Raw genomic sequence first — 144179 nt, 5'->3', positions numbered from 1 at the left:
AATATATTTTTTGCCTTTTATTATGATAGGAAAGTATAGTATCAAGAAAGTTCGATGACCCGGGACTTGAACTCGGGTCGTCCCAAAGCTAAAAAAAAATATTGTCAGGGGACTGACCACTAGGCTCTTGAGACTAGTAACTTCTTTCAATTTGATAAATATTAGAACCTTATTGTGTAAGAAACATAGGGGGAACGGAATCCGACGGCAAATAGTTCAGCTGTCGAAATCCGTTCCCCCACTCCCATTATGAGAGGTGTTGATGTAATGGCTTAAAAAATGCTGATTCTATTTTTGTGAGTGTATGGAGCTTAAACAGCATCAGTTTGATAAATATAAGATCCTCAGTGTGTCAGAAATATGGAGGGAACAGAATCCGACGGCAAAAAGAAAAACAGTTGTCAGAATCCGTTCCCCCACTCCCATTATGAGAGGTGTTGATGTAATGGCTTAAAAAATGCTGATTCTATTTTGTGTGTGGATGGAGCTTAACTTGCAACAGTTTAAAGAATATATTTTTTGCCTTTTATTATGATAGGAAAGTATAGTATCAAGAAAGTTCGACGACCCTGGACTTGAACTCGGGTTGCCCAAAGCTAAAAAAAATATTGTCAGGGTACTGACAACTAGGCTATTGAGACTAGTAACTTCCTTCAATTTGATAAATATTAGAACCTTATTGTGTAAGAAACATAGGGGGAACGGAATCCGACGGCAAATAGTTCAGCTGTCGAAATCCGTTCCCCCACTCCCATTATGAGAGGTGTTGATGTAATGGCTTAAAAAATGCTGATTCTATTTTGTGTGTGGATGGAGCTTAACTTGCAACAGTTTAAAGAATATATTTTTTGCCTTTTATTATGATAGGAAAGTATAGTATCAAGAAAGTTCGATGACCCGGGACTTGAACTCGGGTCGCCCCAAAGCTAAAAAAAGATATTGTCAGGGGACTGACCACTAGTTTATTGAGGCTAGCAAAATGCTAAAATTTAATAAATATTAGAACCTTATTGTGTAAGAAACATAGGGGGAACGGAATCCGACGGCAAAAAAACAGCTGTCGGAATCCGTTCCCCCACTCCCATTATGAGAGGTGTTGATGTAATGACTTAAAAAATGCTGATTCTATTTTGTGTGTGGATGGAGCTTAACTTGCATCAGTTTAAAGAATATATTTTTTGCCTTTTATTATGATAGGAAAGTATAGTATCAAGAAAGTTTGACGACCCTGGACTTGAACTCGGGTTGCCCAAAGCTAAAAAAAATATTGTCAGGGTACTGACAACTAGGCTATTGAGACTGGTACCTTGCTTCAATTTGATAAATATTAGAACCTTATTGTGTAAGAAACATAGGGGGAACGGAATCCGACGGCAAATAGTTCAGCTGTCGAAATCCGTTCCCCCACTCCCATTATGAGAGGTGTTGATGTAATGGCTTAAAAAATGCTGATTCTATTTTTGTGAGTGTATGGAGCTTAAACAGCATCAATTTGATAAATATAAGAACCTCAGTGTGTCAGAAATATGGGGGGAACAGAATCCGACGGCAAAAAGAAAAACAGTTGTCAGAATCCGTTCCACCACTGTCATTATGAGAGGTGTTGATGTAATGGCTTAAAAAATGCTGATTCTATTTTGTGTGTGGATGGAGCTTAACTTGCAACAGTTTAAAGAAAATATTTTTTGCCTTTTATTATGATAGGAAAGTATAGTATCAAGAAAGTTCGATGACCCGGGACTTGAACTCGGGTCGCCCCAAAGCTAAAAAAAGATACTGTCAGGGGACTGACCACTAGGCTATTGAGGCTAGCTAAATGCTACAATTTAATAAATATTAGAACCTTATTGTGTAAGAAACATAGGGGGAACGGAATCCGACGGCAAAAAAACAGCTGTCGGAATCCGTTCCCCCACTCCCATTATGAGAGGTGTTGATGTAATGACTTAAAAAATGCTGATTCTATTTTGTGTGTGGATGGAGCTTAACTTGCAACAGTTTAAAGAATATATTTTTTGCCTTTTATTATGATAGGAAAGTATAGTATCAAGAAAGTTCGATGACCCGGGACTTGAACTCGGGTCGCCCCAAAGCTAAAAAAAAATATTGTCAGGGGACTGACCACTAGGCTATTGAGGCTAGCAAAATACTACAATTTAATAAATATTAGAACCTTATTGTGTTAGAAACATAGGGGGAACGGAATCCGACGGCAAAAAAACAGCTGTCGGAATCCGTTCCCCCACTCCCATTATGAGAGGTGTTGATGTAATGACTTAAAAAATGCTGATTCTATTTTGTGTGTGGATGGAGCTTAACTTGCATCAGTTTAAAGAATATATTTTTTGCCTTTTATTATGATAGGAAAGTATAGTATCAATAAAGTTCGACGACCCTGGACTTGAACTCGGGTTGCCCAAAGCTAAAAAAAATATTGTCAGGGTACTGACAACTAGGCTATTGAGACTAGTAACTTCCTTCAATTTGATAAATATTAGAACCTTATTGTGTAAGAAACATAGGGGGAACGGAATCCGACGGCAAATAGTTCAGCTGTCGAAATCCATTCCCCCACTCCCATTATGAGAGGTGTTGATGTAATGGCTTAAAAAATGCTGATTCTATTTTGTGTGTGGATGGAGCTTAACTTGCAACAGTTTAAAGAATATATTTTTTGCCTTTTATTATGATAGGAAAGTATAGTATCAAGAAAGTTCGATGACCCGGGACTTGAACTCGGGTCGCCCCAAAGCTAAAAAAAAATATCGTCAGGGGACTGACCACTAGGCTATTGAGACTAGTAACTTCCTTCAATTTGATAAATATTAGAACCTTATTGTGTAAGAAACATAGGGGGAACGGAATCCGACGGCAAATAGTTCAGCTGTCGAAATCCGTTCCCCCACTCCCATTATGAGAGGTGTTGATGTAATGGCTTAAAAAATGCTGATTCTATTTTGTGAGTGTATGGAGCTTAAACAGCATCAGTTTGATAAATATAAGATCCTCAGTGTGTCAGAAATATGGGGGGAACAGAATCCGAAGGCAAAAAGAAAAACAGTTGTCAGAATCCGTTCCCCCACTTCCATTATGAGAGGTGTTGATGTAATGGCTTAAAAAATGCTGATTCTATTTTTGTGAGTGTATGGAGCTTAAACAGCATCAATTTGATAAATATAAGAACCTCAGTGTGTCAGAAATATGGGGGGAACAGAATCCGACGGCAAAAAAAAAAACAGTTGTCAGAATCCGTTCCCCCACTCCCATTATGAGAGGTGTTGATGTAATGGCTTAAAAAATGCTGATTCTATTTTGTGTGTGGATGGAGCTTAACTTGCATCAGTTTAAAGAATATATTTTTTGCCTTTTATTATGATAGGAAAGTATAGTATCAAGAAAGTTCGACGACCCTGGACTTGAACTCGGGTTGCCCAAAGCTAAAAAAAATATTGTCAGGGGACTGACCACTAGGCTATTGAGGCTAGCAAAATGCTACAATTTAATAAATATTAGAACCTTATTGTGTAAGAAACATAGGGGGAACGGAATCCGACGGCAAAAAACAGCTGTCGGAATCCGTTCCCCCACTCCCATTATGAGAGGTGTTGATGTAATGACTTAAAAAATGCTGATTCTATTTTGTGTGTGGATGGAGCTTAACTTGCATCAGTTTAAAGAATATATTTTTTGCCTTTTATTATGATAGGAAAGTATAGTATCAAGAAAGTTCGACGACCCTGGACTTGAACTCGGGTTGCCCAAAGCTAAAAAAAATATTGTCAGGGTACTGACAACTAGGCTATTGAAACTAGTAACTTCCTTCAATTTGATAAATATTAGAACCTTATTGTGTAAGAAACATAGGGGGAACGGAATCCGACGGCAAATAGTTCAGCTGTCGAAATCCGTTCCCCCACTCCCATTATGAGAGGTGTTGATGTAATGGCTTAAAAAATGCTGATTCTATTGTTGTGAGTGTATGGAGCTTAAACAACATCAATTTGATAAATATAAGAACCTCAGTGTGTCAGAAATATGGGGGGAACAGAATCCGACGGCAAAAAGAAAAACAGTTGTCAGAATCCGTTCCCCCACTCCCATTATGAGAGGTGTTGATGTAATGGCTTAAAAAATGCTGATTCTATTTTGTGTGTGGATGGAGCTTAACTTGCAACAGTTTAAAGAATATATTTTTTGCCTTTTATTATGATAGGAAAGTATAGTATCAAGAAAGTTCGATGACCCGGGACTTGAACTCGGGTCGTCCCAAAGCTAAAAAAAAATATTGTCAGGGGACTGACCACTAGGCTCTTGAGACTAGTAACTTCTTTCAATTTGATAAATATTAGAACCTTATTGTGTAAGAAACATAGGGGGAACGGAATCCGACGGCAAATAGTTCAGCTGTCGAAATCCGTTCCCCCACTCCCATTATGAGAGGTGTTGATGTAATGGCTTAAAAAATGCTGATTCTATTTTTGTGAGTGTATGGAGCTTAAACAGCATCAGTTTGATAAATATAAGATCCTCAGTGTGTCAGAAATATGGAGGGAACAGAATCCGACGGCAAAAAGAAAAACAGTTGTCAGAATCCGTTCCCCCACTCCCATTATGAGAGGTGTTGATGTAATGGCTTAAAAAATGCTGATTCTATTTTGTGTGTGGATGGAGCTTAACTTGCAACAGTTTAAAGAATATATTTTTTGCCTTTTATTATGATAGGAAAGTATAGTATCAAGAAAGTTCGACGACCCTGGACTTGAACTCGGGTTGCCCAAAGCTAAAAAAAATATTGTCAGGGTACTGACAACTAGGCTATTGAGACTAGTAACTTCCTTCAATTTGATAAATATTAGAACCTTATTGTGTAAGAAACATAGGGGGAACGGAATCCGACGGCAAATAGTTCAGCTGTCGAAATCCGTTCCCCCACTCCCATTATGAGAGGTGTTGATGTAATGGCTTAAAAAATGCTGATTCTATTTTGTGTGTGGATGGAGCTTAACTTGCAACAGTTTAAAGAATATATTTTTTGCCTTTTATTATGATAGGAAAGTATAGTATCAAGAAAGTTCGATGACCCGGGACTTGAACTCGGGTCGCCCCAAAGCTAAAAAAAGATATTGTCAGGGGACTGACCACTAGTTTATTGAGGCTAGCAAAATGCTAAAATTTAATAAATATTAGAACCTTATTGTGTAAGAAACATAGGGGGAACGGAATCCGACGGCAAAAAAACAGCTGTCGGAATCCGTTCCCCCACTCCCATTATGAGAGGTGTTGATGTAATGACTTAAAAAATGCTGATTCTATTTTGTGTGTGGATGGAGCTTAACTTGCATCAGTTTAAAGAATATATTTTTTGCCTTTTATTATGATAGGAAAGTATAGTATCAAGAAAGTTTGACGACCCTGGACTTGAACTCGGGTTGCCCAAAGCTAAAAAAAATATTGTCAGGGTACTGACAACTAGGCTATTGAGACTGGTACCTTGCTTCAATTTGATAAATATTAGAACCTTATTGTGTAAGAAACATAGGGGGAACGGAATCCGACGGCAAATAGTTCAGCTGTCGAAATCCGTTCCCCCACTCCCATTATGAGAGGTGTTGATGTAATGGCTTAAAAAATGCTGATTCTATTTTTGTGAGTGTATGGAGCTTAAACAGCATCAATTTGATAAATATAAGAACCTCAGTGTGTCAGAAATATGGGGGGAACAGAATCCGACGGCAAAAAGAAAAACAGTTGTCAGAATCCGTTCCACCACTGTCATTATGAGAGGTGTTGATGTAATGGCTTAAAAAATGCTGATTCTATTTTGTGTGTGGATGGAGCTTAACTTGCAACAGTTTAAAGAATATATTTTTTGCCTTTTATTATGATAGGAAAGTATAGTATCAAGAAAGTTCGATGACCCGGGTCTTGAACTCGGGTCGCCCCAAAGCTAAAAAAAGATATTGTCAGGGGACTGACCACTAGGCTATTGAGGCTAACGAAATGCTACAATTGAATAAATATTAGAACCTTATTGTGTAAGAAACATAGGGGGAACAGAATCCGACGGCAAAAAAACAGCTGTCGGAATCCGTTCCCCCACTCCCATTATGAGAGGTGTTGATGTAATGACTTAAAAAATGCTGATTCTATTTTGTGTGTGGATGGAGCTTAACTTGCATCAGTTTAAAGAACATATTTTTTGCCTTTTATTATGATAGGAAAGTATAGTATTAAGAAAGTTCGACGACCCTGGACTTGAACTCGGGTTGCCCAAAGCTAAAAAAAAATATTGTCAGGGTACTGACAACTAGGCTATTGAGACTGGTACCTTCCTTCAATTTGATAAATATTAGAACCTTATTGTGTAAGAAACATAGGGGGAACGGAATCCGACGGCAAATAGTTCAGCTGTCGAAATCCGTTCCCCAACTCCCATTATGAGAGGTGTTGATGTAATGGCTTAAAAAATGCTGATTCTATTTTTGTGAGTGTATGGAGCTTAAACAGCATCAATTTGATAAATATAAGAACCTCAGTGTGTCAGAAATATGGGGGGAACAGAATCCGACGGCAAAAAAAAAAACAGTTGTCAGAATCCGTTCCCCCACTCCCATTATGAGAGGTGTTGATGTAATGGCTTAAAAAATGCTGATTCTATTTTGTGTGTGGATGGAGCTTAACTTGCATCAGTTTAAAGAATATATTTTTTGCCTTTTATTATGATAGGAAAGTATAGTATCAAGAAAGTTCGACGACCCTGGACTTGAACTCGGGTTGCCCAAAGCTAAAAAAAATATTGTCAGGGGACTGACCACTAGGCTATTGAGGCTAGCAAAATGCTACAATTTAATAAATATTAGAACCTTATTGTGTAAGAAACATAGGGGGAACGGAATCCGACGGCAAAAAACAGCTGTCGGAATCCGTTCCCCCACTCCCATTATGAGAGGTGTTGATGTAATGACTTAAAAAAATGCTGATTCTATTTTGTGTGTGGATGGAGCTTAACTTGCATCAGTTTAAAGAATATATTTTTTGCCTTTTATTATGATAGGAAAGTATAGTATCAAGAAAGTTCGACGACCCTGGACTTGAACTCGGGTTGCCCAAAGCTAAAAAAAGATATTGTCAGGGGACTGACCACTAGGCTATTGAGGCTAACGAAATGCTACAATTGAATAAATATTAGAACCTTATTGTGTAAGAAACATAGGGGGAACAGAATCCGACGGCAAAAAAACAGCTGTCGGAATCCGTTCCCCCACTCCCATTATGAGAGGTGTTGATGTAATGACTTAAAAAATGCTGATTCTATTTTGTGTGTGGATGGAGCTTAACTTGCATCAGTTTAAAGAACATATTTTTTGCCTTTTATTATGATAGGAAAGTATAGTATTAAGAAAGTTCGACGACCCTGGACTTGAACTCGGGTTGCCCAAAGCTAAAAAAAAATATTGTCAGGGTACTGACAACTAGGCTATTGAGACTGGTACCTTCCTTCAATTTGATAAATATTAGAACCTTATTGTGTAAGAAACATAGGGGGAACGGAATCCGACGGCAAATAGTTCAGCTGTCGAAATCCGTTCCCCAACTCCCATTATGAGAGGTGTTGATGTAATGGCTTAAAAAATGCTGATTCTATTTTTGTGAGTGTATGGAGCTTAAACAGCATCAATTTGATAAATATAAGAACCTCAGTGTGTCAGAAATATGGGGGGAACAGAATCCGACGGCAAAAAAAAAAACAGTTGTCAGAATCCGTTCCCCCACTCCCATTATGAGAGGTGTTGATGTAATGGCTTAAAAAATGCTGATTCTATTTTGTGTGTGGATGGAGCTTAACTTGCATCAGTTTAAAGAATATATTTTTTGCCTTTTATTATGATAGGAAAGTATAGTATCAAGAAAGTTCGACGACCCTGGACTTGAACTCGGGTTGCCCAAAGCTAAAAAAAATATTGTCAGGGGACTGACCACTAGGCTATTGAGGCTAGCAAAATGCTACAATTTAATAAATATTAGAACCTTATTGTGTAAGAAACATAGGGGGAACGGAATCCGACGGCAAAAAACAGCTGTCGGAATCCGTTCCCCCACTCCCATTATGAGAGGTGTTGATGTAATGACTTAAAAAAATGCTGATTCTATTTTGTGTGTGGATGGAGCTTAACTTGCATCAGTTTAAAGAATATATTTTTTGCCTTTTATTATGATAGGAAAGTATAGTATCAAGAAAGTTCGACGACCCTGGACTTGAACTCGGGTTGCCCAAAGCTAAAAAAAATATTGTCAGGGTACTGACAACTAGGCTATTGAGACTAGTAACTTCCTTCAATTTGATAAATATTAGAACCTTATTGTGTAAGAAACATAGGGGGAACGGAATCCGACGGCAAATAGTTCAGCTGTCGAAATCCGTTCCCCCACTCCCATTATGAGAGGTGTTGATGTAATGGCTTAAAAAATGCTGATTCTATTGTTGTGAGTGTATGGAGCTTAAACAACATCAATTTGATAAATATAAGAACCTCAGTGTGTCAGAAATATGGGGGGAACAGAATCCGACGGCAAAAAGAAAAACAGTTGTCAGAATCCGTTCCCCCACTCCCATTATGAGAGGTGTTGATGTAATGGCTTAAAAAATGCTGATTCTATTTTGTGTGTGGATGGAGCTTAACTTGCAACAGTTTAAAGAATATATTTTTTGCCTTTTATTATGATAGGAAAGTATAGTATCAAGAAAGTTCGATGACCCGGGACTTGAACTCGGGTCGTCCCAAAGCTAAAAAAAAATATTGTCAGGGGACTGACCACTAGGCTCTTGAGACTAGTAACTTCTTTCAATTTGATAAATATTAGAACCTTATTGTGTAAGAAACATAGGGGGAACGGAATCCGACGGCAAATAGTTCAGCTGTCGAAATCCGTTCCCCCACTCCCATTATGAGAGGTGTTGATGTAATGGCTTAAAAAATGCTGATTCTATTTTTGTGAGTGTATGGAGCTTAAACAGCATCAGTTTGATAAATATAAGATCCTCAGTGTGTCAGAAATATGGAGGGAACAGAATCCGACGGCAAAAAGAAAAACAGTTGTCAGAATCCGTTCCCCCACTCCCATTATGAGAGGTGTTGATGTAATGGCTTAAAAAATGCTGATTCTATTTTGTGTGTGGATGGAGCTTAACTTGCAACAGTTTAAAGAATATATTTTTTGCCTTTTATTATGATAGGAAAGTATAGTATCAAGAAAGTTCGACGACCCTGGACTTGAACTCGGGTTGCCCAAAGCTAAAAAAAATATTGTCAGGGTACTGACAACTAGGCTATTGAGACTAGTAACTTCCTTCAATTTGATAAATATTAGAACCTTATTGTGTAAGAAACATAGGGGGAACGGAATCCGACGGCAAATAGTTCAGCTGTCGAAATCCGTTCCCCCACTCCCATTATGAGAGGTGTTGATGTAATGGCTTAAAAAATGCTGATTCTATTTTGTGTGTGGATGGAGCTTAACTTGCAACAGTTTAAAGAATATATTTTTTGCCTTTTATTATGATAGGAAAGTATAGTATCAAGAAAGTTCGACGACCCTGGACTTGAACTCGGGTTGCCCAAAGCTAAAAAAAAATTTGTCAGGGTACTGACAACTAGGCTATTGAGACTAGTAACTTTCTTCAATTTGATAAATATTAGAACCTTATTGTGTAAGAAACATAGGGGGAACGGAATCCGACTGCAAATAGTTCAGCTGTCGAAATCCGTTCCCCCACTCCCATTATGAGAGGTGTTGATGTAATGGCTCAAAAAATGCTGATTCTATTTTGTGTGTGGATGGAGCTTAACTTGCAACAGTTTAAAGAATATATTTTTTTGCCTTTTATTATGATAGGAAAGTATAGTATCAAGAAAGTTCGATGACCCGGGACTTGAACTCGGGTCGCCCCAAAGCTAAAAAAAGATATTGTCAGGGGACTGACCACTAGTTTATTGAGGCTAGCAAAATGCTAAAATTTAATAAATATTAGAACCTTATTGTGTAAGAAACATAGGGGGAACGGAATCCGACGGCAAAAAAACAGCTGTCGGAATCCGTTCCCCCACTCCCATTATGAGAGGTGTTGATGTAATGACTTAAAAAATGCTGATTCTATTTTGTGTGTGGATGGAGCTTAACTTGCATCAGTTTAAAGAATATATTTTTTGCCTTTTATTATGATAGGAAAGTATAGTATCAAGAAAGTTTGACGACCCTGGACTTGAACTCGGGTTGCCCAAAGCTAAAAAAAATATTGTCAGGGTACTGACAACTAGGCTATTGAGACTGGTACCTTGCTTCAATTTGATAAATATTAGAACCTTATTGTGTAAGAAACATAGGGGGAACGGAATCCGACGGCAAATAGTTCAGCTGTCGAAATCCGTTCCCCCACTCCCATTATGAGAGGTGTTGATGTAATGGCTTAAAAAATGCTGATTCTATTTTTGTGAGTGTATGGAGCTTAAACAGCATCAATTTGATAAATATAAGAACCTCAGTGTGTCAGAAATATGGGGGGAACAGAATCCGACGGCAAAAAGAAAAACAGTTGTCAGAATCCGTTCCACCACTGTCATTATGAGAGGTGTTGATGTAATGGCTTAAAAAATGCTGATTCTATTTTGTGTGTGGATGGAGCTTAACTTGCAACAGTTTAAAGAATATATTTTTTGCCTTTTATTATGATAGGAAAGTATAGTATCAAGAAAGTTCGATGACCCGGGTCTTGAACTCGGGTCGCCCCAAAGCTAAAAAAAGATATTGTCAGGGGACTGACCACTAGGCTATTGAGGCTAATGAAATGCTACAATTGAATAAATATTAGAACCTTATTGTGTAAGAAACATAGGGGGAACAGAATCCGACGGCAAAAAAACAGCTGTCGGAATCCGTTCCCCCACTCCCATTATGAGAGGTGTTGATGTAATGACTTAAAAAATGCTGATTCTATTTTGTGTGTGGATGGAGCTTAACTTGCATCAGTTTAAAGAACATATTTTTTGCCTTTTATTATGATAGGAAAGTATAGTATTAAGAAAGTTCGACGACCCTGGACTTGAACTCGGGTTGCCCAAAGCTAAAAAAAAATATTGTCAGGGTACTGACAACTAGGCTATTGAGACTGGTACCTTCCTTCAATTTGATAAATATTAGAACCTTATTGTGTAAGAAACATAGGGGGAACGGAATCCGACGGCAAATAGTTCAGCTGTCGAAATCCGTTCCCCAACTCCCATTATGAGAGGTGTTGATGTAATGGCTTAAAAAATGCTGATTCTATTTTTGTGAGTGTATGGAGCTTAAACAGCATCAATTTGATAAATATAAGAACCTCAGTGTGTCAGAAATATGGGGGGAACAGAATCCGACGGCAAAAAAAAAAACAGTTGTCAGAATCCGTTCCCCCACTCCCATTATGAGAGGTGTTGATGTAATGGCTTAAAAAATGCTGATTCTATTTTGTGTGTGGATGGAGCTTAACTTGCATCAGTTTAAAGAATATATTTTTTGCCTTTTATTATGATAGGAAAGTATAGTATCAAGAAAGTTCGACGACCCTGGACTTGAACTCGGGTTGCCCAAAGCTAAAAAAAATATTGTCAGGGGACTGACCACTAGGCTATTGAGGCTAGCAAAATGCTACAATTTAATAAATATTAGAACCTTATTGTGTAAGAAACATAGGGGGAACGGAATCCGACGGCAAAAAACAGCTGTCGGAATCTGTTCCCCCACTCCCATTATGAGAGGTGTTGATGTAATGACTTAAAAAATGCTGATTCTATTTTGTGTGTGGATGGAGCTTAACTTGCATCAGTTTAAAGAATATATTTTTTGCCTTTTATTATGATAGGAAAGTATAGTATCAAGAAAGTTCGACGACCCTGGACTTGAACTCGGGTTGCCCAAAGCTAAAAAAAATATTGTCAGGGTACTGACAACTAGGCTATTGAGACTAGTAACTTCCTTCAATTTGATAAATATTAGAACCTTATTGTGTAAGAAACATAGGGGGAACGGAATCCGACGGCAAATAGTTCAGCTGTCGAAATCCGTTCCCCCACTCCCATTATGAGAGGTGTTGATGTAATGGCTTAAAAAATGCTGATTCTATTGTTGTGAGTGTATGGAGCTTAAACAACATCAATTTGATAAATATAAGAACCTCAGTGTGTCAGAAATATGGGGGGAACAGAATCCGACGGCAAAAAGAAAAACAGTTGTCAGAATCCGTTCCCCCACTCCCATTATGAGAGGTGTTGATGTAATGGCTTAAAAAATGCTGATTCTATTTTGTGTGTGGATGGAGCTTAACTTGCAACAGTTTAAAGAATATATTTTTTGCCTTTTATTATGATAGGAAAGTATAGTATCAAGAAAGTTCGATGACCCGGGACTTGAACTCGGGTCGTCCCAAAGCTAAAAAAAAATATTGTCAGGGGACTGACCACTAGGCTCTTGAGACTAGTAACTTCTTTCAATTTGATAAATATTAGAACCTTATTGTGTAAGAAACATAGGGGGAACGGAATCCGACGGCAAATAGTTCAGCTGTCGAAATCCGTTCCCCCACTCCCATTATGAGAGGTGTTGATGTAATGGCTTAAAAAATGCTGATTCTATTTTTGTGAGTGTATGGAGCTTAAACAGCATCAGTTTGATAAATATAAGATCCTCAGTGTGTCAGAAATATGGAGGGAACAGAATCCGACGGCAAAAAGAAAAACAGTTGTCAGAATCCGTTCCCCCACTCCCATTATGAGAGGTGTTGATGTAATGGCTTAAAAAATGCTGATTCTATTTTGTGTGTGGATGGAGCTTAACTTGCAACAGTTTAAAGAATATATTTTTTGCCTTTTATTATGATAGGAAAGTATAGTATCAAGAAAGTTCGACGACCCTGGACTTGAACTCGGGTTGCCCAAAGCTAAAAAAAATATTGTCAGGGTACTGACAACTAGGCTATTGAGACTAGTAACTTCCTTCAATTTGATAAATATTAGAACCTTATTGTGTAAGAAACATAGGGGGAACGGAATCCGACGGCAAATAGTTCAGCTGTCGAAATCCGTTCCCCCACTCCCATTATGAGAGGTGTTGATGTAATGGCTTAAAAAATGCTGATTCTATTTTGTGTGTGGATGGAGCTTAACTTGCAACAGTTTAAAGAATATATTTTTTGCCTTTTATTATGATAGGAAAGTATAGTATCAAGAAAGTTCGACGACCCTGGACTTGAACTCGGGTTGCCCAAAGCTAAAAAAAAATTTGTCAGGGTACTGACAACTAGGCTATTGAGACTAGTAACTTTCTTCAATTTGATAAATATTAGAACCTTATTGTGTAAGAAACATAGGGGGAACGGAATCCGACTGCAAATAGTTCAGCTGTCGAAATCCGTTCCCCCACTCCCATTATGAGAGGTGTTGATGTAATGGCTCAAAAAATGCTGATTCTATTTTGTGTGTGGATGGAGCTTAACTTGCAACAGTTTAAAGAATATATTTTTTTGCCTTTTATTATGATAGGAAAGTATAGTATCAAGAAAGTTCGATGACCCGGGACTTGAACTCGGGTCGCCCCAAAGCTAAAAAAAGATATTGTCAGGGGACTGACCACTAGTTTATTGAGGCTAGCAAAATGCTAAAATTTAATAAATATTAGAACCTTATTGTGTAAGAAACATAGGGGGAACGGAATCCGACGGCAAAAAAACAGCTGTCGGAATCCGTTCCCCAACTCCCATTATGAGAGGTGTTGATGTAATGACTTAAAAAATGCTGATTCTATTTTGTGTGTGGATGGAGCTTAACTTGCATCAGTTTAAAGAATATATTTTTTGCCTTTTATTATGATAGGAAAGTATAGTATCAAGAAAGTTTGACGACCCTGGACTTGAACTCGGGTTGCCCAAAGCTAAAAAAAATATTGTCAGGGTACTGACAACTAGGCTATTGAGACTGGTACCTTGCTTCAATTTGATAAATATTAGAACCTTATTGTGTAAGAAACATAGGGGGAACGGAATCCGACGGCAAATAGTTCAGCTGTCGAAATCCGTTCCCCCACTCCCATTATGAGAGGTGTTGATGTAATGGCTTAAAAAATGCTGATTCTATTTTTGTGAGTGTATGGAGCTTAAACAGCATCAATTTGATAAATATAAGAACCTCAGTGTGTCAGAAATATGGGGGGAACAGAATCCGACGGCAAAAAGAAAAACAGTTGTCAGAATCCGTTCCACCACTCTCATTATGAGAGGTGTTGATGTAATGGCTTAAAAAATGCTGATTCTATTTTGTGTGTGGATGGAGCTTAACTTGCAACAGTTTAAAGAATATATTTTTTGCCTTTTATTATGATAGGAAAGTATAGTATCAAGAAAGTTCGATGACCCGGGTCTTGAACTCGGGTCGCCCCAAAGCTAAAAAAAGATATTGTCAGGGGACTGACCACTAGGCTATTGAGGCTAACGAAATGCTACAATTGAATAAATATTAGAACCTTATTGTGTAAGAAACATAGGGGGAACAGAATCCGACGGCAAAAAAACAGCTGTCGGAATCCGTTCCCCCACTCCCATTATGAGAGGTGTTGATGTAATGACTTAAAAAATGCTGATTCTATTTTGTGTGTGGATGGAGCTTAACTTGCATCAGTTTAAAGAACATATTTTTTGCCTTTTATTATGATAGGAAAGTATAGTATTAAGAAAGTTCGACGACCCTGGACTTGAACTCGGGTTGCCCAAAGCTAAAAAAAAATATTGTCAGGGTACTGACAACTAGGCTATTGAGACTGGTACCTTCCTTCAATTTGATAAATATTAGAACCTTATTGTGTAAGAAACATAGGGGGAACGGAATCCGACGGCAAATAGTTCAGCTGTCGAAATCCGTTCCCCCACTCCCATTATGAGAGGTGTTGATGTAATGGCTTAAAAAATGCTGATTCTATTTTTGTGAGTGTATGGAGCTTAAACAGCATCAATTTGATAAATATAAGAACCTCAGTGTGTCAGAAATAAGGGGGGAACAGAATCCGACGGCAAAAAGAAAAACAGTTGTCAGAATCCGTTCCCCCACTTCCATTATGAGAGGTGTTGATGTTATGGCTTAAAAAATGCTGATTCTATTTTTGTGAGTGTATGGAGCTTAAACAGCATCAATTTGATAAATATAAGAACCTCAGTGTGTCAGAAATATGGGGGGAACAGAATCCGACGGCAAAAAGGAAAACAGTTGTCAGAATCTTTTCCACCACTCTCATTATGAGAGGTGTTGATGTAATGGCTTAAAAAATGCTGATTCTATTTTGTGTGTGGATGGAGCTTAACTTGCAACAGTTTAAAGAATATATTTTTTGCCTTTTATTATGATAGGAAAGTATAGTATCAAGAAAGTTCGATGACCCGGGACTTGAACTCGGGTCGCCCCAAAGCTAAAAAAAAATATTGTCAGGGGACTGACCACTAGGCTATTGAGGCTAGCAAAATACTACAATTTAATAAATATTAGAACCTTATTGTGTAAGAAACATAGGGGGAACGGAATCCGACGGCAAAAAAACAGCTGTCGGAATCCGTTCCCCCACTCCCATTATGAGAGGTGTTGATGTAATGACTTAAAAAATGCTGATTCTATTTTGTGTGTGTGGATGGAGCTTAACTTGCAACAGTTTAAAGAATATATTTTTTGCCTTTTATTATGATAGGAAAGTATAGTATCAAGAAAGTTCGATGACCCGGGACTTGAACTCGGGTCGCCCCAAAGCTAAAAAAAAAAATTGTCAGGGGACTGACCACTAGGCTCTTGAGACTAGTAACTTCTTTCAATTTGATAAATATTAGAACCTTATTGTGTAAGAAACATAGGGGGAACGGAATCCGACGGCAAATAGTTCAGCTGTCGAAATCTGTTCCCCCACTCCCATTATGAGAGGTGTTGATGTAATGGCTTAAAAAATGCTGATTCTATTTTGTGTGTGGATGGAGCTTATCTTGCAACAGTTTAAAGAATATATTTCTTGCCTTTTATTATGATAGGAAAGTATAGTATCAAGAAAGTTTGATGACCCGGGTCTTGAACTCGGGTCGCCCCAAAGCTAAAAAAAGATATTGTCAGGGGACTGACCACTAGGTTATTGAGGCTAGCAAAATGCTGCAATTGAATAAATATTAGAACCTTATTGTGTAAGAAACATAGGGGGAACGGAATCCGACGGCAAAAAAACAGCTGTCGGAATCCGTTCCCCCACTCTCATTATGAGAGGTGTTGATGTAATGGCTTAAAAAATGCTGATTCTATTTTGTGTGTGGATGGAGCTTAACTTGCAACAGTTTAAAGAATATATTTTTTGCCTTTTATTATGATAGGAAAGTATAGTATCAAGAAAGTTCGATGACCCGGGACTTGAACTCGGGTCGCCCCAAAGCTAAAAAAAAATATTGTTAATGGACTGACCACTAGGCTATTGAGGCTAGCTAAATCCAGAACCTTATTGTGTAAGAAACATAGGGGGAACGGAATCCGACGGCAAAAAAACAGCTGTCGGAATCCGTTCCACCACTCTCATTATGAGAGGTGTTGATGTAATGGCTTAAAAAATGCTGATTCTATTTTGTGTGTGGATGGAGCTTAACTTGCAACAGTTTAAAGAATATATTTGTTGCCTTTTATTATGATAGGAAAGTATAGTATCAAGAAAGTTCGATGACCCGGGACTTGAACTCGGGTCGCCCCAAAGCTAAAAAAAAATATTGTCAGGGGACTGACCACTAGGCTATTGAGGCTAGCAAAATGCTACAATTTAATAAATATTAGAACCTTATTGTGTAAGAAATATAGGGGGAACGGAATCCGACGGCAAAAAAACAGCTGTCGGAAACCGTTCCCCCTCTCCCATTATGAGAGGTGTTGATGTAATGACTTAAAAAATGCTGATTCTATTTTGTGTGTGGATGGAGCTTAACTTGCATCAGTTTAAAGAACATATTTTTTGCCTTTTATTATGATAGGAAAGTATAGTATCAAGAAAGTTCGACGACCCTGGACTTGAACTCGGGTTGCCCAAAGCTAAAACAAATATTGTCAGGGTACTGACAACTAGGCTATTGAGACTAGTAATTTCCTTCAATTTGATAAATATTAGAACCTTATTGTTTAAGAAACATAGGGGGAACGGAATCCGACGGCAAATAGTTCAGCTGTCGAAATCCGTTCCCCCATTCCCATTATGAGAGGTGTTGATGTAATGGCTTAAAAAATGCTGATTCTATTTTTGTGAGTGTATGGAGCTTAAACAGCATCAATTTGATAAATATAAGAACCTCAGTGTGTCAGAAATATGGGGGGAACAGAATCCGACAGCAAAAAGAAAACCAGTTGTCAGAATCCGTTCCCCCACTTCCATTATGAGAGGTGTTGATGTAATGGCTTAAAAAATGCTGATTCTATTTTTGTGAGTGTATGGAGCTTAAACAGCATCAATTTGATAAATATAAGAACCTCAGTGTGTCAGAAATATGGGGGGAACAGAATCCGACGGCAAAAAGAAAAACAGTTGTCAGAATCCGTTCCCCCACTTCCATTATGAGAGGTGTTGATGTAATGGCTTAAAAAATGCTGATTCTATTTTTGTGAGTGTATGGAGCTTAAACAGCATCAATTTGATAAATATAAGAACCTCAGTGTGTCAGAAATATGGGGGGAACAGAATCCGACGGCAAAAAGAAAACCAGTTGTCAGAATCCGTTCCACCACTTCCATTATGAGAGGTGTTGATATAATGGCTTAAAAAATGCTGATTCTATTTTGTGTGTGGATGGAGCTTAACTTGCAACAGTTTAAAGAATATATTTTTTTGCCTTTTATTATGATAGGAAAGTATAGTATTAAGAAAGTTCGACGACCCTGGACTTGAACTCGGGTTGCCCAAAGCTAAAAAAAATATTGTCAGGGTACTGACAACTAGGCTATTGAGACTGGTACCTTCCTTCAATTTGATAAATATTAGAACCTTATTGTGTAAGAAACATAGGGGGAACGGAATCCGCCGGCAAATAGTTCAGCTGTCGAAATCCGTTCCCCCACTCCCATTATGAGAGGTGTTGATGTAATGGCTTAAAAAATGCTGATTCTATTTTTGTGAAGTATGGAGCTTAAACAGCATCAATTTGATAAATATAAGAACCTCAGTGTGTCAGAAATATGGGGGGAACAGAATCCGACGGCAAAAAGAAAAACAGTTGTCAGAATCCGTTCCCCCACTCCCATTATGAGAGGTGTTGATGTAATGGCTTAAAAAATGCTGATTCTATTTTGTGTGTGGATGGAGCTTAAATTGCAACAGTTTAAAGAAAATATTTTTTGCCTTTTATTATGATAGGAAAGTATAGTATCAAGAAAGTTCGATGACCCGGGACTTGAACTCGGGTCGCCCCAAAGCTAAAAAAAGATATTGTCAGGGTACTGACAACTAGGCTATTGAGACTAGTAACTTCCTTCAATTTGATAAATATTAGAACCTTATTGTGTAAGAAACATAGGTGGAACGGAATCCGACGGCAAATAGTTCAGCTGTCGAAATCCGTTCCCCCACTCCCATTATGAGAGGTGTTGATGTAATGGCTTAAAAAATGCTGATTCTATTTTTGTGAGTGTATGGAGCTTAAACAGCATCAGATTGATAAATATAAGATCCTCAGTGTGTCAGAAATATGGGGGGAACAGAATCCGACGGCAAAAAGAAAAACAGTTGTCAGAATCCGTTCCCCCACTCCCATTATGAGAGGTGTTGATGTAATGGCTTAAAAAATGCTGATTCTATTTTGTGTGTGGATGGAGCTTAACTTGCAACAGTTTAAAGAATATATTTTTTGCCTTTTATTATGATAGGAAAGTATAGTATCAAGAAAGTTTGATGACCTGGGACTTGAACTCGGGTCGCCCCAAAGCTAAAAAAAAATATTGTCAGGGGACTGACCACTAGGCTATTGAGGCTAGCAAAATGCTACAGTTTAATAAATATTAGAACCTTATTGTGTAAGAAACATAGGGGGAACGGAATCCGACGGCAAAAAAACAGCTGTCGGAATCCGTTCCCCCACTCCCATTATGAGAGGTGTTGATGTAATGACTTAAAAAATGCTGATTCTATTTTGTGTGTGGATGGAGCTTAACTTGCATCAGTTTAAAGAATATATTTTTTGCCTTTTATTATGATAGGAAAGTATAGTATCAAGAAAGTTCGACGACCCTGGACTTGAACTCGGGTTGCCCAAAGCTAAAAAAAAAATTGTCAGGGTACTGACAACTAGGCTATTGAGACTAGTAACTTCCTTCAATTTTATAAATATTAGAACCTTATTGTGTAAGAAACATAGGGGGAACGGAATCCGACGGCAAATAGTTCAGCTGTCGAAATCCGTTCCCCCACTCCCATTATGAGAGGTGTTGATGTAATGGCTTAAAAAATGCTGATTCTATTTTTGTGAAGTATGGAGCTTAAACAGCATCAATTTGATAAATATAAGAACCTCAGTGTGTCAGAAATATGGGGGGAACAGAATCCGACGGCAAAAAGAAAAACAGTTGTCAGAATCCGTTCCCCCACTCCCATTATGAGAGGTGTTGATGTAATGGCTTAAAAAATGCTGATTCTATTTTGTGTGTGGATGGAGCTTAACTTGCAACAGTTTACAGAAAATATTTTTTGCCTTTTATTATGATAGGAAAGTATAGTATCAAGAAAGTTCGATGACCCGGGACTTGAACTCGGGTCGCCCCAAAGCTAAAAAAAGATATTGTCAGGGGACTGACCACTAGGCTATTGAGGCTAGCTAAATGCTACAATTTAATAAATATTAGAACCTTATTGTGTAAGAAACATAGGGGGAACGGAATCCGACGGCAAAAAACAGCTGTCGGAATCCGTTCCCCCACTCCCATTATGAGAGGTGTTGATGTAATGACTTAAAAAATGCTGATTCTATTTTGTGTGTGGATGGAGCTTAACTTGCATCAGTTTAAAGAACATATTTTTTGCCTTTTATTATGATAGGAAAGTATAGTATCAAGAAAGTTCGATGACCCGGGACTTGAACTCGGGTCGCCCCAAAGCTAAAAAAAATTATTGTCAGGGGACTGACCACTAGGCTATTGAGGCTAGCAAAATGCTACAATTTAATAAATATTAGAACCTTATTGTGTAAGAAACATAGGGGGAACGGAATCCGACGGCAAATAGTTCAGCTGTCGAAATCCGTTCCCCCACTCCCATTATGAGAGGTGTTGATGTAATGGCTTAAAAAATGCTGATTCTATTTTTGTGAGTGTATGGAGCTTAAACAGCATCAATTTGATAAATATAAGAACCTCAGTGTGTCAGAAATATGGGGGGAACAGAATCCGACGGCAAAAAGAAAAACAGTTGTCAGAATCCGTTCCCCCACTTCCATTATGAGAGGTGTTGATGTAATGGCTTAAAAAATGCTGATTCTATTTTTGTGAGTGTATGGAGCTTAAACAGCATCAATTTGATAAATATAAGAACCTCAGTGTGTCAGAAATATCAGGGGAACAGAATCCGACGGCAAAAAGAAAACCAGTTGTCAGAATCCGTTCCCCCACTTCCATTATGAGAGGTGTTGATGTAATGGCTTAAAAAATGCTGATTCTATTTTGTGTGTGGATGGAGCTTAACTTGCAACAGTTTAAAGAATATATTTTTTGCCTTTTATTATGATAGGAAAGTATAGTATTAAGAAAGTTTGACGACCCTGGACTTGAACTCGGGTTGCCCAAAGCTAAAAAAAATATTGTCAGGGTACTGACAACTAGGCTATTGAGACTGGTACCTTCCTTCAATTTGATAAATATTAGAACCTTATTGTGTAAGAAGCATAGGGGGAACGGAATCCGCCGGCAAATAGTTCAGCTGTCGAAATCCGTTCCCCCACTCCCATTATGAGAGGTGTTGATGTAATGGCTTAAAAAATGCTGATTCTATTTTTGTGAAGTATGGAGCTTAAACAGCATCAATTTGATAAATATAAGAACCTCAGTGTGTCAGAAATATGGGGGGAACAGAATCCGACGGCAAAAAGAAAAACAGTTGTCAGAATCCGTTCCCCCACTCCCATTATGAGAGGTGTTGATGTAATGGCTTAAAAAATGCTGATTCTATTTTGTGTGTGGATGGAGCTTAAATTGCAACAGTTTAAAGAAAATATTTATTGCCTTTTATTATGATAGGAAAGTATAGTATCAAGAAAGTTCGATGACCCGGGACTTGAACTCGGGTCGCCCCAAAGCTAAAAAAAAAATATTGTCAGGGGACTGACCACTAGGCTATTGAGGCTAGCAAAATACTACAATTTAATAAATATTAGAACCTTATTGTGTAAGAAACATAGGGGGAACGGAATCCGACGGCAAAAAAACAGCTGTCGGAATCCGTTCCCCCACTCCCATTATGAGAGGTGTTGATGTAATGACTTAAAAAATGCTGATTCTATTTTGTGTGTGTGGATGGAGCTTAACTTGCAACAGTTTAAAGAATATATTTTTTGCCTTTTATTATGATAGGAAAGTATAGTATCAAGAAAGTTCGATGACCCGGGACTTGAACTCGGGTCGCCCCAAAGCTAAAAAAAAAAATTGTCAGGGGACTGACCACTAGGCTCTTGAGACTAGTAACTTCTTTCAATTTGATAAATATTAGAACCTTATTGTGTAAGAAACATAGGGGGAACGGAATCCGACGGCAAATAGTTCAGCTGTCGAAATCTGTTCCCCCACTCCCATTATGAGAGGTGTTGATGTAATGGCTTAAAAAATGCTGATTCTATTTTGTGTGTGGATGGAGCTTATCTTGCAACAGTTTAAAGAATATATTTCTTGCCTTTTATTATGATAGGAAAGTATAGTATCAAGAAAGTTTGATGACCCGGGTCTTGAACTCGGGTCGCCCCAAAGCTAAAAAAAGATATTGTCAGGGGACTGACCACTAGGTTATTGAGGCTAGCAAAATGCTGCAATTGAATAAATATTAGAACCTTATTGTGTAAGAAACATAGGGGGAACGGAATCCGACGGCAAAAAAACAGCTGTCGGAATCCGTTCCCCCACTCCCATTATGAGAGGTGTTGATGTAATGACTTAAAAAATGCTGATTCTATTTTGTGTGTGTATGGAGCTTAAACAGCATCAATTTGATAAATATAAGAACCTCAGTGTGTCAGAAATATGGGGGGAACAGAATCCGACGGCAAAAAGAAAAACAGTTGTCAGAATCCGTTCCACCACTCTCATTATGAGAGGTGTTGATGTAATGGCTTAAAAAATGCTGATTCTATTTTGTGTGTGGATGGAGCTTAACTTGCAACAGTTTAAAGAATATATTTTTTGCCTTTTATTATGATAGGAAAGTATAGTATCAAGAAAGTTTGATGACCCGGGTCTTGAACTCGGGTCGCCCCAAAGCTAAAAAAAGATATTGTCAGGGGACTGACCACTAGGCTATTGAGGCTAACAAAATGCTGCAATTGAATAAATATTAGAACCTTATTGTGTAAGAAACATAGGGGGAACGGAATCCGACGGCAAAAAAACAGCTGTCGGAATCCGTTCCACCACTCTCATTATGAGAGGTGTTGATGTAATGGCTTAAAAAATGCTGATTCTATTTTGTGTGTGGATGGAGCTTAACTTGCAACAGTTTAAAGAATATATTTGTTGCCTTTTATTATGATAGGAAAGTATAGTATCAAGAAAGTTCGATGACCCGGGACTTGAACTCGGGTCGCCCCAAAGCTAAAAAAAAATATTGTCAGGGGACTGACCACTAGGCTATTGAGGCTAGCAAAATGCTACAATTTAATAAATATTAGAACCTTATTGTGTAAGAAATATAGGGGGAACGGAATCCGACGGCAAAAAAACAGCTGTCGGAAACCGTTCCCCCTCTCCCATTATGAGAGGTGTTGATGTAATGACTTAAAAAATGCTGATTCTATTTTGTGTGTGGATGGAGCTTAACTTGCATCAGTTTAAAGAACATATTTTTTGCCTTTTATTATGATAGGAAAGTATAGTATCAAGAAAGTTCGACGACCCTGGACTTGAACTCGGGTTGCCCAAAGCTAAAAAAAATATTGTCAGGGTACTGACAACTAGGCTATTGAGACTAGTAATTTCCTTCAATTTGATAAATATTAGAACCTTATTGTTTAAGAAACATAGGGGGAACGGAATCCGACGGCAAATAGTTCAGCTGTCGAAATCCGTTCCCCCATTCCCATTATGAGAGGTGTTGATGTAATGGCTTAAAAAATGCTGATTCTATTTTTGTGAGTGTATGGAGCTTAAACAGCATCAATTTGATAAATATAAGAACCTCAGTGTGTCAGAAATATGGGGGGAACAGAATCCGACGGCAAAAAGAAAACCAGTTGTCAGAATCCGTTCCACCACTTCCATTATGAGAGGTGTTGATATAATGGCTTAAAAAATGCTGATTCTATTTTGTGTGTGGATGGAGCTTAACTTGCAACAGTTTAAAGAATATATTTTTTTGCCTTTTATTATGATAGGAAAGTATAGTATTAAGAAAGTTCGACGACCCTGGACTTGAACTCGGGTTGCCCAAAGCTAAAAAAAATATTGTCAGGGTACTGACAACTAGGCTATTGAGACTGGTACCTTCCTTCAATTTGATAAATATTAGAACCTTATTGTGTAAGAAACATAGGGGGAACGGAATCCGCCGGCAAATAGTTCAGCTGTCGAAATCCGTTCCCCCACTCCCATTATGAGAGGTGTTGATGTAATGGCTTAAAAAATGCTGATTCTATTTTTGTGAAGTATGGAGCTTAAACAGCATCAATTTGATAAATATAAGAACCTCAGTGTGTCAGAAATATGGGGGGAACAGAATCCGACGGCAAAAAGAAAAACAGTTGTCAGAATCCGTTCCCCCACTCCCATTATGAGAGGTGTTGATGTAATGGCTTAAAAAATGCTGATTCTATTTTGTGTGTGGATGGAGCTTAAATTGCAACAGTTTAAAGAAAATATTTTTTGCCTTTTATTATGATAGGAAAGTATAGTATCAAGAAAGTTCGATGACCCGGGACTTGAACTCGGGTCGCCCCAAAGCTAAAAAAAGATATTGTCAGGGTACTGACAACTAGGCTATTGAGACTAGTAACTTCCTTCAATTTGATAAATATTAGAACCTTATTGTGTAAGAAACATAGGTGGAACGGAATCCGACGGGAAATAGTTCAGCTGTCGAAATCCATTCCCCCACTCCCATTATGAGAGGTGTTGATGTAATGGCTTAAAAAATGCTGATTCTATTTTGTGTGTGGATGGAGCTTAACTTGCAACAGTTTAAAGAATATATTTTTTGCCTTTTATTATGATAGGAAAGTATAGTATCAAGAAAGTTTGATGACCCGGGACTTGAACTCGGGTCGCCCCAAAGCTAAAAAAAAAAATTGTCAGGGGACTGACCACTAGGCTATTGAGACTAGTAACTTCTTTCAATTTGATAAATATTAGAACTTTATTGTGTAAGAAACATAGGGGGAACGGAATCCGGCGGCAAATAGTTCAGCTGTCGAAATCAGTTCCCCCACTCCCATTATGAGAGGTGTTGATGTAATGGCTTAAAAAATGCTGATTCTATTTTGTGTGTGGATGGAGCTTAACTTGCATCAGTTTAAAGAATATATTTTTTGCCTTTTATTATGATAGGAAAGTATAGTATCAAGAAAGTTCGACGACCCTGGACTTGAACTCGGGTCGCCCCAAAGCTAAAAAAAAAATTGTCAGGGGACTGACCACTAGGCTATTGTGACTAGTAACTTCTTTCAATTTGATAAATATTAGAACCTTATTGTGTAAGAAACATAGGGGGAACGGAATCCGACGGCAAATAGTTCAGCTGTCGAAATCCGTTCCCCCACTCCCATTATGAGAGGTGTTGATGTAATGGCTTAAAAAATGCTGATTCTATTTTTGTGAGTGTATGGAGCTTAAACAGCATCAGTTTGATAAATATAAGATCCTCAGTGTGTCAGAAATATGGGGGGAACAGAATCCGACGGCAAAAAGAAAAACAGTTGTCAGAATCCGTTCCCCCACTCCCATTATGAGAGGTGTTGATGTAATGGCTTAAAAAATGCTGATTCTATTTTGTGTGTGGATGGAGCTTAACTTGAAACAGTTTAAAGAATATATTTTTTGCCTTTTATTATGATAGGAAAGTATAGTATCAAGAAAGTTCGATGACCCGGGACTTGAACTCGGGTCGCCCCAAAGCTAAAAAAAAATATTTTCAGGGGACTGACCACTAGGCTATTGAGACTAGTAACTTTTTCAATTTGATACATATTAGAACCTTATTGTGTAAGAAACATAGGGGGAACGGAATCCGACGGCAAATAGTTCAGCTGTCGAAATCTGTTCCCCCACTCCCATTATGAGAGGTGTTGATGTAATGACTTAAAAAATGCTGATTCTATTTTGTGTGTGGATGGAGCTTAACTTGCAACAGTTTAAAGAATATATTTTTTGCCTTTTATTATGATAGGAAAGTATAGTATCAAGAAAGTTTGATGACCCGGGACTTGAACTCGGGTCGCCCCAAAGCTAAAAAAAAAAATTGTCAGGGGACTGACCACTAGGCTATTGAGACCAGTAACTTCCTTCAATTTGATAAATATTAGAACCTTATTGTGTAAGAAACATAGGGGGAACGGAATCCGACGGCAAATAGTTCAGCTGTCGAAATCCGTTCCCCCACTCCCATTATGAGAGGTGTTGATGTAATGGCTTAAAAAATGCTGATTCTATTTTTGTGAGTGTATGGAGCTTAAACAGCATCAGTTTGATAAATATAAGATCCTCAGTGTGTCAGAAATATGGGGGGAACAGAATCCGACGGCAAAAAGAAAAACAGTTGTCAGAATCCGTTCCCCCACTCCCATTATGAGAGGTGTTGATGTAATGACTTAAAAAATGCTGATTCTATTTTGTGTGTGGATGGAGCTTAACTTGCATCAGTTTAAAGAATATATTTTTTGCCTTTTATTATGATAGGAAAGTATAGTATCAAGAAAGTTCGATGACCTGGGACTTGAACTCGGGTCGCCCCAAAGCTAAAAAAAAAATATTGTCAGGGGACTGACCACTAGGCTATTGAGGCTAGCAAAATGCTACAATTTAATAAATATTAGAACCTTATTGTGTAAGAAACATAGGGGGAACGGAATCCGACGGCAAAAAAACAGCTGTCGGAATCCGTTCCCCCACTCCCATTATGAGAGGTGTTGATGTAATGACTTAAAAAATGCTGATTCTATTTTGTGTGTGGATGGAGCTTAACTTGCAACAGTTTAAAGAATATATTTTTTGCCTTTTATTATGATAGGAAAGTATAGTATCAAGAAAGTTTGATGACCCGGGACTTGAACTCGGGTCGCCCCAAAGCTAAAAAAAAAAATTGTCAGGGGACTGACCACTAGGCTATTGAGACTAGTAACTTCCTTCAATTTGATAAATATTAGAACCTTATTGTGTAAGAAACATAGGGGGAACGGAATCCGACGGGAAATAGTTCAGCTGTCGAAATCCGTTCCCCCACTCCCATTATGAGAGGTGTTGATGTAATGGCTTAAAAAATGCTGATTCTATTTTGTGTGTGGATGGAGCTTAACTTGCAACAGTTTAAAGAATATATTTTTTTTCTTTTATTATGATAGGAAAGTATAGTATCAAGAAAGTTTGATGACCCGGGACTTGAACTCGGGTCGCCCCAAAGCTAAAAAAAAAAATTGTCAGGGGACTGACCACTAGGCTCTTGAGACTAGTAACTTCATTCAATTTGATAAATATTAGAACCTTATTGTGTAAGAAACATAGGGGGAACGGAATCCGACGGCAAATAGTTCAGCTGTCGGAATCCGTTCCCCCACTCCCATTATGAGAGGTGTTGATGTAATGGCTTAAAAAATGCTGATTCTATTTTGTGTGTGGATGGAGCTTAACTTGAAAAAGTTTAAAGAATATATTTTTTGCCTTTTATTATGATAGGAAAGTATAGTATCAAGAAAGTTCGATGACCCGGGACTTGAACTCGGGTCGTCCCAAAGCTAAAAAAAAATATTGTCAGGGGACTGACCACTAGGCTCTTGAGACTAGTACCTTCCTTCAATTTGATAAATATTAGAACCTTATTGTGTAAGAAACATAGGGGGAACGGAATCCGACGGCAAATAGTTCAGCTGTCGAAATCCGTTCCCCCACTCCCATTATGAGAGGTGTTGATGTAATGGCTTAAAAAATGCTGATTCTATTTTTGTGAGTGTATGGAGCTTAAACAGCATCAGTTTGATAAATATAAGATCCTCAGTGTGTCAGAAATATGGGGGGAACAGAATCCGACGGCAAAAAGAAAAACAGTTGTCAGAATCCATTCCCCCACTCCCATTATGAGAGGTGTTGATGTAATGGCTTAAAAAATGCTGATTCTATTTTGTGTGTGGATGGAGCTTAACTTGCAACAGTTTAAAGAATATATTTTTTGCCTTTTATTATGATAGGAAAGTATAGTATCAAGAAAGTTTGATGACCCGGGACTTGAACTCGGGTCGCCCCAAAGCTAAAAAAAAAAATTGTCAGGGGACTGACCACTAGGCTATTGAGGCTAGCTAAATCCTACACTTTAATAAATATTAGAACCTTATTGTGTAAGAAACATAGGGGGAACGGAATCCGACGGCAAAAAAACAGCTGTCGGAATCCGTTCCACCACTCTCATTATGAGAGGTGTTGATGTAATGGCTTAAAAAATGCTGATTCTATTTTGTGTGTGGATGGAGCTTAACTTGCAACAGTTTAAAGAATATATTTGTTGCCTTTTATTATGATAGGAAAGTATAGTATCAAGAAAGTTCGATGACCCGGGACTTGAACTCGGGTCGCCCCAAAGCTAAAAAAAAGATATTGTCAGGGGACTGACCACTAGGCTATTGAGGCTAACAAAATGCTACAATTGAATAAATATTAGAACCTTATTGTGTAAGAAACATAGGGGGAACGGAATCCGACGGCAAAAAAACAGCTGTCGGAATCCGTTCCCCCACTCCCATTATGAGAGGTGTTGATGTAATGACTTAAAAAATGCTGATTCTATTTTGTGTGTGGATGTAGCTTAACTTGCATCAGTTTAAAGAACATATTTTTTGCCTTTTATTATGATAGGAAAGTATAGTATCAAGAAGGTTCGACGACCCTGGACTTGAACTCGGGTTGCCCAAAGCTAAAAAAAATATTGTCAGGGTACTGACAACTAGGCTATTGAGACTAGTAACTTCCTTCAATTTGATAAATATTAGAACCTTATTGTGTAAGAAACATAGGGGGACCGGAATCCGACAGCAAATAGTTCAGCTGTCGAAATCCGTTCCCCCACTCCCTTTATGAGAGGTGTTGATGTAATGGCTTAAAAAATGCTGATTCTATTTTTGTGAGTGTATGGAGCTTAAACAGCATCAATTTGATAAATATAAGAACCTCAGTGTGTCAGAAATATGGGGGGAACAGAATCCGACGGCAAAAAGAAACAACAGTTGTCAGAATCCGTTCCCCCACTCCCATTATGAGAGGTGTTGATGTAATGGCTTAAAAAATGCTGATTCTATTTTGTGTGTGGATGGAGCTTAACTTGCAACAGTTTAAAGAATATATTTTTTGCCTTTTATTATGATAGGAAAGTATAGTATCAAGAAAGTTCGATGACCCGGGACTTGAACTCGGGTCGCCCCAAAGCTAAAAAAAAATATTGTCAGGGGACTGACCACTAGGCTATTGAGGCTAGCTAAACGCTACACTTTAATAAATATTAGAACCTTATTGTGTAAGAAACATAGGGGGAACGGAATCCGACGGCAAAAATACAGCTGTCGGAATCCGTTCCCCCACTCCCATTATGAGAGGTGTTGATGTAATGACTTAAAAAATGCTGATTCTATTTTGTGTGTGGATGGAGCTTAACTTGCATCAGTTTAAAGAACATATTTTTTGCCTTTTATTATGATAGGAAAGTATAGTATCAAGAAAGTTTGACGATCCTGGACTTGAACTCGGGTTGCCCAAAGCTAAAAAAAATATTGTCAGGGTACTGACAACTAGGCTATTGAGACTAGTAACTTCCTTCAATTTGATAAATATTAGAACCTTATTGTGTAAGAAACATAGGGGGACCGGAATCCGACAGCAAATAGTTCAGCTGTCGAAATCCGTTCCCCCACTCCCTTTATGAGAGGTGTTGATGTAATGGCTTAAAAAATGCTGATTCTATTTTTGTGAGTGTATGGAGCTTAAACAGCATCAATTTGATAAATATAAGAACCTCAGTGTGTCAGAAATATGGGGGGAACAGAATCCGACGGCAAAAAGAAACAACAGTTGTCAGAATCCGTTCCCCCACTCCCATTATGAGAGGTGTTGATGTAATGGCTTAAAAAATGCTGATTCTATTTTGTGTGTGGATGGAGCTTAACTTGCAACAGTTTAAAGAATATATTTTTTGCCTTTTATTATGATAGGAAAGTATAGTATCAAGAAAGTTCGATGACCCGGGACTTGAACTCGGGTCGCCCCAAAGCTAAAAAAAAATATTGTCAGGGGACTGACCACTAGGCTATTGAGGCTAGCTAAACGCTACACTTTAATAAATATTAGAACCTTATTGTGTAAGAAACATAGGGGGAACGGAATCCGACGGCAAAAATACAGCTGTCGGAATCCGTTCCCCCACTCCCATTATGAGAGGTGTTGATGTAATGACTTAAAAAATGCTGATTCTATTTTGTGTGTGGATGGAGCTTAACTTGCATCAGTTTAAAGAACATATTTTTTGCCTTTTATTATGATAGGAAAGTATAGTATCAAGAAAGTTTGACGATCCTGGACTTGAACTCGGGTTGCCCAAAGCTAAAAAAAATATTGTCAGGGTACTGACAACTAGGCTATTGAGACTAGTAACTTCCTTCAATTTGATAAATTTTAGAACCTTATTGTGTAAGAAACATAGGGGGAACGGAATCCGACGGCAAATAGTTCAGCTGTCGAAATCCGTTCCCCCACTCCCATTATGAGAGGTGTTGATGTAATGGCTTAAAAAATGCTGATTCTACTTTTGTGAGTGTATGGAGCTTAAACAGCATCAATTTGATAAATATAAGAACCTCAGTGTGTCAGAAATATGGGGGGAACAGAATCCGACGGCAAAAAGAAACAACAGTTGTCAGATTCCGTTCCCCCACTCCCATTATGAGAGGTGTTGATGTAATGGCTTAAAAAATGCTGATTCTATTTTGTGTGTGGATGGAGCTTAACTTGCAACAGTTTAAAGAATATATTTTTTGCCTTTTATTATGATAGGAAAGTATAGTATCAAGAAAGTTCGATGACCCGGGACTTGAACTCGGGTCGCCCCAAAGCTAAAAAAAAATATTGTCAGGGGACTGATCACTAGGCTATTGAGGCTAGCTAAATGCTACACTTTAATAAATATTAGAACCTTATTGTGTAAGAAACATAGGGGGAACGGAATCCGACGGCAATAATACAGCTGTCGGAATCCGTTCCCCCACTCCCATTATGAGAGGTGTTGATGTAATGACTTAAAAAATGCTGATTCTATTTTGTGTGTGGATGGAGCTTAACTTGCATCAGTTTAAAGAACATATTTTTTGCCTTTTATTATGATAGGAAAGTATAGTATCAAGAAAGTTCGACGACCCTGGACTTGAACTCGGGTTGCCCAAAGCTAAAAAAAATATTGTCAGGGTACTGACAACTAGGCTATTGAGACTAGTAACTTCCTTCAATTTGATAAATATTAGAACCTTATTGTGTAAGAAACATAGGGGGAACGGAATCCGACTGCAAATATTCAGCTGTCGAAATCCGTTCCCCCACTCCCATTATGAGAGGTGTTGATGTAATGGCTTAAAAAATGCTGATTCTATTTTTTTGAGTGTATGGAGCTTAAACAGCATCAATTTGATAAATATAAGAACCTCAGTGTGTCAGAAATATGGGGGGAACAGAATCCGACGGCAAAAAGAAACAACAGTTGTCAGATTCCGTTCCCCCACTCCCATTATGAGAGGTGTTGATGTAATGGCTTAAAAAATGCTGATTCTATTTTGTGTGTGGATGGAGCTTAACTTGCAACAGTTTAAAGAATATATTTTTTGCCTTTTATTATGATAGGAAAGTATAGTATCAAGAAAGTTCGATGACCCGGGACTTGAACTCGGGTCGCCCCAAAGCTAAAAAAAAATATTGTCAGGGGACTGACCACTAGGCTATTGAGGCTAGCAAAATGCTACAATTTGATAAATATTAGAACCTTATTGTGTAAGAAACATAGGGGGAACGGAATCCGACGGCAAAAAAAACAGCTGTCGGAATCCGTTCCCCCACTCTATACAGGGAACAAGGTCTGTAGAGAGATACATTTTAGTGTTATTTGCACAAAAAAAATATTCTTAAGAAGACCAACTCAGCTCACCTGCGGCTTGCGAAGTGAAGACTCACCAGACAGTTCTTTATGAACATGAGGTCTACCACCTTTACATGCCTGAAAGAGGCACTCTCACTAACCAAGCCGAGGCGGGCCATCAGAACATTGTTCTCACCATGGGCCCAGCCTCAGGCCTGATGTAAGAAGCGCCTGGGGAGTCGGGGAAGAGAGGAGAGGGCTAAGATATAATCGCCCTCAGGGGAGGTGATCCATCACCGACGCTGTGTGCGTTTGATACTTGATCACCTCCCTCAGATCCCTCTTCTTGCGGGAGTCGTGCCTCTTCTGCGACCTACTCCTCTACGGAGTCGGCGTACGAGAGGCGACACTGGCTCCCTGGCCCGGTCTACAGTCCGAGGACCGTGATGGGCCAGGCCCTCCCGTCTGTCTGGGCGTGGATACTGATCTCAGTGTTATACATGGTCCTAAATGCAGCTGAACACGCCTTCGCCTCTCTGAAATTTCCAACCACTGCCTCCACAGAGGTGCCGAAACACTCAGAGGGTGAAACCGGTGAATCGAGGAGAAAGCCTTTCTCTTTCTCCCCAATGTCAGCCAGGTTGAACCACAGATGTCACTCCGTGGCCACTATCGCTGCCATCGACCGGCCAATCGTGACAGCAGTCTGTTTGGTGGCCCGAAGAGCTTGATCCATGGTGTGGTGCAGCTCAGTAACCGCCTCAGGGGCCACACCCCCTGGTCGAGATCCCCCAGCAGATCGGCCTGGTATACCGGCAACACCGCCATGGTGTGTGGGGCAGCACCAGCCTGACCCGCTGGCGTGTATGCTCTGCCATTCAAACTGGCAGGGTTGGAGCTCTCAGTTCGATGTCTGCTCTCCTATCGCCTAGACTAGCCCGCTGATGTCGGTGGATACGGGCAGAATATGGGTTATTCTATGTCCTCTCGATCTCAGTATGGAGATCGGGAAGAAATGGAAGGCTCACCTGAGCTGGTGGTTTATGACCGGGGAGAATCCGCTCTTATCAAGAGCGATTTCTCTCCCAATGTGCAGCCATGGCAGCTGCAGCTTGCCTGTGGCGCGTTTCATATCACCAACCATGCTCAGGATACACGGGGCAGGGTGGCTGAGAAGATTCAGGATCTATCCGATTATCACCAGCCTCATCAGCCATCTCCTGTTCGTCCGGAAGAGCACTCGCTGCCGGACTAAGTTCTCTTTTTTCTAAAAAAAAAAACTTTCATCATCCACCTGCAGCTCACCCTTGTCAGCCGGCAAATCATCTGAGAGGATTACACCCCTCTCAAGGCTCCATCTGGGAACCCCATTACACACGTCGCCGCTCTGCTTTTTTTTTTTTTTTCAGCACGAGCAGGACCTGAGCCGCGAGGTCCAGACTCCGAACCAAACGAAATCAGAGCGTTCTCAAAGAAAAACGCTCACAATTTGCTCTTCCTTCCCAGACAGAAAACGCACAGTTCGTGTGTGTCACCCGGCGTCAACTATCTTGAGCACGGGTCTGTACACTTCTGAAAGCACTCAGCCTTCTCAGTGCATTTCATAATTACCTGATTTTCAAGCGCTTACAGACAGAACAGTCCCTGAAGACGAAAGGATGATTATCATGTTTGCAAGGCACCCTTGTATACTTCCAGGTCGGTCGCACGTTAATGATTCATGGGCTGTCGCTGGTCAATAGGATTTCCATGATTTGATTGTTATTTCAGACACCTGTCACGCCTGAGGCGTTCCGCTTGGCGTCAATTGACGCAGTGCGAGTTCCCTTTCAAAAGGGAACCAGATTTCAGTGCTCGAGGCAAACTTGAACAGTTCTGGAGATAATAGAATTATGTTTTCAAGCCATAACAAATCAAATGTATTGTCATTACTGTCATATACAAGGATGTAGTAAAACAAAATGTTTCTTATTTCTGCTGATAATGTGCACTGTAAAAAAGATTTTTCAAGTTTTTCAATTGCTTCAAAGTAAATCCTACAACCCCCTTTTTCAGTGCTTCTGTGGTGCCTGTTTGGATGTAAGAAAGATAAGAACATTTGCATAAAGCTGGACTCTCAACACTCAACATTTTTTGCATTACCAACAGTTGCCTCAAGGGACGTTCAGTGGTTTGCAGCAACAAAGCAGGCAGAATTCATTAATTTTTCAATGAGAGGGTGTGTCCAGAAAGTGTAACTTCTTGCTCTATTTCTTTCAGATTTTCCTTGTCCAGCAATACATCCAATTTGTGATCATACATTCAAAATCTAGTTACTTATTCTACCAAAAACATTATAGCATCCAGCAGTTATGCCCACTTTGACCTATAAAGCCACTCAGCAACAAGAACTGGAAATTAATTACTTTGAGAGGTACAGAAAAAAATCTGATCCATGTCTACCTATAGGAATACAACGCCTATCACACATACATATAAGCTTCAGTATTAAATAGCTAATTAAATGGCGAAATTCGACAGGCAAACCACATTATCTCACAAGGAATCGTGCAGTTGGGAATTTAGCGAGAGGAATTCGTTCCCCACAAGGATTTCACCTCAGATTTATTTAAGTTTGTGAACTTGAACACAAGATTCGCCACATTGATCATAAGCTGCCTGATTTGGAAGTGATCTCAGTCTGCATTGCTGTTTGCATCGCTGATTATTGACACAGGACTCGGCGTGATTCACTCACCATTCATCTCTGAAAGTCTTCACGAAGCTAAGCTAAGTTCCTTTTTAATGCTCATTGCTAAAAGCTATCAGGGTATTGGCAACATGCTTGTTGCTAATGCTATCCGTGTGCTTGGGCTTATCTATTTGTTTTCATTCAAATGCTCTTGCAAGGCTTATGCGATCATATTGGTAATGTGCAATACTTATTTGTTGTCATTGGCAACTGCTCGCGTTGCTCATGCCATGCTTTTAGCACTATGCAGCACAGATTCAAGCAGCTTGCGGTGATAGTTAGGAAATAACAATTCATGGTGCAAACGGAATAATTTCTGCTGTGGCACAGCTCTAAAAATACATAGTAAACAGTCACTATTCAGTTGAGTCAGTTCAGCGTTGATCCCGTCAGGTATTGGACACGCTTGGTCTATCTAGTTCTTGGAAACACAGCGTTCTTAAAGCTATAGTGTATTGTATACGTGATCGTTTTATAGGCTATCTAACCAAACACTGCTTGTTCTAAAGGCTATCTAGTGGCTATTGAAAACTGCTTGCTCTAAAAGCTGTTAGTTGCTATTGGGAACATGTTTTTTTTTTTTACTTTTAAGGTTATTTAGCACAGTCGTTAAGCTGTGTTTATGTTGCAATATGCTGTCATTCAGAAACATTGCTATCAGTACTATACGGTAGTTGCTAGCGCAAATGTTATCGAATATATGCTTGTTACTTAGGCTTCTAGTATTATAGCGCATACTGTCCAAAGCAACATGCTGTGGTAATCAAGCGTTGTTTTAGGCTTCTGGTTGCCAGCGTACTTCTGATCTGGTTGCATTAGAAAAATGCTCTTTCTTTATTCTATCTGATTATTGCAACATGCTGTGTTAAAGTTAGCACATGCTTGTGGCTAAAGCTATCTAGATTATCGGTAACATACTTATGCAAAATACACAGTAGGTACATTCACCGCAGAGGTCTGTTATTCAACACTAACAACATCGTAGCTTGATGGTCCTGTGAAGGAGTGTGGAATCATGGGAGTCGCCATCTTCACCTCCACAGCCGATGGAATCAGTACGAAGGGAGCATAAATCATGTTCATGAATGAGGAAGCACACTGTATTCATAGCTTAGCTGCGCACTGCATATGACTCAGAGCTACAGGGTTTATGCTAGGGCTGCAACAAACGATTATTTTGATAATCGATTAATCTAACGATTATTAGAACGATTAATCATAGGTTATTTTGCCGACTAATCAGTAAGTTTGGAACAATTATTCAGCATTTTCAATTACATTTACATTTACATTTATTCATTTAGCTGACGCTTTTATCCAAAGCGACTTACAATTGCTATATATGTCAGAGGTCGCACGCCTCTGGAGCAACTAGGGGTTAAGTGTCTTGCTCAGGGACACATTGGTGTCTCACAGTGGATTCGAACCCGGGTCTCTCACACCAAAGGCATGTGTCTTATCCATTGCGCCACACCTCCCCATGCAATTAGTTAAAACACTTAGTTATACATATTCTAACTAAAATATAAAAAGAAGAAAATCAATTCAGCTTTTGAAATGGTTGTTTTAATGAACTTTGAGCCAACTAAACAGGTCATTCTCGTTAAGTTTTCAGATTTCAACTCAAATCACACACAAATGCTCTCTAAGCTTTGTTTAAATATTCTGTTCTCTTTCAATAGAGAAAAATAAACAAAAATTAATCAGCTGCATTACAGACAAACTTAATCTGCAAACAATTATTATAAGTATAAAATAAAATAAAAATTGACATGACAATTGAGCTGACAGAGACATTCTCATTCACCTTTTAATTTACAGTATGAAAAAGTAACTTTTACAAGTAACTGACATGATGTTAACATCTCCTTTTGTAAGTTTTGTATATGGAACAAAATACAGGCAAGTGATAAGACTGTAATACCTAATAGTGTTACAATAATAAAAACAGCCCTGACTCCTAAGCTCGATCAAGCTTTATTCTATGCAAAAATAAATCATCACATTACTGTAATTATATTATTATTGTTAATATTATTGCTATTATTAGTAGTATTGCATTCTCTAATAAAGAGATTTACTGCTAGTTATTTAGCTCCAGCTGGAAAACATTCACCTCTCACCGGCTCTTCCTCTCTTCCTCTTTAAGTGCTTTAAAGGAGAACTTTAATCGACAGTAGTCGATTGTCGAGTTCACGCGTGTGATCATAGGTACTAAACCTATGCGCGTGAACTCGACAATCGATTACTGTGGACTTCGACCGAAAACAGGATGTAAATACAGGTATGTGCGCTGGCTGAATAAAATTTTTTTATATATTTCTTTCACATCTACTGCAGTCAGATTCACCCGCGTTCACTCAATCACTCACATGACCTGTGCACTTGTAATGACACATCAAGGATGTTAAGAGGCTAAAAGCAGGTTTAAAACTTGCCCCATTGAAGTCAACAGGGTGCAAATTTAAAAAAGAGGATAACACGTTGTAGGCAACACCGATTTTTGTCGTTGTTCTCTGTACTGACAGCACTCCAAATGTACAAAAAAATGAGCTCAATGTTAAAATTGACCGGAGTTCTCCTTTAACATGCATGTTGTGCTCCCGTGAAAAGCAAGTTCCGCCTTACATGTATTGCATACGACAGCATTCTTAGTTTGAAGTTTTGTGAAACTTTCACACACCTTGCTAGTTCGGATTCGTTTGCACTTCGTTTTCGGATTCGTCATATTTCGCGCTGTGCTTTCTTCTACCGCAATAACATTTGTAACGGCTGCATTACACTCTAGCGCTACAGCGCCGTAGCGGTCAAATCGCGATATTGCAGGCCCTTATATTAGGTCACGTGAGATCAAATGATATCAATGTCGACTAATCGTTTCAGCCCAAGTTTATGCTTCCCCTGCCAAACTACACTAGTTTTAATAATAGTCCTATGGTTATACAAACATGCTGGTTAAATCAGATTTTGTGGCCGCTTGTCTGAGCTAGTGCTGTAGGGTGTATGCTTCCCCTGCCAAACTACACTAGTTTTAGCAATGGTTCTGTGATTATACAACATGCTTGTTGTATCAGTTTTTGCTGCTAGTCAGAGCTATTGCTGTAGGGTGTATGCTTCCCCTGCCAAACTACACTAGTTTTAGCAATAGTTCTGTGATTATATCAGATTTTGCTGCTGCTAGGGGTGTAAGCTTCCCCCAATAGATCCCATACAATTGTTAAATTGGCTACAGCAACATGCTTGCTCCAGCTGGGGTGATACTTCCCCAATAAGATTGGATCTATAGTTGTGCTGCTCTCCCTGCTGTTATCCATGCTAGGCTGCATGGATGCACAGGGAGTTCTCACCCAGAACAGAACCATACCGCCAATCCAAACTGTATACTAATTGTCAATCGTATTTGACGATAGTGGTCCTGACAGAAAGGAATGTTTATTGCACTATTTGGTTACAGTTTATTTCAATGGCCCACTTTAGACATTCTACTAACAATAAGTATCTTTGCAACTACATATCAATCAACTCTCATTAGAGTATTAGTAGACTGTCTGCTAACACTTTATTTTGATGGTCCCCCAACAGAAATTCTACTGATTATAAGTAACTTTGCAACTTCATGTCAACTTATTAACCCCGACTCTAACACCTAACCCTAACCTAAGTCTACAAATACTAATGAGTGTTAGTTGGCTTAGTTGCAAAGTTACTTATAGTTAATAGAGTGTCTAAAGTGAACCATCAAAATAAAGTGTAACCCATTATTTTTGTGTTGTGTGTTACCATGATGGTGTTTTGTAGTTGTGTGCTGTTTCATCTACATTGGTATTAATAACCTGGTATTGTGTACTACAACGATTGTTGGCTCTTCGTTGAATGCTTTGTTCCTCTTTTGTAAGTCACTTTGGATAAAAGCGTCTGCTAAATAGATGTAAATGTAAATATACAATATTTACCTCAGATTGTGGAAAAGCTACTTGTGATTAACTTTCATTGGCTTTCTCTTTATGCTTCTTGTTAAGAAGGAGGTTGTCAGATTATTGTAAAGGTAAAAAACAGATTTGAGTCATTTGGAATATTAATATTATTTCAGGTAATGAATTATTCCCCCCATAAATTACATTTAAAACGTTGTAAAACTAAATAAGGTGGCACAGGGTCCTATGTAAGTCAATCATGGGCGTCATTGCATGACTTGCATGATATGCTGGAAATGACAATGCTCACCATTAACCATTATATAAATAATAATGCTTAATGCTTTGTAACTTTATTTATGTCAACAACTTGGTATTCGTGCAATATATAAAAACATTAGACAGACATTTGGCTTCATGCTCTATTTACCCTTTAACCACAAACAGACAAACAGATATCAGAATTATTGCACAGCAAGACTGTTATCTGTCCTTTGTCCAATTGCCACATGTAAATGTCCATTTTTGTCGCCTCCCAAAACCTTTGGTTAAAAAAAGAAATGTAGCAAACTGCACTGCAGGTTTTAAAGGTCATCACTCTCTTAATCTGGGTGTCCTGCTTCCTTCAGTCGCATTACTGGTCCTCCAACAAAGCTAATTTTTATATCTCCAAGGCACAAACTATTGACATATCGCTCAATAAAAATAACCACTTGCATGGAGAGATGCTTTAATCATTCATTATCCAATTAAAATGCCATTTTCTATCGCCATTTTCAAAGAGCATGGATTCTAATTGAAGCTAAATGCTGTAGCTTTATTGCATTTGTTTTCCTCTAAAGCCCTGATTAGAGTTTAGTGAAATCAGGGGCTGACATTTTAAACAAGATGTACGCGAGGAAAGCAATCAGACTTCTGCATGCATGATATTTAACTATTATTCCGCTTGAAGAGGGCCACTCCACTGGAGTCCACAGAGGAAGAAATGGCATGATTTACATCCTAATCGACAAACGTCTGACACTATGGTAATAGAAACTGAATTGATGACATGGATTTTGCTAAATAACATTGTCCTTAGTACATTGTAACATTAGACATTGATTTGCTCTAAATGGACAGACTTTAGAACTACATTCTCATGTTGAAATAATTGGTAGAGATTATAGGAATGCTAAATGCTTTAGCTTAAAGCATAAAGCTTGTTCTTTTAAGAAATGGACAATAGTACAAATATTTTAATATAATATAATATAATATAAATAAATAAATAAATAAATAAACTCAAATCGCAATCAGAGTGACAACATTTAAAATAATATTTACACAAAATAGCACCAAAAACAAACAAACTTGAAAACACCATAAATAGAAACAAAAAATCAGTGGACAGCAGCATATAAATACATATGATAATAACTAACTAACTAACTAACTAACTATCTAACTAATTAACTAAATATAATAAAATATTTTGTTATGTTTTCTCGCTGAGGACCCGAGACAGAACTCCGGCATTCCAGCAGTACAGCGGAAGTGGCAGGGAGACGTAACAAGGGTTACATTCGTAACCGAGACGTTCCCTATTGTGGTCACTACAAGTTACGTTGTGACGACGAATGGGGTGCCCAGTCTAATCACACCACCTCGGCAGTCTTCCAGTGCCCTGCGTAAGTCTGAGCTCCCTGTCGTGATACTGGCATGGACGAAGGACTCCTCCTTAAAGGAACACTTCGACTTTTTGGGACTTTAGCTTATTCACCATATCCCCCAGAGTTAGATAAGTCCATACATACCTTTTTCATCTCCGTGCGTGCTGTAAGTCTGTTTGACGCACCCACCGCTACCCTAGCTTAGCACAAAGACTGGATGTAAATGGCTACAGCTAGCATACTAATCCCAATAAGTGACAAAATAACGCCAACATTTTCCTATTTACATGTTGTGATTTGTATGCCGAACAGACTGAGGTCGAGGGGAGAATCAGAACGGGAGTAGCCTACTATTTCACAAACAAGGTCACTGTTTCTCAATAATGAAAACCGCCCATCCCCCCCTCCAATTCATTAGCAAGTTGAAGGCTACAGTCCTGAAAGTTACCTTTAGCGCCGCTTATTTGTTAGGGGCGATAGAGCGCGTTTGTGACAACACAATACTAACATTACAGGGGATACATGGAGCCCGGGAACAACTGTAATAGTAGTGAGCACCCTATTCATGTAATAGTGTCACTAAGGTTACATTACATCTAGCTAATGGCACTGTAACAGTAGGCTAGTCATCTAAAAACATAACGGAACACTTACCGCAGCCGCAGGTGATCCACTTTGTCCTGTCTACTATCGATGGGATGGCCGTATCCTTCAACACACGTTTCATGGTCCGTGTGGCAAATTACATTTTTTCAAAATAGTCGTCCTCAGTGAAATGTTCTGAGCAAACGCGATAGTCCTTGATGATGTCTACAGGTGTGTTTGGATCTATATCCAGAGCAAGTAGCTATTGATTCATCAGGTCAGCGTTTTTGGTTGGAATTATATGAAACATCATGGTATTACCTGGTCTCCCCTGTTTATTGTCGCAGCTCTTTACAATACAGCGAACATCCATGATTGTAAACTTTGCATTTACTATCTAGTAATTGCTGACTCTATTACTCCAACTCTGAGCGAACTCTCTGCTCCTCACCACGGCGCTTCTCGGGTGCTGCGCTAATCACTCAGCCCAAGTAGCAGTGCTTCGCCTTCTGAGAAAATAGTTCCCAGTATTTAAACGTTTAAAAAATGGCTGTGTCTCATATGACCTTGTTATTTGTACACACTGTGACTACAAATCACAACATGTAAATAGGAAAATGTTGGCATTATTTTGTCACTTATTGGGATTAGTATGCTAGCTGTAGCCATTTACATCCAGTCTTTGTGCTAAGCTAGGCTAGCGGTGGGTGCGTCAAACAGACTTACAGCACGCACGAAGATGAAAAAGGTATGTATGGACTTATCTAATTCTGGGGGATACGGTGAATAAGCTAAAGTCCCAAAAAGTCAAAGTGTTCCTTTAACACAGGAATACCAAGGTACACTGGGTCATGTTGTTACCCATGTTGTTACCCATTGTTACTGGAAGTCATGAGACTGAAGAAGTCATGCAACTGAAAAAAGTTAGTAACATTGCTACTTTTACTCTTTTACTTTCCAACACTGATGTGTAACTGTCAGGAATGCATGTGCCTGTGGGATGCATCTTAAAACCTTTCTGGACATCACTGAAGGATCAAAAATGGTATACATATTCAGATAATTAACATTGTCCTCTTGACATGATGTTGATGTTAATATGCTCCGGTGGGATTACAGTACACAACCAAACCCCTTTATGTCATTGGCAATGAATACTTAATAATAAAGAATCAAAAACAGCGGATAATTCAAGTAATTGTTTACAGTGGTCTGTAAATAATTAAACACAAGTAATAAATGATTAATGTTCTTCATTAAACAGTGCATGGCATGTCTTGCTAGTCTCTGTAACAAGCACAGTATGCTCCACATTACTTTAAGGCAGATAATTATGACAGGACTGAAAGAATGGCTTCTCAGCCAAGCAGGAGAATGCACACTGGTATTTTTAGCCAGGAGAGCAGTTTAATCATTTCTGAAGAAAGTGCTGTAAGGATGCTTTGTTTTACTGAGTGTCCTGGCATCCCCACAATGAAGCATGTAAGGAACAAATGAGATCCTGCTGATGTATGAGGCATGCAGAAAGGAGTATCAGCTCGTTCTACAAAATGCCATGAAGACAACAGGAAAAAGACTGTTCATTTAGCTTATTAATTTAACATGTTGTTACATGCAAGCCTCATTCCATGCACCTCAGAATCAACAATAAAAGAGGTAGCCTAATTGTGAGATCGAGTTTACAATAATAAATAAAGTCACATGGTAAGATTTAAAGTTAAAATTGTGGAAGATAAAAAATAAAAAGTTATTGTGAGATTTAGAAATGAAGTCACAATACTGAGATACAATATAAAGTAGCAGTTGCTAAAAGTAAAGTCTCAGTTGCAAGATACAAAAAAAATGAAAATTCCAAGATATAAATTGCAACTTTTAATTTAAATTGCAAATGTGAGATAAAGATTTTACAAAATAAACCTGCAATTACAACTATTTCTTGTACTGTCTAGCCATTTTGATTTTATATCGCAATTCATGTAGCTCAAACTGTAGAGCATTTACCAGTGGCAAGTTTATGGTTTTGAATACCAGGGAATGCATGAACTGTAAAAAATGTATACCTTGAATGCAATGCAAGTCAATATGGAGAAAAGCAGATGTAAAATGCAACAGAATATCATAGCAATTATTAACAAATAATATTAAATTCTAAAGCCACTGTTTATAATGCATATCCATGTACTTTACGCTTCTGCTATAACAATGTAATGTCTTTTAAATGATATTTTCTTCATGTTCCCAGAAAATAAATGTGATTAATTCGATTACGTAATTAACGTATCATGTATAGATCAAGTGTAGCCGAAAAAGATGCGTCTTCAGCCGTTTCTTGAAAAAACAACAACAAAAAAAACAGGTTCTGCGTTAGATTAAACTGGGAAGGGTCATAGCACTTGCATATTGTTGTCCTATTGTTAGTTTAACTGCTTCTATTGTTCTCATTTAGATAAAAGCATCTGCTTAATGAATAAATAAGTGTGAACTCGTGAAACAACTTCCACAGGTAATAGGGGATTATTTATTTATTTATTAAGATTTATTTTTGTCATTTTTGCCTTTTTATTATGATAGGACAGTGAGTAGACAGGAAGCAAAGTGGGAGAGAGAAAGGGGGGACAGGAGGTCCACAAGCCGGAACTCAAACCTCAAACTCGGGTCACCCGAGCTGCCCACAAGGCTATCAGCGCTGATGATAGGACATTGTTTTCAACCTGACTGCAAATTATGTTTTATTCTCCATCATTCAATGCGTATTGCCTGTTCATAAATGTACCTTTATGTTATGTCATCGCAGATTAAAATCTATAAATCAAAAAATGTATTGCATTTATAAGGGGAAAAGCTCAGGACCCAAGGCTCTATCGCCTATTGCCTCAATGGTGTACAGTGTCTTTGGGTGGATTGCCAGCAGCAGGCATTTTAGGATTGTTTGTGATTTTGTTTTAGTGACTTAAGAGTCCTCTTGACTACCCCTACCTTTTCACTGGTTTTAGCGCCAAATGCTTTGTGAAATAAAATTAGGACTGACATGCCCATTATTTTTTAAGTGCTTCTCCTAAATCGGCAAGTTAGGAGCTACTTTTAGCCTTAAGATATTTTGTGAATACAGCCCCTGATTTCTTAAGAGACTTTTTTTTCTCCTGAATATTGGTTGCATCTCATTACTTTGATTTGGTAGACAAATGTTTATCAAATATCATTAAGGAGTGAGGCAGTTTTTTTCTCTCAAGGAAATAATAATAATACAATTATGCCAAACTACTTAAATTGTTTTCATCCTCAAAAATTTCACTCATTTAATGAAGTTGTATCTTCATGATATCAGGTCAGTTGAAATTGTTCCCATTTTGACTTTGTGTCCCCTAATTTTGTTTTAAAAAATGTTGTTTCCCCCTTAGAAATCATGCTTATAGAAGGTCTATTCAAGTCATTTTATATAAAAGCACATGTTAATTCTATGAAATAAATGTAAAAAATGGGTGCCATGCCATTTGCCCATTTGATCTCAATGCTGACTTGGAGACACAACCAAGAAAAAAAAAAAAAAAAGATTGTATTTGTGATTTTTCTTTCCTAAGTAAAGCAGTCACTACTAGTGGTAAAGTAGAACTAATCTCACAAAGATGTGTAAAACTGTCTTACTATGCTGTGCAGGTTGTTACCTGGACCTAGATATTCTCAGGTCTCTCTTTGCCACGAAGCTTATAAGGATTAAGGTCTGCTGTTGACACATAATTTGAAAAACTGGGGGTTGTTTGAGAAGGTTTGGTTGAATTACTAAAGGATTAGATCAGAGCATGTGGCCTCCAAGGGTCAGTTCCTAGAGATATTGACTGGGGAAAATTGGTTGAACTTGACATCTCCCTTTAATGTACAGAAATGTACTATCTTCCAGTCAAGCCTCCATTCTCCACCTCTCAATCTGTCAATCTCTGAGGTTTAATCGCGATGATAAGACAACTTCAGAGATGGACAGCTTGACAATCCAAGTGGTAGCACAGGAAGCATATGTCTCAGACTTTCATCAGACCATCATGTGGAAAGTGTCCATAGACACGCATGTGGGGGAGTTTAATTGTCAAGAGGTGCATTGAAATCTTCTGTGCAGTGACTGTGAACTTGATATGTGGACTTGCACACTATAATCACTTTTGTCTCGCTGTATTTACAGCTTCATTCTGTGTGGGTAGGTTCCATTTCGGGCAGTCAACGATAATTTGGTTTTGCCATAATATTGGACTTCGGACATACTTAACAGTGTTATTTTATTATCATTGATATACTGTTATAGTTTTTGTTAATATTTTGTTATATTTTCTGTTATATTTTCTATATATGTAAATATAGTTATTATTTAGTTTTAGTTTATTAGTTATTTTAGTACTTAAACTTCAACTTAACTAAATGAAAAATGTTACCTTTGCAAATGTTAATTGTGATGGATTTAAAATAAAAAAAAAACTGTTAAAAAAAAATCATGAATTTCGTTTAAACCAATATTAAATGGACTTTAAGTCGTTTCACTTTTTCAGTGTGTAAATGTAGGTCTGTTCATATGGCTTCAGGAGAATTGGACCCCATTTGACCCCAAAAAAAACACTTTTTGGACCCCATTGACTTTGTCTAATGTATGGACAAAAAACACTGAAATACTCTTCAATTTTTTTTTTTTTTTAACAATTCATTTAATATGTAGGATTAGTGGGTTTAGTTCCCAATAATAATGATAATAATATTATTAATAATGTGATACTTACCTTAGCAACACTACTAATAAACAACAAAATATAATAAAAAGAGACCCTTCCTCCTTATATAAAGAACTTCAAAAAATACTTGATTAGAAAATTGATACCCTTCTGTCATAGCTTTGATTTTCAATTACTGCATTTATCAAAGATTTTCAAATACACATTGTTGATCCCAATGTCCTAAAGCTGTCAATAATCAGTGAGAATAATCAGTGACTGAAAGCAATTTTAGTTTCAAGGCCTCCACTATAATTAGCTTCAATCCATCACTGAAGTGGGTGTGTACTTTTAGATGGTGGGCCGTAATTACAAGCTGTCTCTGTGACTTGCTGCATCTCACAATCTAATCATAGCTAAGCCTCCAAAACCCCCACCTGCCCTCATACAAGACTCTCTGACCACTCATATTTATACAGCGCATCAATTTATACTTATAACCCCTTATCCTTAAAAACTTTTTTAATCAATAAGGTTCTGATTGTAATTATTGTTGAAAATTGTGAAACTGTCATTAAAAACAACCTGGTTACTGAGAATAAGATGCTTCAAGTAGCCTACATGATCAAATCTGTATTTCCCAAATATGCCCCGAATGTGCTGGGTTAATAAAATACTTTCTGCCACTGTGTGTTCAGATTACCCATAATGCCAGTTGCTTTTCATCTCCACTCTCTGTCAAACATTGACCTTTTCTTGCATTAGCCTTATTTTAAAGCAATGTCACACCATTTACATGCCAGCAGATATGATCAATGTATGGCAGATTGCCCCTTTAAGCATTATTAGAAACCTATTAATAGCTACCCAACACTTATTTTCTTTGACTTAAATATCAAAGTAGCAAATGTGTAAGAGGCCTTTTTATACAAAAAGATCACTAATGTCAATACCTGACATGTATTTTTATTCATTCAATATTTACATAGCTATTACAAAATATCTGACATACCATAAACTTACCCCCCCCCCCACCCCACACACACAACACCAACCCCCGCTAAGACTTGTACAAGTCTGAGTACAAGGAAAAACACATACAACAGAAGATATTGGGATAAAAAAAACTGTACAGCATTTACATTACATTATATTTGCATGAGCACACACTGATAAAAGTATTGATTAATTCCTGATCGAAAACAGGGGGTCATTCTTTTTTCTAGCCTTAAAATAGCATTCTTGGGTAGGAATTGCACATCATGAAAGAAATGGGGATTGTTGGTCACTTTATCAACAGCGAATTATTTAAATAAAAGCACCATTAAAGAAAAACAAACAAGCAAACAAACAAATAAATAAATAAATAAATAAAAACTAAGGAGTTAATCAGGAGTCAGCAACCTATGGCGTAAATCAGGGGTCAGCAACCAGGTTGGGGGGGGGGGGGGGGGGGGGGGGGGGGGGTTAAAAATAAAAAATAAAAATGGCACTTCATGACAAGAGTTGTCAACCCATGCATGAAGTAAATAAATTGAATAGCTTTAGCACTCAAAGAACAGTGCCAAATTGCATCTATTTCAGAGTCAGACATTAGTTACATAAAACAATATAAAACAACATAAAACTGTAGGCACTAATTGAAATGTCTTAGTCATCTACAGGATCTGCATGTTTACAGATATTCACATTGCAATAATAAGCAAATGAGGGCATAGAGCTGAAGTGTATAATTTTTGTGCCATCAGAGTCACAAAATGGAATTGCAAGAAAAATGACTGTTTCCTCAGATACTCCCCCCATCTTCCTGTGGTCAAACAAGCATATTACGCTAAACTCATGCTATTGGTGTAGCCAGTGTTGCTGTGCCCAGCTGGTTGGTGATTTTTTTGATAGCACCACAGAATTTATAAATATATCTGGCTTATTGTTGTCTCTGCATAATAAGCTGTGATAGGATATTGTAAAAATATTGTAATTTTGCCATCAAATTTTTTTTACACACTTCATCATTAAAATTATTTACATCTATGGGTATTTTTTTTAAACTATAGAATCCTTTTCTTTCTGCTGACCACTTCTCAAACGGGGTTACACTGGATAAAATATTATAAATGACACCAGTAATGGCTTATCTTTCTCAGCAGAAAGAGAAAAAAAGGAAACTTAACTATAGTGCAATAATAACCCTTTTACCTGCAAGATAGGCTATGTTCATTATCCTGAATATTACAACACTATGTACTAACACTTGTGAAATATGAATGCAAAAAACAAACAAAAACCTTTTCAATGGGAACTCGCACTGTGCCCTCTAGAGGACTCTATGGGAAATACTTCCAGCACGTATCTAAACGTGACAATTGCATTGGCCAGTGACAGCCTATGACGTCATTACCAGTGCAACAGTGAATATAAAAGGGCACCTGAGGAACACGTCATCCTCTTCTTTGTTTTCAGGGACCGTTTGTTGTGACACAGTAAGCGACGAAAGAACTAGATAATAACATAAAAGAAAATGTCTAGTGAGAAGCGATTTACAACTATGTTAACATCGAAGGCATGTGTGAGCATGAATACGTGTCGATGCCCCCTCTTGAAGAGACGTTTGCGAGCTATCTCTCGGCAGGGGAGCCATCGACACTGAAGGCTCCAGCCCTGCAATCCAAGCACATTAATACAGTATCACGCATGATTGGTAGGGCATATGCGGCAGCAGATCAGGCTGGAGCCACTTTGTACACAATGGCGGTGCTTCAAAAGCACCATGCTGACTTGTTGAATGAATTGGACCTGGGTCAAGGTCTGTCTCCTGAGGCGGTAGCTGAGTTGTGCCGCACCACAGATCTCACTCTCCGGGTCACAAAACAAACTGCTGCCACAGTCGGTAGATCGATGGTGGCCACGGAGAGAGACATCTGTGGGTGAACCTGGCTGACATCAGGGAGAAAGAGAAGGGCTTTCTCCTCGATGCCTAGGTTTCGCCTCTGGAGTTGTTCGGCAAATTCAAGGAGGTGAAGATGTGTTCAGCGGCTTACAAGACTTTCATTCCGAGCCGGTCCGAGTCCACACCCAAACCAGTGAGGGGGCCTGGCCTGTCTCAGTTTTCTGACAGGGCCAAGGCCAGAAAGCAAATGTGACTACCCATGCCCCTCCTCCTCCGAGTGAGTTGAGCAAGAAAAAGTAAGACCTCAGGGAAGTGATCCAGTGGAGACACGGTCAGTGCTCCGGAGCTTGTATAGGTAAATAACATCGACCCTCCTTCCCTGTTTGATGGTTATAACATTTTGCCCTCCCTCTTGCTGAGGCATCCACTTGCCAGAGCCCCACACAAACAGTATTATCAATACATATGGCTCTGGGTGCCTTCTTTGTGAAATTGTCTTGATGGAGAGAGTTAGACTGCTGGTCTTAGAGCTCTGTGAGAGTAGTGTTTTAATATAGGCTCTTAGAGCCTCTTAGGTTAGAATACTGTTTTTTTTTAGGTTGAGAGTTGTTAGGAGAGTTGTTCTTTGAGATCTCCGCTCGCCAGAGCTCAGCAGACAGTGTTATTTATGTAATGGCCTTTTTGGATCTATTCATGTACTGTTCTGGTTAAGGGTGTGGTTAGGTTTTCTCTCGTTTAGAGAGTAGTTTTGTTGAAGCCTCCGCTCTTAAAGCTCTGTATAAACAGTAGTACTGAAGCTGTAACTGTCTATTAGGGCCAAGTATCGTTTTGCATTCTCTCATTTAGAGAATCGTTCTGCTGAGACAATAGTATCTGCACAGACAATATTATCATTTAGCTCTTTGGAGCCTTTTTGATGAGATTATTGTTGGCATAGGGTGGAGTTAGGTTTTTGTTTGGAGAGTCGTCTTTTTAGGCCTCCACTCTCAGAGCTCCGTAAAGACAGTAACCTGAGAGTTATTAGGCCCTCTCTCGTTCAGAGAGCCATTCTGCTGAGGCCTCTGCTCGATAGAGCTTCGCATAGGCAGTATTTATCAATTGAGTGGTTCTTTGGGCCCCTTTGATGGGACTGTTTCTGGCTCAGAGTGTAGTCAGACCCCCTCTCATTTAGACATCTTTGTGCTGAGGCCTCCGCTCTAAGAGCTTTGTATAAGCAGTGGTATTGGAGTGTTAGGCTCTTTGGGACCCTCTCCAGTTACTGTCTTTAGGGTTGAGTGTAGTAAGGCCTCCTTTCACTCAGAGAGTCGTTCTGTTGAGGTCTCTGCTCTCCAGAGCTCCGTACAGACAGTCTTTTCAATAAATATGGCTCTTTGGGAGCCTCTTTGATGAGACTGTCCCCAGCATAGAGGTAGTTAGGCCTCCTCTCATTTTAGAGAGTTGTCTTGTTGAGGCCTCCGCTCCTCTGAACTCCACGTGGGCAGCAGTAGCAAGTTGTTAAACACTATGTGTGCCTCCTTGATAGTTATTCTTAGCACAGGGCATAGTTAGGCCTCTTCTCGCTTTAGAGATTAGTTATGTTGAGGCTTCTGTCCTTATAGCTCTACTAAGCAGTAGTGCTAAGTTGTTAGGTTCTCTGTGAACATTCGATGATGCTACCGTTTTGATTTAAAGCATTGCTAGGCCTCCTCTCGCTATAGAGAACGATACTTTTGAGGCCTCCGCTCCCCAGTGTTCCGCCTAAAAACAATTCCAAGTTGTTAGGCTTGTACCTCCTTGGAAGCTGTATCGTTGAACGTAGTTAGTCCTCCACTCGCTGTAGAGAGTCATTATACTGAGGCCTGCATTCTCAGAACCATATTCAGTAAACCATACATGCTGTTGTACTAGAAATTGTAGACCCTTTTGTAGCCTCCTAGGATACTGTCTTTAAGGTTGAGTATCGTTAGGCCTCCTCTTATTACAGAAAGTCGTTCTGCTGAGGCCTTTGCTCCGCAGAGCAAACAGTGTCATTAGTATGTTGGCTTTTTTTGAGACTGTCTCAAGTGCAGAGTGTTGTGAGGCCTCCTTTTATTTATAGAGTCATTTTGCTGAGGCCCCCACTCCTAGAGCTTTGCGCAGACAGTAACAATAGAGATGTAGGCTTTGTGAAGCCTCCTCAGTTACTGCCTTAGGGTGTGGGCTATTAGGCCTCCTTTAATTTTTGAGTCATCCTGCTGTGGCCTCCACTCCAGGGCTTTGCACAAGTAGTAATGTAAAGGTGTTTGACTTTTTTGGTAAAGAAAGATGAACCTGACTTAGATAAATTTGATAAACTTCTGACTTAGAGTGTAGTTAGGGCTCCTCTCGGTTAGGGAGTCATTTTGCTAAGGCTTCCACTCTTTGGGCTCTGTTTAGTGCATATGGTTGAGTGCAGTAGTACTCCCCTCGCTCTTGAGGGTTGTTATGCAGAGTACTTAGCTCTCTAGAGCTCTGATTGACGGTCATATCAAGTTGATCAGCTTTGTGAGCCTCCTTGATGAGCTGTTCTCAAGGTAGAGTCTGGCTAGTACTCCCCAAGCTTTAAAGGGCTAGTAGACAGGGTACTCAACTCCCTACAGCTCCATTCACTTATAGTGACAAGTTGTTAGGGTCTCTGCGAGCCACCTTGATGTATAGATCCTGAGGAGGCCTCTGGGCGGCCTGGTAGATTCAATCTACTTTCCAGGACTGTCGTCTCTGGATTCTGGTGTGAAGTGATATTGTCTTTAGGAATGCAATCCCTTCTCATTGGTGGCCTCTGTGAGAGTGCTAATCTAGAGTTTCTGCTTAAGCAGACAGGTCATAGGCTTTTTCTACTAAGACAGTGGAACTAGCCTCCCTGGTGGTTTTAGGGTGACATTGTTGTCCCCTTGAGGTGACAGGCTGGGGTTAATGTACTTTCGCCCTGGCCAGATTCCCTTTAAGGAATCTCATTTTAAGTATGATTCTAAACCTTTTCAACTTTACCCTTGGGCCAAACTTATTTGACCCTTCGAGGAATAGAGCAAGGTACTGTATCTTCCTAATTTAGAGTACGTAGTTTAAGTAGTGGCCGAAGGGAATAGTGTAACTGACAACCAACTGGTGCGTCCTTTGGGGAATTTTCGACTCCCACAGGTTGGCCAATGTTGAGGCTTATGTTACAAGGCCCTCAGCATAGTGGCATAGTGGCACTATGCCCCTCAGCATAGTGGAGTGGTTATTTGTTCCCAATAGTGTCCTTTAGTGGACGCAGTACGAGGTCCCAAAGGGAATGTCTCAGGTTACGCATGTAGTCATGGTGTCTCGACACTGTGTCTCGTTGCTATGCTTCTTTGATGCCCGCAACGTCTCCTTCAGACAAAGAAATGGGTGACGTGTTCCTCAGGTGCCCTTTTTTACTTATGGTCACACCAGTAATGACTTTATAGGCTGTCTCTGGCCAGACACCAGTCATGCTGGAAGCATTTCCCATAGTGTCCTCTGGAGGACACAGTGTCTCGTTCCCCTTCTCAGGAAATCATGGTTACATGCGTAACCTGAGACGTGTTTTCATGAAGGCTCCCTCAAAACATTAACATTTTAGATAATGTGTAGATCCAGCAGTGGATATTTTCAGGCCATGTTTAAAATGGAACAAAGCTTTTATCATTGGAGATGTCCTTTTTTCGTAAATGATTTGTGCTTAATTTTTTTCCAACCACAAAAAAAAAAAAAAAAAGGTCACATGTCAAATCAAACACCTATTTCAGTGAACATACTAGTATCAGACAGAAAAACAGACACGACTTCATATAGCTCAGATACATTTTTGTGTACTTGTGATGTACACAAAAAATACAAGGGACATACATTGGCTGCAATTTAATGTGAAGTACCAATGTAACATGCATGATTTTTGTCATGGGCTTCAATAAAACAATTTAATTCTTATTTACATTGTCCTTCATAGTCGGTAAGTCAAAGGCATTCATTTCTGTTTGCTTAAAGGTACACTCAGTAATAATAATAATAAAAAAGGTTATAATTTCTTAAAGTTTTACACATGAAGTAATTATTGAAAAAGTATTGATGCTCTGCTAAAAGCTGTTTTATTTTACATAGTGTGGGTTGCCTCATGGACATGTTGGGCAGACATGTTGATATCATATGACGAGACAGATACTACTTTATCTTGGCTGTTATCAGACACTTTAGTTCAAGAAATAAATTAATTACATCTGACTGCGAACAGCACATTTCTACAACTGAAGCCTTTAGCTTAAATTGTATGATTCTATGCTCCAGGCCCCTAGGTGTCAGTATTCGTCCAAGATGACCAGTGCAACATAAACAAAACATTACAGAGAGCACCTTTAATATCTTTGTGTTCTGGCTTTATAAAACCGCTGGTGGTATTTCCACCTCATTTATACTTTACAATAGCTATCCCTTTATTAACAATTTCTCAAAACAAATAAATATTATTGACTAAATAAATACTTGAATATACAGAGCTGTAAGCATTTTGTAACCAGTTGCTCACCTCTAAATTGATATAATATGGTGATTTTGACATTCAGGTCCCTGCTTGCATAAAAGTCTCTGTGGCAAGATCCAATTTACGATCTCAAATTCGCTTAAATTTTGTACTCGATATTTAATCACATTCACATTCCAACTCCAAAGAGAATAAACATGTGCTTGCACATTCAGTCTACTGCCATAAATAATGGAGACACAAATAAAACTCTACTTTTACATTCATTTGAACCTCCATTTTCTGTAATGAGTTTTTCCATTCTGCCTTAAAAGCGTGGCTTTGTAAATCCGTCATTTCACATGGCAGTGAAAGATGGCACTAACCTCTTGTGAAATCTTACATCTCTCCTCTTCGTGTGCAATGAATAATGTCCTCAGCAGTGCAATATCTTTATGAAAGCCTTTCTGAACTCCACATTGAAAGTGGTATATATGATGGGGTTGACGGCGCTGTTCACATATCCCAGCCAAGTGAAAGCATTGTACATTTCCAGTGGCACCACGCAGCTCGTGCAGTGAGTTTTCAAAATGTGAGTAATAAAAAAGGGCAGCCAGCAAATAATGAAAACACCTGCAACAGAGAAAATAAGCTGTGGTTTTCTGAGGACAAGACCTCAATCTAGGATTTACGGCTAAGCAATACTTCTATAAAATGACAGCATTGTGATCTCACCTAGAACAATGGCCAGCATCTGAGTAGCCTTCTTCTCTTTATGCTGAGAAATCTTCCTCTTGCTCATGGTTTTGGTCACTGTAGTTCGCGTTTTGCCATTGGGCAGTGCCTGAGTTTCAACAGGTTTGGCTTCTTTAGGGGTCTGGACCTCCTTGGCATGGCCATTTTTCTCATCTCCATTTGACTGACATTCATCGTGGGAGGGAGAGGCATGGATGGGGCTTGGGTTGGCCAATAGGTCAACGACCAGAGTGGATGCCTGTTTCTTTTTCTCTAGAGGGCTGGTGCCGGCCACAATATCCACCCCCACATCACAACCCTGGTGCAGGACTTCCTTTATCAGTTTCTGTTGAAGATGTGTTTATCATTAATTGTATAATGGCACTTTGAATCTGTACAGTATGTCATGTACTAGTAGACCAACGTAGGAAAAAAGTAAGCAAGATAAATAACTGAAAATGATGTTACGTGTGAAAATAAAATGGGCATTCAAGCTGATTTGCCCTAACCTGACAGTTTCTGACAGTGGTAATTGGTGACCTTATGGCCTCTCATTAACTATTCACACTTAAATCAATGCTTATTTAACACAGGCAGGTTGTCAACATGGATGTATGACTCACAGTAATCCAAGTATAATCCATCTGATGTGATATATGACTCACAGTAACCCAAATGTAACAAACATGCAGTTCATGAAAGAGAACAATTTACAGATGGAGTTTACCTCCCTAGTGAAGAAATAATATACTTAAGCACAATTTATTCATGTACTTTAGTATATCTAAATGTATTTGTGGCACACAATAAATTGGTATACTTAAAGTCTGTTAAATTGGAACAACTAATTTTGTACTAAATACATTTTAGTTGTCCAAAAGCAGTGCTGAAGTTCAACTAAAGTTGTATTAAATATACTTGTTTGTGCTAAAGTGGAACTATTCCAAGTATACTTAAGTACACTTTAAATATACTCTTGCATTTAAGTTTTGAAATGCATAATTCACTCAGCATAAACTTCAAATGTATTTTGGTAACATTACAATTCAGTTACACTGTAAGAGCCAGATACTAACAGCTTGCGCCAGCGCAAACCCTCTTTTGCCGTTAAACAAACTACTGTCGGGATTAACTAAAGGCGCTAAATTAGGCTGAAAAGGCGCGGACTGAGTTGTTTTTGCGGCTGACCTTATTGCATACCGTAAAACTTCAAATAATAGCCCGGGCTTCTATTTACCCAAATCGCCGAACTGCACCGGCTTGTATTTGAGACAGGCGTCTATAAGAGACAGGCCTTTAATTTAGTGTTGAGAATGTTCAAGCATGAGAGTAGGAGGTTACCACATTATATTACGTTTTATTTATAATTAATTTGAATGTGTTTAACAAATCATTTAATGTAAGAAATGTCTTTGGCTATTGGCAGCATAAAAAAAAAAAAAAAAACATAAAAAACGAAACGATGTGACAGCAATGGGCAGAACAATACAAGTTACCCTAAACGAATGTGTTTAACAAATCATTTAGTGTAAGAAATGTCTTAGATTATTGGCAGCATAAAAAACGAAACGATATGACAGCAATGGGCAGAACAATATAAGTTACCGCTAAATTCCATCGAGCATATGACCTTGTTGCCTGAAACATATCAACAAGAAAGAATGAAGGCTACCCTGTAAAACAACTGCAATCATGTGATAGAAAATTACTCTATTCATCACTATCATCATCCCCGCGATCCTCAATTACAAGTTCATTGGCGAATTCCTCCTCCACGTCGCTCTCCTCCACTTCTCCCTCTCCAGCCTCCGCTAACTCTGCCTGCCTTGCTTGCACTAACAGCTCCCGCCCAGATGCGCACGGCTCTCCCTCTTTGAAACTATGGATAAGGTGATCCTCACTTCCATCAGAAGCTACTGTCAGGCCACATACCTAAGGATAACATCCCGAAGTTAATAAAATATATTATCTCCTCTTTCTCCCTCGCACACACACACGCGCGCGCAAGCATACCTTAAAGGAATTTTTCAGCCGCTCCGTATCCAGCTTTTCCCATGCTTGAAGTACCCAGGAAACCAACAAGCGACGAGCTGGGGCCCTCATATTTCCTCCAGCTGTGTACTCTTTGTCCACATCCCCTGCCATCCAGTTGTCATAGGACTCGTGCAGGCTGGCTTTGAATGGTTGGTTCCATACGACGTCAGGGGCCTGTATGTACTTTGTACAGCCACCGGGTATCACAGCCGTGGTTATGTTGTAGCCCCTTTTGAGCTCAGCTTTGGTCGCTGCGCTGATATGACAGCGATATGAATCCCAGGCTAGGAGACGAGGGGCGAAGTTGAGCTTTCCCACCACTCTCTGAAGCCAGTCTGCAGTCAGCTCCTCGTTCATCCATCCATTTTTGGACGTGGCCACCACCACCCTACTGATACCTATTTTGCATTAATTTCACCTCCTTGATCCCCCCTTTGAAGACAATGTAAGGTTTCAATTTGGTCCCGTCCGCTTTCGCAGCCAACACCACAGTTAAGTGGCTCTTCTCATGGCCTGTGGTTTTCAGTGGAACACTGCGTGCACCTCTTGCATCCACCGTTGTAGAGCCCACCATATCAAACCACACCGCTGTTTCGTCCATGGCTATAATGTTTTTCGGCTGTATTTTCTTTGCCTTAATAATCCGCGTTGTATATGTGACAAAATTTACCAGTTTCTCAGTGAAGTGCTTGGCGTCTTTCTGGGCCACAGTTGTGCGTCTTCTGACTGAAAAGTCGTTGCACTTCAGGAATTTGTCCAGCCAGCCAGCGCTCGCAGTAAAACTCTCCTCATCCCTGCCGTCACTCACTGTTGCATACACTTCTTTTGCCTTGGCCCTGATCATTTTACGTGAGACTCTGAGATGCTTTGCCCGCATGCTGTGGATCCACTCACACACGCTCACCTCCAGCTCTTCACTGGCCTTCTTCCTCCCTCCACCTCGCAGTCTGGCCCTTTTGTCGTCTTCCTCGGACAGACGTTGCAGTTCAGCTTTATTTTTACGCCATTCTCGCACTCTCTTTGGATCAACCGAGAAATGTCTTGCCACTGCTTCTCCCGAATTTTGTTCGGCAAATTTGACAACTGTCAGCTTAAATGTCAAATCATACTTTTTTCTTTTTGTCTCCATGGTGGTATTGAGAGAATTAAGAAAAACTGAAGACTAAAAGAAAGTTCGTTAACCTCTTTGTTATGTTGCCATAGTGATGAGTCGTTCATGAACTGTTGTTGTGTCTGTCACGTGAAATCTAATCAAAACATAGAACAGACGATCTGACGGGTTTGAGAAGATCAAATACAACCCGATACTAAAAAACAGACCAGGCCTCTATTTGAGACCGGCCTTTATTTACCCAAACCTGTCGTCACACCAGGCGTTTAAAGGAGACAGGCGTCTATTTGGGACTCGGCTATTATTTGAAGTTTTACGGTATGCATTTATACGAGTTTCCCTTTCAGACAACATTTATTGGAGGAGAGTATTTAAATGAATAACACAACGCGATTTACTAATGTTTGCACTAGTCAATTTACTGGTATTTGCGCCATTATTTAACACCCCGAAAAAGCATGTCTTAACAAATTTTCTGACTTAGCTGCAATTGTTGCTGCTAGGAGGAGACACCGCAGAGAACAGACAGCGAGTGGTAGAAGGGAGAAAATATTTTCCACTTGTATTAATTTCTTTGGAATGCCAGAGGAGACGTTAGATTACATGTAACATGTTGCGCCCCAATTTGCGACCCAATGCAGATTTGCGCTGATTTTGGTAGATTGCGTTGGTCATTATGTAAATTATTTGACTGCGTCTGTGTTCTTTAATTTGCGCGTCAGCAGTCGATCACACGCAAAACTTACCAAACTAACTAAACTAAACTAAACTTTTAGTGATTTTAAAACACAATGCAATGACATTTCAAGTAAACTTGAAGTGTGCTAATAGCATCATTATCATGTGCTTCAAATAGGCTACAATAAAATAATATTAATAAATAATGGCACAGCTTAAAAATTTACCTTTTACTGACATTATACTGGGGGTGCCCAGTATACCAGTAACTCGGTTATCTGGAGAACATCAGTGAGACATTGAGAACAGTATGTACATTGAATGTAGGAACCACTACAGACTGGATTTGAACCCGGGTCGCTGCCACACAAGTGCACTCGGTTTACCAGTTACGTCACCACACAGATATGCACCACGCAAAACTGGGGTTACTTTGAGTTCTTTCTATACTGTTACAAGTACTACTATAAGCAAACAGATTTTTCTATCAATGACAGCACAAATTATATGGATTTAAAGACTGCGAATCGCAGAGAAAAGCCATAAAATAGGCGCAGTAAGCTAGGGCTGCCCTCGACCAAAGATCTTTCTTGTCAACTATTAGTCGTTCATTTAAGTGATTAGTCGACTAATCAAACGTGTATATTATTGAGCCAAATCATAATAATGAGCTTTAATTGCCAATACATAGGCTAATCAGAAGCACACGCATAAAGCTTGCCACAGCGCACCGGCAAATGTAATGATTATGAATGTGTCGTGAAAAAAAAGCAAGGAGACTGTCTGAACATTTTAATAATTTATAGATAAACTAGTGTTTTCGGTGTTTTCGGCTGCAGTGATGAAGTTGATGAAGCTGACTCGTCATCTCTGCTGTAGTGTGTGCACCTACAGTATTTGCACGTTTCATAACATAATCTGAGAATATTTGTTCTCCATTTGAATCAGTTCATTTAAAAAATTCAAGCTTTCAATAGATGAATTTCTCATGTCTGTGAGGAAAGTTCACGCTGAGTTTGTTTATTTTTTGACGTGCTCAAGTTCACAGAGACCGAAGCGGTAGAAAGCGCTTCCTGATTGTTTTCTTTATTTTACAAAAACACAACTTTTAGTTATTGTGAGTGCACACAACTCAAATTTGTCAGTTTCGAATGACGTATTAGGCTACTTTTGATTTAAGACCAAAAATTACGGAGTATTTTAAGTTAAATGCAAGTGATTGCACATGTGCCTACATGCCATGCTATGCAAGTCAAGTCAAGTCAAGTCAAGTCATCTTCATTTATATAACGCTTTTAACAATGTAGATTGTTCCAAAGCAGCTTTACAATGATAATAGGAAATTAAGTAAAGTGTTTTGGCTTTATAGCAGCTCTAGAATAAAGTTATAGTCCAGCTAAAGTAAGTTTGATTCACTTCCGTCGCAACGATCATTAGTTATTTACTTAGGGGCCGCTAACACAACACCATTTTAACAGAAAACTCTTAAGTTCTTTCTGCGCAAACTTCAAAAACGCGAACCAGTAAGAACGCCGATGGCGTGGACATGCGTATTACGAGTTCAGTCTATAGGTATGTGCGTTTGAATAGATGTGCGCAGGCGTGTAGTCCTTCCCTACAAATCAACCCTCAACATACTACTTGTCTGGCCTTTAAAATTAATAATACAGAATTTGTATTGCTTCCACGTAGCCATGCGAACCGGAATTATCCCAACAATGCTTTATCTGTAGAGAGGTAAAGGGAGGGGAGGGGAGGAAGGCCTTCACAGGGAAGAGCCTAGTTGACATTTCAGGATTGCGCTGTCGTCGCGTCCAGGCGCAGGTCCTTCATCAGATCTGGATACAGCCTGGATCCGGTGCAGTAAGCGCGCTATCCACAGTCTGCACAAACACTTGAATATATGCCTAATAATAGCGCACATTTATATAGGTTAACATTAAAGCCAGAAGCCATGTAAGTTGCTACTACTTACATGTTTCAAATGATAAGCCTTATTTGAGGTAGATGTTTTCCTGCACATATCATAATTACCACAAGGATCCGCCATTAGCGATCTGTCCCTCACGGACTGCGTGACTTCGCCACAAGTTTATTTTCTTCTTCAACTAACCGCTAATAAAAATTTTTGGTTGACTAAGCCTCTTCTAGTGGACTAACGATTAGCCGACTATTAAGGGGCAGCCCTACAGTTAGTGGTGCATGAAAATAAACGCAAAACTGGATAGAACATGAAAGTGCATTAAACTTGAAGCTGTTGAAGAAATAAAGCCAGCAGACATCTGCAGAATGTTTTGCTTCCCTTTTACCTGACATGATCCGTTATTAACGCTGCAGGAACCAATTGCATAAACCGGCATAACATTAGTTTTATTCTTTTGCATGCACTAAAACACGGACAGTTCTGTTCGTTAGTGGAATACGTGAACGTGCAGAACTGCTTGTGTTTCAGTGCGTGCAGATGGAATAAAACCATCCGTAACATTTCTCTGCCGATTGTCTCTGCGTGCTTCAAATCTCAATGTACTGCACAACTGCTCCTGATGTAAAACGCAATGAAATGATTTGACGGTTTGATGGTCTCGCATTACGCAATATACATTTATTAATGTACAATTTAAGAAATACTTCCGATTCTGAAAAAATGAGGAAGAAATAAAGTGCATTTTAATGTAATGAAATAAAGAGGAGACTAACAAAAGCAAAATAATTTGCACTTTTTGTAAGACTGAAACTAATAAATCATTAGCAAGTGTAAAATAAGTACATTGTTTATATTGTGGTGTGTGTTTCACTCATTTACTAATTTGCATGTGTTTGCTGTCTGTCACAATATTTCCAATTTTTAAAAATCGCATGTAACAGTTTGGCAACAGTTCTTCTAACCCTAATTGATGGGGTGAGCTTTTCATTTCTTAAACAATCATGTAGGAAGACATATCATGTCCATATTCCAGGATGACAATGTCAAGATTCATCAGGCTCAAATTATGAAAGAATGGTTGGGAGGGAGCATGAATAATCATTTGCACACATGAATTGGCACCTCTAGTCCAGACCTTAAATTCATTGAAAGTCTTTGGGATGTGCTGGGAAAGACTTTACAGAGTGCTTGACTCTTGCATTGTCAATGCAATATCATGACCAAAAATGTATGCACCTCTTGATGGAAATAACATCACAACATTTATTTCCATCAAGAGGTGCATCAATTTTCCAATAATACCACTTACAGTTGACCGTGGAATACCTACCATGGATGAAATTTCATGAACTGACTTATTGCAAAGGTGGCATCCTATCACAGTACCCCTCTTGAATTCACAGAGCTTTTCAGAACGACCCATTTTTTCACACATTTGTAAATGCAAGCTGCTGGCTAGATGCTTGATCCCAGCAAGCAATTTTGCATTTAAAATACGTCTAATAGCCATCTAATAGCTATTCAAAAACAGCCCTGATGTCTAGGCTAAAACAAAGCAAAATTTGGGCTGTCAGTGAAAATGTAATAGACGTCTAAACATAGCTCAAGAATAAATGCACAGGCTATGCATAGAACCTGTCAAAGAAATGAAACCAAACACCTTGTAATCATTGTTGACTTTGCTTACATGATGGAATAGCATACATCTCATAAGTTACTTGGGCAAAAATTACTTGTAACCAAATTCAAGATTATATAGCTGGACTATATCGGGTCTATAGTTAACCTAGATGGTGAAAGTAATTGAGAGGTGTGTCCAGACACAAAGATTATGAGAGTATGTTTTATAATAAAATACCTTTTCAGTCTTTAAAAATATTATGTAATATAGCTGAATCAACCTAAATATTTTAATTAATACCACCAAAACTACAAAACTATGTGGTACTTAGACTTCCAAAACCAGCTAATTTTTCAGTACAGATTTTTTTTTTTTTTATATAACTGCACTCTTTCCCATAATGAGGCAAATAGCACTTGGATGTAATTGTGTTAATGTATAGGCAGCTGCATACATTAATCTACAAATATTTTACATAACATTTTAAGTTGATTTATAAGTAAAATACACTTACTGCTTTCTTGTTTTTGGCAGGTAAACCCCCGTTGGTCTTAATGATAACTGTGCACAGTTTCACATCTTCAGGATGAGTGCACTTTTCCTGTGGCAGAGGTAATAATAATTTAATTCAGCATGTGGTCGACATTAAATTTCAAAGACAGCATGGAGCCTTGAAATCATTCACAGGTATATTTGGTGCCTCTTGATGACACACAATGCTAATATATCCACTGAACACAAAAGAGCCTTTCTTGCGTTAAAAGTGGAATGAAAAAGTGATTGCTTCAGTAATTTGTAAGTACCAAAAAAAGTAATTGGGACTCTTTAAAACTAGATGGCTTGAACCCATTGATCCAAAGTGGCCAATAAAAAAACAGCAAGTGCAGGAAATCGATGATGAAAGAGCGCAAAGGTCAGAAGAAAGAAATAATTGAAATAATTCAGTATTGTGATAAAAATTAAATATGAATGAAGCCAGTATAGCCTATAATATACGCAATCTGCTCTGACACAGATTGCATGGGGAATTGTTTAAAAACTTTACAGCTCAGAAAAAAAAAAATCTTCTAATTGTTGGCATGGTGATGGTTTCATTTGCTTTAATGACTTTACTCTCACAGCGTCCAGTGGGTAATGCATATTCAACATCAGGCTAAGGCAATGCCCCCATAACTAAATACACATACTCATTTCAGTATCTCCACTATGTGGACTGGATCTTATCTGGATTTATATGGACACATTTGATAAAGCAATATTTTCTCTACGTTTTGGCCTTCCGTTTTTGTCCTGTGAAAACTGAGCTTTTTGAAGACAGATACATTTGTAAATGCATTTTCGCTTTGTAGTCTGGAAATGGAGGAATTCACAAATGATGACACGTTTAGTCATGTGGCCCATATTGTACCAATTGATATCTGTTTATACTGTTATGTCCCTGCTATGTGCTATTCATGTTCACAGTGTTGCTAAAGATAAATGTTTCTTTGTACAATTTTCATATTACATTCCTGGAAAGATTACAGACAATTGCTGTCCTACAACAAATATGATGGTAATTGTGTTTTAGACCAGTGGTTCTCAATCCTGGTCCTGGGGACCCACAGCTCTGCACAGTTTGTATGTCTCCCTCATTTAACACACCTGAATCAGATCATCAGCTCGTTAGGAAAGAGCTCTATGAACTGAACTGGGTGTGTCAGATAAAGGAGACATATAAAATGTGCAGAGCTGTGGGTCCCCAGGACCAGGATTGAGAACCACTGTTTTAGACCACACATTGAATGGCAATTGAGTGTGCCCTGGACGTACCAGTAAGTGGTGGAATATTTAGCTAATAAAATGATTGTTCCAGAAAGAATAGCGTGAGAAATTTCATCTCAGTCAGTTTTATGCATACACAATGATTTAAAGTTTCTGACATTTCAGTGTGGATGAGAAACGTATGGCAAATGCTTGAAAATGCAAGTGTGGACCGAGATTTTGAATTGAAATTTGCATTTTGAAATAAAAAAACACCATTTCCGAATGTATCCGGATTTATGTAGATGTAGCCTAAAAATAAAACTGTTCATTTTCATTTGCATCCCTATTAAGATATATATCTGCCATTAGCCAAAATCAAGCATTAAATTAAACCTAAAACTGAACAGAATACTGTAACATAATGCTGATTCCAGGAGCGAGTAAAGGTTTTGGGGTTACTGTATCTCCAGTAGTGTCCTGCAGGTCCTGTTATTACCCCAGAGATTCTAATTAACACTGACAGATGCTCCCCATATCTTCTAGAAAAAGGCCAAGTCCTTTTGTAAAATGACACTGACACCATGTCTTGTCCTGTGGGGAGTGCTGGGTATTTTCCCTGAGGCTACTGTCGCACATAGTGCACATCACCTTGAAAGAGGGCTGAGCATCAGCATCTGTCTTCTGGCAGCTCCGTTTAGTGTTGACCCGTTTCCGGCGCTTGCGAAGAACCACATAGATCTGCACGTAGACGAGGAGGGTGATGATGAAGGGCACGTAGAATGACATGATGGAGGAGTAGACAACAAAAGCGGGGTTGGCGATTTCACAAACGGCACCATCCCGTGTAGCTAAGAGAGAGAGTGAGTAAAATATGGTTACACAATTAATTATGGTTGCAAAACTAATTAGTTCAGTGAGGCATTGGTAAATGCCTGTATGGGAAAATGTCCCATAACAAGTGCAGATTAGCTCCAGATTATAATTAGATTAGAAACATACTGGGAAATGTATAACAATATGACAACAGTGTTGAGTGAGCTCAAAACTGAATACAAAATGTTGTTCTAGTATATGTAAGTATATAGGATGCATTAAAAAGTGACAGTAAACAACTTTCTAATTTTACAAAAGATTCTTATTTCAAATGAATGCTTTCTTTTAATCAAAGAATCCTGAAAAAAATGTTTCACAGTTTCTTAATTTTTAAGCAGCATGTTAACAGTTTTTAATGTTTGCCATGTTTCCACCGCAGGAACTTTCCCTAGGAACTAGCAACTTTGTTTATGAACTTTTGAGGGTGGGACTTGGGCGCTGAGCATGCTGGGGTGCGTTTCCCAAAAGCATTGTTAGCCAACTATGTCCGCAAGTTCCATCATTATCAGCATAGTTCAACGAGTCAGTGTTTCCCAAAACCATCGTTCTAACGAACATTCGCAAACAGCATCGCAAAGTTGTGTAGTTGGAACGATAGCTCCCGACCTTTGGTTAGAAGCATAGTTTCTAGTTTGCATGACATGTGGACTTAATAAATCCTTATCTTGAGCAAAATAAGCAAGCTGACATTCAGTACAACCTGTGTCTTTTATTTAGAATACATACAAATGTAATTTACGTCTTTTAGTTTGTCAAGAGATTTAAAGCACTGTTTTTGAAGAGTGCGCATGTGCGAACGTGCTCTACTATGTAAGAACGAGCCTATGATTGAATCTGGAAATAAAGCAAAAAAATGTAAATAGTCCTCAGATGCCATGTCTGTAATTTATAGCAAAACATCTAGCATTAATTCGATCTCAAACAGATTCATTAAAAGAAGTTATTACTCCACCACGTGCGTGACGTCATAAACCAACATGGTTGAACCACTTTGCGACAATACGGTTTCGGGAAAAAGTCGTGACTAGTTAGTTGATTTCTTCAACGATGCATCGTACTATGGTAGTTAAGCAGCGAGTTACATCGTTGTTTGGGAAACGCACCCCAGATTGGTTGAGTTAATGCCGCGTGTGCATGTGAGAGACAAAGCGAGCACATGTTTATGCAGATGTATTTGGAGGTTCTGTTTTGCTATTGGCCCTCAGCATATATATATTTTTGAGCACAGTAAAGCAGAAATGCAGAAACCTATGAAGTGTCACCGTTTAGTGACGTCATTGTATGTTCCACATTGTAAGTTCACAGCGCCATTTCATTGCTGTTTTTGATCCGGCAATTATTAATTTACAAATTAGGCACTGGTCATTATATACAAACCTGTCGTTTACCTGTGTTATTTAATCCAAACAGCAGGGGGCAAGAAATAGCGAACGAAAGCACCCAAACCACCGAGATCATTACAGTGACACGTCTCTTGGAGCTGTAGCGTGTGTTGTACAACATCGGCATGGCAACAGCCGTGTACCTGCACGAGAAGCCCAGAGGGAAGGAGATGAAAAGGGGGTGGGTGGGATAGGGTGATTTTGAATTTAAGCAGACAAACAGAGTAAATAACAATGTTGGTCACACCTGACAAGCTGCTTTTGCTACCAGCTGCCATTATTGTGCCATCATCTCTCTTCCTTTTGTGACTGTAATAAACCTAAACCTCATCATCATTTCCAAAGCTTCAGGGGTCTTCCTACTCTAACAAAATGCTTGAGTTTACTAAGCATGCATTATGCTCACTGAAAGTGTTGTTTAATAGCACTGTCTGCATTGTTTTAGCACCGAATTTAGCACTCAATGTAATTTGCATGGCAGAATTCCCTGATCTTTGCAGCAAACTACTGTAATCTGACATACTTTATTTTGCATAATTGCTCCAACAAATGCATGGTTATAATGTTATTTTTATCAAATGGTCATCATTTGATGAATTACTCAATCCGTGTCAATTCCATACAACAACCCCAACAACCCCCCATCCCACTGCCCACTGGAAGATATGTGATTGATCTATGGTATTCTTGTCATTTAAAAGTATCATTATACTTTTCCTGAACTGATAGAAGAACCTACCTGTCAATACTAATAGCACAAAGATTAAGAATGCTCGCCGTGCACATCATGACGTCCAATGTAACGAAAATGTCACAATGGATCTTGCTGAAACGCCACTCCCCCACCACCTGCAACACAGACACATGCACATTCAGACAATACGTTTTGAAAAGACAAGTTCAATTATTTACTGAGGACAACAACAACAATAATACTTGTCAGATACATAAATTAATAATGAAGAATATAGAATTCACTGGGAGAACCTGAATACAAATGTTGTTCTTAAAAAAAAAAGTATAGGCCTAACGGTACACATGCTGCATGGTACACTGATGAAAAGTTAAAAAAGGCTGCATTTATTTGTTCAAAAATACAGTCAACAGAGTACTATTGTGAAATATTATTAGGGATGTACCCATATCCGAATACCTTATTCGTAAGAGAATAATGGCTTCTACCGAATAACAGGTGAGCCAGGGGATAGCATAACAAGATATTATACATAAACATATGAAAGAGTGTAAACTTTATGAATGAAATGAGCAACGCGTGATTGCAAATCAAATAGTTGATTTGCCGTCTCAGTGCGTATCTCAGAAATCAGAGCTTGGACAAGAGTAATATCTACTAAACTACTACATCATACACATTTTCTACTATTTGATATACAGTGGGGAGAACAAGTATTTGATACACTGCCGATTTTGCAGGTTTTCCTACTTACAAAGCATGTAGAGGTCTATAATTGTTATCATAGGTACACTTCAACTGTGAGAGAAAGAATCTAAAACAAAATTCCAGAAAATCACATTGTATGATTTTTAAATAATTAATTGTAAAATAACTAATAACTAAATACATAATTAACAATTGCATGACATAAGTATTTGATCACCTACCAACCAGTAAGAATTCCGGCTCTCACAGACCTGTTAGTTTTTCTTTAAGAAGCCCTCCTGTTCTCCAATCATTACCTGTATTAACTGCACCTGTTTGAACTTGTTACCTGTATAAAAGACACCTGTCCACACACTCAATCAAACAGACTCCAACCTCTCCACAATGGCCAAGACCAGAGAGCTGTGTAAGGACATCAGGGATAAAATTGCAGACCTGCACAAGGCTGGGATGGGCTACAGGACAATAGGCAAGCAGCTTGGTGAGAAGGCAACAACTGTTGGCGGAATTATTAGAAAATGGAAGAAGTTTAAGATGACGGTCAATCTCCCTCGGTCTGGGGCACCATGCAAGATCTCACCTCGTGGGGCATCAATGATCATAAGAAAGGTGAGGGATCAGCTCAGAACTACACAGCAGGACCTGGTCAATGACCTGAAGAGAGCTGGGACCACAGTCTCAAAGAAAACCATTAGTAGCACACTACGCCGTCATGGATTAAAATCCTGCAGTGCACGCAAGGTCCCCCTGCTCAAGCCAGCGCATGTCCAGGCCCATCTGAAGTTTGCCAATGACCATCTGGATGATCCAGAGGAGGAATGGGAGAAGATCATGTGGTCTGATGAGACAAAAATAGAGCTTTTTGGTCTAAACTTCACTCGCCGTGTTTGGAGGAAGAAGGATGAGTACAACCCCAAGAACACCATCCCAACCGTGAAGCATGGAGGTGGAAACATCATTCTTTGGGGATGCTTTTCTGCAAAGGGGACAGGACGACTGCACCGTATTGAGGGGAGTATGGATGGGGCCATGTATCGCGAGATCTTGGCCAACAACCTCCTTCCCTCGGTAAGAGCTTTGAAGATGGGTCGTGGCTGGGTCTTCCAGCATGACAACGACCCAAAACACACAGCCAGGGCAACTAAGGAGTGGCTCCGTAAGAAGCATCTCAAGGTCCTGGAGTGGCCTAGCCAGTCTCCAGACCTGAACCCAATTGAAAATCTTTGGAGGGAGCTGAAAGTCTGTATTGCCCAGCGAAAGCCCTGAAACTTGAAGGATCTGGAGAAGGTCTGTATGGAGGAGTGGGCCAAAATCCCTGCTGCAGTGTGTGCAAACCTGGTCAAGAACTACATGAAACGTATGATCTCTGTAATTGCAAACAAAGGTGTCTGTACCAAATATTAAGTTCTGCTTTTCTGATGTATCAAATACTTATGTCATGCAATAAAATGCTAATTAATTGCTTAAAAATCATACAATGTGATTTTCTGGATTTTTGATTCCGTCACTCACAGTTGAAGAGTACCTATGATAAAAATTACAGACTTCTACATGCTTTGTAAGTGGGAAAACCTGCAAAATCGGCAGTGTATCAAATAATTGTATGTCTTATACGATATAATACACGAATAAGTGTAAACTTTATGAATGAAGGATGCAGCGCTATCGCAAATCAAACAGCTTTGCCATTTGCACTCTCTCTCTGAGACAGAAAAAATATATAAATATATATATACAATTTGTTTAGATTTGCATTTGTATGCATAGTAAAAGTTGTTTTAGAAATGTTTAACCACTGAAAACTTCCATGGTCTCTAATCAGCTATTTTATATAGAGTCCTCATGACGTTGTGGATGATTGTCCTGACATAATTCTGTACACAAAATTCCTCTGGATAAAATATATATATAAATAAAGGATCCTTTATTTATTTTATTTTTTTTACATTTAGTATTATTTGGTTTAATTAGAAGATATTTCAATACATTTTATATTTTTAAAATAAGAGTTTTTACCAGGCATATTTATTAAATATGAAGGGAAAAAAAAAACAAGACATTTCCAACTGCAGACCAGTTTCAGAACCCCAGCGCCAGAACCCCAACCACAGAACCGGAAGTGAGGGGCGGAGTTATTGACAACGAGACAAGCATGGTGGAGAGCACGATGAGTTTGTCGTTCAAGAGTTTAATAAACTTGCTTAATGGTTACTTGCATGATGTTCTGATTTTGCATGCTGTGACAGATTTTACAAGAAAGACCCAAATAGCTTTTGACTGCTGTGTTTTTGCATGGATTCAGAGCTTCAAACTGTATGTGCCGCACAATGTAACTTTGCATATTAACAAATCAGTTTTTATTATTTGTGTATTTTTGTTGCAGTAAGATGACAGCCAAAATTGCACCTGGCACATGGGTGCTACTGAAAAACAAGGTTGGGTTATAAAGAAGTCTGCTAAAGTTGGGACTGCTCAAGTGTCAAACCCTTAATAACCTCATGCTTCTCCTGTTTTCCAGTATGCTCTACGTCTTGTCTTGGGAGCACCCTTTGATTTTACATTTGTAAGTAATTACCAGTTCAAGTAATTGACCTTTATGATGTTGTAGCAGTGGATATATCAAGATTTCTCTATTTTTGTCTTCCAGTGCGACTTTCCAAACATACGGAGATGGTGGGCTCTTATTCTTCTGGAGAACTTTGGGGTTTTCTCTGGTAGAGGTAGATACTGGACATTTACTCCAGCCCACCATTACATTTGCACCCTCTTCTGATCAATTTTAAATTAACCAAGATATGTATATTCCAGTGCAGAAACCCGACAAGAGTCCCTTCCAAGTGAAGAACAAGCTATGCTTAGCAACAGTGAGGCGTGTCTCAAATATAAACACACGCATATGTCTTAACATATATTACATTTTTAAGAAATATTAAAGTCACATTTTCCTTTAATATTCTGTAATGAAGGAGCTCCCAATAACCCGACATATGAAAGAAGCTGTGAAATGGCTCCATTCCAACAGTCATCTGCTCAGGGGTCCAGTGGAAGAGCCTTGTTTCATTAGAATGGATGAAGAAGACAAGGAAAAAGCCCTCAACAATCTCCTGGAACAATCAGAAGCTTCCAGAGAGCCCTTTGTATTTCATTTTGTGTTCAGGGATGACATGGAGTTATTTTTACAGGAATGTAAGGACAAAATGGGCCTAAGAGTGAATTCTTCATTTGATACATTTTAAGTTTAATTTATGCAGGATTGTCATGATAAAATGGGCCTAGGAGTGAATTGTAAAAAAATTTGTAATTTGAATTTATGCAGGACTGTCATGACAAAATGGGCCTAGGAGTGAATTGTTCAATGGATACATTTCAATTTAATTATTTGTTGTATACATTTTTATTGTTTCTTTTAAAATGACTTTTTTGGATTTGTATTGAAATGTTTTAGTTTACATATAGAAAAATGCATGCTGCACATGTTCTTGGCTTGTGAATAAAGTATATTTCATATAAAATGGCCATAAGTTTCAAGCATTATTTTTTGACATCATGATCAGGAAGTAACTCTCATAATACAATTAAACGGATAACTACATACAATTATATTATACAATATCAATGTTTTAAAATGCTTAATGTATCATTATAACATATAAAGTATGACGTTTCGTGTGTAATAAAAGCAAATTACGCTCCAAAACCTAAGGTGGCGCTACTCAGTTTAGAATGTAAGCTCCGCCCCTCACTTCCGGTTCTGTGGCTGGGGTTCTGAAAGTGGTGGTGCTGCGGGTCTGCAGCTAGATACTATTGGAAAAAAACGGGCTTCTCATGAAATTTCACAAACTTCCTGGGAAAGCCCCACCCATTTCTGGATTTATCTGAATACAGATGTGGCAGGATAAGTGATTATGGTTTTGGCAAACCAATAAGGTGAAAGCGGCCATACTATTTAAGGACCTTTATTTTGGCAAGTGTGTACGTGTCCTGGTGATTCTGGGTTCTCCTCTCCCTGGCATTTCCGTTTCATTCCCTTTCTGTTCCCATTCCTATTCAGGTACATATGTTGAGACTCTGCTGATGGTGTAATGATGTGAACAGGTTGAGGCTAATATGCTCTATTTATAGTTTAATTGACCCTTCGCTAAGCCACGCCCGAAAACCGCCACTGGCCAATCGTGGCTTAGCAACCGTAACTAGGCGCGGGAGGTCTGGCAAGCTTTCGAGCGAGGGAAACATGCCCAAGCGTTATGCGTATGGATTGTGCAAATCTGATACCCGGTATCCTAAAAGTTTGGACGGGGTGGTGGATTTTGTTCCCTTCCCGAAACCTAAAACCAAAGGGGAGAAATGCCGGGCGTCATCTTCATTTATATAGCGTTTTTAACAATGTAGATTGTTCCAAAGCAGCTTTACATTGATAATAGGAAATTAAAAGTAAAGTGTTTTGGCTTTATAGCAGCTCTAGAATAAAGTTATTGTCCAGCTCGTGGATCAAGCAGTGTGATTAAAGGCAAGACGGAGGCTCACTGACATAACTTAACGTTACTTAAAAATATATTTCAGCATTTTGTTAATCGACGGCTAAACTAGTAGCTACCCCAATCCGATCGCGACTCTCCCGGTGTTAGTTCTAGTATAAGTAAAAGGTAGTTAGTAAAAGGAGGGAACATCAGGGGGCTTGCCGGAGATCTCCAAGGAAAAGGTTGGTATGCAAACTTAATCAGTTCATAACAGTAACGTTAGTCACTTATGTGACCCACGACGTGTGAGCTGTAGCCTGGCGCACTAAAAATATAAGCGGGAGAATGTTATCATTGCAAAGTGGTCAGGCTAATGTCTTGTGTTTATTCCACAATACTTATGGATAAGCTGTTTGATTTATAAATATTAGATTTTCAAATTTCACTCACCCTCCTGTGCATGCACATAGCAGTTCCTCAATTTGTGTGTTTACCATTTGAATGGTCAGCGTATGAAATTATTCTCTAATCGTTTGCATATTATGTCGTGGATATATCCCTCGAATGCATACTGCAGTCCCTTTTGTCTTGCTCTCTCAGATTTTCACCTGTTTGCCAAAAATGACTAATTATCTCCTTGGGAATGTCTGAAACCGGTGCATACATACTGTAATAGACGTGCCAGGCGCAAAAGCTTGACAGGCGTAGCAACAGTAACTAAGGAGGGCTTAGCGAAGGGTCAATTAGAGCGGAGCTCTAACATTGGCGTTGTGATAAGATTCTGGCGGAGTTTGCTCTCAGGTACGTTTGGTATTAGTTTGTTGATTTGCTCCCAAGTATAGTTTTGTTTTTCTTTTTGTTTGTGCTTTGTACTGCATCTTTTCTTTTTCTTTTGCTAACAGTGCTAGTCAAATTGTGTTTCTATTTTTATTAATTTGGATTTGATTTATTGCAGCTTTTTCTTTATTACCAATTTATTTTATATTTGCTACCACATGTAGTGTGGCACGCTGTTTTGTTCCAGTAGTGCATTTTCTCGCCTTGAACCTGTACTTTCAGGTTTGGTTTGTCACACGTGTTGCTCTATCATTGTTCGTCATTTTATTGTGTAGTGTTTATGACTTTTACTGTATCTATTGTCCCATTAGGCCCCGATCACACCTAACGCATTTTTCAGGTTCGAAAACGCGAGGTGCACAGCATACAGAACGAGCAGTGCGCTGCGTTTTTTATGTTGCTAGGCAACCACTGAAACAGCTGTCCTGTCAGTCAAGTAAACGTCAAATCAGCCTTTTATTAAGTTTATTTACTTTCTGTTAACATTGTGGTAGTTACGGTTCGTGAAGTCGTTAAGCTCCTGGTAACCCGCGAGAGCACCACAAGTTTATCCTCCATCATCACACTCTCCGGGTGTTCAAGCAACTGTAGCTTTCATCACTAAAACGGAAGGCCCGCCTTTCCATTCAATCGACTGGACAGTGGAAAAAAACGTGATGACGTCAGGCGCTTTTTCCGCTCGGAGTTGCTTTTTTTTCAACTTCAAAAACGCGAGGCGCAGCAGGCGCATAAACAGCGCGCAGAACGCTCGCTGCCATAGGAAATCAATTGAAAATAGGCGCCTCTCACTGCAAAAAACACGTCAGGTGTGATCGGCCCCTTACTCTGGTGCCACTCAGGCACTGTTTATCCACCTTGCTGTATGTGGTGTTGTCAGGGGGCCTGATTTTACTCTTTGTTTTCTTTGTTTGACTTATTATTTGGTGCAATTTGTGTAGTCCTTTTATGGGCAGATGAAGGAAATGATGAACAATTAAGCTGCTCGTGTCCCGCACTTCTTTCTGTCTGTTATGTCCGAGTGCCAGCAGTTTCGAGGTGGTAGCGATCTGCTTCCTCTATAACAGTTAAGTTGTGATAAATGCAGATGATGGGCAAATAACGCAATTTCATACCACATATTCATTGGTCACCCTTCTCCCTCCCGCACTAGAAGTACAGAGGTGTTAGCTATGTGCTTCCTCTGCGATCACATGTCAAGAGGCTAGACAGTACAGGAAGATTGGGCAATACTGCTTTAGCGTCCCACTTCCTTGGCTGTCTCCTTCGAAGGCATGGCAATGTGAAGCAATAATCTACTTCTTGTCAGTCCTGAGGACAGGATGCTTAATGCCTTGCTCTGGCCAAGGGTCCGGATATCAGTCAGAATAGCTTTGTGGACTATGTGCTGCAAACAATGCAGTTGTGCACACAGCAACCCAAATTTGAGTCTTGGCTTGAGATTCAGGCTGGGATTTCGTTCCCATAGTTTCTATTCATGACGCAGTGTAGAGTTCAAAAGGGAATGTCTAAGGTTAAGACTTTAACCATGGTTCCATGAGAATGGAAATGAGACACTGCGTCGTGTTGCCATACTTCCGGCATGCATGGACGTCTTCCTTCAGAAAATTGAAGTTGATGATGTTCTCTCTAAGTGCACTTACACACACTGCAGTCATGCCAGTGACGTCACCTGACCACAGTTGCCAATAAATTGTGTAGCACACGTGCCTCAGACACTGGCTCATGAGGAGCATTCTCATTGCATCGACTCATGATACAGTTTCCCTTCTCAGGGAACCATGGTTACAGTCGTAACCTGAGACATTTTGGATTAACCCTCATGTGGTGTTCGGGTCATTTTGACCCGGAGAGAATTTTCTTTTACCCCAAAATACTAGTTAATGTTATCGCTTTGGACTGAAACTTAGTGACTTTATTAACAGATGGTATAACTACTTCTCAAATGTTTTTTGACAATTTTCTTACTTTTTTAGGGGGGATTTTGTCACCTTGTTACACTTATGGTCTTCCCGGTCAAAAATGACCGGACTACAAGAAATTGCTTATAAATCACTTGTTATGCTATATTATCACCCAATATTGGATTCAGTCTTTTTGTCAACTTGTTTTCTTTCAATTAGGACTGGTTTTATATTTCTATTTGCATCTGATTAATCGTAGGCCTCATTTATTTGACAGTAGGCATCTAATTTTTGGAGTAAAAAAAACATTATTTTTGAATAATTTTGGACATTTTAAATAAAATCTGAAGAAAATTGGCACTGTTGATCACACTAGTCTACTTTAATATTTCACCAGGAATTTTGTTTTGAAAAACTTTTATTTTGTACAAAATGACACATTGTCACACTTGTGGTCTTCCCGGTCAAAAATGACCGGCCTACAAAAAATTGCTTATAAATCACTCTTTATGCAATATTATCACCCAATATTGGATTCAATCTTTTTGTCAACTTTTTCTCTTTCAATTAGGACTGGTTTTATATTTCTATTTGCATCTGATTAATTGTAGGCCTCATTTATTTGAGAGTAGGCATCTCATTTTTTGAGTAAAAAAAAACATTATTTTTGAATAATTTTGGAAAATCGGCACTGTTGATCACACTAGTGTACTTTAATTTTTCACCAGGAATTTTGTTTTGAAAAACTTTTATTTTGTACAATATGGCACAGAGTTACACTTGTGGTGTTCCACTGGGCCATTGAGGGCCATTGTGGGCCATTGTTTCAATGGGCCATTGAAAGTGAATGGGAGAGACCAATGCAAACAATGAATGGAACAACACAAAATAGGTATCATTTTAAGGCTTAGAATCTCAGCTTTTTAACGCATCTAATCACTTTGACCAACTCCTAACGGGAGCTGAGTTATCACTCTAAAACTCTAAAATACCCCCGCAGGCGCCACCTAGCTGCGAAATAAATAATCATAATATTTTTCAAAACTATTGCCTTGATCAACTTAAAATAGGTGTCATTTGAAAGCTTAGAGTCTGAAATTTACAATGAATGTAGCCAATTTGATAAACTCCTAAGTAGTGCTGAGTTATTTGCTGATAAATAGAAAAAAAACAAATTCATAATTTATAAACTACTTTTTTGTACTACATTCAGCAATATGTCAAATACATCACACAGCTCAGATAGTCCTGTGTCATATGTCATTTGAAAGGTCTCAATGAGTAGAATACAGCAAGCATAATTGTTTCAGGCTTTTTACTAAACTTGAGCGAGGTTTTTGTAAAAGAAGCCCTTCAAGATACCCATGTATAAACCATATATGGATGATGGAATTTTAGACACATTTCCGCTCGTAACTTCATGAAACATGCTCCGATTGTGGAAAATGACACATCATTATTTACAGCAGATGCTTACAATTAAAATGAGTCCAAACTCAACATAATCCATCACTCAGAACTAAAGATATTCCTCATGGAGTTCTAACACAAAAAATACCACAGACACACAGACTCACATAGCCAAGCAAGGTAGCTTAGACTTGGCCTTTTTACTCGTATCTTCATGAAACATACATCGATTAAGAAAAATGACACATCGTTATTTACAGCAGGAGCTCACGATTAAAAAGAGCCCAAACTCAATATATTCCATCAATAAGATCTAAAGATATTCCTCATGGCGTTCTAACACAAAAAATACCACAGACGCACCTAGCCAAGTATATACTCATGAAGCTCTCACATTTGGTTTTTGCTCATAACTTCACGAAGCATGCACAGATCATAGAAAAATTTACATCATTATTTTCAGTAGACTATCACAATTAAAAAGAGCCCAAACTCAGCATAATCCATCACTCAGATCTAAAGATATTCCTAATGGAGTTGTAACACACGAACCCCCACAGGCGCTCACAGAGCCTTGAATATAGATGTAGCCTAGCACTTATGTCGCGTTTTAACTCATAACTCAATGAAGCATGCATAAATTGTGAAAAATGGCACATCATTATTTACATGAGATTGTTAAGATTAAAAAGAGCCCAAACTCACCATAATCCATCACATGCACATATGTGTACATAAACAATGAACATGCTCCTGAAAACTTTTCAGTCTCTCCCATTCACTTTCAATGGCCCATTGAAACAATGGCCCTCAATGGCCCAGTGGAACACCACAAGTGTAACTCTGTGCCATTTTGTACAAAATAAAAGTTTTTCAAAGCAAAATTCCTGGTGAAAAATTAAAGTAGACTAGTGTGATCAACAGTGCCAATTTTCTTCAGATTTTATTTAATATTTCCAAAATTATTCAAAAATAATGTTTTTTTTACTCAAAAAATTAGATGCCTACTCTCAAATAAATGAGGCCTACGGTTAATCAGATGCAAATAGAAATATAAAACCAGTCCTAATTGAAAGAGAACAAGTTGACAAAAAGATTGAATCCAATATTGGGTGATAATACAACATAACAAGTGATTTATAAGCTATTTTGTGTAGGCCGGTCATTTTTGACCGGGAAGACCACAAGTGTGACAATGTGCCATTTTGTACAAAATAAAAGTTTTTCAAAACAAAATTCCTGGTGAAATATTAAAGTAGACTAGTGTGATCAAAAGTGCCAATTTTCTTAAGATTTTATTTAATATTTCCAAAATTATTCAAAAAAAAAAAAAAATTACTCAAAAAATGAGATGCCTACTGTCAAATAAATGAGGCCTACAATTAATCAGATGCAAATAGAAATATAAAACCAGTCCTAATTGAAAGAAAACAAGTTGACAAAAAGATTGAATCCAAAATTGGGTGATAATATTGCATAACGAGTGATTTATAAGCAATTTTTTATAGTCCGGTCATTTTTGACCGGGAAGATCCCGGGGGTTATAGGGTTTTGAACACCACACAAGGGTTAATAGTGGTGCATTAACCTAAAAAAACTTTTCAAACTCAATTACTCATTATTATATATATTATGTAAGGAATGTCAAGTTTTTTTTTCCACAAAACCTCTCATTTAAAGCCTCCTTTCGTATGGAGAGAATTTAACACCCCGCTTTAGCAATACTCTTGTGAAGGCATTGACACACACAAATCAGTGTGACGACAAACAGCACCATCTCTATAAAATATTCAAGTTAGCAGTTTTACAAAGCAGAAGATTAAATGATAGCTCACAGAAATGTAACAGAGCTAACAGCTCTTGAGAGGTGGGAGATATATTCATGCCTTAATAATGTTAAATGAAAGGCTATTTTCTCAACCATAAGCCCATTGATTTGAACAAATTAATGTATTATTATATGATTTGAAGGCATTAGCATATGCTTAATTTACTTCCTGTAATTGTACTACATTTTATATAATGTATTATGAAATGGATTGCATTCAGTTTCTTACACAGTATAATCTGATCTCTTTTTGAATTGTTCATAAATAAGAGAAAAACACATTCTGTGGTTATTTAGCTTTGGTTTTACCATTTATTTCCTAATGCATGCTTTAAAGTCTACCTTTTGTAACGACGCTGGCAGGAATGAAGCTGAGAGTGAATCCAATTGCAAGCACTTTAATAAATAAACAAACAGGTAATCCAGGGTACACAACAGAACACTCAGAACAGGAATCAGGAACTCAGGACGGGAACAAAGAGACAACAGCAACCATTACAAGATGAAGAACTCACAAGGACTGAACTAAAACACAGGGCTTAAATACAAGGGAACACAAGCTAACAAGATAACAAGGGGGCGTGGTTAAACTGAAACACCTGGGAAGACTAATCAACATAACGGGGAACAGCTGAACGTGGGACAAAACACATGGCAGGATCACATGACAAGCAGGGAATACATGACAGACAAGAACAAGGAACCAGACACAACCCCACACCGTGACATTACCCCCTCCCTACGGAGCGGCTACCAGACGCTCCATAAAACCAGGGCAGGACGGGAGGGACAGACCAGGGCGGCACGGGAGGGACAGACCAGGGCGGGACGGGAGGGACAGACCAGGGCGGGAATATGTCAGTCCATCTAACAGCCAGGGTGGAGACTTTCCCTCGGACAGCCAGGGCGGAACGGACAGTCCATCGGGCGGCCAGGGCGGAGCGGACAGTCCATCGGGCGGCCAGGGCGGAGCGGACGACCCCTCGGGCGGCCAGGGCGGAGCGGACGACCCCTCGGGAGGCCAGGGCGGAGACGACCCCTCGGGAGGCCAGGGCGGAGACGACCCCTCGGGAGGCCACGGCGGAGACGACCCCTCGGGAGGCCACGGCGGAGACGACCCCTCGGGAGGCCACGGCGGAGACGACCCCTCGGGAGGCCACGGCGGAGACGACCCCTCGGGAGGCCACGGCGGAGACGACCCCTCGGGAGGCCACGGCGGAGACGACCCCTCGGGAGGCCACGGCGGAGACGACCCCTCGGGAGGCCACGGCGGAGACGACCCCTCGGGAGGCCACGGCGGAGACGACCCCTCGGCCGGCCACGGCGGAGACGACCCCTCGGCCGGCCACGGCGGAGACGACCCCTCGGCCGGCCACAGCTCAGGAACAGGAACCGACTCTGGAACAGACACCACCGGCTCAGGAACTGGAACAGGCTCCACCGGCTCAGGAACTGGAACAGACACCACCGGCTCAGGAACTGGAACAGACACCACCGGCTCAGGAACTGGAACAGACACCACCGGCTCAGGAACTGGAACAGACACCACCGGCTCAGGAACTGGAACCGGCTCAGGAACAGACACCACCGGCTCAGGAACAGGAACAGACACCACCGGCTCAGGAACTGGAACAGACACCACCGGCTCAGGAACTGGAACAGACACCACCGGCTCAGGAACTGGAACCGGCTCTGGAACAGACACCACCGGCTCAGGAACAGGAACTGGCACCACCGGCTCAGGCACTGGAACTGGCACCACCGGCTCAGGCACTGGAACTGGCACCACCGGCTCAGGCACTGGAACTGGCACCACCGGCTCAGGCTCAGGAACAGACGCCACCGGCTCAGGAACAGACGCCACCGGTTCAGACACTGGAACTGGCACCACTGGAACTGGCACTGGAACAGACGCCACCGGCTCAGGCTCAGGAACAGACGCCACCGGCTCAGGCTCAGGAACAGACACAGGCTCGACGGCGGCCATCTTGTCAGGGGACACAAGCTCGGCAGGCGTGACGTGAACAGGCTCGGCGGCGGCCTTCTTGTCCGAAGACACAGGCTCGGCAGGCGTGACGTGAACAGGCTCGGCGGCGGCCATCTTGTCCGAAGACACAGGCTCGGCAGGCGTGACGTGAACAGGCTCGGCGGCGGCCATCTTGTCCGAAGACCCAGGCTCGGCAGGCGTGACGTGAACAGGCTCGGCGGCGGCGGCCATCTTGTCCGAAGACATAGGCTCGTGAACAGTCTCTGGCTGGGCAGACGTGACGTGAACATGCTCGGCGTCGGCCATCTTGTCTGAAGACACAGGCTCGGCAAACGTGACGTGAACAGTCTCTGTGGCGGCCATCTTGTCCGAAGACACAGGCTCGGCAGACGTGACGTGAACAGGCTCGGCGTCGGCCATCTTGTCTGAAGACACAGGCTCGGCAGACGTGACGGATTGCTGGGGTGGTGCAGGCAGTGCGAGCAGCTCGGGCGGGGCCAGTAGAGCATGACACCTGGGCGGCGCAGGCAGAGCAAGACGTCTGGGCGGTGCGGGCAGAGCAAGACGCCTGGGCGGCGCGGGCAGAGCAAGACGCCTGGGCGGTGCGGGCAGAGCAAGACGCCTGGGCGGTGCGTCAGGAACGGCAGTCACCTCCGGGATGGTCTCCGTGTTAGGAGCCACCGGACTCGGGACCACCGGAACAGTTACGGAGGGAGCCTTTCTCCTCCTCCTGTGTTTCGGGACCACCGGAACTGGGACCACCGGAACTGGGACCACCGGAACTGGGACCACGGGACTCGGGACCACCGGAACTGGGACCACCGGACTCGGGACCACCGGAACTGGGACCACTGGAAACGAGACCACCGGAACAGGAGCCACCGGAACTGGCATGGAGGAAGTCTTCCTTCTCCTCCTCCGTTTCGGGGCCACCGGAACTGGCTCTGTGCTGGATGGAACCCGTGGCGAATAGGGCGCTGGGCTGGACGTCACCAACCCAGGGTCAAAGAGGGGCCAGAGTGGAGAGTAGTGTCGGGACTCCTCTCGACCACCTCCTCTACTGCGGCCTCCACGGGTCCCGCGAAATATGACCAGCCGGGTCCCCTCAAAAGATTGTCCTCTCTCCCGCTCGGAAGAGACACTGGCAAACATGCTGCTGGATTCAGTGATGGTGAGTTCTTCTGTAACGACGCTGGCAGGAATGAAGCTGAGAGTGAATCCAATTGCAAGCACTTTAATAAATAAACAAACAGGTAATCCAGGGTACACAACAGAACACTCAGAACAGGAATCAGGAACTCAGGACGGGAACAAAGAGACAACAGCAACCATTACAAGATGAAGAACTCACAAGGACTGAACTAAAACACAGGGCTTAAATACAAGGGAACACAAGCTAACAAGATAACAAGGGGGCGTGGTTAAACTGAAACACCTGGGAAGACTAATCAACATAACGGGGAACAGCTGAACGTGGGACAAAACACATGGCAGGATCACATGACAAGCAGGGAATACATGACAGACAAGAACAAGGAACCAGACACAACCCCACACCGTGACACCTTTCAATTCAAGTGCATTCAACAAGCTCTTGGAGCTCTTAAGCTATTAGTATGAATTAGTAAAGAGGTACTTAACTGTATTTGAAGTATTCATATTTAAAATGCTAAGCATAGTATAATACACTAATTATGTTTTTGTTTTTTCTATCCTATTGTGCATTACATATTTCTAGACTAATTTTCTGACCTTGTTTCATGCAAATCTCTATGAATGCACACATATTTGCTTATTTGTTTGATTTTTTTTAAGTTTCTGAGTGATTAACTTGTAACTCCAAAATAGCACTTCATGACAAAAAGGTTGCCGGCCCCTGGAATAGACTTATTTAAAACAAAAAAATTCCTTGTGCATAGTTCCTCTCTGCCTTGTTGCTGCTGCTGCTGAGTTGGCTTGCATCTGTAAGCTCTGTATATCTTTCTGTTTTGAATCATTATGTACTGTCATTCCTTGTTGTTTATACTGCTAAATATAGCTTACTCAACATCACACATTAACCTGACATTGCTAGCTTCAATCTAAATTGTTATTGCTAGCACAACATGCTAGTAATTCGCTAGCCTGTTAGCATGCCACGCACTTTATTTATTTTTTCTCGCGCGCGCTCGCGCTTTTTACGAGTTCATCAAACCTTAGATGAGTAGGATCAGTCAACAAACACGGTGAGTCATGTCATCTTCTCCTCTTATTGTCACTTGCACTTCATGTAACATGTATAGCAGGGGTCTCCAACCTTTTTCCATTTGAGAGCTACTTTTTAGAAATGAAAGTGGCCGAGAGCTACTCATGTAATACAATACTTAAATCTCTAAAATAATGTCTCATAACTCTCATATTAACAACTATCCAAACTGTTTTAGACCTAAAAGAGTCTTTGTAGGCCTATATGTCTTTAAATGTCAGAGAAAAGAACAGAATCAGAGATAAAAAAAAATGTTTTATATAAAATTGTAACGTTACTTTGCATAGTATACTGTAAAAACACATAATTATAGCCATTTTAGTTGATCATAGTTGATCATAACTAGAGATGAAATGGCATGAAAATTTCATTGCATGATTATAGTGACCAAAATGAGCACGGTTATCACAGAATCCGGTTTAAAAAGTATTAATACTACACAATGAAATCAATTCACCAAGTTTTATGTCGAAAACCAGCAAATAACAAATATAATTAGCATCAATATGCACTTTCTGTTTACATAAACATTAAAATAATAGCATTAAAAATGATGGCCAGATTTTAAAGGAGTGTCTTGCAACATGTTATCTACTAAAATGTACAAGTTTAAATAAAGTTTTGACAAAAAAGGTTTTATGAAAAGATAAACTTCACATATTTCAGCCTATAAATCATTTTTAGAAAAAGAATGAGTCAAGAAAAGATAAATTACTGACATTTACATTGCACATTAGTTTATCTTTTATTATTAATAGTAATATTCGGTCCGATTTTCCCGTGGCGTCTGTCGTTGCTATGCAACCATGCACTGCGCTCTCCACAATGACAAAGAAGTTTTAGTAGCTAATGGATTTCCACCACCGAAAATCGCTTGCTGTAGCTGATTGGTTGGTTCTTGTCACATGACCTGCGGTGCGCTTGCGGCATTCTGAAAAGTTGAGATCTTTTCATCTCGGCTCGCTGCGCCTGGAAAAAATGAGTGCGTCGCTTCAATTATGAGCGCACTTGTCGCGCGCCTACATTTGAAATAACGCACTCGAGCGCACTCGAAGATTTCAGAACTAGAGACACGCATCCAAACTTTAATCAAGGTTAATTGTAATAGTTCAAGGGCTTTAGATACTGCTTTGGATTCGACTAGCTTAGTGAACTCTGTACATTGTTTGGTTCCGGCTGTAGTATTGCAGGGCAATTGGGTGATGGTGAGGCACTGTAGTCGCGGGACAAAACACCGCTCTTCCGTTCCGATAACAACATTAAACAGGTTCTCCCCACTCAGCGAAACACCCACTGAGAATCCTGTTGAATGTGCCCGAGTTATTGGCGATGCTATTTCACGGAACGTGAAAATTGGGACACCAGCCACCATGCTCACATGTTTGCCGGGAGCCAGAGTGCCTGACATCAAAGCAAATTTAAAAGAGCTGGCTAATGCTAATTGTAAATTTTCTAAGATTATTATTCACGTCGGCACTAATGATGTTCGACTCCGCCAGTCGGAGATTAAATTAACGTTAAAGAGGTGTGTGAACTCGCAAGTACAATGTCAGGCACTGTAATTTGCTCTGGCCCCCTTCCTGTTCGCAGGAGTGATGAGATACTTAGTAGATTGTCCTCACTCAATGGTTGGTTGTCTAAGTGGTGTCCGGAAAATAATATAGAATTCATAGACAACTGGAAAAGTTTTTGGGGCAGACCTGACCTGTTGGAAAGAGATGGTATTCATCCCTCCTGGGATGGTGCTGCTCTTCTCTCTAGTAATTTGGCACATAGTCTTAGAGCTCAAACATGAATTGGGGCTAAGGTCAAGAAGCAGACAGACTGGCTAAATCGACCGTCTGCCAGCTGTCTCACGTCACCAAGGTCAGATAAATCCCATCACATAGAGAATCTTTCACCTAGATATCATCATATAGAGACTGTGTCTGTTCCCGAATTAGGACATAAAAAAAAAAAAAAAAAAACTTCCAAACCCATCTAAGGGTAAAATTTTTATTGATGTTCAACAAATAAAAAACAGATATAATACAAATGAGCAAATGATAAAGCTTGGGTTGCTGAATGTTCGATCCCTTACTTCAAAAGCACTTATTGTTAATGATATGATTACAGACTATAACCTAGATGTGCTGTGTTTTACAGAAACCTGGCTAAAACCAAACGATTACATTTAATTACTTTAAATGAGTCCACCCCACAAGATTACGGTTATAAACATGAACCTTGTCTGAAAGGCAAAGGGGGAGGTGCTGCTGTAATTTATAGTAATATTTTCAAAATTACTAAGAAGTCTAGTTTCAAATATAATTCTTTTGAAGTGTTGGTGCTTAATGTAACAATATATAGTGTAAATGATAAATCACGTTTGAGATTTGTGCTGGCTACTGTATACAGGGCACCATAAAGACTTTATCAAAGAATTTGCTGACTTTCTATCAGAGTTAGTACTGGCTGCAGATAAAGTCCTAATTGTCGGTGATTTTAATATACATGTAGATAACGAAAAAGATGCATTGGGATTGGCATTTTAAAGACATTCTTAACTTTATTGGAGTTAGACAACATGTGTCAGGACCTACTCATTGTCATAATCATACTCTAGATCTAATATTATCACATGGAATAAATGTTGATGCCGTTAAAATTCTGCAGCAGAGCGATGACATCTCAGATCATTTTCTAGTCTCTTGTAAACTTCATTTAGCCAAGGTTGCAAAGCCGACTCCGTGTTACAAATATGTTAGACCTATCACTCCTGATCAGTTTCATCATCTCAGCATCCTAGATAGCTTAGAAGAACTCGATATTGCGACAGAAACTTAACTCTCTCTTTTCCAGCACTTTAGACACAGTTGCTCCGTTGCGCTTAATGAAGATTAAAGAAAATAGTCCAACGGCGTGGTACAACAAGCACACTCGGTCCCTTAAGAGAGCAGCCAGAAAAATGGAGCGCAACTGGAAGAAGACAAAACTAGAGGTATTTCGCATTTAATGGAAGGAGAGCTCGACTGCATTATTTTTCAACCCTATTAGAAGAAAATAAACAAAACCCTAGGTATTTATTTGAAATAAATGGCTAAACTAATGAAAAATAAAGCTTCAAGCCCAGAAGTTTCCAAGCAGCACAGCAGTAATGACTTTATGAACTTCTTCACTTATACTTACTTACTTACTTACTACCCATTATGCCTCTGGCATGTAGGGCAGCAACGAAGGTCCTCCACTCTGGTCGATTCTGGGCTATTTTCTGGACATCTCCCCATGTCAGGTTCATAGATTTCATTTCTTCCTCTACTATGCGACGCCAGGTGATCTTTGGTCGTCCTCTCTTTCTTCTACCTTCGGGTGTCCAATGAAGGGCTACTCTTGGGATGCTGTCTTGCTCTCTTCTCAAAATATGGCCAATCCAGTTCCAGCGCCGCTTTGTTACAATGCTACTAGGGGTGTAACGATTCATCAACTACATCAATGTATCGATTTATATTCCTACGATCCAACTACATAGATCTGTGCTCGGCAAGTTGGTCTTCCAGACGACATATATCGATCTAACATTGTTTTAAAAGGTAATGAATCGATTGTATCGATACTAGTAAATAACGCATTGGATTTAAGCATGTCAGACTTTATATGGATGTTTTTTCTTAGCACTTTTAATGATAAAGGCGTTAAACGTTACTCGATTCAGTCTGCCTATCTGTGACGTCGTCGCCATGCGTGACGCGCCAGCAGCAGCGCAAAGACAACAAGCAGTGCAAAGTCTCTCACCTCAGAAAAACGGACTTTCCTGTCACTCAGCCGCTATACTGCAGTAGCGCGCACTCTTCAATTGCACGCGCAAATGCGCCGGAGCACGCTGTACCACTAAACTAAAGTGCAAAAGACATACGAGAATGCAACGTCGTAAATTAGTAAGTTAAGAAATAAAAGTAAAATACCAATAAATTACGTTATTGGTACGTCATGTGTGTTGCTATTTATCAGGAGCAGTTTCCATGTTTCTTTACCAGTTCTTCTAAGTATTGTGTATCACCATGGTAGCCTAATTGTTGTTTGTTTCCATAACAAAATGCAACTTACTGGTTATTTTGTATATTTTTATATGACTGTGGTGGCTCATACCAAGATTGTATTAACAAAAACTAGTTTGGGACTACTATTTAATAGCTTAACCTCGAAGTGCCTACTGTTTATCAGTATTTGTCATATGCTTAAAAATTTTTTTGTATGTTAAGTAAAGGGGGACAGAACTTGTGTGTCAACAATTTTTGTGTAAACAAATGTATTATAATAGGCCTATATAATTCCTAAAAAGGTGGGTTGCGGCTTGATGACCATGGGGAAATGTGGGTCCCATGGCCAAACTATTCAAAACATCATTCAGTGTTGTGATAATTGTAATTAATAATCACAATTACAATTTCAAGGGAATAATCGACAATTATCATTTTTGTCATAATTGTGCAATCCTACTTTATTCAAATAAAATGTGAATGCATTTGACATTAATTGTTGTTTACTTGTTTGTTTATATCCATAATTAGGCCTAATTGATACCTGATTCCCTTACAAGAATTTTTGGCTAAAAAGTCACTGAATCGATTTCAAGTCACTGAATCGTTTCAGATCGTATCGTTCTAAATGAACCAATATCGTCCTTGAATCGTATCGACAACCACGAATCGCGATACGAATCGAATCATTGTTAAAACGAATCGTTACACCCCTAAATGCTACCCATGCTGTCTTGTTGATATCTTGTTAATAGATCCTCATTTGATATCTTGCTTGGCCAAAAAATCCGACATATTCTTCTCAGACTCCTTGTGTGGAAGACTGACTGTTGGCATATGTCACTTGCTGTCATTCTCCAGCATTCTGCGCAATACAGTAGGGTGGATAGAATGCAGCTCTGATATAATTTGAGTTTTGTCTTGGTTCTATACTGCTGAGACTTCCATATGTTGTTTAGCATTCTGAATGCATTTCTGGCTTTGTTGATTCTGTTTTTTATGTCATTGTGTGCACCCCCATCATATCTTACAGTACTCCCAAGATAGGTGAACTCATTTGTGGTTAGTAGAGCTTCTCCATTTACATGTATTGGTAATGGATCTGAGATGTTTAGCACCATCACTTCAGATTTCCTCTGGTTTATTTTCAGGCCAACTTGCTGTGCAAAGTAGCTGAGACGTGATGTTTTCTCTTGCATGTGTTGGTGAGTGTGTGAAACTAGAGCCAGATCATCAGCAAAATCAAGGTCTTCCAATGTTGAGAAGAGGGTCCATCGTATACCTCTTGTTTTGTCTTCTGTTGTGCGGCGCATCACCCAGTCGATAACGATGTTGAAGAGCAATGCTGACATCACACATCCTTGTCTGACTCCTGTCTTTACCTGGAATGCCAGGCTACTGTTTCCCACCCGGCATTTGAAGTTGGCATAAAAGGTCTTGATGAGGTCCACTATATGTTGTGGAATTCCATACATCCTTAAGATGTTCCAGAGGCCGTCTCGGTGTATACTATAGAATGCCTTTTCAAAGTCTATAAAATTTATGTACATTTGCCTCTGCCATTCTGTGCATTGTTCTATGATATTACGAAGTGCAAATATCTGGTCAATGCACCCTCTCCCCTTACGGAATCCTGCCTGTTCATTCCTGAGTTTCTTATCTACTGCTTCTGTAAGACGCTGCTCAATGATTTTTGCCATGATTTTGCTTGGTATCGATAGGAATGTGATTCCGCGCCATTTGTTACAATCTCTCAAGTTGCCCTTCTTTGGTATCTTTATGATAATTCCTTTCGACCAGTCATCAGGTATTTTCTTTTCCTCCCAGATAGTTTTGAATAGTGGTTGAAGTATTTTGGAGGCGAGGTCTGGGTCTGCTTTGAAAAGCTCTGCATTCAGGTTATCTTGGCCAGGGTCTTTTCCATTTTTTGGGGATTTAATGGCTGAGACAATTTCTTCCTTTGATGGTGGTTCAATGCTAATGTCCAGGTCATTCTCTGCATGCTGGACATCTGGTTCTGTTGTGGGTGGTGGTCTATTTAGAACTTCCTGAAAGTGCTCTGCCCATCGAGCTTCTTGTTGCGACTCAGTTGTCAATAGCTGACCCTTTTTGTCTACTATTGGTGCCTCAGTTGTTCGTCTGTGTTTGCCACTCACTATTTTGGTGATCTTGTAGACTTTTCCTTGCTCCCCTTTCCTAGCTGCCTCTTCTGCTTGACTGGCAAGATCTTCTAGATATGCTCGCTTGTCTGCTCTGGCTTTCCTTCGCACTGCTTTGTTTGTTTCTTGGTACTGTTTCCTGTATTTTTCTTTAAGCCATTCAGACTTTGTCTCATTTACTTTCTTCTTTAAGACCCTTCTATTTTCTACAGTTTGCCATGTGTCATCACTTAACCATTCCTTCTTTTCCTTGTGCTTGTATCCAAGACAGGCTTCACTGGTCTTCACATAGGCTGTTTTGGTCTGTTCCCACATAGTGTTGATATCGTCTGATTTTGGCTCTGTATGATCCAACATATCTGCTAATGCCTGGAATCTGTTCTTTATTTGTAGCACAAAACAATCTCTGACCTTGGTATCATGTAGTTTTCCGACATCAAATTGCTTTCTGGCTGTCTTTCTGCTTCCTGTTTTCCTAAGCTTTATTCTCAGCACAGCTGTTACCAGGTGATGATCGCTACCAACGTCTGCTCCTCGTTTGACCTTAACATCAAGTAAAGAGCGTCTCCATGTGCCATTTATCATGAGATGATCTATTTGATTTTGATCCTTTCCATTTGGAGAGTACCAAGTTAGCTTGTGAATGACCTTGTGTTGGAACAGGGTTCCCCCAATGACGAGGTCATGCATGGTGCAAAACTCTGCTAACCTTTCCCCATTCTCATTCATGACACCGCAACCTTCCCTTCCCATCGCCCTATCGTGTTCTGTGTTGCTGTTACCCATCTTGGCGTTTAGGTCCCCCATCACAATCCTCATGTCATGTCTGGGTGTAGTTTCCAATATAGCCTGCAGTTGTTCGTAGAATTCATCCTTCCAGGTGTCATCGCTGTCATTTGTTGGAGCATAGCACTGGATGATAGTTGTGTTAATTTGCTTCCCCCTCAGCCTAATCTTCATGAGCCTACTGTTGACAGGTTTCCACTCCATCAAGCTCTTCTCTACTCCTTTCTTCAGAATGATGGCTACTCCTTCCCTATGTTGGTGGTCATCTCTTCCTGAGTACAGCACTGTTTCCCCGGTGCTTGTTGTGAGTCTCCCTGATCCTGTCCATCTGCTTTCACTTACTCCAAGTATATCTATGTTGTATCTTCTCATCTCTGATGTCACTTGTGCTAATTTCCTTGTATCGTACATTGTTCTTACATTCCAAAATCCTAACCTAGTCTTAAGTTTGGCGTTCAGAATTTCCACCTTCCTGTCACTGGCTTCCTTTCGGCTTTCACCAATGGCATTCATCCTAGCATCTGACGATATCCCTGGAAGTCCATCACGTCCAGTAGCGTCGATTCCTTCTGTTGCTGTTTCCGTAACGTGCTTGTTTTTTACAAGACAGAGTTGTTAGCCCTGTGCTAAACCTCCAACCTGGAGGACCAGTGGATTGTTCTTTGTCTGGCCTCTACCCTTTGACCTGTCCAGCATGGGTGGCCCTACCAGGAGATAAATCTCCCGCTGGTATAGCTCTAGGGGTCATTGAGACACACAAGCTCCCCGACCACTACAAGGTTACAATCCAACGGGGAGTTCATGAGTTCTTCACTTTTAAGATTGATAATATCAGGAAGAAAATTATAACTATGCAACCGTCTACTACAGTATTGCATCAGGGAGTGCATTGTAGTCTCCCTAAGGAAAAATTGGATTCATTCATTGCTATTGTCACGGAGAGTGATGAAGCAGACAGGTGAGTATAACGTAACTGAAGTTTATTATGAACAGAAGCACGGAAACCAGCAGATGTAAATGGTTAGTTGAACACAATGAAGATAGTTGAATGGAACTTAGCTGATGAATAACAGTATTGTCCTTCACAGGTAGAGAACAGAACGAGGCTGACGTGGATGAGAGTCACTGACGATGATAGCAGGTTCGTGGAACGTGATCAGAAGACGAGGATGGCAGGTAAGTGGAACAGGTAAGGATCGAGGTAGAGTCTGTGTGTCCATGGAAAGACGAGATCAGACAATGAAGAGTAGTGCAAGTGAATGTATATAGTGAACAGGTGACGAGGTACAGGTGTGGTGATTAGTAATCAGGGGAGAGTGAACGAGTGGGTGAAGTCTGTAGATCTGGTGGAGCCGTGACAGTACCCCCTCCTCCATGGGCGGCTCCTGACGACTGGGTGGAAAGATGATGACGACGGCGACGAGGTCTACCACGACCCCTAGGAGCTGGACGATTTGGGTGCTCGGTGTGGAATTGGGTAAGGATTGCTGGATCGAGGATATTGTTACGAGCAACCCAGGATTGTTCTTCTGGTCCGAAGTCCTCCCAGTCGACTAGGTACTCTAATCTGGCACCTCGTCGTTGTGAGTCCAGAATGTCTCGAACCTGGTAGATAGGCTCCTCTTCAGCAAGGTTGGGAGGAGGAGGTACGTCGGCATCACCAGAATCTGTGGGAGGAGGAGAGACAGGTTCAGTGTGAGGTTTCAGGACTGACACATGGAAGGAAGGTGAGATTCTAAAGTGAGGTGGTAAGTTGAGTCTATAGGTAACTTCATTGATCTGCCTCTGGACGGTGAACGGTCCAATGTATCGAGGACTCCGCTTACGGCAGGGCAGGCAAAGATGGATGTCCCGTGTAGAGAGCCATACTTTCTGTCCTGGTTGATACAGTGGAGTGGAGGTGCGACGACGATCAGCTTGAGTTTTGTGTCTCCGCACTGCTCGTTGGAGATGCACGTGAGCTGAGTCCCATACCCTCTCGCTCTGCTCAAACCAGTGGTTGACAGCTGGAACCTCTGAGGGCTCACCAGACCAAGGAAACAGCGGAGGTTGGTAACCAAATATGCACTGGAACGGGGTGAGCCCAGTGGTGGACTGGCGAAGAGAGTTTTGTGCATATTCTGCCCAGGGGAGGTATTGGCTCCAGCTGTCCTGGTTCTGGTGGCAGTAAAACCTCAGGTATCTCCCAATTTCTTGTATCTTGCGCTCAGTCTGGCCGTTGGTTTGTGGGTGGTAACCGGAGGAAAGACTTACGGAGACTCCTAGAAGTTTGAAGAAAGCTTGCCACACTCTCGAGATAAACTGAGGACCCCGGTCCGACACGATATCTTCGGGGATACCGAAATTTCTGAACACTTTCTGGAATTCAGCGGCTTCAAATGCTGTGGGTAGACCGGGCATAGGTATCAACTTGCAGGCCTTGGAGAAACGATCCACAACGACGAAGATACAGGTGTAGTTCTTCGACTTCGGCAGATCAGTCATAAAATCGATACCGATGTGAGACCAGGGTCGACGAGGATTCGGTAGAGGAACCAGTTTATCCTCCGGAAGTCTTTTCGGGGTGTTGGTAACAGCGCAGACTGAGCAACCCTTGACGTATCAGGAGACATCATGAGGCATGGAGGGCTACCAGTAGCGTTGACGTAGGAGCGAGAGGGTACGCCTACTACCTGGGTGTCCAGAGCCCGGAGATGTGTGGGCTGAGTCCAGAAGGGCCAAACGCAGAGGAGGTGGAACGTAAATGAGCCTTTCTGGACCTCTCGGCAGAGCAGGGTTGGAACGGTTTTCTTGAGAGATCTGTTTATCGATATCCCAAGTGAATGGGACTGACGAACATGGCTGAAGGGAGAATAGGTTCCGGAAGGATTTCGTCTGGAGTAGTTTGGTGAAGACAGGAAAGGGCATCGGCTTTGCAGTTCTTGATTCCAGGGCGGTAGGTTACGATGAAGTTGAACCATGTGAAGAACAATGCCCATCGGGCTTGACGGGGATTCAGTCTTTTAGCCTCTCTGAGGTACTCCAGATTACGGTGATCGGTGATAACTTCAAATTGGTGAATGGCTCCCTCCAGCCAATGTCTCCACTCTTCTAGGGCCAGTTTGATAGCAAGCAGTTCTCTATTACCGATATCATAGTTCTGCTCTGCCGAGGACAGCTTCCTAGAGTAGATGGCACATGGATGGAGTTTAGGAGGGTCACCCTGCCACTGAGAAAGAACCGCTCCGACCCCGGTAGAAGAGGCATCTACTTCGACGATGAAGGGAAGGCCCGGAATGTGATGATGATGTTCTGAGAGGTTCCGGGAGTATATGAGGATGTCATCGATGTAAACCACTACGAACCGATTAAGGGATTCTCTGAATACCTCGTTCATGTATCCCTGGAACACGGCTGGAGAGTTGGACAGACCGTACGGCATAACCCGGTACTCGTAGTGACCTGTGGGTGTGATGAAGGCTGTTTTCCATTCATCACCTTGACGAATACGGATGAGATTGTAAGCGCTATGCAGGTCCAATTTCGAGAAGATATGGGCTCCTTTCAGTTATTCCAGAGCAGCGGGGACCAGAGGAAGGGGATAGCTGAACTTGACGGTCTGTGAGTTGAGGTGGCGGTAGTCGATGCACGGCCTCAAGCCCCCGTCCTTCTTGGTGACAAAGAAGCTGGAAGCGGCAGGGGACGTGGATGGACAAATAGACTGTTGTTGAAGAGCTTCCTCGACATACTCCTCCATGGCCTTCTGCTCAGGGATGGACAAGGGATATACCCTACCCTTAGGTAAGGTGGCTCCAGGTAGCAGGTCGATAGCACAGTCCCATGGTCAATGAGGTGGTAATTTGGTAGCCAGTTGTTTACTGAAGACATCCTGGAACGCCCGGTGTGCTAATGGAATTTCAACCTTGTGAGTGATGTCTGGACTTTCCACGGAGGTGGAGTGGATGGCGAGGCTCTGATGGATTCAGGTTAGACGAAGATGAAGAGTTGCCAGGAATTTTTTTAACAGAGGATAGACAGGATACGAAACATTCATCACTCCATTGGAGTATCTCACCGGATCTCACCGCCGGGCGCTGGGGTCGCACAAGACAGACGTTGATAACATGACCTTCTTTACCACAGTACAGGCATAAACGATGTTGGATTCTGTGTTGACGCTCCACTTGGGTCAGGTGATAACTGTCGATTTGCATGGGTTCTGGTGCTGGAGGAATGACAGATGGTGTCGTGGGCGGAGGACATGCAGCGGAAGAAGAACTGGCGCAGGCATTTAAGCATTGAGAGACGCGGATGGTCCTCTGTATTAAATTCTCCAATCCCATCGAGTCATACACAACCATGAGTTGACGGATGTCAGCATTAAGACCATGGCGAAAAGCAGTGAGTAGGGCGGTCTCATTCCACCCACTAGATGCCGCCAAGGTGCAAAACTGTAAGGCATAGGAACAGACTGAGTGTTTACCTTGACGTAGATTGAATAGTTGATCATGGATGGAGAGTTCCGAAGCAGTCTGACCGAACACCTCTTTGAAATGACCCATAAAGTTGTTGAGCGATTTAGTTACTTGGGCGTTGGAATTCCACAGTGATTGTGCCCACTGGAGTGCGCGGCCAGACAGCAAGGATATCACAAAAGCCACTCGGGCAGAATCGCTGGGAAATTGATGAGCCTGCATTTCAAAATACAGGGAGCACTGTAGAATGAATCCGCTGCAGTCTTCCGCCTCACCGGTGAATGTCGTTGGTCGGGCCATGGGACTGGCAGAGGCAGCGGATGGTACGGGTGATGATCGAAGAAGAGATGGTTGAGCAGCGTGATGAACATCGGCGGGAAGGTGGATTATCCGGAGAAGGTGGCTGAAGTGATAATCTGACTGCGTGAACCAACTCAGCAAACGGATCGTAGGGTGGATCCGCAGCGGGTTCCGTGGGATTCTGCATTTGGTCTGATCTTCTGTCACGGAGAGTGATGAAGCAGACAGGTGAGTATAATTTAACTGAAGTTTATTATGAACAGAAGCACGGGAACCAGCAGATGTAAATGGTGAGTTGAACACAATGAAGATAGTTGAATGGAACTTAGCTGATGAATAACAGTATTGTCCTTCACAGGTAGAGAATGGAACGAGGCTGATGGCAGACATGGATGAGAGTCACTGACGATGATAGCAGGTTCGTGGAACGGGGTCGGAAGACGAGGATGGCAGGTAAGTGGAACATGTAAGGATCGAGGTAGAGTCTGTGTGTCCATGGAAAGACGAGATCAGACAATGAAGAGTGGTGCAAGTGAATGTATATAGTGAACAGGTGATGAGGTACAGGTGTGGTGATTAGTAATCAGGGAAGCGTGAACGAGTGGGTGGAGTCTGTAGATCTGGTGGAGCCGTGACAGCTATAGGAGAGGAATAATTCTCTAAACTCGTTAAATCATCTAAATCGACAACATGTATGTTAGACCCTATACCGACTAAGCTACTGAAAGAGATGCTTCCAGAGGTCATAGATCCTCTTCGTAATATCATTAATTCATCTGTGTCATTTGGATACGTACCAAAAACTTTTAAGCTGGCTATGATTAAACCGCTTGTTAAAAAAACGCAACTTGATCGTACAAAATTAATCAATTATAGGCCGATCTTGAATCTACCTTTTCTGTCAAAGATACTAGAAAAGGCGGTATCCTCACAACTATGTTCCTTTTTAGAAAGAAATGAAATCTGCGAGGATTTTCAGTCAGGATTTAGACCGTACCATAGTACTGAGACAGCTCTCATCAGAGTCACAAATGATTTGCTCTTATCATCCGATCGTGGTTGTATCTCGCTATTAGTGTTACTCTATCTTAGTGCTGCATTTGATACTATTGACCACAACATTCTTTTAAATAGACTTGAAAATTATGTTGGCATTAGTGGAATTGCATTAGCATGGTTTAAATCATACTTATCTGACCGTTATCAGTTGGTAGCAGTAAATGAAGAGATGTCTCATCGAACACAAGTTCAGTATGGAGTCAGTACTAGGACCGTTGCTTTTCACTCTGTACATGCTACCCTTGCGAGATATCATTAGGAACCATGGAATTAGATTTCACTGTTATGCTGATGATACTCATGATACTCAGCTCTATATTTCTTCACGCCCTTACGAAACTTACCAATTCACAAAATTAACGGAATGCATAGCTGAAATAAAAAAAAAATGGATGACTACTAATTTCCTACTACTTAATTCTTAAAAAAACAAAACAAACAGAGATTCTAATTATTGGACAAAAAATGTCCTCACGTAATAACCTAGAATACTATCTAACACTTGATGGCTGCTCGGTCAAGTCTTCGTCGTCGGAACCTGGGTGTGCTCTTTGATAGCAATCTTGCATTTGAAAGTCACGTGTCTAGTATCTGTAAAAGCGCATTTTTCCATCTTAAAAATATATCTAAATTACGTCATATGCTCTCATTGACAAATGCAGAACAATTAGTTAATGCGTGCATGACAACAAGGCTAGATTATTGTAATGCTCTTATGGGTGGTTGCCCTGCACGCTTAATAAACAAATTACAGCTGGTCCAAAACGCAGCAGCTCGAGTTCTTACCAGAACGAGGAAGTATGACCATATTAGCGCTGTTCTGTCAACACTGCATTGGCTCCCTATTAAACATTGTATAAATTTGAAAATATTGCTGATTACTTACAAACCACTAAATGGCTTAGCTCTCCAGTACTTGAGCGAGCTCTTAACACATTATAGTCCTTCATGTCTATTGCAATCTCAAAATTCCGGCCAGTTGATAATACCTAGAATATCAAAATCGACTGCTGGCGGTAGATCATTTTCCTATTTAGCACCAAAACATTGTCCGGGAAGCAGACACACTCTGTCAGTTCAAAGCTAGACTAAAAACACTAAAACAAAATATTTTTGACCTAGCATACACATAACACATTATAGACTTCTATAATTCAATGTTAGGCTGCATAGATTAGGTCAGCCGGAACCGGGAACACTTCCCATAAATCCTGATGTACTCGTTCCATCATAAAAAAGAATGGCGTCTACGCTAATATTAGTCTCTCTGTTTATCTCGAGGTTTACCGCAGTTCGCCGGATCCAGGCTGTATCCAGATCTGATGAAGGATCTGAGCCTGGACGCAACGACAACGCAGTCCTGAAGTGTCAACTAGTCTCTCCCCTGTGAAGGCCTCCCTCCCCTCCCTTTACCTCTCTACAGATAAAGCGTTGTCGGGATAATTCCGGTTCGTGTGGCTACGCGGCAGCGATAAAATTCTGTATTATAAATTTTAAGGCCAGACAAGTAGTTTGTTGAGTGTTGGTTTGAAGGGAAGGACTTCATGCCTGCGCACATATATTCAAACGCGCATACCTTTTGACTGAACTCATAATACGCATGTGCACGCCATCAGCATTCTCACAGTTTCGTGTTTTTGAAGTTTGCACAGAGTTGTCGACAACAACTTAAGAGTTTTCTGTTAAAACGGTGTCGTGTTAGTGGCCCATAAGTTAATAACTAATGATCGTTGCAATGGAAGTGAATCAATCAAAACTAACTTTAGCTGGACAATAACTTTATTCTAGAGCTGCTATAAAGCCAAAACAATCTCTGTTACTTTAATTTCATATTAGTGATAATAGTCTGTAAGGCCGCTTTGGAACAATCTACATTGTTAAAAGCACTATATAAATGAAGATGACTTGACTTGACATAGACTTTCTATGATTAATTTTAGGCTACTCTAGTAACATTTTAGCTAGGGACTGTTTTGCAAAGTTACATTATGATTGACACATTTGACACAAAGAATGCAGCTCTTTGTTATGTTTAGAGGGATAGATAATGGTTGTAATTGATTATTTCACTATGTTGTTATTGTTTGTCACCAGTTGCATTTCAGACGGTTTTGTTTTATTATGATGGTCCCTTTAACACATTCTTTTGAGTATAAGTATCATTGCACCTACATTTCTCTCATTAGAGTATTAGTAGAGTATTAGTAGGCTCATGGGGTTAGGGTTAGAATAAGTTGACAAGTACTTGCAAAGTTACTTATAGTCAGTAGAATGTCTGTTGGGGGACCATCATAATAAACAGTTAGCAGATATTAAGCAGACAGTCTACTAATACTGTAATGAGAGTTAGTTTACATGTAGTTGCAAAGTTACTTATAGTCAACAGAATGTTCAAAAGGGACCATCAAAATAAAGTGTTACCACTCAGGCTGCTCTAACTTACCATACAATTTGTTGCATTTGCATTTGTTAAATGGGTTGTAATGAGTGTGTTACGTTTTAGTGAAGCGGTCACAATGAGTGTGTGTTTTATAGTAAAGCAGAAACAAGTAATTGCATTTGGTGGTGGTGGTATCATGGTAACTTGTAAAACCACTGAAATTGTGTATTTAAGACGTATTTATATCTGGTGGTTTAAAATGCGTTTGCTTAATGGATATCGATGAGTTGAATTTTAGAAAATATGTTGGCCTAGGCAATTCTCATGTTTTATGAAGTAATATTATTCAGTGCTCTGCCACCTATATTTGCTCAGTAGCTTTTAGTTTCATAGTTGTATTGGCAACATGTTTGTTTACGGTCTAACAAGTAGGTTGTTTTGTGTTCAAAGGATATGGTGTGCTGTTTCTTTTTTAAAACGTTCACTTGCTCCACTATCACCTCTCACGACGGTGCTATTGGCTGGTAATGCTGTCAGTCATCATTACTGGGTTGACACCTGAATGGGCATCTTTGTGATAAAAGGCTGACGCAAACCCGGAAATGTCTTTTTCTCCTGTCATGCTTTGTTGTTGACGTGTCTTGATTTTATTGTTGATTATTTTTGTCTTGAGCTAATTATTCTTTTTTTCTCCCTCTATGATTTGGTTTTTCTTCCTCTATGATTTGGTTTTTCTTATGTTAGCGACATAAACGTCGGGGGAAACGTGGCGGCCTGCTGATAAAAATTAAATCCCGTCTGGCAGTTTCCTGCAATCTCCGTAGAACATTAGCGGAGTATCAGATAGACGACTGCAACTATATTTCCATGCGTTCCTTGGATCCTGTTTACACCTGGCTGGTACCGGTGGTCGACGCCGACAAGGAGTCCAGGGCTCCCCGTTCCGTGTTCCCCCGCTTTCGGAGAAGTGGAGTCAACACATCGTGTCTCCGGGTGTTGGATCGTGAGCCCCGGATAGCAAATAACCCTTCTCCGGCCAGGATTGCCCTGGTAAACGCCAGGTCGCTGGTAAACAAAACTTTTATCTTAAATTATTTTTATATCTCAAATAACTTGGATCTACTGTGCGTGACTGAAACCTGGATGAACGAGGGTGAGTTAAGCCCTTTTTCGGAGATTTTACCCTCAAACTGTGACTTTTTTAACTGTCCACGACTTAAAGGACGGGGTGGAGGAATTGCGATTATTTTTAAGGAAAAATTAAACTGTCGGCGTGTGATGTGCAACTTCTACTCAAGTTTTGAGCTGATTGTATTTGAGCTGAGTCAACCTGACCCAGTGCTATGCGCTGTGATTTATCGTCCTCCCAAATACCATAAAGACTTCATAAACGACTTTTCCGATTTTCTGGCTGAAATCATGCCGAAGTATGACAGAGTTTTAATTGTTGGAGATTTTAACATCCATATCTGTTGTCCCTCCAAGCCATTGGTTAAAGACTTCTTAAATCTCACGGAGTCGTTTAACTTGATGCAGTTTGTGGCTAGCTCTACACATGAGCACGGACACACATTAGACCTGGTTTTATCGTGTGGTCTACCTGTTAACAATATTAATGTTTGTGATGCTACTTTTTCTGACCACATGCCTGTGTTATTCGAGATTTCTTGTTTCTGTAGTCCTAAACCATGTGCTCCTGCTCGTCGCTGTCGCTCATTTAATTCTTTAACTGCAGAACGGTTTACTGATGTTTTTAATAGCACAAACATGACATTCTCAGTGTCCACTCAGCATTATAATACTGATGAGTTAACATCATTGTTTCATACTTCTTGTCAGAATGCACTGGACATTGTTGCCCCTTTCAGGACTATTCGTGCGAAGCCAAAATCTGAACCGTGGCTAAATGACATTACCCGTGCTGCTAGGCATGAGTGCAGGAGAGCGGAACGCCAGTGGAAAAAAGATAGGCTACGGGTTTCGTCTGAGATCTTGAAAGACAGCTTGTTTAAATATCAAAAAGCTGTAAAAATGGAAAAGTCAAGGTATTTCTCAAATATCATCGCAAATAATTCTCACAAACCTCGTGTTCTGTTCAACACTATTAATTCTGTTTTAAATACATCTCAACAAATGACTTTGGAATTTTCCAAAGAAACATGTGAAAATTTTTTGCAGTTTTTTAATGACAAGATTGTGACTGTTAGAGCTAATATTGTTCACCCTTCTGCTGATATGTCTTCTTTCTCTGTATGTTCCTTTGTTTTCAGTCAGTTTGAACCAGTGTCTCTTGCTTGTTTAAAAGACATCCATTGACAAAATGAATCCATCTGTTTGTCCCATAGACATTATTTCACCAGATTTCCTAAAAAAGGTTTTTGAAACCCTTGGCCCTACAATATTATTGATTGTAAATAGTAGTCTCATTCATGGAGTTGTACCTTTACATTTTAAACACGCAATAGTGGAACCACTGATGAAAAAACCAAACCTGGATTCATCGGTTCTTGCTAATTTTAGGCCCATTTCGAAACTCCCGTTTCTTTCTAAAATATTGGAAAAGTTGTTTTTAAACAACTACTGTCCTTTCTAGACTTGCATGGTTTGCAAGAAATTTATCAATCTGGTTTTAAATCACTTCACAGCACAGAAACGGCCCTGTTAAAAGTTTATAATGATTTATTATTGGCCACTGACACAGGTAACTATGCTGTTCTTATGCTGTTAGATCTTACTGCCGCTTTTGACACCTTAGATCACAATATACTGATCTCTCGTCTTGAGCATTGTGTTGGTGTAAAGGGTGCCGCATTACAATGGTTTAGATCTTATCTGGGTGAAAGAATTTTTTCGGTACGTCTTGGGGAATTTGTGTCTTCTACTGCATCTCTTGTATGTGGAGTCCCTCAGGGTTCCATTCTTGGACCCATTTTATTTTCTTTATATATATTACCTTTAGGGTCCATATTTAGGAAACATGGCATCTCGTTTCACTGTTATGCAGATGACTCGCAACTCTATCTGCCTTTGAAACGAAACAATGCAAACTCTATAGCACCTTTGTTGAGATGTCTTGAGGATATTAAAGCCTGGATGGCCTCCAATTTCTTAAAGTTCAATGAAGATAAAACTGAAATCATTTTGTTTCGACCTGGTGGTACCATCAATACCCCTGATGTAGATCTTGGCGACTTAAAGTCATATGTGAAGCCCGTTGTAAAAAACCTAGGTGTTTTAATGGACGGTGACTTTAAATTAGATAAACAGATTAATTTGGTAGTTAAATCGTGTTTTTATCAGTTAAGGCAATTATCTAAAGTCAAATCATTTGTATCTTTTACTGATTTTGAGAAGGTCATCCACGCTTTTATATCATCCCGCCTGGACTATTGTAATAGTCTCTATGTAGGCATTGGTGAGGCATCTCTAACACGTTTGCAGAGGGTACAAAATGCGGCTGCACGTTTATTAACAAGGACACGCAAACACGACCACATTGCACCTATATTAGCTTCCCTTCACTGGTTGCCAGTTCGTTTTAGAATTGATTTTAAGATTTTACTTTTGGTTTTTAAATCATTAAATAACACTGCTCCTAAATACCTCTCAGATCTATTACAGCCATATGTTCCATCCAGAGCACTTAGGTCGGCTGGGCAACTGCTTTTAGTCTCCCCCAATGCAAGATTAAAGAGCAGAGGTGACCGTGCCTTTGCAGTGGCGGCCCCGAAACTCTGGAATAATTTACCTTTGTACATTAGGCAGGCACCTTCACTTGCTTTTTTTAAATTACATTTAAAAACATATTTGTATAGTACTGCACATAGGCGTAATTCTATGGGGGGACAGGGGGACACGTCCCCCCCAATATTCAAAGAAGGACAATTTGTCCCCCCCAATATTTGATCATACTGCAAATACGTCTTTCTCTCCAGCTCCGAAAATATAAAATCCCGGCCGGTCCATTTCCCAAATCCATTCGACTGGCCTTACACTATACATTAACAAAACCTATTTCTCCTGAAATCCATGTCATGTTTTCCCTATACCTTTAGTAGCTCGTGCACCGTCAGTGAGTTAGGAAAAACCAAACAGAAGAAGAGTTAGGAGCGCGAAATCTGACAGAGCAGGTGACGGCGGTGTCGTCTCACATGGTGAAATCTCATATGGCAGGTGACGGCGGTGTCCTCGCAGAGAAACCGAAGTACAGTTGTAAATTTATGTTTCCATTTATGGGTATTGCCAGAGTTTTTCCTGCATAGAGAATTATGAGGCGGCTGCCTCCGTCAAATTTCGTGCCGCCTCCGGCTCTCGACAAAACTCGGACAGACAGTCACATGGTCAGATACACTTTCCCCACCGTGATGGTTCTGTTGCGGTTATAAAAATATTTAAAATAATCTAATTTAATACAGTTATAATTTTTCAATGTAAATTATTTAATTTGATTGGTAACAGCCTAGTGTCTTATTATTTTAATTGGATATATTTATCAAATTTAAGAATTTGAAATGAAAGATGGAGCATACAGTTAATAAAATTAGGGGGAAAAATGCCCTTTATAAAGGTACAAAAAACTATTCTGAGTGTTTTCAAACAGTGATGTAATGAAAAATGGACAATTTTAAGTTTGAAGGGAGTAAAGCCTCTGTTTAGGCTATTAAGGAAATATAATTTTGCCAAAAGAAGAACTTTTATTTTAAATAAATGTGTCATTTTATGTTCATTTTAAATCAGCATGTCAGTGTGATATGTTACCATATTATCATGCTTAACACTAAGAATTTGAATAATTGTAATGTGATGATCAGATGCAGATATCTAAATCAGAGAATATCATAGGTTCGGGCGGTTTGCGGGTGGATTATTTATTTTTAACAGTGGATTCGGGTGACTCAAAGTGCACCAGATTAATGAATTTACCTTTAAAATGTACAAAATTTTCTTCCGGGGGAGCATGCCCCCGGACCCCCCTAGAGGTACCAAGTACACAGCTGTCCCCCCCAATGTGTGATTGACAATTTCGCCCTTGGTACTGCATATAACACAGTATGAGAGTTACCTGTTAGGAGTTCTTTTCAAATGTGTGTTATAATCCATTATTGTATTTATTGCTTTTTTTATTGCTTTTTTATTTATTTTATTTTATTCCTTTTAGTTTTACTGTTTATTTTATATTGTATGTATAGCACTTTGGTGAACACTTGCTGTTTCAAAAAGGTGCTCTATAAATAAACTTTGATTTGATTTGATTTTACTTCGAAATTGTATTCTTTTTTTTTCGTTATTCTTTCAATGTTTTACAACCAACCAGGGGGTAGTAAACAGGAAAGCATGTCATTTGACTTCCATCTCGCAACACGTAGAGAAGTGTGTTGTTAACACACTAGGTAAGGAGTGGGTTCCATCATTGTATGTTTTCGGGTTTCAGTTAGTGTAGATTATGTAGGGCGTTGAATGCCGAAGACTTTTTTTTTTTTCTCTTTCTTTGTTTAATTGTTTTCTTTGATTTAGCCCCGCTCAGGTTCTTACACCCTGTGATTGGCATTTGTTCTTTTTTCGTCCTCTTATTTGAGTGTAACCATTTGCTTTATTGTGGATACATGTCTCCCTTTTCAAAATTGAAACTCCCTTTGTTCTTGTGTTCATTTTGTACCAGCACATTGATTAATGTCAACCAGGGTTAAAAGATCTGGGAATTTACTTATTTATTTTGTTTTATTCCCTCAAACCCTCAGCCACCTTAGGGACATAACATAGGTGAATGTTTTTCTAGCTAGGGATACTTTGCATTACATCATCGCCCCCTTTTGTCAGTCTCCCCTCTTTAGTGTTCCGCTGGCGCCGGCTCTACTCATGTCTGGTTCAATCGGTCATTTTAGGTGTTGTCATTCATTACAAATATAAAATGTATTAACTGGTGCTACATTTCAAATGCCTAATGTTGTAAATGTCAGGAACATTGGCCTCCATTGTATCACCTCATAAAACATTTGTATCCACCCAAAAATCTGGTTAAACAAACACAACTGTGTAGGTTTTTTTTTCTGAAAATGCCATTTTTCTTATGTTAAATAAAGATCCTCCTCAAAAAGTGTTTTCTTAATAGAGTTGCATGCCCTTTAAAACTGAGAGCTTATTAGTACTCATGTTGCACCACATTAGACAGCAGTAGCTGGTACCAGGGGAACAGAGGAGGGTGGAAGACTGAGTGAACAAATAGAAAGAGAAAGATTTTCCAAAACAACGCTATATAGTAACAATCAGAGTCAGTCTGCTGTCTTCTTTATCTCTGGAGAAATAAAGAATAATTCTCCTCCTTTCATCAATGCAACCTGTCATATCTGATCTACCCATCATTTCCAACAACAGCAGATTGCAGAAATGAAAGGAATCTTTAAAACTGACAGTCCAAAAAGTTGACTTAATTGTAGTCATCATGTCCACGCAGTCCGCAAACTTTTGTACTATTAGAGACATGCAAATAAATCAAAAGAGTATCTTCACTCATGCAAAACCCTTTTAATTCACTAAGAATGCACCCACTGATTGTACTGTATATTTGTGGACACTGCCTGTGTTGCTTTAATGCTTGCTTTAATGTTAATGATTTAAAACCTTCAGTTATTTTTAAATTCTGGTAAAACTAAGTGTATGCTTTTCAACCGTTCATTGCCAACACCTGCTTGTCTACCTAACATCACCACGCTGGATGGGTCTGAGCTAGAATATGTTGATACATATAAATATCTAGGTGTCTTGTTAGACAGTTCTCTCTCCTTCCAGCCGCACATTAACAAACTAAGATCTAAAATTAAATCTAGAATTGGCTTCCTCTTCCGCAACAGGGCCTCCTTTAGTTATGCTGCCAAACTTGCTTTGGCGAAAATGACTATCATTCCAATGTTCGACTTTGGCGATGTCATCTATAGAACTGCCTCAAACTTTCTGCTGAAAAAACTGGACGTGACCTACCATAGTGTCATACGTTTTGTTACAAATGCCCCTTACAACACCCACCATTGCAAGCTCTATGCATTAGTCGGCTGGCCGTCATTAACTACTCAGCGTTTAACTCATTGGTACCAACTTATTTACAAGTCTCTGCTTGGCAAAGTCCCGCTGTACTTAAGCTGTCTAGTTACCATTGCTCTACCTACTCACAGTTTACGATCTAGTAGGTATATCGCCTTAGTCACCCCTAAAGTATGCACAACATTCGGCCGCCAATCCTTCCAGTTTGCAGCCGCCAATGACTGGAACGAATTACAAAAAAACCTAAAACTTGAAACACTCATATCACCAGTTGCCTTTAAATTACTCCTTTCTGAACATCTGACCAATCTATGTACCTGTTAATTGTCTTCAATCTTCTCTCCCTTATGCTATGTCCGCATTGCACAGTGGACTTCTTTCACCTGCACTACTGTCATACCTGCTGACTTTCTTGTATTATTATTATTATTATTATTGCTTAGATATTTCTTAAATGCTCCTTCCCATAATCGCGGTCATAATCCATGCACTTAAATGATCTATCGGCTAGATACACTTTAATAAGATACACCTTATATATCCAGTAAAATTTTTATTTTTTTTATAACTTAAAATACATTCGCTAGTGCCTTAACTATGTTGCTCAACAGAACCACATATACCTTATCCTGTTTTCTTGACCTTGTATTGCCTTATTGTGTTTCACTGTAATTTGTAAATTTGCACTCCTGTGTTCTGTGTACTTATTATGTAACTCTATGTTGTCTTGCACATTTTTCGCCTTATCTTGGCCAGGTCGCCGTTGTAAATGAGAATTTGTTCTCAATCGGCCTACCTGGTAAAATAAAGGTAAAATAAAAAAAATAAAAAAAATGTCAGCATGAAATGGAAGTTGCAATTGTCTTTTGTTCCTATTTTGATCTATATCTGAGTGAAACAAGAAGAAATGTAGGGCAGGACTTAATTTTGTCCATGGGGAATTGATTGGATGGTTGGATCATTGTGGTTTGCTATTGTGATCTCATGTGAGTGACAAGTTGTCCCGCCCTTGCACCAGAAAGCACATCATCAGAGTTAAGAGTTGAGCACATCAAGAGAAGAGATGTTGCTGCAAGGGAAAGCTATTTTGATTAAAGATTATGAGGGCAAAAAAAAAAACACAAAAGTAATAATGCATAGCCTTTAAGGGATTTTAACTCTGTACTCCCTAGGGAAAAAGCATGTCCATTAACAGTTTTTGCTGTAATGTGCTTGTGTTCTGTTTCAATAAGCAAGGCAAAGAACAGAACAATGAAATAGACTGAATATTAGTTTGCTTTTATTCTGTTAGTTTGCTTATGGAAATAAGGATATATAGGCTAGTGAAGGACAATACATGAACATCCCCACTCACTTTTGCCCATGAGTGGGCAAAAAATAAATAAAAATCTGCATATGCCAGTGTTTTTTTTTCTTTCTTTTTTTCTCATATTTAGTAAATGAACTCTGAATGCAGTGTCTGTGCTCAATTTCTTTTAATTGAGCAGGAGCCAATTCTTTAATTCTGAGAAAGTAGTTTAAAAAATGCAGATTGGTTTGTGTGTGGTTAGTGAATAAGACATGTTTTTGTTACCATATACGCAATAGTGAAACAACTTTTGTTGTAAATTAGTCCAAGTATTATCTTCCAATACTGTAGCTGATGTAAAAGTTGGCCTGTTTTCTCTGACACTGCATTTAATATTCTTCTGTTATGGATGTCCCTTCTACAAGAAGGAAATGAAGAAGGTTTACACTTGGGAGTAGTCATTGATTTGGTGTTATCTCACTGCTTCAGCCTAGCCACTTATAAATCCCTTGTATGAAAACCTGCATCCAACAATTAACACTTTGTGAAAAATCATCACTCTATTTTCAAATCCTAATAAATCACATCCTGTCAGCTGGAACTGTCAACATAACTCAGCATCAATTCTCTCAATGTTCTTTTGCTCTTGTCACTATATCTTTGGTTTTTCTCAACACGGATCCCATTAACTTGACTTAGTTTTATAAATCAATGCTGACATAATTTATCAGCCTTCCCTTTCTCAGTTCTCTCATCATTAGATGCAGAAATCACGGTGAGACCATGTCTACCGAAGCACATCTTTATAAAGCCATTAATTTTTTACAGGTAAATGGTGACAAGACAACACTTATTTTATATGGCCAGACTCTCTGTCCCTGTCGAAAGCTCAATACAGTGTGTCTGCAACACTGTCAGGAAACTCTAGAGTGATTGAAGATATATGTATACATATATGATCTATCTACCCATCCATCTCGAAGTCTTAAAGTAGCTGCCATTCACTGTTTGTTGGGCCTTATCCAGGGGGGTCTATGGTGGTACTACAGTGGGTCCACCAATTATGGTTTGATCTCAAACTATTTTGAAAAGAATGAAAGTATGCAATAGAAAGAATATAACATTATCTTAACTTCAACCAAAGCTAAAGTTACGAAGCTAAAATTTTACTTCCACATTAAACCTTTCGCACATACGATCACGCCAGTGTGATCAGTCAAGGCTGGTCCCTGGAGCGTACGATCACACTGGTGTCATTAGAACGGTCAGTGCATCACGTGATCAACTGCTAAATTCAAACGTGCTTTTGCGCGTTGACTGGCGCTGAGCCAGAGACATTTGACACAGAGACAAATTCACATAAGTACTAAAAAAACTATACATTTAGAGTTTGTAAAATACACATTGATGTATATGGAAGTGGCAATAATAATCCTTTCCATTATAATTAGAGTTTTATTCATATCAGATACACATAGTGTTAGGCCGTGTGTCCACCAAAGCATTTTTAGCCAGCTGAAAACGCTAGGCGCTCTGCTGAAAACGCCTAGCTGTGGGCGCTTGAGAGCGTTTTGCCAGCGTTGCAGTTTTTTTTCAGTTGAGACGGTTGAGATACTTGCTTGTTATGATACGGAATATCCGCGAAAGTCTTACTAGTATCTCATTTCACACATATTTTGTTTCTGTGTTGATTCTATATTACAATGTCAATACAATGTAATGTGTTTTCTCTGGCTCTTGTTTTAAATGATTTTGTTCCGTTATTATGCTTGTTGTTGTCATCTGTTGACGTTGTACAAGCAGAATCATGTGGCGGACGCGGTTGGTCGGTGTGGTATTAGTCCCGCCCCTCCTCCACTGTGATTGGTCGGTTGGGTAAAAAGTGACAGTGATGAGCGCAGCGTTTTACCCAAAGTTGAACATTCTTCAACTCTCGGCGACCTGTAAAAAACGCTGAGCGCTCGGCGCTTCAGCGTGAAAAAAACGCTCAGCGCCTCGCTACGCTCATGCCGTTTTAAAAACGCGGCGCTCCCATTGAAAACAATTGAAAAAACACGCCAGCCGCGTGAAAAAAAACGCATTGGTGGACACACGGCCTAAGTACACTATAAAGTTTACTCTTTTTCCCAGTTCACCGGCCACTTACTTTCATGTATTTCGGGAGAAGTGGATGAATTCACGTGTTGTAAATCCAACAGATCTGATTCGGCACAAACTAACATGCCGGCGCCCATTGTGCATATAGCTCAACTAGCAACTAGATCATTGTAAAGGAGGTTAATCCTCTGGGGTTTAAAAGCTTGAAGTGTCTATTTTTAAATGATGTAAATCATATCAAAAACAAATATTCTCTGTTCAAGTAATCCATATGAAAGCAACGAGAGGTCTAGTTTCTCAATGTCACGGAGTCATCAGATCAGCACGCTCCGCCCACTCGTTCACTCTCCCCCGGTATTCTGATTCACCGCACCTGCACAACATCATCAACTCACACTATAAAGAGGCACTTCTCCTTCACTTCCTTGTCTGGTCTCATACTTACGTACACTTACAGACTCTACCCTGATACTTACGTTGACTACCTACCTCAAGGATTCCTTATCTGAACTTTGTCTCCAATCATCCGTCATCCTTCTGTCATCTGTCTTCTGCCTTCAGCCTGCCGTATCATCTTTGATCACCTGCAATCAAGAAACAAAGATTAACGCTCAGCTAAGTTCATCATCCAATTCAGATTCTCTGCAACATACTCATCAGTCTCCTCTGCTGTTCCACTCCGTGCCTCTGTTCAATAAAGACCTTGTTTATACTAATCGCTTGTCTGCTTCCTTCTGTATTGTGACAGAAGACCAGACCACATGCAGAGCCCCACGGAGACTGCAGCGAATCGTCCCACCGATCCATTTGTAGATCTTGTTCACGCAGTTCGTCTTTCCCTTCAACCTTCTAAGTCTGACAATCCACCTACCGTTCCCGCTGATATAATTCAAGCCGCATGTCAATCACCGCCTGCCCAGTTCGACCACCACGCCCAGCGGTGAGTACTATTCAACTTTCACTTCAAATTAACTCTTTATCCCGTCCAAATGTACATGTCCTAACCCCCCACATTTGTGTCTCAGCACAAGCTCTCATCGACTCGGGTTCCGCGGGGAACTTCATCTCCACCCAACTTCTCCAAAAACTAAATGTCCACAAGAAACGCTGCTCTCAGGATTTGAGGATTCACACCATCCAAGGGAAGCCGCTGGGTTGTGGTCGTACTTCTCTCCCACACTGATGCTCTGCATTGGGTGCCTGCATACCGAGGAGATCACGTTCATTGTGCTGGAAGGATCCACAGCAGACCTCATCCTGGGACGCCCGTGGATGTCATAACATCAACCACGTATCAACTGGATCACCGGGGAAGTATTGCAATGGAGTGATACCTGTTTTCAATCCTGTCTCTCCTCTGTCCAAAGATCTTCAAAGTCTCGTTCTCTCTCATTCACCACTCTGGAACAACCAGCACTCTCACTCAATTCTACCACCGTTGAGAGCCCGGAGGTGGATCACAAGGTGGAGATTCCTCCAGAGTACCGGGCGTTCCAGGATGTCTTCAGTAAGCGGTTGGCAACCCAACTTCCACCACATCGGCCATGGGACTGTGCAATCGATCTACTACCTGGGGCTAGAGTATATCCACTGTCCATCCCGGAACAGAAGGCCATAGAGGAGTATATCCAGGAGGCACTTCAACAACGATTCATCAGACCATCTACATTCCCTGCCGCTTCAAGCTTCTTCTTCGTTGCTAAAAATGACGGAGGCTTGAGTACCGTCACCTCAACTCCCAGACAGTAAAGTACAGCTATCCACTTCCTCTGGTCCCGTCAGCTCTGGAACAGCTACGGGGAGCTTGCATCTTCTCCAAGCTGGACCTGCGGAGCGCATACAAGCACATTCATATACGCCGAGGTGATGAGTGGAAGACTGCCTTCATTACCCCTTCAGGACACTACGAATATCAGGTCATGCCGTACGGCCTGTCCAGCTAACCTGCTGTCTTCCAGGGCTATATGAATGAGGTGTTCCGGGAATTCCTCCAACGATTCGTCGTGGTCTATATAGACAACATCCTCATTTATTCCCGGAACCTGGCCGAACATCGCCTTCACGTGACGCAGGTCCTCGAGAAACTCCGCCATCACTATCTCTACCTTAAGCTGGAGAAGTGTGAGTTCCATACCACCTCTGTCCACTTCCTGGGATATGTCATCGATCAACATGGCATCCAGATGGACCAGAGGAAGGTGGATACCATCCGGAACTGGCCTCAACCCACTACCATCAAAGAACTCCAACGCTTTCTAGGATTCGCAAACTTCTACAGACGGTTTATTCACAATTATAGCCTACTTAGCTCTGACCTCTTCACTCAAGGGCCGGCCCAAGTCTCTGTCCTTAACCCCGTCAGCATCTGAAGCATTTTGACAACTCAAGTTGGCCTTCCAAACCGCTCTGATCCTGGTCCACCCAAATCCAGATCTCCCGTTCGTCGTCAAGGTGGACGCCTCATCTACCGGGGTCGGAGCGGTCCTCTCTCAGCGGCAGGGTGATCCTCCAAGACTCCATCCATGTGCCTTCTATTCAAAGAATCTGTCCCCAGCAGAGCAGAACTACGACATTGGTAATCAGGAGCTGCTCGCCATCAAGCTAGCTCTGGAAGAGTGGAGACACTGGTTGGAGGGAGCACATCACAAGTTCGAGGTCATCACAGATCATCGTAACCTTGAATACCTGCAAGAAGCTAAGAGATTGAACCCACGTCAAGCCTGGTGGGCTTTATTCTTCACCGGGTTTAATTTCACCGTCTCATAATCGACCTGGGGATAAGAACTGTAAGGCAGATGCCTTATCACGTCTTCATCAACCTGTTCCTGAAGATTTCTCTCCCGAATTTATCCTCCCTCCAGCCTTGATCATCAGTCCTATCAAATGGGGCATCGATGAGCAAATTACCCAGGCTACTCGCTGGGTAAACACATCATGATATAAAAGTAGGCTAGTATGAGTGTTTACACTAACATAATGCATATTATGTTTAGACCTGTGTTTACTGTTAAATACTGTGTTTGTGGATATCTGTTCAAATGATGTTTATAATGTGGTAACAAAGCATTGTAAGTTTGGGTCATTCACGCTGCATTTGAAAGCAAAACGCGCCAAAAATTTTTTTTACTCCAATCTCATTTCATAACGAATGATAACATTTGATGTTTTTCTGAAGTGTAGTGTACTGAAGTGTTCCTTTTAATGATTTATCGTTATAGGCCGCCAGCATTTCTGTAAAGTAAAAATTATTATTAGGGGTTCAAGCACGAAGTGCTGAAACCCTATTGTAATTGCCCTGATTTTGATTATTTTTCTTCCGCCGTAAAACGCATCGTGCAGCCCAAACGGTAAGTGCTGGAGACTTGAAACTTGGCCAGATGGTAGTACAAAAATCGAGGAGAGGTTCAGAGATTATGACCCCGATTGGCCCATAGGTGGCGCTATAGCGACCAAAAGCGCGAAACTGCTCATAACTCCTAGACCGTATGTCGTAGACTCTACGATTTCATTTCCGGTATGCAAATTTTTCCGCCATTTTGAATTTTGTCAAAAAAATACTTTTACATACTAGTCCAAGGTTTTTCGCCCGATCAGAACCAAACTAGTGCAGAAATGTTCTCTGGAGTCTGATTATCAATAATTATCGAAAAAAAGTTGAAATTTTGATTCATGGTAGCTAGGGGGCGCAAAATGAACGTTGTGGGAGGAGCCTGTATTACTAAAATGGCTATAACTTGAGAAGTAAATGAGATATCTTCACCAAACTTGGAACACATGTGTAAGAGGTCAATTTGGGGTCACCGTAAAAATATCGCGACGATTGAACACTAGATGGCGCTATAACATGAAAAAAAAACATGAAAAGGGCTATGACTAGGGGTGTAACGATTCGTTTTAACAACGATTCGATTCGTATCGCGATTCGTGGTTGTCGATACGATTCAAGGACGATATTGGTTCATTTAGAACGATACGATCCGAAACGATTCAGTGACCTGAAATCGATTCAGTGACTTTTTAGCCAAAAATTCTTGTAAGGGAATCAGGTATCAATTAATTATGGATATAAACAAACAAGTAAACAACAATTAATGTCAAATGCATTCACATTTTATTTGAATAAAGTAGGACTGAACGATTATGACAAAAATTATAATTGTCGATTATTCCCTTGAAATTGTAATTGCGATTATTAATTACGATTATCACAACATTGAATGATGTTTTGAATAGTTTGTCCATGGGACCCACATTTCCCCATGGTCATCAAGCCGCAACCCACCTTTTTAGGAATTATATAGGCCTATTATAATACATTTGTTTACACAAAAATTGTTGACACACAAGTTCTGTCCCCCTTTACTTAACATACAAAAAAAATGTTAAGAATATGACAAATACTGATAAACAGTAGGCACGGCGAGGTTAAGCTATTAAATAGCAGTCCCAAACTAGTTTTTGTTAATACAATCTTGGTATGAGCCACCACAGTCATATAAAAATATACAAAATAACCAGTAAGTGGCATTTTGTTATGGAAACAAACAACAATTAGGCTACCATGGTGATACACAATACTTAGAAGAACTGGTAAAGAAACATGGAAACTGCTCCTGATAAATAGCAACACACATGACGTACCAATAACGTAATTTATTGGTATTTTACTTTTATTTCTTAACTTACTAATTTACGACGTTGCATTCTCGTATGTCTTTTGCACTTTAGTGAAGTGATACAGCGCTCTCCGCCGCATTTGCGCGTGCAATTGAAGAGCGTCACACATGACGACGACGTCACAGATAGGCAGACTGAATCGAGTAACGTTTAACGCCTTTAGTGCTAAGAAAAACATCCATATAAAGTCTGACATGCTTAAATCCAATGCGTTATTTCCTAGTATCGATACAATCGATTCATTACCTTTTAAAACGATGTTAGATCGATATGAATTTGAGCACCTATTAGACAAGGCTAACGGAGGCAGATCAGAACGAAACTCAATGGGCATGTTCAACTCATGGCCCTAGAGGTCTGTAAGAATTTTGAAAGAAATCGGCCACTAGTTGGCGCAAACGAGTTTTATGGCTCTGTAATCACGTGGTGTTACACTCATCCACACAATATGCATATCATTTGATAGATCTCCTCATGTTGAACAACTTTGCCTCAAGAACCATTGCTGTCAATCAAACCGTTCATTAAATATTCACGAACATGTTAAAAACCTACTTTTGCGAACTAGTCCTAGGTTTTTCGCCCGATCGGAACCAGACCAGTCTAGGACAATTCTCTGGACTCTCTAGATCAATAATTATCAAAAAAAAAGTTGAACTTTTGCATTTGGATGACTGTAATAGGGTCATTTATAAAATGGGCGTGGCAAAATACACTAAAAAGCCTATAAATCCTAAATGAAAACTCAGAACTTCACAAAAATTGGTGAGCATATGTGACATAACATCATTAACAAGCAAGCACAATTTTATGGAGATCGGACCATAGGTGGCACTATAACTGCTAAAAATCTTTAAAACCATATATTTCCTATGGTACATTGCCTGTATTGGCTGTAAATGGTATTTTCCATCTATTATATCAGTGGTTACATGCTTACTAAAAAAAAACTTAATAACTTTTGATGCTTTTGTGCTTAAAGGCCTTAACCTGTTAAGAACCCTTTGTACTAAAAGCACAAGTATGATCTCATTTGAAAGCTGACACCTGGCATTTTATTGTAAATGCAGAATTAATTATTGTCATAATGAAAAAAATAGTTATAAATAGCTTCAAAGTTTTGTAAAGTTATTAGAAATTTATTTTTATGAAACATCTTCATGAAAATAAAATTGAAGTTGGCACTGTAGCAATCTAGAAATGCACTGCAGCTAAAGCCACATGTCTGACCATGTTAAATTTAAAGTTGGCACTGTAGCAATCTAGAAATGCACTGCAGCTAAAGCCACATGTCTGACCATGTTAAATTTAAAATCTGAAGATGGTAAGTCAAACTCTGTATTTAGTTAAATGTTTTTCAAGATCATGTCATATGACTTTATTTTGATTAGACTCTAAAATGCAACTGATGTTTAGTCATCATCTAAGCATCCATTCAGTCTTTTGTCTCTATTGTTTTGTGGTGCAAACGAGCCCCATTCAGTCTCAGTCTCCCCATGCACACATTCACACCTCTCCAGCCTGGTTATGGCTATTCACAGGCTATTCACAGGCTATTCATAGGGTTTCAATCCCTAATTTCTTTTATCAAAGTTCTCACTTCACATTTGAAACTGTATCAAATGCCCTTCTTGAATAAAGAAACATTTCAGTAAGCATTCCTATTGAGAAAAAAATCATAAAATAATAACTGCTAGGTGGCAGGTGCACCTAGGGCTAGCTAGCATGTTAGCTTAGCACACCATCAATACACAACCATTTATGAGATCAAAACCATGTTTGTGCTCCAAACTTACTTTATAACGCAAGTCGAGTGTTTTAAATAATCTTCTGTGATCTGATTTGGCTTCAGATAAAAAAATCAGACAGAAAATATATTATTTTATAGTATTCTGCACGATGATAATATATAGACGTCTATATAGATTAGCATTGCATTATAAATATAATCTATTATTATGAAAATACCTGACATGGCTCGAAGAACACAGGCAAATCAAATATCATTGCAATCATGTTTATTGTCTTCAAAACGTCTTTATCTGCATGTTACAACGATCTCTGTTAGCTGTGTGTGTGTTCGGCGCTTCCTGGAATTTCACATGATTATGGCTCTTCTTCATGTTCTATATGGACTATACTGTGCACATATAGCGCCCTCAGGCTGTTGGTACACAGTACATCAGTATACAGCGCTCATAATTATTACATCGACGCATTTGGGTATAAATTCAATAAATATTATTCCTGTCTATAGAAATCTGATGTAAACCTATGAGAATCTATCAATATTTCTCCAAATCTGCACATTTTTGAGCTAAAAGCCCTGAGGGACGTTGTTTTGTCAAGCACTGTCATGACGACAGCACAGAGTATTTTTTCTGAATGGGAGCAGCTGACACTCATAATACATATTAAAGGTATCGACGCATTTTTTCATTTCATAACTCCTGACACAAATTAAGACATAACTGTCACTATAAGTTTCTCAGAATACAATAGTGGTCAAATACTGAAACTTGAGTCTTATATCTTTTTAATGATGTATAGTTTGTCAAGGTATAACATTAAATCTGATAGTAACTTTGAAAAAAAAAAAAAAAAAAACGCTTCAGTGCGTCCGCGCACTGGTAAAGCTTAACAGGTTAAAGGCCTAAACTGCTTGAACCCTGATAAATGCTGCTTGCAGCTTTAATTGTTATTATTATTTTATGCAGCCCTACAAGTATATGCCTACAAGGCACAACAAACCTTGTGTTCATTATATTTATATGTACAGTATATGAACACAAGGTTTGTGCCTTGTAGGCATATATGTGTGTGTGTGAATTTTTTAATCACAATTTTAACCAGAAAAATCACAATTCGATTTTCTTCCCCAAATCGTGCAGCCCTATAGTTTCTCCTGATATCAACATGTTCACAGTTGTCTTTTTAAAAGACACATGAGTCTCTGTACATGAACATGGTAAAATGAAGCAAACACCTTGGAAATGGGCACACAGTTGTGTGACTGTTCACGTCTCTCTGTTTAGATCAGTGTGCTCAATAATGTGCCTTTCTGTCTTTTGTATCTTCGGACTATGTTGTGTTGTAAATAAATCCAAACAATCAAAAAGCCATTCTGTTAAACTCTCTTACTGCTAGGGCCATTAGCGGAGGGTCTTTGTCTTCCCAGGTGTGAAACACATCAATATTCATGATGACTCGCACCTCCTCGCATACAAATTTCATACAGAGTGGGCAGGATGATTTTCACATCATTTTAAAGCAAAAACTTTAGACTATGTGATACAATTTTCAAAAGTCTTGTGAATAAATAGTCAGTATGGGTTTTATGGCCTTATTTCATTGACTACTTTTTTTTTTTTTTTTTACAAACCACGCATAAACGTCATTTTCTCAAAACTACAAACTTTTACATACATGCTGCATACATATTATTGTAGCAGAGTTTGTGCTGAATATAGTGTAATCAGACTTTAGCCATGAAAATGTTACAAGTAACAGAAATAAGCTCAAATGTCAGAGCATGTCAGAACACCTCCAGGGCCCAGAAAACACCTCAGACCCCAGAGGGTTAAAAACATTATTACAAGCTTACCATTTTGAATCCATGACACACCGGTCACACCCTCATCAAGCAACATCTATAAGAACCCAGCACACACACAGTCATTAGCTGTGTCCCAATTCAGGGGCTGCATCCTCCGAAGGCCGCATTTGAAGGCCGGTTGCGTGACAGCGGCGCGGCGAAGGCTGTCCCAATTCAAAGGATCCTTCGAATACGGCCTACTGTCAAGTGTTGCCAAGGTAAAATTTGGGTAAAATTTTTTTCCTCGGGTTGATTTCCACCTCCGTAGGTACGATTTTGACGCTCCAACACCCCCAAAATATCCCTCAGACGCACAAATCCAGTGGATGATTTGGCTGCCCGATGGAGAAAAGACGATGGGCTTTTTGGGCAACTTTAGTTGCACAGACCTGGCAACCCTGCCTACCGTCTTTTTTTTCCCCAGGGCTGCGAAGGATAGAACAAGGAGCCAGCACCAGCCAAGAGAAAACCAGACTGAGAGGATAAGCTGATCGAGATATTTAGGGAGGACATGAAATTTCAGAGACAGAGGAGAGGAGATCACAGGAGAGCAGGGAGAGAATGGACAGATTGTTTTCACTTCTTGTCAGATTGGTAGAGAAATACATTTTTGGTTATTTGAATTAAAATTTGTAAATTAAACAATCATATACATTATTTTTATGTAAGTTATAATTTGTATATGAAACAAAAATTATTTCTGAGCATTGTTTATTTTTGTAATGCAAGTAATAACTAAATGTAATAAAGAAATGATTCTATACATTTGTTTTTCATGTCAATTAATTTGTAAATGATACAAAATAAATTGTTCTAACATTTTTACTTACAGTACTTTTTACAACTGTTTACAAGATAAGTTATGTTTAATAACTTGTTATAATGCAAGATATGTTATGTTTATAGTATATTTTTATTTACAGTATACATAAAACAATTTGGAAGAAAACATTTTTCTGTAGAATTTTATTGAGCTGAGCAGGAGATCCTGGATGGGCTGCACACTAGAGACCCTGGTAAGACCTCTGCTGGCGGGACATCATCTGGGATGAGTGCATACTTCCACTGTCCACTAACATGTTTGCAGGGCTGACTCAGTCGTGGGCTGCCAGTTACTGAGATGTTCTCAGAAAGAGGGAAGAACAGGGACGTGCAGAGAGTTCCTCAGGGACAGGGGCTCAAATGTAATAAAGGGGTATATATATGGTCATCAAGGTTGCATTTATTTGATCAAAAATACAGAAAAAACAGTAATATTATGAAATATTACTACAATTTAAAATAATGGTTTTCTATTTTAATACGCTTTTAACCTTTGATACTTTTTCAGGATTCTGAGTTTAAAAAGGTAAAAAAAAAAAAAAAAAAACTTTGTACCAATATACACTACCGTTCAAAAGTTTGGGGTCAGTAATTTTCTTTCTTTTTAAAAATAAATAAATAAATGTTTTCAACATTAATAATAATTCAGCATATTATAATGATTTCTGAAGGATCATGTGACACTGAAGACTGATGCTGAAAATTCAACTTTGCATCACATAAATAAATAATATTTTAAAGTATATTAAAATAGAAAACCATTATTTTAAATTGTAACTCCTGTATTTTTGATCAAATAAATGCTGTATTTTTGTATTTTTAATCAAATGAATGCAGGCTTGATGTGCATAAGAGACTTCTTTAAAAAAAAAAAACACATAAAAAATAGTTATGTGTCCAAATTTTTTACCGCTACTGTAGGCTACATACTATATATATATATATATATATATATATATATATATATATATATATATATATATATACTATTGCTCCATAATTATCAAAAATGTTAAAATAATAAAGTCATTTCACGTCACCATTTCGAGTGTTGTTGTCAGCCTACACTTCACATAATAGGCCTGTAGGTGGCGCCTGGGCTTCATTTAACCAACTATGATAAATTAACCAAATTCATTTAGGGGTGATCCCGAATAGTCGAAGATTCGATGCTTCGATAGGAGGAGCCTGATTCGACTACCGATCTCACGGTCGAATCTTCGCGGAGGTGTTATGAAACGAGGATCATGCCACTTTGGCTATATGAGGGCGCTCAATGTCTGATTTCACATAGAACTAGCTTTTATGTCAATACGTTAATATTCAGCCTATTATGATAATGCTGTATATAAAAATGTGCAAAGAAAGAAGCTTTTAATAAATATTTTTTAACATGCGTGAATAAATCCAAACACCCCGTGACAGATTTAAGTTTCACTTTCGATCCGTGACCGACAGAGGAGCGTCTTGGCGGCAAGGATTTAAATCTTTAACAATGTCTGGGATAAGAAAATCTAAAGTGTGGATGTACACCATCAGAAAGGATATTCTCCAAGGCTGGATTTAGCATCAGGAAAACCATGATCGCACTTCTGCCGGCCAACGTTAACACGTTTCACGCATAGACTGGGTTTCACGTTAGAATGTATTTTATCTGCGCGCACAATTTGAAAAGACTCCAACGGACACAGACAGAGTGAAAGACTGGATTTGTTCTCGCGATCAGGTAACGTTAGGGTACAAGTGTTTTCAAAACTTTTCAGCCGGTTCTAATTTGATTTTTAGATGCTGTGAACATTTTTAGATAAAAAGACTGCCTCTCCAGTTTAGCATTTATTGTTGTTTCTGCAGTTAAAAAGACAAAGTTGAAAATTCTGGCTACTATCGTTATTTTAATAATTTCTTTATTTTTATTTTATTTATTAATCTGTCAGGGTTATCTAATCTAACTATTTGTGGCTTGTGTTTTGAATGTTCCTCTGCACTTTAGGCATTTTGCACACATTTGCTCATCTTGTGACTTGATTCTGATTTATTTCGTTTTGTATTTTTATTTATTAGAAAGGTATATTCTGTTCTAATTTAATTTAGTAAATTAATTGTTTATTTTTTCGGTGCGTCGATGTTGTGCTGTATAGGCTGGCCTGCTCGCACAGGTAATTTAGCCGATTGAATTTGATTTGCATGTGAAATGCAAATCCTGTCTGCAGTGTGGCCTTTCTGGAGTTATTTATGTTATTTCTTAGTTTTATTGATCCAAAATGTTTTTATACATTTTCTTCTATAGCTTTGTGTGATTTTCTGTACATCGCGGCTTTGAAACGTTAAAGCCCCGCCCCCAGCCCCAGCCCCAGCCCCCGCCCCCATACACATGATTCGACTATTAGTCGACTATAGGCAAGACATGACGATTCTGATTCGACTATGAAAATCCATAGTCGGGGACAGCCCTAAATTCATTTACCATTTGATCAAATGGTAAACGGTGTATCAATATACATAGACTATACAAGTGACTTGAATACTACTTACCGTTAATGCTACTTTTGGTGCTGGTTTTGTGCAGTGCTTTGTAGTCAATTAACATCCATTGTTTCAACGACGCAGATTCAGATCGCTTCATAAATGTAAATTCGTCTGTCCATGTAATTTTCAAAAATTTACAAATGGGCATCAATGAATTATGTAATATTTTAAAATATGTCATATGTGGATTTTTTTATTGAATCGACACACTACATTTCATTATTGAAAAAAAGTTACAAAAAAATTGTTTGGATTATTTTTTTCCTGCCGTCGAGCCATATACTCACTGAAAGAACCATATTTGGCTCGAGAGCATCGATTCCCGAGCAGACTGTGGAATACCTACGTTTACACTAGTGTATTTTCATTTTGTGCATAACTCTGGCTACGGTTACGTCTGCCGTCCACACTTCTCTAGAGTTTTAGACCCTCGAAAACGGAGACTGACCCCTTCAGATACGTAAAAAATGAACGTGATTTTAGGCTACTTTAGTTTTTTACACATTGTCATGTTAATTATAATCAAATGCATTTTGTTTTATTGACCACAATATTATCATTGATATTTGTTTGAGAGGGGCACTTTTAATTAATTTTGAAAAAGGGCAGGGGCTCAACCCCCCAAAGCCCTTTCTGTCTGAGATGAGTTGAATAACAATCAAAAGTATTTCAGATTTATACTTTAATCCAGAGTAAATGTAGGAGTTGTTCATTGGGACGGTTTGGTTTTGTCGCCTAGCAACTGTGACAGCCGTTGTGATGAGCGGGAGTAACATTTGTACTGGACTTTATATATACAACTTTATATAAGCTATATACAGTTGAAGAAATAATTATTTGATCCGTGGTCGTGGATGGGTCTTCCAGCATGACAATGACCCAAAACATACCTCCAAGGCAACAAAGGAGTGGCTCAAGAAGAAGCACATTAAGGTCTTAGAGTGGCCTAGCCAGTCTCCAGACCTTAATCCTACTGAAAATCTGTGGAGGGAGCCGAAACTTTGAGGTGCCCAGTGACAGCCAAGAAAACTTAAGCATTTAGAGAGCATCTGTAAAGAGCAGTGGACCAAAATCCCTCCTGAGATGTGTGCAAACCTGGTAACAAACTACAAGAGATGTCTCACCTCTGTGCTTGCCAACAAAGGTTTCTCCACAAGTACTAAGGCATGGTTTGCTTGGGGATCAAATACTTATTTCACTCACTGAAATGCAAATCAATTTATAACCTTTATATAATTAGTTTTTTTTTTTCTTTTTTTTCCCTTTTTTTTCCCTATCCGTTCAAATAAACCTACCAACTGCCTAAAAAAAAAAAAAAAAAAATATGTACATAATAAAGTCTAAAGAGTATAAACTAGCCTATGTAGAATCACATACTGGTAACATAAGTCAACATTTGAACCTTTATTGTATTATTGTATTAATTATTATTATTATTTTTTTTTTATGAGCATTTGGGGCTGGATGATTGGTATCTGGGCTCAGAGCATGTCTCATAACTGTGCCCCGCCCGAGTGCCTTTCTTCCCGGAAGTGCATGAAGAGCTCACAAAGTGGTGGAAGGCACCTTTTATTGCCAGGGCTCACTTAATGAGCTCTTCCACCCTCACTCTCCTCAACGGTGGAGAGGCCAGGCGGTATACAGAGGTTTCCCAGGTAGGGAATCTTCTACTAAACTGTCCGGGGCCTGTAAGTTTAATTTGTCTCTGATGGCGAAAGCTTACAGTGCCAATGGAAAGGCCGCCTCCGCTCTGCGTGCCAGAGCCATCCTGAAAGTCCATCAGGCCACAGCATTAAGAGACCTGTATAAGGCTAGTTCTGAGCCAGGATTGATGCAGGAACTGATCTAGGCAACCAACTTTGATCGTTGAAGGTCAAGGCGTTGGCTCACGGCCAGACAATGTCTACCATGAAGGGTCCAGGAATGCCGGAATGCCATCTCTGGCTCAACCTTAATGAGATGATGGACACCCTCAAGGTTCGCTTTCTTGGCACCCCCATCTCTCAAGATGGCCTCTTTGGCAACACTGTTGAGAACTTTGCCCAGTAGTTCTTGACAGTCAAGAAGCAGACAGAGCCCATCAACCTCATCTTGCCTCGGCGTGACTCCACCAGGTCGGGTGCTCTGTCTGCTCATCGCCGAGGGCTCCGTCAGCTCCGCTGCAGTACAAGCACACAGCCCACCTGCAGCGTCAAGCCCCCTGCATAAAACCATCAGACAAGGGCCAATAACCAGAAGCTTTGTCGCATCCCTGAGATGGGCGACCCAGGGATGTTGAGTGATGTTGGGTGTCTGAGTGTCCCATGAGTGACGTGTCATAAGGATGTGCTGCTTCTTAGATGTTCACCCGTCTTAGGTCGGATTCTAGTTGGGGTACAAGGAGCAAGGTAGGTGTACCCAGAAGTGCAACCACAGGGTCGGGACGTGATTCTTCCCGAAATGGTGGCCAACACTCCACTTTGCTACACTGTCGCAGCACCTCCAAAAACAAATTGTCCTGGCAGTGCCATTCGGAGCTTGGAAGCATGGTTAGTGTTCCCCAACCCATCGCGCTGGCTTATCAGGACAGTCAGACTTGACAATGTGATTCAGTTCACCAGGCGCCTACCCTGGTTAACCAGTGTCCTCTTTTACCTCGGTGGAAGGCAAAGACATTTGTGTCCTGCATGCAGAGATTGCAGTCTTCTTGGCGAAGGATGCAATAGAACCTATCCCTCCAGCCCATAGACTGTAAAAAAAAGATGGATGACGCACATTCACTCTCTTCCAATGTAGAAAAGAGAATTCGCCAATGTCCCAATATGGCGCTGACATCTTATAGATGTAACAGTTATAGAAATTTAGAAATTAAAGTTGAAGCTCCAGTCTCCTCCCGAAAATCCCCCAAAAAGTCTGTTGGTGCCTCAGTGACTACTTCGCTCAGAAAACTGTCAATCACGGCTGTCAATCATGACGTCACACTCCTGTTTTTATAGCATCAAATAACTAAGACCAAACGTATTTAGAAAAATGAACACTTAAACTTACATCAGCATGATAAAACCGTATATTATAATATAAATAATTATAATTATAAAAATTATAATATTTGAAGTGTAATTTGATTGTTTAGTTTGCCTCACATCCATTATATTACATGGGTGGGACCAACCAATATTACTGGGACCAACCACCTGGTGGCGATCGAGAGGCTTTGGCTTCACTTTTCAGAACTTGTGCTGCACGCTTGCTCCAGCCACTGTGAAGTAAGGGTTTTACAGCCCTTACTTCATAGTGCTAAAGAAAGATGATGGGTTATGACCAATCTTAGATCTGCAAGTTTTGAATCAAGCCCTGCACAAGCTCCTGTTCAAGATGTTAATACAGAAACACATTTTGATGCGTTTGTCATCAGGCAATATACCTGAAAGACGGGTACTTTCATGTTTTGATTCTGCCTTAAAACAGACAGTTTCTTCAGCTTGCTTTCGAAGGTCACATATGTCAATACAACTTCCTCCCTTTCGGGCTGTCCCTGTCACCTCGCATCTTCACGTAAGTCACAGAGGCCGCCCTCTACCCAATAAGGGAAGTGGGCATCCGTATCCTCAATTATCTCAACAACTGGCTAATTCTAGCTCACTCTTGAGAATTTATTGTGTGCACACAGGTACTTGGTGCTCAGACATCTCAGCCTATTGGGACTTCAGGTCAACTAGGGAAAAGAGCACACTCTCTCCAGTGCAGAGCATCTCAGAATCAAGGAACAAGCGAACAAGCTCGCCCAGTCGGTGCTGAACTGCCTGAAGTCATTCAGGGGAAAAACAGCGGTCTGACAGAAACAATTTCAGAGGCTCCTGGGTCATGTGCCGTCCTTGGCGGTGGCGGGTTGATGCATAAGAGACCGCTTCAGCACTTGCTTCAGACTCGAGTCCAGAGATGGGTATGGTGCAGTGGTAGACATTGCATGGCTATCATGCCGATCTTTTGCTGCACATTTAGCCTTTGGACAGACCTTGCATTTCTATGGGCAGGGGTTCTCTTTGCAGTATTGCTGGCCCTGCGGAGGTTTCGGCCATTGATCAATGGCAAGCACGTTTTGGTCAAAACGAAAAACACGGCGAAGTCGGCATATACAACTTGCCAAGGCAGTTTACACTCATGTTGTCACTGCAGGCCGCTCACAGGCTCCCAGGCAAACTCAAATGCGCAGTGGACACAATTGTGCAGTGGAGTGATGCTCCAGGGAGAGTGGAGACTCCATCCCCAGGTGGTCCAGCTGATCTGGAGTAAATTCGGCGAAGCACAGGTAGACCTGTTAACTTCCCAGGAATACTCTCAGTGCCCGCTGTTGTATTCCCTGACCGAGGCCCCTCTCGGCACAGATGCAATAGCACACAGCTGGGCCTTGGGCCTATGCAAATATTCGTTCCCCCCAGTGAGCCTGATTTCACAGACGTTGGTTACACCATATTGCTCCACATGGACTTGGTTCTCGGATCTCATGTTCCTCACAATAGCGAGGAAGGACCTTCTCGACGTTGCGAGTGCAGTAGCTTGCTGAAATCTGCACCGCCAAGACCTTGTAACACAGTTCAGCTGGTTGTGGCGCTATCCCAAGGGACCCCTAGTGTCAGTATATCGACACAATGTCGAAGTGACTGACAGGTAGGGAACATCTTGGTTAATATTGTAACCTCCGTTCCCTGATAAAGGGAACAAGACATTGTGCCCATCCTGCTACAACGTTGAACTACCCTCTGAATTGCTGGGACACGCTCCTCAACACAAACCTGAATGAGAGGATACATGCTATCTTCTTTTTATACCCGTACGTTCAGAGGAGTGGCACATGCAAATTCCACTTGCCAATTCTCATTGGCCTTTTCTCAAGGTGTCTGGGGCTCCCAAGTGCGACCCCTAGTGTCAGTACATCGACAAAATGTCTTGATCCCTCCATCAGGGAATGGAGATTACAAGAGTAACCAAGATGTTATCTTTTGCCTGGGTTGTCAGCACAGTGGATGTGTAACTTGCTGAATCTTTAATGTGATTTAAATGTAATTTTTTTTAAATTTTTGGTTCTACTTTTCAGAAAATATAGTATAGAACTCACTGTTTTAGATGGCATACTGTGATCTTATTGTTGCACTTTGCTGTATAAAAGGTTTTATCTTGTCTTAAAGGGTCATGAAACCCTAAACCAAATTTTCTGAGATTTTAACAGAGGTATGTGTGTTGAACACCATTGAAGACAATGTTAGCATCTGTTAGATTTAATAGTAGGGGGAAAATGGTTACATTTTAGTTTTTTTCCGCTATTTTCGTCTTCCGGGTTTAAAATCTTCATCGTGTCCACGTCACAGGCAGTGACGTGGCAGAGCACTATAGTACTCTGATGACTCATCGGTGTCTCATAATTATTCATGTACTGAGGTTTCTTATCCAATGAGAAGACACTTTCTCTTAATTATTCATGACACCACGTGGAACTTTCCAATGACAGACATGTCAAACTGTGATTTCGCGTAGTAGATGAGAGAGGCAATGATGGGACGCGCGTTTGTTTTCGTGGTGCAAAAGTTCCAGTGCATCTTTCCCCGCGATGCTGCCAGGGCTAGACTCTGACTGCGGGCGGTTGGTTGCCCATCAACCACGGACACATCTATGTAGCAACAATTCAACTGGAGAATGGTGGACTTGTACACCAATGCAGGTTTCGTCTTGCGAATGATGCGGTCGCGAGGACTTTTCTATCGCTTCAGAGGTGTGTGTGTGTATGTCTGTGTGTCTAAAATGTAACCCTGACCGTTTTACTTGCCTTTTGTTAAATAATCACTCATTATTAAAATGTATATATTTCGATAATAACTCAATTGTATGGAACGTATGCTTAATTTGTGCAAACTTCTATGCCACTGACTATCTTTATTATGTGGGTTCAGGGGGCGCGTAGATCTAGGCTATGTACGGAAGTTTTTTTTTTTTTTTAAGCGGAAAATGTATTACTTTCAAATATATGCATTTATAGTGTGTATATAAACAAATATATATTTTATAATGACATAATTATACATATACATGTACATTTATATGTTTAAATACAATTATGATTACTGTAGTAGGCTAATATGTAGCAGGGCATTCAGTTACTTTTGAAAGGACAAAAACAAGGTGTCCGTGTATTTCATTAGACTTTAACTTTGCCAGCTATAAAGAAAATCTAGCATTTCCTCATGTTTTACCACTGATTTTTAGTGACAGTCGATATGCATGGGCCACTGGCGATGACAGTTTCCCCCCTCCCCTCTCCCCTCTCCCCTCTCCCCCCTCCCCTCTCCCCTGCCATGCCATACCCACTCCCCTCCCTCCTTCTCACAGCCACCACGCCCATTTAAGTTGCATTTTTCAAAAAGATTGTGAGCTAGACTTGAGCTGAAAGAGGGGGGTTTCATGACCCTTTAAAAAGTTTTATGTACTGTATAGATGTTCTTTATTCATCCTGTATGCTGGTAGTTTTACTAACATGACCGCTTTTATACTAAGTCAGTGTTATCACATTACTGTATAGCTGATTGTAAGTAATTGCAAGTAATTTTACACTGCGTATTTTTAGTAAATCCGGACAGTAGGGGTTTGTGCTGGTGCAGGCTGTTAGTAAATCTGGCCCTTGGAGTGGAGTGCCAGTACAATGATTCATTTATTTCACCTTTATTATTTATACCTGCCGCCTTACACTATATCATATTTGAATGTATTAGAATCTATAATATTTAAAATTACTATATATTTTTAAATATATATTTAAATAATCTATACTACACAAAATATAATTCATTTTATAAATATATTTTATTATTGATCATATTTAATTAATTATATTTGTAATATATTTGTCATTTGTAATAGAAATATAGAGTTTTAGTCTTGACTTCTTCTGAAACAGTTACAAATACATTTTGTGGCAGCATCATGGTACAGTGATGGCATCAGGTAGTAATACCATAGAATATGAAATATTATATCTGAAAAATGTAAAAAAAAAAAAAAAAAAAGTACCATGGTGCTTTTTGTTACTGTGTAATTACTATCTGTTTTAATTATTACAAAATACTCTTTCTGCAGCAGCCAAATTCATACTTCAAGAGACTACGTTATTCCCAGCTACCAAACAAAAGGTATTTGCTAATTCAATCATTTATGTTGGGCCAAAATTCTGGGCATTTCAAATGGTTGTATAATTAAATTGGCCCTCTTAAGACAACTGAGACATCAACTATGAACATGTAGACACATGTAGAATGTCACAGTCCTTGATAGTCCTCTTCATGTTTTCCAATAAAAATAGCTTTTATTTAAAAAAAAAAAGAAGTAAATTAAGCTTTCACTGTCCAAGAATGGAGGATAACCATTCATATATCTGTTTTTAATTGTGAGCTACTTTAGGGCTTAATTGTAACAATATTTCCAGAAAACAATAAACCCTTCTAATCATTCACCGTAAGCAATACGGTGGCCACAATATTTTTATGGAGGGTGAAAGAGCAGCTGAGCTGATCCAACAAAGTGCAGCCAAAGGCCATTTTCACAGACTGATGCGGAGTGAGATGGACATTGGTAAGCGACATGGCAATGATGCCAAGTGGGTCTCTCCTTTTCTCTTGACCTGCCGTACATGAAAAGCCAATTGTGCAGAGACAAAGAATTTCAAAGTTACCACTGAAGGAAAATGTCAGCATGCTTTCATTTTAACCATGATAAGGCTTCTCTTGTATCTTTAATAACGCTGTGCTACCAGTGAGGTTTTTGCACATCTGAGGTTAGAGTGAAACTTGATCTGGATGATATTTTAAGGCCACATGAACATTTATGCAGAGAGTTTGTAAGGTTTGATGACACTTGGATTATTATTATTCTTCATTGTGAGAAATTTATTTTTTATGGATTCAACATTGTAGCTCCATTAATAACTGTTTTGTGGTCTTTTCTAATGCCTGCTAGACTTGTTTCATTGATATCTCAATAATACTGAATGGCCTAAAAGATGCACAAAAATGCACACATTCCCTACATTCTCAGCACTATTATAATTTTGTTTTTCTTGTTAATAGTGCAAGCAAAGAGGAGTTCAACAGAGAATGCCTGTTGAGCTTTAGCAATGGGATTGTAGGCTTTTGAGATAATATTGCCCTAAGCACAAACTGAATTTGAATAAATCCAACAGCTACATACATCAAAAGGTTTCTCAGTCACTCAGTCTCTGCCAACCATGGTTATTATAGTTAACTACAACTAAAACAAAAGCCATAAAAAAATAAAAAATAAAAAAAAAACCTTTTTGGTTAGCCAAACTAAAATGAATGTTAACTGAAATAAAAACAAAAAAAACAAAACAAAGAAATTAAAAACTTTCAGCTATTTTCTAAGGCAACATTTCTCCCTTTTACTTAGTTTAACTTAATTTAACTAAAACTGAAATACAATTAATAAAATTATTAGATAAAAAATATATATATATATATATATAAACAATTATGTTTTTTTTTTGTTTATTTAAATTCAAATTCAAATGGAAAATATGAAAATAAATCAAATTCAAATTATTGATAAAAACTATAATTGTATCTCAATAATACTAAAAAGGTATTGCTTTTTAAGATTAGATTAATATTAGATTAATTTGTTGTAATTCTATTTTCTTGCAATAATCTATGGGTGGAGGTTAATATATCAAATGACCTGCAGCAGTAATCTATCAGAGGAGGCCAAGATATTTCAGCAGCTAGTTTAGCCAGCAATATTAACGTTGTTTAGACTTATAAACATTACAATGTCCACAGGACAACCCTTTGTATTTTGAGAGCAATAGTAAGCAGTTGGTTACCATGCACATCCATTTTAATATCTGTTTATCGTTTTAGCCATAATATGAAGCAAGACATTATTGGACAAAATATAAATATCTGATTTATGCATGTCTTTTTATAGAAAACCTCAATGTGGCAAAATATCAAGAAAGCAACTGAAACTCAAAGAACTCATGTTACCTTTTTAACTTGTCTCTTTTTTTTCTCTTTTTTTTTGCAAAGTGAATCATTTCAGCTGTGTAGTACTAAAAAATTAAAAAATATCTTCAATGTCATGATAGCACCTATGCTTTTTTGTAATCTAACAGTAACACCTAAAGACTAAGGAAAAAAAGTGAAATGACCCTACTTGATGCATAGCTACAACTCATTTAGTCCTCTAGTTCCTGTGAAACCTTTGTGGGGCTTTAACATATTGTCTTAGGTGCATTATGTTTCAAGGACAGATCAATTGGCTTTCTGTGAGTTGGAAATCACACAGCTGACACAAAAGCCTTGCGGTGCCATGTGCATTGTAAACCAAAAGCTGTAAGGTGCCAGCTCACTGCAGCCACTGGGACATGTCCCGAAGGTGTTGTTAGGCGATTACCCAATTAAATTAATTGAACAGCACATATTTAAACAATAGCAAGACACTTTGAAGCATGCCTCGTATCCTCAATTTTGAGGCTCATTTTTTGTATACAGTCTGAGGTAATTTTTAACTTCCAGCAACCTGAAATGTGGCTCCATATATATATATATAAAAAAAAAGTTCCTTACCTCAAGATACACCACCCAGGGCATAACTAATGTGGCCACGAGAAGATCTGCCACCGCCAGGCTGACAATGAGGTAATTAGTGGTGGTCTGCAGCGCTTTCTCTCGGGAGACTGCCATACACACCAACACATTGCCGAAGACAATGACAAAGATGAGGAGAGTCAGGAGCATGGCATAGTAGTTATACTGATGCTTGGCCCAACAGCTTGTGCTGTTGACGGCCCCAGTTCCGTTGTCAAAATAAGTGTCATTGTAGGGATACTCCGTGAGGAAATCCATGAGCTGTTGCCAGGGAAGATGCCTGAAACTGAGAGACATAATTCACTGTCAGTAAAGCCACACGGAATGAAACCAAACAGCATTATGTCAACACAAAGGAACATGTTATTGATCAGAGGTTGCTTTATCATATCTCAGTAGAGTTTTTGATTTATGTTTTATTTTAAGCAGAAGTATGTCATTTTGAGGCCAGAATTTCACTTCACCAAATGAAACAACAATTATGATTGTTTTCAAACTGCTTTCCTGAACAACCCTCAAGTCTTCCATTGGTTTGAAAACAGATAGTCCAACTCAAGCCATTGACTGAGCCAGTGTTGCTGTCTTGAGCTGGCAAAAGGAGAACTGGCCAGAGGAAAACCTGGCCAACTGAGCCTGGTTTTTCCCCAAGGTTCTTTTTCCATTTCTGTCACCTGATGGAGTTTGGGTTCCTTGCCACTGTTGCCTTCGGCTTGCTTAGTTTGGGTTTAAAAGATGCTTAAAATTCAACAATGTTATATATTTGACTGCACTGACACTGTTGAATGAGAACAAAACTTGAATGATTATCTGATTTATAGCTAATTCAACTTTGTTTCATTATTAACTAATCATCCCACTAAACATTGGACGTCGGATAGACGTGCAGATCATGTCTATATTGGGTCCGTCGGTCCATGACCAATTCTGGACATCTATTCGACGTCCAAACTAGGTCCACTATTTGGACGTCCAACCATGACCCAACTTGGACGTCATATAGACGTTCAACATTGGACCTTTGAACTGGGTAATTTTTTTCGACGTCCAAACTAGGTCCACTATTTGGACGTCCAACCATGACCCAACTTGGACGTCATATAGACGTTCAACATCGGACCTTTGAACTGGGTAATTTTTTTCGACGTCCAAACTAGGTCCACTATTTGGACGTCCAACCATGACCCAACTTGGACGTCATATAGACGTTCAACATTGGACCTTTGAACTGGGTAATTTTTTTTGACGTCCAAACTAGGTCCACTATTTGGACGTCCAACCATGACCCAACTTGGACGTCATATTGACGTTCAACATTGGACCTTTGAACTGGGTAATTTTTTTCGACGTCCAAACTAGGTCCACTATTTGGACGTCCAACCATGACCCAACTTGGACGTCATATTGACGTTCAACATTGGACCTTTGAACTGGGTGATTTTTTTCGACGTCCAAACTAGGTCCACTATTTGGACGTCCAACCATGACCCAACTTGGACGTCATATTTACGTTCAACATTGGACCTGAACTGGGTAATTTTTTGGACGTCTATGACAGGTGCAGGAAATTTACATGATTATTATAATTTTTTTAATTTACAAATGAAGAGCTCTTTTCCAAAACGCGAGTTTGTCGTGTCATTTTGCTGTGTAATGAACCTATTCACTGCTCCATCCACGTTTCCAAATCGCTATATTTAAAATGTAATATATTTTTAAAATATTTAAAATATTATATTTAAAATATTTTAAATGTACTGCAAGATGCTCGTGATCCAAGCGCCGAACCTATTTTTAGCCTAAACGCGATAATCATAAATTATATCACTCTCTCTGTAGCTCAAACAGTAGAGCGTTGGCACGTGGAGCAGATGATCACGAGTTCGAGTCCCAGGTAAAGCAAGGTGTGTGTGTGTGTGTGTGTGTGTGTGTGTGTGTGTGTGTGTGTGTGTGTGTGTGTGTGTGTGTGTGTGTGTGTGTGTGTGTGTGTGTGTGTGTGTGTGTGTGTGTGAGAGAGAGCACTGAGCGCGATTTATTGTAAACAAACTTTTGTGGATGGACGTCGAAAAATGACGTGCGGAAGACGTCGAAAAATGACGTGCGGAAGACGTCGAAAAAAGACGTCGCCTGGCGTTACAAAACAACCCCTTCAATGGACCAAATTTGGACGTCCAAAAATTACATGAAAATGACGTCACTACGACGTCACATTGCGCAGTGGGATGCAACATTGACAATGCTACTGAACTAAATTGAATCCACATTGAACTGAATAACGGTTCTATTGTCTTCTGAAAAGCTGCTTATAACTGAATTGAACTCATTTCATAATTTATGAACTCTACACAGTTATTGAACTGAACTGAAACAACACTGAACTGACTTGAGCTGAATAATAACACTATTGTCTTCTGTAAAGCAGCTTTAATGCAGAATTTGATTTGTTTCATATTTGATGAAGTTTTAATCATTGATCATTTCCTGTTTATTACTGTAAAGCTTCTCTGAAACATTCGGTGTTGTATAAAGCACTTCAGAAATAAAGATGACTTGACTTTACTTGAAAATCAACATACAAATAGTTTACTAATACATGTTTATCCACATTAAGTGATGAAGTTACAAGTATTTATTAAATGGAAAAAATATACAGTATAGGGCTCTCATGTTTATAGCACAGTTCCCTTTCGAAAGGGAATTTGCGCTGTGTTCCCTAGGAATCGCTATGGGGAATGCCTTGGGCGTGACTGGTGTCTGAAGTGGAAATCTAAACATGACAATGAACTTGACATTGGCAGGCAGCAGCCTATGACGAAACTACAGGTGAGATCGAGAGTATAAAAGTGCACCTGTGCAATACGTCATCTTCTTATTTTCTTCAGGAGGCCGTGTGTTTGAACGTGCGATCTGAACAGGCAAGTTTATAATATGACCAGCACTAGCACTGCAAATTTTAGAATGTGTGTTCATCTGTGTCAGCGTTTTCTGACACTTGATGACACACACGATATGTGCGTTATGTGTATGGGTGAGGAGCATACACGCTCAGTCTTTGCGTGCATTGTGAGCGCTCTCCTCTGAGGAAACTTTGCTCTTGTTTGCCCCTTTTCTTGAGGGAATCAGGACAGCCATCTGTGCCCCGCGGTTCAGGACCTGCTGCAGCCGGCAGATGGAGCTCGCCGATGTGCTTGAGAGGGGTTTGAGTGTCTCTCGCTCATTGGTGGCTGACCAACTCTCTCTCTCGCGGCATCCGATTCAGCAGCGAGCGCATTCATCGCCCCAGGCCAAGCTGTGCAGGGTGAGGCTGATGAGGACGACAATGTTTCTGAGCGCCCTCACCCCGCCTGCCCAGCATATGACAAGTTGTTGGACGTTATGTCGCCCTGCGGATAGGTTAGATCTGCCGTGGAAACTCGATAAGCACACCCTCATGCGGCCGCCTCGATGACCGTTTTCTCTCGGGGCATAATCCACCAGCTCGTATGAGCCTTTTTCATAATCCACCTTTTTCCCAGATCTTCACAATGAGATGCGGAGGTCTTGGAAAAATCCATATTTTGCACACATCCACCGTTCACAGGACGTGGAGCATTGCCAGGCCTCCTCTCGCTATTGAGAGTCAAGTTATAGAGGCCTCCGGTCCTCAGAGCTCCACCGGTCCTCAGAGCTCCACCAGGATAGCGATATCAAGTAGTAGGCTCTGTGAGCCTCCTTGTAAACTGTCATAAGTGTAGGACGTAGTTAGACCTCCTCTCAATTTTGGGAGTCGTCATGTTGAGGCCTCCATCCTCAGAGCCTGATCAGGCAGCAGGGCTGAGTCGTTAGGCACCCTCTGATCCTCCTTGGCTACTGCCTCTTTTATGGAACATCGCCAGGCCTCCTCTCGCTTAGAGAGTTGTTTTAAAGAGGCCTCCGCTCCTCAGAGCTCCGCCCGGATAGCGATGTCAAGTAGTTAGGCTCTCAGTGAGCCTCCTTGGTAGCTGTCCTGGGGGTAGGACGTAGTTAGCCCTCCTCTCACTTCGGACAGTCGTTATGCTGAGGCCTCCGTCCTCAGAGCTCGACCAGGCAGTAGTACTGAGTAGTTAGGCTCTCTCTGAGCCTCTTTGGTTACTGCTTTCAGATGGAGCGTTGTCAGGCTTCCTCTCGCAATAGAGAGTTGAGTTATAGAGGCCTTCGCTCTTCAGAGATCCACTTGGATAGTGATATCAAGTAGTTAGGCTTTCTGTGAACCCTCCTTGGTAGCTGTCCTAGGTGTAGGACATAGTAGGCACTTTTAGACCGTCCTCAGAGCTCGCCCATTGCATGCCAAGTTGTTAGGCTTTCTGTCAGCCTCCTTGGTTGAGAGAGTTGAGCTGAGAGAGTTATTTACTGTGGCCTCCGCTCTACAGAGCTCCGCTAGGATAGCATTGTGACTGGTAGGCCTCTGTGAGCCTCCTTGCAAGATGTCCTGAGCGTTGGGTGTTGCAGGCCTCCTCTCATTTTTAAGAAGAGCAAAAATATCTGAAAAGCAAAAGTCTCTTTTGTCCATTTAATTTCACTCCATTTAATCATCATAGACCGGAGCTTCTTAAGAACAGAGGCCTCAATAGGATGACTCTAAAGAGAGAAAGCCTAACTACATTCATATTATTCATATTAAGGCCAGCATCCAGACCTGAAGAGTGGAGCCTCAAACAAGAGGCCTAGCAATGCACTAACCCAAAGGGCAGTACAGAGAAAGCTCAGAAAGAGCTAAAACTCAGTCTAACTGGCCCGCAAAGCGTTGCAGAGTGGAAGACTCAATGCAGCTACACTCATAATGAGAGGAGGCCTAGCAACACTCCACACTAAGGTCAGTAACCAAAGAGGGTCCCAGAGAGCCTAACAACTTGTTCTGGCGCATTGTTGGCACATTGCTATTTTGAGGCAACAGAAATAGACTGCACCATTGACCAACTGAAACCTGTTCTAAAGTCAATGGTGCAATATTTTTTTTGTTATTTAATGGCCGTGTTAGTAATGTGCACCTATAGGCGGGTCCACAACGCGCGTACACTGTCCCGTAGATGGTCTGATTGCACATTTTTACTTCGCGCACGAGCAGTTCCGTTTGCGCTCTGGAGACACGTTCGGTCTTTCCACGATCAAATTCCGTCATGTAAATAGCGAATCTGCCATGGAACGATTGCAACTGGCATTTAAAGGGAATGGGAGATGAGACTCTGATTAGTTTAACGCACGTAAATCCCAAAACACACCCATTACTCATTATGAGAATAGGGACAACCCTTTTAGACCATGCGCCTGATGCGCCAACCATTTTTTCCCGTCGTTAAACTAGCAAAAGTGGATTCGGACACGCCCTAAGTGAACTTGCGCCGTACGCTTTAGACCATGCGCTCAGATCGTTAAAATAGGGCCCCTTATCATAGTACCCTACCACCTAGCCTGCTCAGAACAGCTTACCAAGGAGGCTTCACAAAGCCTAATAACTCGGACCTGCTATTCAGGTGGTTCTCAATGGAACGGAGGCTTGAGAAGAATGACTCTCTATAATGAGAAGAGGCCTAACAACGTTTCCCTACTGTAAAGGCAGTAGCCAAGGAGGCTAACAGAGAGCCTCACACATTTTCAACCTCACACAATCCTTTCACAATTCCATAATAAAAAAATAAGTGCGGGTAGAATATGGATTCCCTTGATGATCAGCCACAGCATGGAGATCAAAAGGAAAAACAGAAGGCTCACAGAAGCGGGGTAGTTATGTCCAGACAGACATTGTTTTCCACAAAATCTGACTCATCCTCCAAACCAGAGCAAATCTTTCATTGACGCAGGCTATACCTTTCCACAACCCCTAATATTTGTAATTACAATAACAATTCTTCACTTTCTCTGTTTGTAATTCTTTAAAAATAGATACATAACATAGAACAATAGTATTATTTGAGTCAAGAAGAGGAGCTTAAAAAAAGAAAAACTTAATGTTTGACTTCTCCGTGCCTACAACCCCCACGCTCAATCCCACCTCACTGTAATGGTGGCCATGGGACCGAACCGCGGAGTGCAGGCGCTCAACTCTCATCCCTTAAGAGAGAGTCAAGCCCAGGTGGAACCAATTACTGCGACCACATCAGCAAAAGTACACATTTAACCTCAAGTGCACTAGTTCAAACATCAGATTCTATCACTCTGTAAAGAATCATATGAAAACGGACACGAATGCATCTCCCTCGAGTACCGAGCACGCTTGTGCTAACGTTAACTACTATCCCTTAGGAGAGAGCAGATAGGAAAAAGCTCCTTACCTGTCTCTTGTAGTCAGTCTTGTTAATGCATCATACCTAGCGCATCCAGCTTGCTCGAAGAGAAGACAGCATTCCACCCAAATGTGCATCCCATATCCCTCGAGAATAGAGATGGAGTGAACAGAGCTTTTAAATGAGAAATCCTCACAATGCTTGCATTCAGCTCCCTCAGGAGTTAAACACACATGCCTCTCACTTATGTCCAATAAACAGTCTCCTGAAGACAAGAAAGAGGATGACATATTTTACAGGTGCCCTTTTATACTCACGGTCGCATCAGTAGTGACGTCATAGGCTGACGCCTGCCTAAGTTCATTGCCGTGTTAAGACTCATGCTTCAGACACCGGTCATGCAGGAGGGATTCCCCATAGTGCCCTCTAGGGGACGCAACACGAGTTCCCTATCGAAAGGGAACTAAACTTAAAGGGATAGTTCATCCAAATGTTTTGTCATAATTTACTCACACTCAAGTTGTTCCAAATCTGGGTGAATTTCTTTCTTCTGCTGAAAGCAAAAGAAGATATTTTGAATAATGCTGGTAACCAAGAAGTTGACGGTAGCCAATGACTTCCTTAGTAGAAAAAAAATAATATATATACTATGGAAGTCAATGGCTACCATCAACTGTCTGGTTACAGTAATAAAAAATAAAAAATAAAAATCTTATTTTGTGTTCAACAGAAGAAAGAAATTCAACTTAAAGGGTGAGCAAATGATGACAGAATTATTTTTTTGGGGGTGAACTTTCCCTTTAACTGAATTAAAGAATTAAACATCCATTTGATGGAAGGTCATTTAAATTCACACAAAATGTTTTGTAACTGTTTGAGGACATTCAATTTGATACAGTTATAAAAGCGTCAAAATGCTCAGAAAAAGAAAACGAATGAGAATGGAGATCATGAGCACACTCACACAACCTGGGTGACCTTGTATTGTAAATGAACAAGTAAGCACAATCACAACATTCAGCTAACACTCTCACAATTACACCCATCTTCATTTGCCATGTATAATATTTGATACACTCAAATTACAGAATATATCTTCCATCCTTCCTCCAATTTCTCCTCTATGCGCTATAACATTGGACAGCTGCTGAAACAAGATTGATTTGTCTGTGTGAATAGTGGCATAATAGCTGTCTTATATTGATTTTGAATTTACACAGCAAGATCTTTTCCTGCTCCAAAATCAACATCTCAAACCAACCAGAAAGAGCATTGAGAATGAGGGTACAAGCTAAAGCTTACAGACAATTAGCATACAGTATGCTGCTGAAACAAGATTGATTTGTCTGTGTGAATAGTGGCATAATAGCTGTCTTATATTGATTTTGAATTTACACAGCAAGATCTTTTCCTGCTCCAAAATCAACATCTCAAACCAACCAGAAAGAGCATTGAGAATGAGGGTACAAGCTAAAGCTTACAGACAATTAGCATACAGTATATATCATAAGTATATAATTTTTACTTAAATATGTTCAAATGCCTCCCTAAAAAATGCCTTTTTTTTCTAGTATGTCCAGGACTAATTGTTACAAGGGAAATTATGGTTGTGATAAAGTCTATATCTCAGTAACTATCTCAGTCAGAAATCCATGTTGGTTTCAAAAATATATTTCTTGAATTAGAAATGTTTCTGTAAATTCTGTCCTCTAATCTAAAATTATAGTATAATCTTATGTTTGCTATATAATTGAGAAACATGTGAACACAATAAAATAGTATACATTACAAAAGAGTCAACTATATAATAAAGGATTTTAACTGAAAAGTTGAATTGTGTTCTCAGGATAAAGTTAATAAAGTTCCTTCATTTCTAATTTCTTTTGGACAAAACAATGCTTTGGTATTTTGTATATTACCTTTTACATTTTTGCTGTTTCATTAATTGTTTTGTGTTTCATGATTGTTTCACTCTAAATTTAGCTGGAAAGCCTATAACAGACTTTTGAGGTTGCATTTTTTATGAACATGCACAACACTGTGCTGTACATAAGTGTACAACACTGTGCTGTACATAAGTGTACAACACTTGTGAATGTGTCATTTAATGTGTAATGAACTTTTTATTTTTAGGCAATAATGGGGGAAAATGTTTGACAGCTTATAACTAATGTCCTAAAAAGAAACTGACTTTCAAAAAGGGCCCCATCCTGACAATATTCATTGTAATATAAAAGTGTGATATTATCATACTGGCTAACGTGGTAGTGAATTCTCCTGTATATCCTAAATTAGAAATGCATTTTGGTGTGGAAATTCAGATCTATGTTCATCAGTCCAGTGCTTTGCACTTAAATGACAGTTTATCTAATCCGGCATGTCACCGCCTCCTTGTGCTTATCCACTCTGTTACACAGGTTTTCTAACATTTGCCTATAGTCTAAAGCCTTGTATTTTTGAGCTTTAGAATATTTGGCTTCTAATTAAGGCACTGAAATCTCAAGAGAGTCATAATTTTATCTCTTGTTAAACTGAGTCAATCAATAATAAAACGTTTTCTTGTGATGGCAAGTTAGTGTACAGATGAACTGTAAGACACATACAAATGATAACAGAAAAGTCTAATGAACCGAGAAAAACACACATGCCCCCCCCCCCCCCCCCCAATACATAGTGCTTCATCTTCTTCATTCCCATAGAAACCAAAATGTAAGACAAACCTACAAGCAAAGAAAGAAAAGCGAAACAAATGGCCTTTTACAAAAGCAATCTCCCTGGTCCTTTTATAGCAACAATCTATATTCATTGCCCTCCATCCTTACCCAGCATTACCTCTGTAGCTGAATTTGTGTGTGACGCTGACGCCACAAACCCAATGGAGCAAGTGAGGGCTGCTGATTGATGCAAACTGCCTGACAAAATGATGTCTATGTCAAACACAGCAAAGAGGACCCTCCATCCGGCTTTAACCAACAAGAATCAATGAATCACTTCGAACCACTGAGTGTCTTCCCTTTGCTCAGGATTGCTCATTTGAATGGCGTGTTTTGCTTATTTCCATATACATATATATATATATTAGGGTCGGCAAGATTTTTGAAAGTATCTTATGCTTACCAAGGCTGCATACATTTGATCAAAAATACAATGAAATAGCAATATTGTGAAATATTACTACAATTTAAAAACTGTTTTCTAATTTTAAAATATTAAAATGTATTCCTGTGATGGCAAAGCTGAATTTTCAGTAGTTATTACTCCAGTCTTCAGCCTCACATTATCCTTCAGAAATTATTTTAATATACTGATTTGGTGCTCAAGAAACATTTCTTATTTTTATTCATATTGGCAATTTTTGTGCTGCTTAATATTGTTGTGGAAAGTTGAAACCATGATACATTTTTTTTTTCCAGGATATATTTATTTTAATAATTATTTATTTGAAATAGAAATATAGCATTTTTTTTAACAATGCAATATATCAGTTAGTAAAGGACAGGTGTTATGGGACAGATTTAAGTACTGTTTACATGAATAATACACACATATACTCTAATCCATGTGTGTCCTTGATCTTTAAAGTGTGACTGACAGGACAGTGATTTTCAGTGCTCCAGGCCTAAAGCATGTTCCGTTATCAGGGTACGACTGCTGCCTTTATGTACTTTGCCACTTGGGAAATCTAGGCGACGGCAGAGATGGATTAAGCGGTAACACTTTACAATAAGGTTCATTAGTTAACATTAGTTAACCACCTTAGTTAACATGAACTAAGTGTAACGCAAGGTGAACACAAGAAACAAAGGGTGAGCTGAATCCAAATGCAAAATAATTTAATCAGAAAATAAACAAACAAAACCATGACCAGGGAACCAGGGAACCGAATGAGACACACCAAACATACATCCATATAGTACAAGACCTGACAAAGAACACAGGAAACACAGAGGTTTAAATACACAGGGGCAAACAAGCTTAATAAGTTAACAAGACACACCTGGGGAAGACTAATTAACATGAAAAACTACAAATAACTACAAAACATGGCACAAGACAGGATATAACAAAACGTCCACAGAAGACAAGGGATCACAAGACATGAATCATGACACTAAGAATGAACAATACTTCTTCAGCATTTATTAATCTTAGTTAATATTAATTTCAACATTTACTAATACGTTATTGAAATCAAAGGTTGTATTAGTTAACATTAGTTAATGCACTATGAACATGAACTAACATGAGCACTACACTTCCCAGCATCCCTCCTGGTCCCCACCTGCAATCAGTCAGCCATCCATCACCACCACCTGCTGCAGATAATCATCAATCACCTGATTACTGGTGCTCTGCCAAGAAGGCCGCGGCGCGAGAGCCCTCTGCCAAGAAGGCCGCGGGAGAGCCCTCTGCCAAGAAGGTCGTGGCCGCTGCGCGAGAGCCCTCTGCCAAGAAGGCCGCGGGCGCCGTGCGAGAGCCCTCTGTCAAGAAGGCCGCGGCGTGAGAGTCCTCCCTACTCCCTACCTGCCTACTTACCTGTGATCGTCTTGTCAAGTCTCCTGTCTTCTGTTCGTCTTCCGTCCGTCATCCTAACCCAGATCTCCAGTCATCTTCTCCACTCTTCACCTGCACAGAGAATCCACTTCAGTCATCGCAAGCTAAGTCTCAATCACCATTCATCAAGTCACCATCGTCTGGTTCCCGCTGATGTCTCATCACTCTGCTTTTACTAAATAAAACCATTTCACATTACAATCTGCCAAGAAGGCCGCGGCCGCGGCCGCGGGCCCTCTGAACTATACCTGAACTATATCAACCTGCATCACCCTCACATCAGGGTCTCGTTACTACGAACGTTACTGCAATGTTGTCAGACTCCCTACCTGCCTACTTACCTGTGATCGTCGTGTCAATTAAAATTAATACTTGGCATGAACAATGTGATTTCAGTCTCTGCTAGGTAACAATTAGCCTCAAACATCTTTTACCAATCAATATCACGTTATACTTTGATTTGACTGAATGAAGGCTGGTTTCTTCCAGCACAGAGAATCTTTGATATTTCAGTGCTCCCTAATTAGCTGCGTCCAATACATCTTGCTCTAGTTGGATACAGTATTTGACATGTTTTTCATGGGCTATAGAGGCAGAGAGCCCTGTTTCTGGCAGTGTATGATCATAATCACATAAATGAGAACTGACTCACAAACCAGTGGTTGGTAAGATATCACAAAACACAGTGGGAATAGATCCAGCAATAGGACAGTGTGGAAACTATAAAGAAAAAAGCAATTTCAGTGTCATTTTCCTCATATCCGCCCCCACCAACAATAAAAGTGGTCTTTTCGTGATACACACTTGAACATATGATGGGTAAGAAAGATTGTATTGCAATTTCTGCTGGCAAAGAATCATTCAACTCTATCTCACCAATATGTGCAGTCCGTGGCATTGGTCTCTGATGGAGGATATCCTATTGCAGGAGTGATATTGCGAATGGAGATATACTGGGTTGTGAAATTAATTTCAAAACCTCAGAGAGAATATCTTTTTGAGTTTTGATAAAGTTTTTGTTGTTTAACAGACCAAACAAACAAATATATTGAATTGTGTTAATCTTTGAATACCTGAAGTGACTGTCTGTAAATATGTACATCTTCTACTTTAATTTTCTGACTGCAGCGTTAATCTTAATTTCCTGTCTTTGCACTCCGTCTTCCCTTTCTGCATTGTGTTTGCATGGGAGAGAAATGTTGAGGTTGAGGTTGAAGGCAGACATTGTATAAGACTGTTCCCTTTCAAGGGAACTCGCGCTGCATCGACTGACACTGTGGGAACGCTCCGTGTGATTGCGTCATGGGAGTCGTTTACATATAAATAATCCTGATTATTATATTATATTATACAATATGTATTTATATACTGTATATTGGTCTTGATGCCCAATTCTGATTTGTTGCCTATATCCAATTTTTTTGACCGTCCGTTTACACGTTCTTTCAATTGTGACCCATATCCGATTTATGTGTTTACACTTGCCATACTATCTGAAACATTGTGTATGCTTAAAAGGGGGTTCTTGCACAGATGGACGAATGAGAAATATGCTGTATGCTAGCTCTGCGATATATGTGAAGTTTGCCAAACATCACTGTGATGTTAGGAGTACATTAGTTTAAGAACTACATTACCCAGCATGCCACACTAGTGAGGGGCATGCGCAGAAGCCCGCCCAGGGAGGTAGCATGTAGCCATACGGGTAGCACGGTACAGTGTTTATGTGCAAGTTGTCTAGTAAAGATAAACAAACCTTCAGTCACGCCTCGTCTGCTTATTATAAGACTAAGCAAAACAAAACAACACATGGTGTCAGAAGTGGCCGTGAGCAGTTACGGAGAGAAGATATGCCACGGGTGAGCCACGAAAAAAGAAAAAAAAGAAAAAGAAAAGTCTTCGGTCGCGTGAAGGTAACGTGCTAACAACGCAACATGCTAAAAGAGTTTGCTATGGCAGTGGAAGTGAAGCGGGGGACGAGGGACAGATCAAACAAGTAAAAGATGATCTTGTGCCTGAATCGGAGGACAACCAGCAACAGGAGAGGGCTGGGGAAGTCCTGGTACCCCGTCGTGCAGTAATGGATAGGCTAAGTCCACCCACTTCCATGCAACTGACTGGTAATCTTGCAGATAACTGGAAGCGCTTTAAGCAAAGATTTAATATATATCTAGCAGCAAGCGGAGCAGGGGGTGATGATGAAAAACTGAAAGCTCACATCCTTTTGCATGTTATGGGAGAATATGCTTTAGATATATATAATAGCTTTCAGCTGGATGAAGCTTATCTGACTTTAGCAGGGCTAATGTTAAAGTTTGAAGAGTACTTTGTGCCTAGTCAGAATGTGACCTTTGAGAGGTACAAGTTTTTCACCCATGACCAAAAGCAAGAAGTACCTTTCGATCAGTACTTAGCAGAGCTTCACACACTAAGCAAACCATGTGAATTTAGCACTCTGAGAGATTCACTAGTAAGAGAGGATCGTTTGTGGCACAGTGGACAATGCACCCAGAGAAAGACTGCTCAGAGAGACTGGACTTACACTAGATAAGTGTGTCACAATGTGCAGAGCAGCAGAAACCACTCGAGCACAAGCAAAAGAGCTTCAGAGAGGTGAAACAACAGTGCATGCAGTACATAAAGAACAGAGAAAAAAAGAAAACATTTACCAAACAAAAACACCAGAAAGAGAAATCAGCAGAGTTCAAATGTGGTAAATGTGGAGGCAGCCACAAGCCAAAATCATGTCCTGCATTTGGAAAATCCTGTAACAACTGTGGAAGGAGCAATCACTATGCAAGATGTTGCAAATCAGCTTCTAAGCAGAAAGTTCACGCAGTTGATGAGGAAGAAGAGGATAATGAGGAGTTCATTGTGGATGTGGTGCAGGCTCGTACAACTGACAAAGAGGAATGGATCGTGCCAATCGAGGTGAATGAGACATTAATACCATTCAAGTTAGATACAGGTGCCCATGTAAACCTGCTATCTTTTGAAGATTACAAAACATTGACTGTGAAAAGCAAAATTCATCCTATAAAAACAAAAGTGACAGGATACACTGGAGAACGCGTTCCTGTTAAAGGCGGATGCATTGCAACCTTCAAACACAGAGGCCAGCAGATAAGAGCATTGCTGCTGATCGTGGATACGAGTGCACAACCAATCCTGGGACTAAAGGCATGTACAAAGCTCAATCTGGTCAAAAGGGTGTTTGTAGTGACATCATCAGATATTGCAAATGATCATGACTCACTCATGGAGGAGTATAAAGACTGTTTGAAGGACTTGGATGTCTACCTGCAAAAATTTGTGTGGATCTCCTGTTGTACATCCTTGTAGGAAAATTCCTTTTGCATTGCGTGGAAAACTGAAAGAGGAACTAGCGCGCATGGAAAAATTAAAGGTCATCAAGAAAATAGATGAGCCAACTGAATGGGTCAGCTCGCTGGTTGTTCTGAAAAAGAAAACCGGTGCTCTGAGAACGTGCTTGGACCCAAGGGACTTAAATAAAGCAATCAAAAGGGAACACTTTAAGTTACCAACCAGAGAAGAAATCATGGCACAGTTTGCTAGAGCTAAATGGTTCAGTAAACTAGACGCTTCGTCAGGTTTCTGGCAGCTGAGGCTGGACGAGGAGAGTACGAAGCTGTGCACGTTCAACACACCTGAGGGCAGGCACAGGTTTCTTCGTCTGCCGTATGGTATCTTATCAGCGCCTGAAGTCTACCATAAGACTATTCACATGATCTTCGAGCACAGTAGAGACAATGATGGATGACATCATAGTCTGGGGGTCGACTTGAGAAGAACACGACGAAAGACTGAGACAAGTGCTAGACAAGACAAGGGAAGTGAATCTGAAGCTTAACAAAGACAAATGTGAATTTGGAGTGAAAACACTTACCTTTGTGGGAGATGTTGTCAGTGAAGAGGGGGTGAAGACCGACCCGAGAAAAACTTCAGCAATCAACAACATGGAAAGAACAAACAACAAAGATGAGGTCAGACGTTTTCTGGGAATGGTCACCTATCTTGCCAAGTTTGTCCCACAGCTGTCAGCACAGTCAGCACCTCTAAGGAGTCTTCTCGAACAAAAGAATTAATGGATCTGGTCCCATGAGCAGGAACAATGTTTTGTGAAACTGAAAAAGACTCTGACACAGGAGCCTGTGTTAAAGTTCTATGATCCAGAGAAGAAAACAAGAATCTCAGCAGACGCGTCACAGTATGGCCTGGGAGCGGTGCTGCTGCAGCAACACGATGAGCAGTAGCTACCTGTCGCCTATGCATCCAGAGCCTTGACAAGTGCCGAGTCCAGGTACGCTCAAATAGAGAAGGAGCTGTTAGCGAGCATGTATGCATGTGAACGGTTTCATCAATACATCTATGGTCAAGCTTTTGAAGTAGAAACTGACCATAAACCTCTGGTGTCCATCATGTCCGCTGAATGACTGTCCCGTACGGATACAGCGCATGCTAATCAGGCTGCAAAAATATGACATGCACATGATATACACACAAGGGAAATACATGTACACCGCCGACACCTTGTCTAGAGCAGTGGATAAGGAGGAACGTGCGGACAGCGAGAACACTGCAGAAATACAGGCATATGTGGACATGATTGTGACTTCTCTGCCAGTAACAGCTGATAGAACAGAACAAATACGGAGAGAGACAAATGCAGACGAAACAATGAAAGAACTCAAGCACACAGTACAGACAGGATGGCCTGAAAACAAAAAGGACTGCCCCACGAAAATACAAGACTACTGGAACTGCAGAGCAGAGCTCACCGTGGTGGATGACATAGTGTTGAAGGGGAGCAAGTTTGTTATTCCATCATCACTACGTAAACAAATGCTCCAAAAGATACACGAAGGCCACCTCGGAGAAGTCAAGTGTAAACGACGGGCGAGAGAAGTAATGTACTGGCCGAGAATCAACCAAGATATCAGCCAGACAACAGCGTCATGTGAACTTTGTCGCACCCACAGGCCAAAACAACAAGCTGAGCCGCTGATGACTCATCCGGTGCCCCACAGACCTTACTACAAGGTGGGAAATGACCTATTTGACTGTGATGGAAAGAGTTACATAGTGGTCACCGACTACTTTTCAAACTATCCAGAAGTTGGAGCGCTACAGTCACCATCAAGCAAGGCATTCATCAGTTACCTCAAGACTGTCTTCGCCAGACATGGCGTCCCATGTGAACTGTTTTCAGACAATGAGCACCAGTTTTCCAGCTGTGAGTTTGCTGCCTTTGCCAAAGAATGGGGGTTTCAACACTCTACGTTGAGTCCAACCTATCCAAAGTCCAACGGCTTGGCAGAAAGCTCTGTGAAAACAGTAAAAAACATGATGAAAAAAGCACAGGACAGAGATGACTTTCAGAAAAGCTTACTGATCTATAGGAGTGCACCTCTACAGAACGGACTATCACCAGCTCAAATGCTGATGGGTAGACGCATTCGCTCTAACCTACCAGTGAATGAGGACTTGCTTATGCCCAAAAGTGCACACAAAGTCAGAAACGTAAAGGTGGAACAAAAAGCGAAACAAAAACAGCTGTATGATCGAACGACACCTGCCAAGGCTGAAGCCTGGAGACATGGTGCGTCTCAGGGACATCTCTACAGGCACATGGAGACAAAAGGGACAGGTAGAGGAGGAAGTCGCTCCTCCAACAGGATCCAGGTGGAGAATGGATTGTCTCTGAGGAGGAATCACATGGATCTTCAACTACAGCCGACTGAAAAGGACACTACAGCTCAGGAGACGGTTCAGCAGGACACGGCTGAATCTACAGAGCTAACTGACAGTGGTCTGACAGCAGCGTCTGCATCACCAGCTGCTGAGATACCTTCCAAACTGTTGAAATTGCCATCTGCTGAAAGACAGGCTAGACCT

General features: G+C 40.0%; 1 protein-coding gene across 1 annotated transcript; it reads right to left on the bottom strand.

Moving 5' to 3' along the window:
* Window positions 1-52452: 52452 nt before the first annotated feature.
* On the bottom strand, window positions 52453-127731 carry drd2b (dopamine receptor D2b; the record flags this gene model as incomplete). Its single annotated transcript, XM_084414606.1, has 7 exons — window positions 52453-53112; window positions 53215-53560; window positions 61097-61183; window positions 62977-63176; window positions 64590-64726; window positions 65323-65432; window positions 127453-127731. 7 exons carry the CDS (start codon window positions 127729-127731, stop codon window positions 52916-52918), a joined length of 1356 nt encoding a protein of 451 aa, XP_084270732.1. The 3' UTR covers window positions 52453-52915.
* Between the last annotated feature and the right edge of the window lie 16448 nt (window positions 127732-144179).

Source organism: Rutilus rutilus (genome assembly GCF_951802725.1).
Source record: "Rutilus rutilus genome assembly, chromosome: 7".
Classification (NCBI taxonomy): domain Eukaryota; kingdom Metazoa; phylum Chordata; class Actinopteri; order Cypriniformes; family Leuciscidae; genus Rutilus; species Rutilus rutilus.
Note: the sequence above shows the minus strand (reverse complement) of the source record. Positions and strands in the feature narration are given on the sequence as shown.